A 120,871-nucleotide genomic window follows, 5' to 3' on the forward strand; every position below is an offset into this window, starting at 1 on the left:
ACTATGAGACTACATGCAGGACTCTTCCATGTAAATGCATTGCATAGGTAACCATAGTGGAGGGATATAATTTCTTTTCAAAAAATAAAACAAGATGAATGATTTATATCATTCAAGAGGCCTCCCAAAAAACAAAAAACAAATAAGTCGAATGCAAGAGCTGCGCTGGCATTTCAAGAGGGGATCGCCTGCACGCGTGGCACTCTCAATGGCCAATCTACTATTTCCACCTAGCATGTAGTCCTTGAAAATTATTTTACCTTTCAAAAGTTGGAGAACCATCACTATACCCTTCCCACACACAGGGAAGGCCAAAAAATAGCTTGATGACAAACTTAAATATCCAATACCAAAGCCGCCACATGTATCTTAATTTTTTATAGGAGCTTGACACTTAAGCATGCCTCTTTACTAGGTTTTCCCCTAGAGAGAAAAGATGAGCGGATGCTTTAATTGCATAAGCAAATTAAGCAATTTGGGCATTTGTCCACCTCATGGAAGTAAAACTACTTTTTGACTAAGGCAACACCTATCAAATTGCCTTAGCTACAAGTCTGATTAACAAAAACTGCCAGAGAGTGTCGATAACCAAAGCAAAAAAAGTAGCCTTTGCATATTGATTAAAGTGAATGCTATGCTCGTATTTTATCATAATTGACATAATGCATGCCTAGCGGAGTGATTGCATTGTGTGCACCTTTCAAAATTGATTATATAACTCATCATGAGGAGCTATAGCTCTTTAGGAATGTGCTTATGCCAAATGGATAAGCCCACATATTCCTATGGTAAAAGTGACCTACGAAGATTTTGACAACTAGGGCCATCCAACCAAAGTGCTTACTAGTTATAAAAACTATGCTCTTGAAACCATGAATAATTATTAAAGCTTGTCAGACCTCATGAGGATTTCGAAGCAACTGCTTACTTCTACATTATGATATTTTCACTTTATGAATCTTTTCAAGATCCTTAAATGTTAGAAAAATGGTTTGGGGCACATGGCTAGTAATAGCAATGAACTGGCACATTCCTAATTGCTAGTGCATTCACATCCTACTTTTAGAAAAAAAAGGAGCACTCAAAGCACATGCCACCTATTGCTCAAGAGAGCTAGTTTCCATGCAAGAAATGGATCAAACAAAATGAAAGAATGACTAACTCGAGGCACTATTTCTACAAGAGTAGGAATAGTCTATAGTGTCAAAAGTGTTGAAGAATTACCATGGGGCGACCGGTGTTGTACTCGGCCCGCAACTTACCGCAATACAGATCCATTGCATGCAATTGTACACCCCCAAGAGAGGATACCCAAGCTCTTCCCAAATCATAAGACTTTTTACCTCTCATATGGAGACCTTATTACAATTATTATGACACACCCGAGTGATGCCTAGACATATGAGCATTATAGACCACTACCTATCACCCATATTAGTTGGCTGAATCTTGTCATATGGGTCTCAAAGAGTGCCATAAGATATTTATTTTCGTCTCAAAGAGTGCTCTAAGAAATTATTAGAAGTATTATGGATTCTCGAGGAATGGTGATTCCAAAAGGCATGAGATTCTTCATGTTGTCCTAACACAAGCCTGAGGTACCTAGGAATGGAGATTTTAAAAAGGGAATGATGGATTTTAGACATTTTACACAAAGTTTTAGACTTTAAGATAGGATTCAAATAACCTCGAAATCATGAGGTTGGATAATGTTTGAGGATATAGGTTTGGTCACACTACTCTCAATAATTATCAATAGGTTTTATAGGTTTGGTCGCACTCTCAAGGGTTATTAATGGGGCCACAATAATGCTTAATAATATGGATTTCATTACTAACTCGCGACCATGTTCATCGAATAAAAAGTCTAAGCTTGTGACAAAAAGTGAGGGCTTCATAAAAGAAGTGAAAGTTTAAAAAATAAATCCATGTGGAGAAAGCTCTCTCTCTCTCTCTCTCTCTCTCTCACACACACACACACATGCACGCACGCACACACACACACACACACACCCCTCCCCATTAAGGACCTGTGATATCTAGGGGTGTATCACATTTTGGTAAATGTTTTGATACAACAGAGTTTATATCTATCCCAGATATTGGTAGAAAGGCTCTACATGGATGCAAAAAGAGCATGGGGGAAAGTATTGGTAAGCATTGGGAATTGTTCACTTGATTTGTTTCATTTTCATCTCGAAGGAAGAGCATTCATATTGTACTTGTCCCGTATGTGGCCAGGACCACGATAGAGAATTACCATAAAAAGAGACCATTTGGTCCTTACTTTATTAATTGTTAGAGAAGGATTAGACTTGACTCTAGAATATCTTAGTCTCACACTTCTCGATGATGCCTTACACTCCCTCATCTCAATAGTGCTCACACACACATCACATCCCCTTCAGGATGCTTGTGATTTTGGAGTTATCAATATTTGGATAACCCATGCAAACATTATTGGCTTTGATCCCATGTCATTGAAAGAAATACTTATTGATTTCTTATGCCTACTAGTGGGATTAGACATATTATATTATACCCCTCAGATTATTTGTTGACCAACTATGCATGCCCATGGTCATGGGGACCCTTCTATACTTTGAACTTTTCAAAGTATTGATAGGCCATGGAAACATGTAATCGTATTGAAGTCCCTCGAGAAATATTTGAGTACCCATTGAACTACCATGTGTAAGTGCTAAAACCTAGTGGACAATGGAGTCACCTCTAGATAATGAGACCCTACTAGATATTTATTCCTTATAAAGACGATAGGCTGGCCGGCATTGAGGAATGGACTGTCCATTGACATGACTGGTAGTATGGAATACATAGAAGAGTATAAAGAAGAGTGGTGTGGTGAGAGTGATGATTTAATGGCCATGGCTAGCAGCACATCTTTTGAGATCAACAAGAACATCCAAGAGTACAAAGAATGAATAGTGAAATTACATCCACTATTGCCCACTTAACTGCAAAGCTGAGTGGAACAAAAATTGAAGGAAGGATACCCTGACACATTATTGAAGAGCTTGAAATAAGGAAGATGCATGCTTAGCTTCTAAACTTCTAGCAACTCATTTTGACCTCTTCCAAGACTGCCCCCCCTTTCAGAGTGGCTTGCAGGCAAAGCAAGGAGCTCGCAAACTCTCTGGTGTCTGGATAGTCGACCTTCACAAACTGGTTTATCTAACCACCAGTATATTTCATACGGGCTGGCCTGGGACATGGCTATGGATGGACTACTTTCAAGGTCCTTTTTTTATTTTCACAATTCTACTGGAAGACGTCTGTTCTTTGTTCTAAACTATTTCAGTTCGTAGAGCTCTGGGATGCCCATGCAGGCGACTAGAGGCACTGCTTCTTAGAAAAGAGCATAGTTAAAAAAAAATTCGCTTGGTCCAAAGTATGTCTAGCTCAAACGTTAGATTATTCTTGGAGCCTACATCGGTTATACCGACTATCTCAGAGACATTTGATCATCATTTTTGTTAGCCAATGGATGGATTGAGAGCTTAGAAACTGTGATGAAAACATTGTTATACCTTATAATTACTTGCTGCTATGGGACGTCTACTATATTACTGCTATGGGATGTCTTCTATCTTTCCTTATAATCACTACGATGAAATGAATTTGTAGAAGACTTTATCAAGCTCAGACAAGGTAAGGGCGCAGAAGCATTATTCACGTGTTTCTTAGATTTACGGCTACATTAGGGACGAAATATTACTCCCATGTTTGACCTCCGCTCAGCCTAGAGCTTCATGAAACTTCATGCAATCATTGTCACACTTTATGGTCAACATGATCTCCAGGGAGGAGATAAGAGGTGAGCATTACAGGCTCGAGATATAGAAGAAGTTCATCTACAGAGTTCTTCCCAAAGCTGGAGCCCTTCAAATCTGCGGTGCTTGTAGTAGCTGAGATGATGAGTCGCAGCTTTACCAAGCTCCTTATCTCCCACATGAAGAAGACCAACTGGGATCTTGACGCGATAGTGACGTCCATCAAGCTTAGCATTGCATATGCAAAAGCGGCCTACTAGAATGCTAGAACTTGCCAAGATAGTAAAGAATTCGGGCTCTTGTTATGCCCCTAATTTTTTATAGGCAAAGTTGATGATGATAAACTGTTGCTACCCGTGATTCACTGCTTGAATCCCCACCTTGAATCCCCACCTTTCTTTGCGCAAATCTTAGTAGTCTAAATAATTGAATCTACAGATCCACTTAGGTAGCAGAAGAAATCTCTTTCTTCTTCTCAATTCATTTGATCAGCTAATATCGAGAGAGAACACGAAGACAGGGAATGGTTCTGCAATGAATGCCACCTTATCTACCTTATCTTCCTTTGGCGCTGAGTCATTAGACTTCATGGCTGCATCAATATTACTTCAGTTTTTTTTAAAAATGGGAGCACGGTAAGGGATCATTTAGTCTTTGAGCTGTACCTCGAGCCCCGGTCCTCAAACGAAATTTGCATGGGCACCAGTATACACCAGTATACTATCTCAAAGGGCAGTAGTGGGAAAATTTACCCAATAGCTTAGGTCCAAAATGACATGTAGGATTCTAGTAAGTTACGATTACTTCATGATTAGATCTGGGTGAATATCTCTTACCTAAGCTAATGCTTTCGGGATGCAAAGAAATATCACAAGAACAAGAAGTTCTGAACGGCATGCCAGCTTGACTCTAATGTGTCCAAGAACACTATGAAAATCTATTACATTGATTTTAGAATCTTTTGGTTGGGTTCTAGTCTCCTTTTACATTGATTTTAGAATCTCCTTTTACAAGAGGCCTGATGAGAACCTCTTGGGAAATATATTTATTCTATTTGATATTGGGAATTGATATGGTCATTACGTATAGGTTGACATTTGACTTATGATCCTTGCCATATAAACCTGTATTACATGATTCTTGTGGTAGCAACAATTAGCATTTGCTAATCATTTGGCTCCACTTTGGGAGCTTGGACATTCCCTTGGACATATTGGAGACATTATCATATAATTGCTTTTAGCACTATCTAATATTACTTTGGAATCGGTGCTAGCACTAGTTATTATTGAGCTAAGTAATTAGGAATCTCCCTTGTTAAAAAGATTCCGTTCGAAAATTTCCTAAGCATAGGAATCAGGACCTTGTGATTTCTTTGGAGTATGAGGAAAATTTTGTTGGTGATGAAATGTAATTATGATCTCCCTGACCTTTAACTACTCACGCATTTTACCTCTTGGCTTCATGCCATTACCCGAGCCTTGGAGCATGATTATGGAAGAGGGTGAAAGGGTCTCATTGAAGGTTCCCTACCATTGGATTCTCCTTATATGGTTTCATAGCAGATCCCCTTTCCTAAACTGATAAGTGTATGCATGTGGGGCAAGTTTATTATGTTAAGAGGGAAATTTTCACTCTTAAACACTCTCTTACTGCACTTTGTTACTTGGGAATCATACACTTGCACTAAGGCACCCTTGTACTTGGGAGTCCTATACTTTAGACATGAAGTCCATTGCTTGAAAAGAAGAGTATAAAGATGGCATTTCCTTTATTGTAGAGATTGATGACTTTGTTTGGTTTAGGATTTGGGTGACTTTGGTAGGATTGTATTTTGCAAAACTACCTTTGGAATTCCCCTTGGGAGTTTATTTCATTTTCTTTGTTGAGGGACAAGTCCCAAGGTTAAGAAGGCATTAAGCCTAAATATTGATAATTGGCATTTTATAGCACCTCATTTTCATGGTACTTCCCATTGTTATAATTTTGATGTATGCATAAATTCAAATATGATACTGGTAATTGGAAAATGCCAACAGGAAATCAAGATTTGGTATAAGTATACTGAGGTTATATTTGGAATTTTTGACTTTGGGAATTCCCTTGGACTTGATTGGAACTCCCATATTTATGGTTTATTTGAGATTCCCACTTATTACTTGGATTTCACTAACACTTTATGTACATTTCTTCATATCTTAATTACCCACCTTTGATTACTATTGAATAGTTAAATGCCAAGATTTGATTATGCTAATCTAGATCGAGTGACACGGATAACAACTTGGTGCGGGCATTGAAGCCTGCAGTCCCACAATTCATGGTGTACATGTTCTAACGTGCTATGTTTGTGGATGGATGCAAGTGAGTCAACATACCTCTCCATCGGATTTGCATTGAAAATTCTAAGGCAGAAAGATGGTGTTGGCATCTTCGAAGCATACTCTACAACGGATTATCTGCAAGTACTAGTAAATAGGATTGAACATTCTATTGGAGACTAGCCATCAATATTGTTCTACTTTTTGCAATGTTCTGACATGAATGTGAATATAAAGATTGACTTTCACTTTGTAACTTTGTCAAAAGGAACAATATGATATGAATTATTTTCTCTTAGGCAGTATTAAGAGAGTGGTTAACAATGGATTACTCTCATTAAGTGTTTGAAAAGGGCAAGAGCGGATGTTTGCAATTGATTTATTTTGACATTGGAAACTAGTCTAGTAGTATAGTAGGATAGTTGTTTGATAGGCAAAACACACACTAGTATGGCCATTGTAAGATAAGAAAAATCTTATGACTAATGGCTATACTTGGGTCGACTTGTTTCGACGGATTTAAGTTTCAAGGCTAATTGTGGCATGGGGACCATGGGACCAAACCCTTCCCTTGGTTGCTAGGCCGTGATGCTTGGATCAGCATCAAATTATTGGACACATCCATTGCTCGTGATATGGAAAGTCTATGAGAAGATGTAGTTCCTCTTCACATATATGATATGCACAATTAGTCTCCATATAGGAGAGAGAATATAATTAAAAGCTGGAAGTATTTATGCTCATAAGAAGATTTTCCTTCGATACTCGGGATTGATACCCTCGACCAATTGGTGGAGCATCCAGCACTTGATACACTCTACGAAGGTCCCCGACCTATTGGTCTAAGGACTCTTTCACGACTATGAAATTTTGGTTGGCCAAACTAGTCGAGAGTCTTGCACTTGATAAAATCTAGGAATGTCCCCGACCTACTAGTCTAAGGACTCTTCCATGACTATGGTAATTTGACCACCCTCTACTGATTGGTGAGAGAGGATTGATAATTTTACTTACTTTTCACTTACTGGTTTGAGAGGATTGAGACACTAGTATATCCATTTAAGGTTAAGTCTAAGTTTATGACTTGATCTAGGGTAGTAGTCTGACCCAATCCATGGTGACGGGCACGGACTGCTACCCTCACTTGGATTGTATGTCGCGAACCTGTGGGAATGCGGTCAGTGGGAAACACACACACACACAGACACACCCATTGGGGACCTGTGATCTCTAGGGGTGTATCTCATTTTGGTAAATGTTTTGATATAATGGAGTTTATGTCTATCCCAGATCTTGGCAGAGAAAGGCTCTACATGGATGCAAAAAGAGCATGGGGGAAAGTATTGGTAAGCAACTCATTTTGACCTCTTCCATCATTTGGCACCACTTTGGATGCTTGGACATTCCCTTGGACATATTGGAGACATTATCTTATAATTGGTTTTAGCACTATCTAATATTATTTTGGAATTGGTGCTGGCACTAGCTATTATTGGGCTAGGTAAATAGGAATTTCCCTTGTTAGAAAGATTCCATTAGAAAAATTCCTAAGCATAGGAATCAGGTACTTGTGATTTCTTTGGAGTATGAGGAAAATTTCGTTGGTGATGAAATGTAATTATGATCTCCCTAACCTTTAACTACTCATGCATCTTACCTCTTGGCTTCATGCCATTACCCGAGCCTTGGAGCATGATTATGGAAGAGAGTGTAAGGGTCTCATTAAAGGTTCCCTACCATTGGATTCTCCTTATATGGTTTCATATAGTAGATCCCCTTTCCTAAACTGATAAGTGTATGCATGTGGGGCAAGTTTATTATGTTAAGAGGGAAAATTTCACTCTTAAACACTCTCTTATTGCAATTTGTTACTTGGGAATCATACACTTGCACTAAGGCACCCTTGTACTTGGGAGTCCTATACTTTAGACATGAAGTCCATTGCTTGAAAAGAAGAGTATAAAGATGGCATTTCCTTTATTGTAGAGATTGATGACTTTGTTGGGTTTAGGATTTGGGTGACTTTGGTAGGATTATATTTTGCAAAAGTACCTTTGGTACTCCCCATGGGAGTTTATTTCATTTTCTTTGTTGAGGGACAAGTCCCAAGGTTAAGAAGGCATTAAGCCTAAATATTGATAATTAGCATTTTATAACACCTCATTTTCATGGTACTTCCCATTGTTATAATTTTGATGTATGCATAAACTTAATTATGATACTGGTAATTGGAAAATGCCAATAGGATCAAGAAAAGGTATTAGTATACTGAGGTTATACTTGGAATTTTTGACTTTGGGAATTCCCTTGGACTTGGTTGGAACTCCCATTTTTATGGTTTATTTGAGATTCCCACTTATTACTTGGATTTCACTAACATTTTATGTACATTTCTTCATATCTTTAATTGTCCACCTCTGATTACTATTGAATAGTTAAATGCCAAGATTTGATTATGCTAATCTAGATCGAGTGACAGGGATAACAACTGTGCCGGCATTGAAGCTTGCAGTCCCACAATTCATAGTGTACATGTTCTATTGTGCTATGTTTGTGGATGGATGCAAGTGAGTCGGCATACCTCTCCATCAGATTTGCATTGAAAATTCTAAGGCAGAAAGACGGTGTTGGCATCTTCGAATCATACTTTACAATGGATTATCTCCAAGTACTAGTAAATAGGATTGAACATTCTATTGGAGACTAGCCATCAATATTGTTCTACTTTTTGCAATGTTCTGACATGAATGTGAGTATAAAGATTGACTTTTACTTTGTAACCTTGTTAGAAGGAATGATATGATATGAATTATTTTCTCTTAGGCAGTATTAAGAGAGTGGTTAAGAATGGATTACTCTCATTAAGTGTTTGAAAAGGGCAAGAGCAGATGTTTGCAATTGATTTATTTTGACATTGGAAATTGGCCTAGTAGTATAGTAGGATAGTTGTTTGATAGGCAACACACACACAGAGCACTCATGGTCGAGAGGAAGGGGACATACATTCACATGGAAAGGATATGAGAGAGACTAATGGGTGGAGAGGAAGGGGCACACCAAAATCATACAAGAGAGGCTAATGGGATAGAAAGTCCCTTCCCTTCTTGCATAGTGGCCTTTCATAGCCAATGTAAACATCAATGAATAGGACTCCCACATGATTAAGGTGTGGAAGAAGTATAATGGCCTAATACAATCAAGTGGGTGTGAGAAGCATTAACCTCCGTTTCCACATAACTTGAAATCCCAATCACTTATGTGAGGATTGGTTGAACACATGCATGGACCGTATCCCAATATTAAAATGCATACATGACACCTAAGTGATCAATGGAGTGCTAGCATAGAGATACTTTTCATCTCATCGTACTTGCCCCAACATAAGATACTATCCCTTGGATTATGCATATCAACTACTTAATGCACACATGGGGCCATCCACATGGCATGGTGGGCACGTGTGGAAACTTGCCACCTCAATTGTGGGCCACTTGCCTCTCATTCTACATTATGCAATTCACATCATAATGCATGCATTAAAAATAGCATGCCATCCACATGGCATGGTGGGCACGTGTGGAAACTTGCCACCTCAACTGTGGGCCACTTGCCTCTAATTCTACATTATGCAATTCACATCATATTGCATGCATTAAAAATAGCTTCAATATTATTAGTCATTTTTCATATCGATAACAACGTAATGTGTGCATGTCTGTATATATGTTATTCATCACTAAACTTGCCTAACTTATATTATACTATGCTTTAACCAAAGCAGAATTTCATAACAATATAATATCTCCATCTCTTGAATTTAGAATGACCTTGGTAATACCATGCTCTTGAACCTTTCGAGAAACAATTATTATTCAAAGCCAAAGACTAAACTTATATTACTTCATTATATTAGTGTTTACTTTTACATCTTCAAACAAGGTGAATAACATTCATTAGGCCTGCCCAATAGGAGTTAGCATAGCATAGATTTGCTTGATCGATGAATGGAGGTTTTTTTCCATTGTTGTTTGTAGATGGTGCATTTGTGCAAATGAAATGGAGCCTTGAGCCATGAAGTTTTGTAGCCATGGCAATAGGTTGATAAAAGTTTAGATTTGGCATTAATTGATGTAGAATTTCTGAAATCATGGCAAATTTCTTTCATGGTTTATACTATTTTTAGCTTCACTTTGTGCTAGGTCAAACCAATAAGTGAAGTTTACCCTACCCCATGGCCTATTTTGATAATTTTCATGTTTGTCCAAACACGTTCAAGTGTAGTGATAATCAATTGGTCTAGCGTTTGAGTTGCCACAAACTATTATAGCAGTTCCTTATTCTAGGTTGTCTTATTATAGTCTATGTCGAAGTCTCCCAATGTATAAGTTGTGGTCTGTGTTGGTATTTCAAGTAGTAGCTTTTGTAGCAACTGAAGTAAGATACATGGTTTTGTTGCTAGTGTTTGGTAAACGTTAATCACTACAAAGTGTCCCAATCTTGGAGAGTGAAAAATGGTGAGCAATGATGTGGAGCCTTGCTCACACAAATAAATTTTGTTTGGCAGTTGGAGATATTGGTTGTACCAAGTGGCAATACCTTGTCCTTCTTCTTTTGTGATGGTGTAGAATCTTGGCAAGGATATGTTGTATGAAGGCTTTAAAGTTTATGTGGCTTTCTTAGAAGCATAGTATAGTGGCATGGAGCATACTTGTAGTGTGAAGGATGTCATATGCATGAGAAAGATCTCGTGTTCAAAGATTGCAAGGTTGGCCTAGTGTATCCCTCCAACCCAAAGTCAACTTGGTCTAGTTTCTACTCATAGTTGTTCTTCAGGCATTGAATATCTTGTAGTACCAACCTGTCGATTTTGATATGTTTTTTTTCTATTTTGGTGAGACAAAACAACTTCTTGGGGTCATGTATGAGAGAATAGATAGTCTGAACAAGGTCATGAGCCTTGATGTTGGTTGGATCTAATGCAAGAGAATCCAAGGATCAAATATAAGAGAGTCCATGGATCAAATGCAAAAGAGTCCATGGAGAGGCCTTGAGAGTGGTATATTGTATTGGTTGGAGAAAGTTGTATTAGGAATTGATGCCAACACATAGTGTTGAGGTGGTTCTGTATGTTTTTGTGGTGGTTGTCAGATGTAAAGACTATTTAGCATGGTGAGGTTGTCAATGGACTGTTTAACATGGTGGTTGTCAGATGTAGAGACTCTTTAGCATGGTGAGGTTGTCAATGGACTGCTCACCCACTTGAATTTTACTTAGAAGATTGATGAAGAGGCAATTGTTTTGGCACATTGAATTTTTGGGCTCATAGTAGCATACATAGAAAGAAGGTAGAATTGCAAATGATGTAGAGAACTCTAAAAAGTCCATGAGTCTTTCATTGCACTTGCTTGGCATAAATCACCGCATAGTATAACATCCAGACTACCAAATGTCTTGTGGTGGTTGTGTTTTTTCTTGTAGACACATATCTATAGCTAAGAACATGTTTCGGCCTATCAAAGACACTTCATCGTGAATGACTAGTTCCAAGTGTCTATACAATGTGGATAGTGTTTGGAGTTTTTCTGTTGAAAGGCATGTGTAGTTGGATGTTATGAGGGGAATATGGAGGGATGAGTGTGGTTGTTCCTCCTATGTTGAATGCTACTTTCCCAGTGTATGTGAGTGGCTATGCCCTTGGCAAGTCAACATATGTTGATGTTTCTTTGTGTGAATAGTGTTAAAGCAACACTTGGACTATGAGGGGTAGTGTGAATGTGCTCCTTGTGTCTACATTTCTTGACAAGAACAAGTGCAAATGAAAGTTTGGTTCAAGCCATTTTTTCAACATCATGTCATCTAAGTTTTAATTTAGAAGAGATCGTGAACTTGGTGGTGCTTTGAGCTTAGTTATATATTAGTGCCTTGGTGTCTATCCCATGTCTACCCACTTCATAGCATTATCCAATTCATTACTTATTTTGTGCGTGCTATATTGATTATAAAACCAAGCCCCATCTAGAAGAGAGAGCCACATAAGTTTTGGTCGGTGTAGAACACCCTAATCTTCTATGTCATCCATATATATATGTGTTTGAGTATTGTACATAACCGGGGTTAAGGTACAGTGGCCTTTAATCCCCACAGTTTGTTATTTAGGAGAGGAAGAGAACATTTTTTCTTTGAAAATGGAATCCTTGCTTTCTTTGGAAAAAAAGAAATGAAATAAATGTCAAACCAAAATAAAAAGGGGAAATATGTGTAAGTGGAGATAAATTCTAACATAGATCCATTGTGAAGACATATGGTTATTCTTAATTTATTTTGTTGGTAGTCTCCTTAAGGCAATAAAAAGATCTTAATTTTTTACTTCTTTGACTTTACAATTAGTAAGTTATTTTTCAATATTGTAGTGAATTTCTTTCAAGTTTAAAACAAATGAAAACGAACAAAAATGTAATCAGATTTACTTTTTGTTAAGTAATTTTAGCCCAACCTAAATGACGAGACTACCCTCATTCCACTAGAGACTAGTCCCTTGGCATTTGGCTAGACACACAAGGTTAGATACTAGACACACTAAGTTAGATACTAGATTGTGTAGTCTCTAAGCAATCTAGCTCTAGAAGCACTCTTGTCTATTGACAGGGTCTACAATTCCCCTGGTGAATTGCCCAAGAGAGTCAAGTCATGCAATGCATAGTCCCTAGGCAATCTAGTCTTGAGAGCACTCTGATCTCTTGATTACAATTTGCGATTCCCCTAGTAGAATGCTCTTAATGCATAGTCCTCTAGAAGCCCTTTTAGGCTAAAAATTTATACAAAATGGTGGTAAAAAAAGACAAATTATGATGGTAAAAAAGGAGGGAGGGAGAGAGAGAGAGAGAGAAGGGGGGGGACCACACTACATGAATGAGTGAGGGGATAGAGAGAGATGTGACACAGTTAGACATAAAAGAAGATAGAGGGTATGTACGTAGGACGAAGAGACAAATGAGACACACACACGAGAGAGAGAGAGAGAGAGAGAGAGAGAGAGAGAGAGAGAGAGAGAGATGTCATAGAGAGGGGGGATGGTAAGATGTTGATAACACACACACAGACACAGACATAGACACACACACACACACAGAGTTGCCAAAAAAACTCACTCCTCACACACTCTTGTCCCTAAGCAATCTTGCCTTAGGAGCATTCCAGTCTGTTGACAAAATCTGTAATTACTCTGGTAGAATGCTCATGAGAATCAAGTCTTGTAATGTGTAGTCCACACAAGCAATCTAGTCTTGGGAGCATTCTAGTCGCTTGATACGGTCTATGATTCTCTTGTAGCATGTTCATGAGAAGCAAGTCATGTAATGTGTAGTCCCTAAGCAATCTAGTCTCAAGAGCACTGTGGTCTCTTAACATAATTTGCATTTTTCCTAGTAGAATTCTCATGAGAGTCAAGTCATGTACATGCATAGTCCCTAAAAAATCTTGCCTTAGGAGCACTTAGGTTTCTTGACACAATTTGCATTTCCCTTGGCAAAATTCTCATAAGAATCAAATCATGAAATCTATACTATCTAAGCAATCTAGCCTTAGGAGGCACTCTAGTCTCTTACATGGTCTGCAACTCCTCTGGCACAATGCTCATGAGAGTATAGTTGCATAATGCATAGTCCCTTAGCGATCTAGCCTTGGGAGTGCTCCCATCTCTTGACACGGTCTCCAATTTCCCTGGCAGAGTGCTTATGAGAATAAAGTCATGAATGCATAGTCTCTAAGAAATCTAGCCTTAGGAGCACTCCTCTCTTGACATGTTCTTTGATTCCCTTGGTGGATGCTCATAAGAATCAAGTCATATAATGTGTAGTCTCCTGAAACCAAAGTACAATTATCTTAAACACAAATTCACCACTTAATCAATTGGAGAAGAAGAGCACAATCACACCACAAAAACGACATCAGACTGGCTACAATCTCCCCCCCCCTAGATGAGTGGCTCACCCTTCCTCATCTAGAGTATTTATGATATTTCATAAAAGCACCAAGGAGCCAAAATTATCCCTCTCTTCCAAAATGAGGGATTTGCTTTACATAGCCATCTTAGGGCCTAAAAATGAATTATGTCCACTACAAAATATTGCTCAAACTTGCAATAATAAAGCAAATAGAAAATTGGCCCATGGCCATATATAATGCACTGTGTGACACCTCGATCAATACCCTCGCACTAACTCCAATCCTCGCTATGAGTTCCATCACCTGTACCCAAGCTGCCAATTAAATTAGTTATTAACAATCGATTGAACGAATCACCAAATCAACCGATCCCAACATAACCCTGCTCAAAGCAAAATAATCAAGCACAACACCAATAACACTAGCAACATCAGTATTAACATGGAATCACCCACAATACCGACCATCTAGCATGGCAAAACACAAGCTAATCAAGCATCCCCAACTAACCACACAAAGTATCCACTAAGACCCCCGCCACGTCCGGTGCTCTCCTATGGAGTACTTTGCCATAGTCACACTTGACTAAAATAATAATGTCCAAAGCAAGATATATCAAAAATATAATTTTCGTAACATCCCTATTGCTTGGATTGCAACTGACCTCAGTTGCGTGTTTGATTATAGGAACTAATGAGGAGTCTGGAAAAGTTTGAAAGAACTGCTTAGGCATCCACTGAGCATCATCTCTCAGATGATTCTTAAATTTGAGCAAGTATTTAGTATAGACATTTGCTTTTCGTGTCGAGGTCTGTTGATGATCAATAATGCATTCGAGTTCCATAATTTCTTCTTCATCAACAATCAATGGAACCTCTTCATAAATAGGATGAATAGGTAAAGATCCTTTGAAGGGCTTTCAGAGGTTGATATGAAAAGCATTATGTATTTTCCAGTTATCAGGTAATTCAAGCCTATAAGCTAGATCATTGATTTTTTGAATCACCTTGAATGGTCCATAAAAACATGAGGACATTTTGATTACTGGCCATTTCTCAACTTTCTTCAATCTTCTTTTCTCAATGCGAAGAAGTATATAATCACCTTCCTTAAAAAGCATGTGTTTCCATTTCTTATTAGCTTGTTTTGTGTACTTCTCTTGAGCTATTGCAATGGCTTCTCGAACCTCTTTGAGCATATTTTGATAGTCATGGGTAAATGCATCTGCTGCCTCCACTCTATGGGTCAATCGTGTGATAGGAATAGGTAAAACCTTCCCATAGATAATCTCAAAGGGTGCTCTTCTAGTTGCAGAATGAGGAGTATTATTATAAGCAAACTATAAGAGATGAAGATATTTGTCCCAAGTCTTTGGTTGACTTCCCGCATAAGCTCTTATCATATCCAAAATAGTATTGTTTGTAACTTCAGTTTGTCCATTCGATTCTAGATGAAAAGCTGATGAGAAATCTAACTTAGTGCCTAGATTATGAAATAATGCAGTCCAAAAATTGCTGCAGAACTTCGAATCTCGATCAGACACTATAATCTTTTGCAAGCCATGATGAACAAACATATGCTTGATGAATAAATGTGCAGCTTGCTAAGCTGTTAAAGTCTTCTTGCATGGGATGAAATAAGCTTGCTTACTAAAGCGATCTACTATCGTCCAGATCATATCATTTTGATTCGATGTAGTAGGAAAACATGTTATGAAATCCATAGATATTTGTTCCCAAGGTTGCGTAGGAATAGGCAAAGGCATTAGCAATCCTGGGGTCTTTCCTTTGTAACTCTTGATCTTCTAGCAAGTGATGCATTTGGCTACAAACTTAGCCACATCTTTTCTTATAGTAGGCTAATGAAATTCCCTCGCTATCACTTGTAAAGTGGTAGTCACTCCCCTATGTCCCATATATGGTGGTTGGTGCATTTCCTCCATCACAGTTTGTCTAAAGGGTCGAGTGATGCATAATTTCTTTTGATAAAAGAGGTATCCATCATTGCATGAATAGTCCAACATTGGATTTTAATTATTATTCTCTAATTTGTTCCATATATCGGAAAAGTTTGGATCCCCTTGATAAGAATTCTTCATACCTTTGAAAGGCTAGGTCTCTACAGTAGTGATGTGATTAATGCTTGGCTTTTTGCTAAGAGCATCAGCAACTACATTTTCTTTTCCAGGTTGATACTGAATCATGGGCTGAAAACTCTGTATAAATGATGCCCACTTGATATGCCTATCGGATATTAGTTATTGAGTTAACAAATGCTTGATACTTTGCTATTCGGTTTTGATAAGAAACTCAACTCCCATCAAATAATGTTTCCACATTTGTAAGGCATGCACAACAATGATTAATTCTTTATCATATGTACTATAATTGCATTCCGCTAGGTTTAATTTTCGGCTCTCATATGCTATTGGATGTCCATCCTACATAAGCACGGCTCCAATTCCATATCCACTAGCATCGGTTACAACTACAAAGAATGGTCTAGAGAAATCGGGTAGTTGCAACATAGGAGCTTGCATGAGAGCTTCTTTCAAAGCTATAAAAGATTTATCTTGATGCTCGGTCCATAAGAAATGCTTAGCTTTTCTAACGTCTATCAATGGATGTGCACTGTATGCGAAATGCTTGACAAACTTTCTGTAAAAGCTACACAATCCCAAGAATGATCTTAATTCGTGTATATCTCACGGTTTTAGGCCATGTGACTATGCACTCAATCTTCTTTGGCTCTACTCGAATCCCATCAGCAGATACAATGTGACCCAAATACTCTATCCGATCTTGAAAGAAACTACTCTTTTCAGGATTTATGTACAATTGATTTTCTTTCAAGAGTGAAAAGACTAGCTTCACATGTTCCTTATGCTTCTCAATGTCTTTGCTAAACACCAGAATATCATCGAAAAATACTACCATACAATCTTGGTGTTTAAGAAAAATTCGGTTCATCATTCTAGTAAAAGTAGCTGGAGCATTAGTTAGCCCAAAAGGCATAACTAGGAATTCATAATGTTCCTTTGAGTTCTAAAGGCAGTCTTGTATATATCTTCTTCTTCCATATGAACTTAATGATAGCCAGATTTGAGATCTATCTTACTGAAGACCTTGGCCCCTTTCAATTTGTCCAAAAGATCATCAATCCTTGGATATTTGTTCTTCACTGTGATTTTGTTTAGTGCACGATAGTCTATGCACATTCAATAGGTTCCATTTTTCTTTTTAACTAATAAGACAAGTGCTCCATAAGGAGAACTGCTAGGTCTTATCAATCCTCTTTCTATCAGTTCCTCTACTTGCTTTTGAATTTCCTTTTGCTCTAGCTAGTTGACTCTATACAGAGCTTTGCAAGGTGGAGTAATAGCCCGGTAGGATTTCTATCTATGATCTTTGAGTTGAGAACATGGTAGTCCAAGCAGTAAATCCTCTAAGAAACAATCAAAAAAATGAGAAATAAACTTTTGGTGGGTAGGCTTAGTGTTTGGCTGAGTGGCTATTACCATATTCACCAAAATCAGATATGTCTTCTCACGTTTTCTAATTGCTCTCTTGGCTTGTGTATGGTTGAGAAAAGGACTGATCTCAGGTTTCATTGAGCTTTTCAAACATATTTCTTACCTATCCTCAATCCACATCTGGTGTGAATCATAATCTATCTTAAGATTATATTGATGCCTCCATGGCATTCCTAAGATGATGTCCACTCCCTATAAGGGTGCCACTAGAAAGTCTCGTCTATCCTTGTAGGGTTTGATTGAAATTTCAAGATTATGAAGAAGAGCAAGAATTGCTAGAAACACCCCAAGCAGAGCCACATTAGCTCATATGATCTACTAGGGAAAGAAGACCTCTAGCCAAATTGACATATGCTCAGAAAGGCAAAGCAATTTAGGTGGGAACCACCAACTATGATCTTATGACTACCATCCTGTCTCACCAGATACAGGATATATGGATAGTAGGTTTCCCGGATAGAGATCCATAATGCATCTTAGCCCTCCCATTCACGCCCACCCCTTCTATCGAAGGATAGTGTGTGGGAGATAGTATCCAACATTACTGCTTGGAATATCTGGGTTGCTCGGTGCAGCCGGTGATGGGAGGCTAGCGGTTTCTCCGACTGCTACCTCAATAGCCATCTGGCAGGATATCATCTTCACTTTGCACACCATTTGGGAGTGCAGTACTTCAGGTTCGAAAAAACAAAGGGTCGCACATGTATAGTGTTACATACCCGAACTTGGCTTGATTGGAGAGCAGTCCTAAGGCTATTTTCAAGTCATTTGCCCTAGTATCCAATCGACTGCTCTTTTTGAGATTTGGAGACTTTGATCGGCTTCATGGCTACCTGCTGACTTAGCATATGAATGCATGGATAATCCTCAGTGTAGAGGCATGATGACCAAATTTTTTGTCGTCATTTTATACGTGTGTATTCACGTAATACTTAGGATCCATTGTTGTAACTAAACTTGAAATCAATTGAAGATAGAATTGCCCTTACCAGTTATTTCTGAAATAAGTCGCTCTATACTTGCACGTAATTTTTCTCAGTGAGTAAATGATCTCACATGCGATATATTGATCAAGGACTCAAGAGAAAGGTATTCGCGTATGATCTTTTGCCTTATACGTAGCATTAGACAATATCCAACTAGCACGTGAGCCGCTTGTAGTAGCGAGCGATCCTAGGGGAAGCCCAATCATCTGCTGCAAACTCTGCAAGTAGTAATTGGCAAGGTGATCGTAGCTTGGAGGTTGAACGATAGTCGCTCCAAGTCTTTCATGCCTTTTTTAGGCTCGCTTATGCACAATACAAGCTTGTGAAGTAGAGCAGCTATGGTGGCATAAATAGTGCAATACTTCACGAGGAAGGAGCGAAGGATGAGATACAGCTTTTTTCCTTGGAAGAGGAAGCTGCAATTTGAGTTGCCATGGTGCATAGAATAGGCTTAAATAGTTATTCAAGTGCTCAGGCTGACCTAATCGGTTCGTCTTCCTTTGTCGCTATGCATCTAGGTGAGCGTTACCATGCACAATCCATTATAGTATATATTATAAATTCTATGCATTTTTTTTCATGGTTGAACCTACCCAGTTGCTTCATCTTCTAGTGTATATATAGATTTATGCAAGTATATTCATGTACACCCCATGCTCCATCCTATGACTCTCATGTAATTTTTAGATGAAAATAAGGTATCCCTATGAGTATTCTCATAGCTATTATGTTTTCAAGACATAGCGTACGATGAGGCTCCATCTGTCGTTGTCAGTGTTAACTATAAACACTTCATGCTACAGAGTTCAACCTTTATCATGAGTTTTTATGTGTGACCAATAATTTGAAAACCATGTTTGACAAGGTCCAATCATAGGTTTGGTCTTTTAGTCTATATAGTCAAAAATGCAGGCTCAATATGGGCCATAAAATTTGTTTTAACCAATATAATTTATTGGCGATGTATACCCATGCTTATAGACCTGGAATCAATTCTCTATCATATGAATATCATGAGGAGAAAACATCGTGGTCTAGCAAAGATAAGCTTGCCAACCCAAATCATGTATACACCGATGTAAGTGTGTGTGTGTGTGTGTGTGTGTGTGTGTGTGTGTGCATGCACGCATGCACACGTGGGTGGGTGGGGGGGCAGAGAAATACAAATGGCACTTTCAAATCCTTCATAATCTATAGCCCTAGCATAGGTACATTGAAAGATTTGGATGTGAATCCCTGAGTATCCTTTGTCTTTCAATGCTTGATTTGTTGCTTGAAGAATATCATAGAAACCAACTGTCCTCTTTTTTTTAAGCGATCAAACTCCCAACTTGGGTCTTGACAATAGTAGAGCTAGGCTACAAATTCCACTTTTGTGAAGGTTGGTAAAGATATACGTGATGTATATTGTGGGTGTGAAGTGATTTCCTCAATGTCATTTGACATGGATGTAACAACAAACCTACATCTATTCTTCTAATGCATGGTCATCGAGTGTACATCCAATCTGCTAGTGCACCTAGCATGCCCATTAATAGTTGTTTAGTTTGGGTCTTCCAAGATAAATATGATGTGGCACCAGATCATAGATTGAATGGCACTAAATCTTGGTCTCATGTTGTGGCATGAGCGATGTGGCACTGGATCTAGGATTGAGCACACTCATCCACTACTAACATGTCCATTAATAGTTGTTTAGTTTGGGTCTTCCAAGATAGATATGATGTGGCACCAGATCATAGATTGAATGGCACTAAATCTTGGTCTCATGTTGTGGCATCAAGTGATGTGGCATTGGATCTCAGATCGAGCACACTCATCGAATTTTGGGCTTGAACACATGGCTTTCAAAATTTGACTAGGAGGGATCAAAATTTAGTTACCTATCAAATCCAAGTCAGTGGATGTCCTATTGGATCTAGGTCCTGAGTATGAACTAGACCTCAGATGTTGAACCTTGAAATAATTGCTAATTTTGGACCATGAAGTTGTTGGATCCATATTTAACATATAATAGATGCCTTCTTGCATGCACTAGAGACTCTTTTTTAGCATGTTTTGGCATCACTTTCTCCGGTATCTAGTGTTCGATAGCTTTGTGTGTTTGTTTTCTATTTAGACTTCTCGACTATGGGTGGCACAAAAATTGCACCAACATTTGGTGAATCTTGGCTAGACAAACTTACCCTTGGGCTTTGAGCACCAATGCCTTCATCCAGTAAGCAATAGGACAACATTGTCTTCATGCTCCTTAACATTCTACGGTTAATATCAGCTAGGTGCACTTTTTCTATTTATACTTCTCGAATATGGGTGGCACAAAATTGCACCAACATTTGGGGAGTCTTGGCTAGACAAGCTTTCCCTCGAGCTTTGAACACCAATGCCTTGATCCTTTGGTGAATATGATAAAGTTGTCTTCATTGCTCCTTGGTCTTCTATGTTTGATGTCACCTAGGTGCTATATAGGACAAGTGATGTGATGACTTTGAAAAGAAATGGCATCATTGTATCTTCCTTCTTTTGTAAACGAATCATCTACCGAATATAATTGTATGAGACTCGCCATTGCATGGTGAAACTTTGCTTGTGGGAAGTTGTTAACTATGGAGTTAAGGGGTATTTAGTGAAGGGGAATTCAAGTAGGTGCTTCTCCTTCTGATAGCCTCCTCCTTTCTTGTTAAAGGTAGAGCATAAGATTTGTGCCCCTCATTGCAGCTGATAAAGGGTGATCCCCTTATTGCACTTGAGGTCATTTTCATAGGAATTGGTCATGCTCATATCTATTGAAAGGGATGATATGTCTACCCGACTCCATTGACATAGTGCAAAAGTTCCATGCTTGCATGTGTCAACAAGAAGTCCTAAAAGGCAATTATCATTCTAGGTTCCCTTGATCCAAATGTGCCCATTCAAGTATTCAATCCTAGGGCTTGTCTATTAAAGAGTGCTAAGAGCTAGTTTGGGTAAATGAGGGCACATAAAATTCCCTACATATGTCGTAAAATATTCAAAACATGTGGTGATCTCCCTTGCATATGTTGGAAAATATTCAAAATAACAAGGGCCACCCCACTATTCTGAATATTTTCCAATAATGTAGGGATTTTGGTTGGGCACTCGTTTACCGAAACTAACTCTCAACACTCTTTAATAGCCAAGCCCTAGGATTGGATGCTTGAATGGACACATGAGTTTGGATCAAGGGAACCTAGAATGATACTTGCCTTCCAATACTTCTTATTGACACATGCAAGCGGGGGAGCTTTTGCACTATGTCAATGGAGTCGGGTAGCATATTATATCAGCCCTTTGGATAGATCTGAGCATGACTAGTGCCTATGCAAATAACCTCTTCAAGACTACAAATATATTCTTCTAATAGATGACCAATTCCTATTCAAATAATCTCTTCAAAAAAGGATCGATTTAAAGATGATATGGAAAACTCACAAGGCATAGGCTTCAATTAGGGGTATGAAATGCTCTATTGTGAATTTGTAATATGCATGATCTAGTGGGATGAACTACATTTTGTAATGATAATGATATGAGGAAGAAAATATGAGATGGGGTAGATAGATGGATCATGATGATTCTCGACTAAGGATAAAATAACTAAGTGGGGTTGCAATTCTCTAGCATGTCAAGAACAAGATGGCCACATGGAAGTAGAACCATAGAGAGGGGAAGGGAAAACTATGAAATATTAATGCAAAAGGTTAAAAATGGAACTGGCAACTCACACTCCTAAAATAATACCTACAAGAAGAAAGGGGGAAAAATCCCAAGCTATTTTGATGAGTTATGATATGTTAATAGTTTGCTATTGGAGTGCTACTCAAATGCCGTACTTTGTTCCTCTCATGTAGCTAATGGAGACAAAGCTAGAGCCATAGGCATAAATGATCCAGGCATGGAATAAAGGTCAAGCTGGATCTAAGCTAAATTACTGTGGTAGTGGAGTTGATGACGTGGTTGTCAAAAAGTGGGTCAAGCTGAATATGACCCGGTAGATTTGAGTGCAATCAAAATAGATGATGTAGTAATGGAGTCAATGATGCGGCTATCAAAAATTTGGTTTCATCTTCTACTTTTCTAGGTGGCCCCCTCTCAACCAAGAGTGGACTAGTTTATCAAATTATGCAAGTCCTTTCTATGGGGAGAGGATAGAAGGATATCAAAGGTAACATGGTCTTCTTGCACAAGACCTAAGGATGACATCAAGAAGGATAGAAACAAACTAGCTACCTCTTTGATTATTAAGCCTATGCTCAACTCAAGTATGGATTGGGCTCAATTACTCCTGAGAAAATTCTTGCAAGTAAGAACTTGAGGGATCCTAAATGAAAAAATTACATAATGCTATTAGGTCTTTGCAACCCTAAACATTGATGTAAAGCAGGCAATCCACTATGGAGGACATTGTGAGGAGCTTTTGAATATTAAAAATTCCATTTTCATTTTGGCAAGGGGGATTTCAAGAACATAGAATCCATTTGAACCTTCGCAATATTTAAGGAATATCCTCTCAATGACAAAGATATAGACAAGTCTAGATTATTGCTAAAAGAAGGGTTGCCATTCTAGGGACGATTGTGGTGTAAAGAAGATATGAGATGGAAGTCTTGGCTATAACTAAGAAGGGAATTTGAGCTCTCCAATCAAAACACTAATTTAGTTATGGGAAGACTACATTAGGGAAACTCACAGCTCATTTTAGACCTCTGCCAAGAGGAAAAGGTGAACACACACACACACACACACACACACAGAGTACATGGGGTGCAATGTGGAAAGACCTCCGAGCTTGCATTCAATGAGGATACTTGAGCTACTTTATTATATCTAAGATAGGGTGCAAAATTTTTTGTTTTCACTAATGCATATGGATGGGCCTAAAACCTTGGAACAAATTTTTGAAAGGCTGAAAACAAACAACCAAAGGCCCAAAAAAGGCCAAAAAGGCTTAGAAAGCCAACTGTGCAGAAGAATACAATTTGACAGGTTGGGTGGTCACTATGCAAAAGAATGCAATTTGATAGGTTGGGTGACCACCCAAGATTTCAAAATCACATTCTTCTGCACAGTTGGTTTTCTGGGCCTTTTTGGCCTTTTTTGGACCACCTAATCTGTCAAATCCCATTCTTCTACACAATTGGTTTTTCGAGACTTTTTGGCCTTTTTCGGACCTTCGGTTGTCCGTTTTTAGCATTTCAAAAGTCATTCTAAGGGTTTGGTCCCGCTTTGGACATGTTGGAGAGGTAAAAAACACCAAATTATACACCCTATGTTAGATACAATAAAGTAGCTCAGGAATCCTCACTAAATGCATGTATGCCTAGAATGCATACTTTGTCAGTTTGCTTTTTGATATTATTCACTTTTGAAGCAAAAAATAAGAGAAATATAACAATTATTCTTAGGGATCTAAATGGATCTTTGATTTTTCCTAATGCTCTTTAGGCTAACAGCACTGAATGGAGAGGGGGTTCCACTTTTGATCTACAACAAAGGGATCAATTGGGTGGAATCCTCACATTCGTTTCCCATACGTACACCCACTAATGACATTGAGGAAGTATTTAGAGTTCTAAATGCCAACTAGAATGTAGATAACAATAGGCTCAATTGGAAGACTGGATCCAATAGAATTTAGAATAAGGCCATCACCAAAAAAATGTCTCCTTTGTTATAGGTCATCCTTCACAAGGTTGTCTAGACCAACAGTAGAGGGGCATCCATTTTGAAAAGTATGGAAGATGGCCCAAATGCATGTTGGGGGACCAATCAATTAGAAGGACAAACTATTAGGGGATTCAATAAAGGTGAAACTAGATCAATGGATAGCAATCATCTCTCATGCATTGTGGTTTATTTGGATTTCCAAGAATCTCCTTCAGTCCAACCAAGTCCAAGTGAATACTAAAGACTTCTTTGTCTCTTGGTTACTCAAGAAAAAATAAGACTAGATAAAGAGATCTTCAATTTCAATGAGGTTTCAATGATGAGAACCAACAAGTTTAGAAGGAATTTGAAGACCATGAGAAGGAGTGCCAGTACCTTAGTGGGACCAATGTGCAGGGAAGCAACACCAGGAGAATGATTACCTGAGTGCAACAAAGTTAAGAAGCCAAGCCACCTCCCAGAGTGCAAGCAATCAAATTTGACTAATATGAATGTATTTATTTGAACATGTCTCATATATAAGATATGATGCAATGCTTAAGTTTTCTCTTTAGTACTTTCTCATCAGCCAACCCTTTTTAGAAGCAGCTATGGATAGCAATTGCATTGTTAAAATCTTTTTGGATATAATAGAGAACTACAACTTTGTTATCTTTAAAATAAATAAATTATAAAAGGACTTTACAACAAAAGGGAGAAAGTGAGTTCTCAATTAGATAGCTCAAGAAAAGTTGCCACTATGAGTTCTTCCATGGGTGGTGATTTCTAGGGTAAGGGCCACACATAAACAAGAGATACCTTGTCTTAAGATGTTCATAACCAAAGCAAGTTCTTGCATAGGTCTAATAAATAGAATGAGGAGAGATGGGCACACAAAATTTGCATTGGTTAACATTGACCACACACATTACATTCATGGGTGGGTAGCACCGGTAACCCATGTCTATGAACTGAGGTATCCAAAACGTGATTTTATTATATCAACATTTGATAAGGCAAAGAATGCATATTGATCCTTGAATTTGGAAATAATTCCATCTATATTGTTTTTCTAGTGTGTAGGAATATCTAACTATCACAACAGTGAGTTCAAGAAGTAGGAAGATATTGAAGTTTGAGTGCATCTCATCAAGTAGCTCCTATGATGTCATCACTTGATTGATGCCACAAGTTTTAATTGGGCCTAGTTCAGATCTAGCTTAACCCATCATTTACATGGAATCATGGTACTGCATGTTGATGGTTCATATCATCCCATGGCCCTTAATTTCATTGTAGGTGTGTGAGGTAATTGCCTTCTCTAGATGATCAATGGGGTAATTACCTTTTCTAGACTATTAATAGGGTGTGTCTCTTTGTTGATCAACATGAATTGACGTGCAATACTGTAGAGACAAGGACAAACACACAATTGACAAAGTTAATAATGAACAAAGAGAGAGAGGAAAACTATATGCACACAAATTGGGATCAGTCTTCTCCTATCTGGATCTTTTTTTTAAACATGGCCCATAGACCCATTTCTTCAATGAAAGAGATTTTTGGGTTGCTTTCATGTCAAAAAAAGCAGCCCAAAAGCCCCTTTCGTCAAAGAAAGGGATCTTTAGGCCTCATTTTTTCACATGGGTCATCTAAAACAAGAAGACCCAAAGGCCCCTTTGTTCGATGAAAGGGGTTTTTAGGCTATCCTTTTTCACATGAAAGTAGCCCAAATGGTCTTCTTTCAAATACCCCTTTTTTCGACAAAAGCGTTTTTTGGGCTGCTTGGATTTGAAAAAAGCAGCCCAAAAACCCTTTTTGTCAAAGAAAGGGGTCTTTGGGACTTTTTGTAAACATGGCCCATGAGAAAAAAAGAGGCCCAAATACCCCTTTCTTTGACGAAAGGGGTTTTGGAGCCTTTTCTGTTCACATGGGCCATGTTTAAAAGCAAGCCCAAAGGCCCCTTTCTTTGATGAAAGGGAATTTGTGCTCCTTTTTTCCAAATGGGGCTTCTAGTAACTATGCATGGCGGATGTTTAAGTTGAGAGGATGCTAAAATTAAGTAAACATGGAGGGTGTTATTGTGAATAAAGGGGTCTCATGAACCATATTTATATTTAGAATGTCAACAAAGCATTACATATTTGCAAGCTGAATTGGTAAGATGTTCAATGTGGTTAAATGGGCACTATAATATAGCATCTTTGTAGGGTGGTTTTGTGAGTAAAGGGGTCTACAATGCTGCAATAAATTGTCTAGCTAAAGACAATATATGCCACGCTCAAAAAAATTGCTCAGACCAAATGCTTAGAGAAAAGACACACCCCATATTTAGCAAGTTCAAAAAATACCTTCATAAAGAGTGAAAAGGCCCTAGACAAACACTTCCAACTTGCATAAGAGCCAAGATACCTCCTTGTTTTTACCTCAAATTCAAGATTGTCACATAAATAAGGCTAAAGACCTATGAATCCTTTTCCAAAGAAACATTGGTATGGGGGACAAGATCCATTACATTGTGGATTCTAAAAACACTACAAGTATATTTAGAATTCATGGAATAAAAATCATGCCTCACATACCACTCTCATATTCAAGTTTACATTGTAGCTTCTAGAAACATTACAAGTATATTTAAAGTTCATGGAATAAAAATCCTTCATGCCTCGCATACTACCCTCATAAAGAAAGAAGTTAGTACCCATAGACTCGAAGAGTCATGTCTAAAATGAGTCCTTTGATTGGTACATTTGACATGAACTTAAAGACATTCTCACCTTAGAAAGTTATAGCTCATCTATGTGATGAGCCTATTATTTTATGCAATCCATCATGACCTATGTGGTCTCGGCCTGTGTGGCACCATATCTCAACCTGTGTGGTCTCGGCCTATGTGGCAATATATGTCAACCTTTGTGGTCTTGACCTATGTGGCATATCTTGCCCTGTGTGGTCTCGGCTTGTGTGACATTATATCTCAACCTTTGTGGTCTCGGCCTGTGTGGTCTGTAATAGTATAGTTGATAATCTTATTTTGTATTCTTTGCAACAAGCCTAGTGGGGTTGAGTAGATCATATTAGAATTTTTATATCTCGACCTTTGTGGTCTTGGTTTGTGCAGTCTATAATAGTATAGTTGATAATCTTATTTTGTATTCTTTACAACAAGCCTAGTGGGGCTGAGCAGATCATATTAGAATTTCTAGTATATTTTGTTTTTGAGTGGCAAATTCTCATTATGTGTGGCTCTTATGGTTCTATAAGGTCACATTCATTGTTTATTAATCTAACTTTATACTTCAGGGTGTATTTCTACACCAAGATGGTATATATGTATACCACCTTTGCAAGAGAATTGGTCAATCTATTCACACTACTACACATGGACCCTATTGTGACATTTAAGTACCGACGTTTAGCGTGCGTGAGGTGCTAATCGTCGGTATCAGAAGCGCGTCTCGTGAAGCATCGCTATATAGCGACTTTAGGCAAACGTCGCTATATAGCGACGATTTCTAAAGTCGCTATATAGCGATGTTTATCAGAATTGTAAGTGTTGCTATATAGCAACACTGAGATACTTTTTTATAGTGACATTTTACAGAGAGTTTTTCTTCTCATATCGACCTTGAAAGTTAGTTTTCTCCAATGGCAATTTTTTTAAAATTTTCATACATGTTTGATCTTTTGAGAGAATAAAAGTATGAGAGCATGTACATCAAGCCTTTGAAGCTCATATATTCATGTCCAAGTTTGAGATGAAAAAAATCAATGAAGAGCATTTACATCAACGGTTTCATCTTGAGCCAAGTCTAACGTGCCAAACAAGTCTATCTCTAACTCTATACCGAGTTGATCTCCTATATCATCATCGTACTCTAGCATCGTACATTCACTTAAAAGTACTTGATCATCTTCTTCAATAAAGTGTGGTGATTCTTGATGATCGTTGTCTTCTTCCTCAATATCATGATCTCCACTTCTTCCTCAATATCATGATCTCCATCTCCCTCTCGTGCGATGTCCTTATGCGCATCTTTCTCTTGGCTCATATTGTGATCTTCATCTTCTTCGCTAGACTCATCTGGATCAATTGGATCCGGCATTGGTAGTGGCATCTCCATATCCACATCTCTATCTTTAAAAATTTGTTTACTTCATGGTGCAACTTGGATCACGTACCACCATCTTGGATCAGAACGATCCGGATGAAAAACCACCTATATTGAAGATGGGTGCCAAATGTCGTCAATTATATATATGAAATTATGCTTAAGTACATGTATCAATGGATCTTTAAAAACGAAAGCTTCGATTAATTAAATCATTAGTATGCACCTGCTCACAGTGCTTGGGAAGAACAAAAGTATCACTTTCATCGGTCCAAAGTTTGGTGGAGTTTATTGCAAAGAAACCGCTACTATCTTTTCTCACTGTCGCATGGGGACCGTTGTAAATAGTTCTAAACCATTTTACATCAAGAATGAAAATACTAAATCGTTTGAAATCAACTTCATAGATTTCACATATGGTTCCACAATAATCCAACTGTGAGGAGAGAAGATTGGTATCCGAAGCACTTGCTCCGCTATCTTGCGTGAAGCTAGCCATGACTCCACAATCATACATGACTCTCTTTGAATCGATGCGTTCCATGTGAAAATGTCATCCCACGTGAAAATGTCGTCCATATGACCATAATGCACTGTACTTTTTATACTGTAAAAGAGCATCATTAAAACAATGCAGATGCATCTATTTTATAGCATATATTGCCACAAATAATTACTTAATTATGTTAAGAGGTAAGAAACGTACATGCATCATACATCCAGATGATAACTCTCGCTCGCGCTCGTTTATTGTCTCTCCATCGCGTTCGGCTTTACGTAGAGCGAGAAGAGCCAGATCTCATGGATATGGTTGCGATCGCTTGTACATTACTCTGAATCTCATCCTTGTATTTATTATTTCTGCTTTGGCCGCTTCATATCTCTCAATCCACTTCTGCATCTCCTTGCTATTGAGGATACAAAACTTATTGAATTTCTCCATTTGCTCTTCGCTTATCTTTCTTTCAATCCCTTTTCCTTGGGGAACCTCGCCAATGATGCGATCATCATCCTTGTTATGCTAAGCTTGCGGCATATCGAGATCCATGGATGCAAGAAACTCTGTTATATATACTAATGACTCTTGCACAAGCCATCCCTCTGCCATGCTTGCTTTTGGTCTTGCTCTTTGTCTTACAAATCCCTTCAAAGTTTTCATAAACCACTCGAGAAAAAACATCCACCGACTGTGAACGGTACCTGCAATAGCCACCTTATCAACTATGTGCACAAGCAAGTGGACTTGAGTTGTCATAATGCTCGAGGGAAAGTGCTTCTGAAGCAAGCATAAGGCTTCGATGGATTCCACCCTAGCCTTCTCGATGCTCGATATGGAGATCTCTTTTTGAGATATCCACCTATTTTACATGCCTATGTAAGATATTTTCATAATCAGTCTACAGATTATTCAGCTTAAATTGAAGAAAATGCAATCAATGCGATTTGATAGTAAGCATACCTCACAATACCAATTATCTTGAATATAGCATTTCTAACATATTCTTGTAAGCACCCTTTTATTGTAATTAGGAGGATGAACTATCAAAGCAACAAAGAAGTCATGTCAATAATATAACATAATCATAATTACGCTAACGCATCACGATTATCGGTACACTAATTTTATAGCTTAGAATACCTGTAAGACCTTGTGCCAATCATGGGACTTGAGGCCACTAAGCTTATTGTCCTTTGAAAATGCTCCTTTTAAGTAACGCATGTACCCTATTGGTGTTTGAAAAGAGGCAATGTCTGCCTTGACCGCTGCCTCCTCCCTCGTAGAGAGGATCCACGTTGCTTTCGGGAGGACAACTTTTCTCGAAGCATGCACTTGGGGCCACAAACGAGACATCCTATTCATAGCACACAAGTCTTCTCGCTCTCCTCTCGAGTCTTTGGAACCAACCAAGTGTGCCCAAGTAGTAGCTCCCACATTCTTGAAGATATGCATGGGATCCAAGAGATGATTGATTTGTAACTGACCCCAATAAGGAAGCTTGTGAAAGATTGATAGCCTCTTCATACCAGGAGGAGGTTCCTCTCCATTCACCCTCCAAGCCTGAATCCAGTCACTTGCCTTCAAATATGATGGTGGTGGATCAAGCTGACCTCCACATGCGAGATGGTCCAGCAGAAGGTATCGAGCATGACCTTCATAAACATTTTTCCTCATATGTTTGGAGTATCATGCAAGCGATTTCAAACCCGGTCCACAAATAGGACAAGCATGGTACCCACTTATAACAAGTCTTGAACGCGTGCATGAATGTGTTAGTATAAGACATGCATGCAAAAGAGAGTCATAAAAGCATAATCCTATATTATACATGTAGAGACACAACCACGTACCTGCGCACTCTCCATATCCTAGGTAGTCATGCATGGTCCACATCAAGATACCCCTGACCAAAATATCATTGGTATGTCTAGGAGCTCTGGAAAGATCAAAGACCTGCACTCCTCTCCATAATATCTGTAACTCCTCTATCAAAGGTGCCATGTACACGTCCATATTTTTGGCCCTGTACTTCCCTGGCACAAGTAGTGCAAGCATGAGGTGTCCTTTTTTATTGTTAGCCATGGTGGGATATTGTAATTCACCACGACTATGGGCCATGTCGAGTGTAACCCGAAAGGATTCATGTCATCCATGGTGAGCTCAAGATGTAAGTTGCGTGGCTCCCTCGCAAAGTCTAGCCACTGATTGTCTATGTGCTTCCAAGATGCACAATCTGTAGGAATCTTCAATGTGTCATCAGTGGAGCGATGAGATGCATGCCATGTCATCAACTCTGCTATGGATTTGCATCGGAACATGTGCTGTATTCTTGCAATGATGGAAAAGTGTCTCAAGACCTTTACCGATATCTGCTCACCCTGCAAGTCATCTCTATATCGTTGTTCTCCACATTTTGGACAACTAGCCAAATCTCCATGCTCACGACAAAAGAGAATACAGTCATTACGGCAAGCATGGATGGTATCATAATCCATACCCACCGTTGTTAGCATCTTCTTTACTTCATCTCTTGATGCGGGCATGGTATTTGGTGCAGGCAACATCTTCTGGAGCAACCTATCACAATTCAAACATACATAGGCATCGAATAATGATGATTCGGTACACTAATCCATACATGATGATTCTCAAAACAAACAATATTCAAATAATGAGTCAAATTAATGCAAGAGCTAACCTCATTAAGGCCGAGACACTTGTATTCGACCACCCATACTTTACTTGCAGATTCAGATTGAGAGACAAGCACGTAGTTTAGACATCCTAACACCCTCATACAATTGTGTTGATTGCAACTCTCGCATTTTAACCTCAGACTCTGACATCATGTGCACATGGGATGTAGTGCCCGTAAAAATAGAATTCATCATGTTGACCATACCCTCGTCCTCATCCGAGAGACTATAGTCTTGCTCAAAGTGTGAAGGTATATGCGTACCCTCGTCAGCCTCCACATCCTGTTTTAAGATTTTGTATAAATATAAGATCTTGTCTCAAGGTTTTGTATCATAATGGTATCTAATATTAACCACGAACTTTAATAGCTTTGACTTACTGATAATCCATCAACACGTGCAACACCAATGGTGGGTACTGGTTTGGGCTCCTCCCCATACATCTGTAAGTGACGCATGATAATATGACGTTGATGTCGTACTTCTCGCTTGCAATGAGTGCAATGACAATACAACCTCTCCGTAAGCCACTTTGTCCTCTCGAGCGTTGGCGCATCATCTGACGAGCTTCCACTCATCCCTTCCATCTGCACACATAAAATCACAACATAAGTTGCAAGAAAATATATTAACAGTAATAAAATAGCATCTATGAGCTTCTTTTTTAACTTTAAACAATAAGTGTCCTAAAGCGTCGCTATATAGCGACGTTTTGCTCTATTCCATCACTATATAATGACAATTTGCTCTATTCCATCGCTATATAGCGACGCTTTTAAATACAAATGTCGCTATATAGCGACTGACCAGCGTCGCTATATAGCAACGCTGTGGGCTAAAACCTGAAACCACACGACGCGGCACTTTCTTTAGCAATCTCTATTCTGAGGAAAGCAATCTCTCCTCCCACCTATATCCAACGACCTCGCTTTCCTCCTCTCTATTCTCCACTCCTCACCACTACTCACCCCTCTCCTAACACTTGTGCTCCCTCTCCACCCTTCTCCCTCTTTACTTGTGTGAAAAGAAGTTTTCAAGAAGGTGAGTCTCTTTGAGCAATGTAGGTTCGTTTTTTGTGAGATTTCATTTTGTGAGTGTTGAAGCATGTTTCTCCTTGTATTGCTAAGGAGCTATGTGCTACTTTTCATCCTTGATTTTCAAGGATTAAAGACGAAAAACGAGATTTTGTGAAAGAAAGAAGACTCACCTCTTCTAGTCTTTTTTGTATTTCTTTTCCTCCTCTTTCTCCTTGTCTCTCAATCCAATCCCTTTGAGAAGTTGCTTCTTTAAACTCCTTCTTCCTCTAACTAGTTATTTGAAAAATGGTATGTTTCCTCTCTTTTGTAGGGCCAGTCCACAAAACATCGAGCGGGACTATTCCAGGTAAGAAAGTGCTTCCTCTTTTTTCCTTTTGTTATTTTTGTTATTTGCATTAGCCTGCTTAATCGCTAGCTGTAGTGATGGGCATAGGAACCCTCTCTTTCCCTCTTCCCTCTTCTTTCCCTCTTTTCTCCTCTTCCTTTTCTTTTTCCCTCTTCTTTTTCGCCTCTTTCAATCTCTTTTCTCCTCTTCTTTTTCCCCCTCTTTCAATCTCTTTTTTCCTCCTTTCCTTCTCTTCTTTTTCCCCTTCTTTCAATCTCTTTTTTCCTCCTTTCTTTCTCTTCTTTTTTCCATAGGAAACATATGCTCATGCTTATGCATGAGCATAAGAGAAGGAGACATATGCTTATGCTCATGCATAAGAGGAAGAAGACGGAAAGGAAACAAAGCATGTCTCCTCTTCTTCCTCTTATGCATGAGCATAAGCATATGTCTCCTTCTCTTATGCTCATGCATGAGAATAAGCGTGAGCCTATGCTCACGCTTATTCTCATGCATGAGCATAAGAGAAGGAGACATATGCTTATGCTCATGCATACCTCTTCTTTCTCTTATGCATGAGCATAAGCATATGTCTCCTTCTCTTATGCTCATGCATAAGCATAAGCATGAGCATAAGCATGAGCATATGTTTCCTTCTCTTATGCTCATGCATGAGCATAAGCATGAGCATATGTCTCCTTCTCTTATGCTCATGCATAAGCATAAGCATGAGCTTATTCTCCTTCTCTTATGCTCATGCATGAGCATAAGCATATGTCTCCTTCTCTTATGCTCATGTATAAGCATAAGCATGAGCTTATCCTCCTTCTCTTATGCTTATTCTCCTTCTCTTATGCTCATGCATGAGCATAAGAGAAGGAGGATAAGCTCATGCTTATGCTTATGCATGAGCATAAGAGAAGGAGACATATGCTTATGCTCATGCTTATGCTTATGCATGAGCATAAGAGAATGAGACATATGCTTATGCTCATGCTCATGCATAAGAGGAAGAAGATGGAAAGGAAACAAAGCATATGTCTCCTCTTCTTCCTCTTATGCATAAGCATAAGCATGAAACAAAGCATATGTGTTCTCTTCTTCCTCTTAAGCATAAGCATAAGCATGAAACAAAGCATATGTCTCCTCTTCTTCCTCTTATGCATGAGCATAAGCATATGTCTCCTTCTCTTATGCTCATGCATAAGCATAAGCATGAGCATAAGCTCTTAAGCATAAGAGCTTATGCTCATGCTTATGCTTATGCATGAGCATAAGAGAAGGAGACATATGCTTATGCTCATGCTCATGCATAAGAGGAAGAAGATGGAAAGGAAACAAAGCATATGTCTCCTATTCTTCCTCTTATGCATGAGCATAAGAATGTCTCCTTCTCTTATGCTCATGCATAAGCATAAGCATGAGCATAAGCATATGAGCTTACATATGCTTATGCTCATGCATGAGCATAAGAGAAGGAGACATATGCTTATGCTCATGCATAAGAGGAAGAAGACGGAAAGGAAACAAAGCATATCCTCTTTTCCTCTCTCTTTCCCTCCCTCTTTCCTCTGTTTCAATCTCTTTTTCTCTCTTTCAATCTCTTTCTCCCCCTCTTTCCCCCTTCCTCCTTTCCTTCTCTCATGAGCATGTCTCATTTTCCTCTTTTCTTCTCTCTTCCCCTCTTTCCCCTCTTTCCCATCTTTTGATCATAAGCATATGTATTTGCCTATGCCTATGCCTATGCCTATGCCTATGCTTATGTTTGTTTTTTGTTTTTTGTTTTCGTGTTTGTGTCTACGTTAGACATGGGATCACGTCGCATGTCCGACGAGTACGGACAGCCTCACAGGAAGAGACATCACGATCTCTATGCTCCAGAGGACTTTGATTCCTCTCAAGTGACACCTCAGGGGCCTACCCCTGCGACTACCCCTGGCCCGACTCCTCTCGGACGTAGCACTGCGACTACCCCTCAGGAAACTCCTTTGCTAGTAGCCCATGGCTTTGTCGGGAGTCCCAACGAGTTTGTAGCATAGATGATCGATGAGGAGGCAGCGAGATTCTTCTCTCTACTATCTTAGAGGACCTCAGCAATTCCCTCTCCTACACCGATGGCTGGACCTACTACCCACCATCCCCTCATGCCCCTTCAACCGAGGGGTCATCCCCTACGTGTGCCTATCATAAGGAAAGGAAGAGTAGGAGGGGCTACTTATGTTGTGCTAACTCGGGAGATGTAGACAAGTCAGCACACTCACATCCCTACAGGTCTCCACTTGGTCCCGAGACACAGTACCAGTCAGGTCCCTTGCCCTCTCCTACTCCCACTACTACTCCTCGCTCCAGAAGTGCTCGCACAACTTCCACTTGCTTTGACTCTGCCACTACCATGAGTCCTCCTTACCCAGTCGAGGACCTCTCCTATTAAATCACGGTTGCCGGAGAGATAATAGAAGATAGAAAGGGCAAAGCAGTGATGGCCACCATGAGGCGGTTGATGAGCCACCACTTCAAGAGCGGCATTGCTACTGATTGGCGGTATCAAGATGACCAAAAGACACAGGCGGTCATCGATGAATTAAAACAAAAATACCCTAACCCGCCAAATTGGAAGTTCAATGAGAATTATATGCGAGAGCGCATGGGTTTGGTCTTGAAGCATCGTAGATCAACGTTGCGTACTTCCATCGCAAAGGGAATGGCAGACAAAGCTGATTAGAAGTTTTTCAAGAAGCAGAATAGGGACCATCCCAAAATGTTCGAGGGTCAGAGGAGGGCTGCGAGGAGACGATTGGACGCCGTAGGTACTTTGCACTTAGGTGCAGGCGGACAATTGGCATTCGAGGCAACCGTGGTAAGTCTACTTCTTCTCATTTAATGTATTGTTCTATTTGTTTTACTACATATTACATGCACTTTATCTAACTCTCGTAAATTGGATCCACATCAAGCTGCAATGGGTCATCTTCCTATAGATGCAAAGACGTGACATGCGTTTCACATAGGAACAAAGCCGTGGTTTATTGAGCAGGAGGCAATGGGAGCGACAGTCGATTGGGATGAGGTGGCTGCTCACATGGTATAAGTCTACTCCTACTTGTAATCTCACTTTTTAAATTGTTTTATTCTTTAAGTTCCAATCTAATTTTCAATTAATATGGTTTTACTCTTAGGGTCAAAGCTCGAGTGTCCCATCATCGGAGATGAGTGATCACAAGGGCCAGGGATCAGGTGCACCTGACGAGGGTCAGGGAATAGGTGTAGCTCACGAGGACCAAGGATTAGGCCAGCAAGACGAGGAGGAGGACGACGATTCGAATGAGTAGTAGTAGTAGTAGTAGTAGTAGTAGTAGTAGTAGTAGTTTGCATATACTTTGCCATATATATCATTTTGTATATTGGCTCGTTTGAGCGATTTTGTATCACCCTTTTCAAAAGGGTAATTTTGTAACAAACAATGTTGTATATCTTCGACATGTATATGCTTTTGTTGCACGATCATTTCATTTGAGCGATTTTGTATCATCCTTTTCACAAGGGAAATTTTGTAATAATTTTTTTTTTTGTAATTACAAAAAAAAAAACATTAGTGGGGCAAAACAGGGCTTGCTATGGCCCTATTTAGAGCCCCACTAATGCTTTTTTTTAAGTTCTGTTAATTGTCGCTATATAGCGACATTTACCAGTGTTGCTATGTAGCGATGTTTATTAGCGTCGCTATATAGCGATGCTTTATAGCGACCGTTCTTTTTCGACGCTTATAACGACGTTTATGCCCATTTAAGAAAAAAATTAGTGTAAAAAACGTCGGTATTTTCGTCGGAAAAGGGCCTATGCCTTGTAGTGTAATGTTCAAGTAGTTGGTAATCTCATCAAGTAGTTGGTATTTTCATTAAATGTTGGTTTTTAAAGTTTGCTTTAAAAACTGCATTAGGAGTGTATTTGGGATTTTTGGACTTTAATTTAGTCCAGTTTTGAAATTGGACTTTAGACAAGTCCAATTTTTTTGAATACGGTGTTTTTCATAATGTAGGGGATCCCAATGTTTCTTTCAGGTCATGCATATTCTCCTAAATGTTGCCCTATCTATCAACTCTGACATCCATCGTTCAAATGCATCACATTGAAATGTCTCTATAAGAAAACTCCTATTCTTCACACCAAGGATTGCAAAGTGTAGAAGTACATGGAAAATCTCGTGGTTGCTGGCAATTGTAACATGGTGGAACCATCACGATACATAAAGATTGCTTCGAGACGTTGCTTTGATTGGATTAAGTTCATGGTGTCTCGAGCCTCACAAACAATTTCTCTGAACCATGGCACTTGTTTATACCAATCTTTCAATGCAAGATTACAGTATGAGTACAACACGTAGCTATCTTATAACCTTTGATAATATACCACTATATAGGTCCCTGACTTCTTTACATTTGAGGCATCAATTGACATGTGGAAGGCCTCCCCATGCGGTGATATAGCCATCACATTCGATAAAGCATGGTGTTTTATGATTATCCACCCATCTAAGATAATTGTGCATTCGGTATTATGCAGCTGCTCGAAAATGCTATGATTCATGTGATCTTTCTCTTCTACATATGCCTTGTCTAACAATGTTATATGTAATGTGTGGTAAGAAGGGGGCTTGAAGCCCAATCCATAGTTAGCAATGCAATTCCATGTAGCTCTCACATCATCGTTATTGACCATACTTAGTGGATATCCTGACCACAAGATTAATGTACCAAGTACATACTATGTATTCTCAAAATCTTGAATCCGGATGGTCTTAACTATCATGGGTTGCTTAAAACTAGTAGTTGCAATTGCCGATCTAGCTTCACGAGCCATAGGTGGAGATCTATCTTGCATGTTAGTGTCCACACAAGGAGTTATGGCATGGGAGCTTGCAACACTTGTACTTCTATCAATGTGTGTGCTTATAGACTCTACTCCACTTACACCTTGACTTTTCCAAATTGATCTTCTTCAGATTTCTCTAGAAGATTGCAACTTCTTTGTCAAGGTGTGAGTTGTTGCAGCAACTCCTTGGGCTGCACAATGTTGAATGCTCTTTCTTGAGTCTCCAAGCAAGCGACCCCTTATGTGAGGTGCTCCCCCTAATTTTTTTATTCCATAATATTTTCGCCTAATGTAGTCATGAACATTAATAACAAAGTTCCATTCTAGACTGTGTGACTTACGTTTCCCCCCCTATGTATGTGGAATAACTCTTTGAGAGGATTGTGATACCCGCATAAATCCTCTCCCCATATCTTGGTTAACAACCTCACAAGTTGGATCAAGCATTGGGTTGGTGCCCATTTTGGCATTGAGATCTTCTGCAACTTGTTCCACCCCGGGAACATTATCATGCGTATGAATATTGGCATGGGAATGACTCAATGCATCCATAATTTGCCTAGTCACAACTCATCTTGAAGGTTGTGGATGAGCATTTCTAGTTTCAAGCATTTCTGATTGTGCATTCATAGTCACAACACATGCTCTATTTCTACTCAAATCATTGCCATCTTGTCTCCCCCTTGTCTCCATGCCTTAAGACTCCTTACTAACAATCCCATTCATTGGCACTCATGATCATGTTCCACAAGTTTCCCAAAACACAAGGAGTCATAGTATAGTTGACCCTCAGGAACACACAACAAACACTTGCATCCACTAGCACTCGCATTCGTGGTCTATGATTTCCCCAAAGTGCAAGGATTTAGAGTAGCGAACCGCACCCACAAGTATAATGAATGCAGACTCACCCTCCCCCACTCAGCCTTACTACTATTTAGATCCAGATCGTGGTGGTTCATGTTCTTTCCCAACTTACCAAAGGGTTCATCGGTATATGAACCACAATCAAATCGAATGACACACCTCTATTGCCCTTTCCACCAATATATAGCGCGACTGAGCGGGAAACTGTGACTCTGCAACCAACAATATCGCTAGTACTTAAGCTACAACTGGCAGTAATATGAAAAATGCCGTTGGTAATATAGCATTATTACTGGTTATAATATCAACGGTAATACTAGTAACTATCGGTATTAGTAATATTACCACTGGTAATGTACATATTATGTGAATACTACGAGCAGTAGTTTTACCTGATTTCTTGGTGATTTTTTTTGATAAGCAATGTGATACCGTTGTTTTTACGCTACTTAAAGCGTAATTAACGAACACTAATCACCCATTAATGCAAACGTGAATGTAAGCCCAGGGTTTAGGGTATTTTAGGTTAAGTGTTTGTACCTCATGTTGCAATAGTGGTGCCAGGGCCTTGGGTGGCTTGACCCTAGTTTTTTTATTTCTCACCAAATTTTGTACAATCATTGTTAAAAAAATAACTTGAACTGTAGTATTAGCCTCTCCTCTCCAAAGAAGTAAGGAAAAAGAGGGGCATAGCTAAATTAAATAACTTAAAGAGTAGTGCCTCTCAGTAAAAAAGAAGAAGAGGGGCATGGCTTAATGAGGGCTTAATAGAATAACTTGAGGCATAGTGCCTCTTAGTGAAAGGAAAAAGAGGGCTTATTAATTAGAAGGTAGTTGCATTGAGATAGATGTTTGGCTACTAATATTTGGCCACATGCTAGATGGTAGTACCTAGATTCTTTGTATTCTATTATAGAGAATTTCTTGGTTGCCTTCCTTAGAAACCTGAAGGTAGTGGCTACCATGTGCCAAGAGAGAGAGTGTATCTTTAGAGGGTGCAACATGTGCCAAGAGAGAGGGTGTGTCTTTAGCACCAAATTTTATACAATCATTGTAATAAAAATAACTGGAAGAGTAGTATTAGCCACTCCTTTCCAAGGAAGTAAGGAAAAAGAGGGGCATAGCCTAATTAAATAACTTAAAAAGTATTGCCTCTCAGTAAAAAAGAAAAAGAGGGTGCCTCCTTTGTGGTTACCATGTGCCAAGAGAGAGGGTGTATCTTCTAGAGGGTGCAACATGTGCCAAGAGTGAGGGTGTATCTTTTAGAGGGTGCAACATGTGGAGAGGAAAATAAAATTAGTCACACACATGGGCATGTCAAAGGTCCTCTTTGTAGTTTAATGTTAGGTCTTCAATTTTAGAAATCTAAGGTTTTAAATCCTACAAATGTTAAGGCATTTTAGTTATGTTCTAACAATAAATCTCTAAATTTTGCTTAATATTAAGTTTTGGAAATTGACCTTCACTTTTGAAAATAGAAGGCATTAAAACCTCCAAATTTTCAAGAAAAACCTTTAAATGTTTTGACTTTAAGGTTTTTTGTATGTGTGTTTCGGTGTCCAAAAGAGTCCTCTTTGGGGGTGTAAATTTACTAGTAAATTGACCGATTCTGATTCTCGGCGTATGTACTATTGACTAATGAAAAGGTGTGTTGAATTTTTTTTAAACGGGCAGCTACAAAAGCAAGAAGATTACAATCGTAATGCTATTGGGTAGGTTACAATTGTCTGTATTGAAACTTGCACAAACGGTAAAGTTAACGTCTTTGTGGATTAAGATAAGCAAATACCTTACTTCCGTGCTCACAACCTACGTAGCTCCCTAGTCTTCTTTGCTTCCCTGCACTTGCCTCACCTCCGATCCCCACATTGCTCCATCCACAATTCGGTAACATCCATGGCTGAGCCTCGTAGCAGTGATCCCCCGCCTCACAAGTCCCCGGAAAGGTACAGTTACCAGAACCCACCTTCCCATCTCCATCTTTATTCCCTTAGCCTTGATTTTGTTTGAGATATAACTGTATGCTCTGTAGCTTGCCATTGCTGCAGTGTAGTCCCCGCTTTTAACATCGCCTGCGTTTGATTTGAGCAGCAAAGCTACTGAATCGGAAGTGCAGCGAGTAGCCCAAGACGCCGTGGTAGTCGAATCTCTTGCGAAACTCCATCTCGCAGCATTGGATGAGGTCGTCAGCGTCAACTCCTTCTTCACTGCCGCTGTCTTCATAGGCCTGTCGCTGAACGCTACACAACAAACCAGTCTGGTATCGACATGCAACGCTGGAATAGATACCGCCAGGAGGCTTGTGGTGCACGAAGTTGTCGCCTTCAGCTGCTACTTGTTTTCGACTCTGATAGCTCAAGGATTGAAGCTGCAAATGACACTCGGAAGTCTGGCAAACAATCGTAGACATTGGCGAGTAAATCCCCGCATTCTGAGGATTGGGATGATTCTTTCGGCCGTCGGATCGATAGTAGGAACAGTGTTTCTGATGCTGTCTATGGTGGGTGTGATTCAGATAAGGCTAGGACTAATCAGTTGCCGCAGCGTGTGGGCGACACGGGCTGTTCTTCCTCTTCTGGCGTTGGTATCAGCTGGGGTGCTAACGTTCATATCGCCTGTGCTTTATGCAGTGATTACTTGACTAGCCATAGTCATATTTCCTATAATCTCAAATTCTGCTCAATGAGCTGCAATGAAGGGCTGTTCAGAAATTGTTTTTAATTATGTTTTCCAAACAACTAGTGCATTTTCTGTTGAGGGTCGGATTTTGAAAGCCTCATCGACTAAGTCGTTTCCTAGTACAATAAGAGAGTCTCTGCAGAGCGGGTCTTCACAGTATAGATACGAGTCATACGACACTGGGTAAATTTTGATGATAAGCTTTATACTTTCAACTGCAAATGAGAAGAAAGTGCAGTGCATGGATCCAACGCCCAGTAAAGCGTCTTTGATTGTAGCGGCGCGTAAGTAGCAACAAACATGAGGATGGGAAGATACCATTCTTTGTCAGTTACAACTTCGCAACATCTCAGCCCGTACTCTAATTGTCAGTCTCGTCATGTCAACACCCAAAGACAGATGTAAGCTTGTGCCCGAAAATGCTTTCCTTGGTTCCTCAGTGTAGAAAGGTTATCTATGTAGATGTAGAGGAGGCTTGGATGTAAGGAGCCCTCGAGCGCAAATGGTTAAATGAATTATATGTCAAAATCAACGCCCACAACGGCCCGACGTGGTTGGCCACCACCACAACTTCAATGCCTGTGGCCTGTGAGCCACCGTCCCGAGAAACCCGACTCCCGGCACCTCTCTAGTTGAAATATGTGAAGTCCGAGGAGCCCTCAAACTCAAGCTCAAATGGCGTCAAAGGAATTACCTTGCGTGAACTACTTACTACCGTGGATTAATGTGAATTACCGTCCTCCAGCGTAGAGTCCAGCTCTGTCTATGCGTGAAAAACCTGTTGATCTAGTATAGGAAGAAAATTAGAAAACGAAACTAGTTGTGCAACCCGACCCGTTTCCAAAGAACCCAGCTCATGACTCGTGGAATCTCTAAAACAAGGGCTGGGAAGTCGAGCCAGCTCTTGAGATTCTACTCGTGGAATCTCTAAACCAAGGCCTAGGACGTCGAGTCCAGCTCTTGGCTTGGCCTTGTCCTACTCAAAATCGCTCGCTGGACGGCCTTCCCCCACTGCCCGAAAAATGTTCATGATAATACAAAAACCTTTAACAAGCTGAATGTGCAATTTATCCTCTTGGTTCCTTCTCATGAGATTCGTGCTCTACACACAATTTTGAAGTTTAAAAGTGTTGAATTTCAGAAGATTCCATTCAAAAACCTTGAATACATTTAGAGGAGAATTTTAATTTAAAGGAAGAGCTATAACATACTACCAACTAGATTTGTGGTAGGCAGATGGCGAGGCATAACTGCAAAGAGTGTTTATTTCGCAATATAATTTAATAGTGTGTAACTACCAACATGAACACTTTTGGTTATTTTAGGATCATTGTACTAAAAGTTAACTACATTAAACTTCAAAGAACTAGAAAACAAATTACTGTTCATTTCTATGACAGCGAGGCATAATTGCAAAGAGTGTTTATTTTGCAATATAATTTAATAGTGTGTAACTACCAACATGAACACTTTTGGTTATTTTAGGATCATTGTATTAAAAGTTAACTACATTAAACTTTAAAGAACTAGAAAACAAATTACTGTTCATTTCTATGACAATTTCATTTAACAATAGAATAGAAACTCAAATTTTCACAAAAGAAAACATCATAGCATTGATTTATCGAAGATTAATGTAGGCAAATTATAATCGAATTAGTCAAAAGTAGCTGAAAGTGATGATATCGGCTTAATGTATTAAATCATTTGAAATGGAAACGGTGTAACCAAAATATAGGCTCGATTTGAGCCCCCTAAAAATACAATTAAACAAGTCTCCTCCGCTTAAAGTAGCAATACTTCCTAAGGCTTGCTGGATTTCCTTTTATGTTATTGTAACCCCTTGAGTTTGATGTTGTTCCTAGGCGATGTAGAATGTGCTGGTGCTCCAGGATATTTGCCTCCTTTTTGCTTCTAGCCTCGATGCTACTATGTCCATCTTGAAGTGGCTTTCAAATGGGGCGTACCTGTGTACATCATCGATCATTTTAGTTAGTGGGTTAGTCTTGTGCTGCTGTAGTTGCTTTAGGGCATCTCTAGTTTGGCCAATGTATTTTTTTCCATTTTCAAGACAAGTGATGCAATAGATAAAATTTATTATTGAAGTCTCCTTTTTGGTTTTGCTGCTTTGGTCTGTCTCTGCAAGTTTTGGGAATACATTGGAGAAAAGTGTTAGTTTCTCATGTTGTTTTGAAAGCAAGATTGTAGACAATTATGTAAACTCTACTTTACCTTCAATTTTGATCCTGGTTGGTGCCGAGAACATAGTTTCTCCCTTTACATAATGTTCTTTAGCGAATTTGGGGTCCACCTTGTCTGTCACTTTTTCAATAGTTATTGGCCCCACTGACCTACCTCCACATCGTATACGTCTTTGAATTGCTGAAGTATGTTATCCGCTTCTTGCTTGTCCAATTGGGAGACCTCTTCGATGTCGACATTGAATGCGAAGTATAGCATTATCATGCAGTACGTGGATATTCCTTTGCCATGGTTATCAAGGAGCATCTGCGCCATCGAACAAGTCATTTGTTCACTGACTGATTCGTTTCCATTCTGAGAGTTTTTGTATAATGTTTAATTAGCCCATCTGCAAGGTTGTTGGACCCTTTTGGTTTGTCTACCAAGATTTGGGTCACTCTTGTCATTAGTGGATGATATTCTTTATGAGAATTGAATCGGTGGATGTATTCGACTGGTAATACTCCTGCTATGCTAGCTCTTCGCATTTGTTTATCGTTGAAGAATATCTTTGTTGCTTTTTTCTGCATCTTGGAGGCGTGTTCATGTTCATCTAGCTTTTGTACTACCTTTCTTTTGAGTTGTTGGAAGATCTGCAAAGTAGTGAATGTTAAATTTGTTGAATATCGTCAAGGCTTGTTTTCTTTAATGTGGCGAAGCTAAAATGTAAAAGCATATAGATTTACCTCTTTTGCGCTAGCCATTACTTTGAAATCTCCTTTTTTTTTTTGGGCTGCTTGATCTGGAAAAACAAGGAATGACAACTCAGTTATATTTTATTACATTTGTTTGGTTTTATTATATGTTGGCCTTATGCTGTTTTTTCTTCTTAGCAAAGTGCTAGTTGAAATGTAAGAGTGGACGTGATGTCTGTTTTAAAGAATATACATTTTTTATTCTGGTGGTGCGATGTATGGCGTGGATACAAAGTCAATCAATTTTGTGCCATGCAAGATATGAAGATTCTGACGAGTAGTCACTCGAGAGAGCATGACATATGTCTACCGTATCACAATTATTGCCTTCCCTTGTAGTGTTGTGCTATGTGACTTGTGACTAGTCATGGCATATGTGAGCGTGATTGGGAATGTCATTTTGTGGTACCACATTCCATTCAGCACCCTTTGTGTGCTTTGAGCATCTAAGGATCATACGCTCTCCTATGGAGGAGAGGATGGCATGAATCCTTTCCAATATGGATGTTGTTTCGTCCCACTCCACTCTTTGAATAGTTGTTGTTGCTCCACTGGCCACCCTGATCATCAAGTTAATATTCTCTGTTAGCATGATTTTTGCCCCGATTGCCACATGAGGAAGTTCATGGAAATCTGGGTCCATGATCCAATCTTGTAGCTCATCAATGTTGGTGGCATTCTTCTCAACTTGGACTGGTATGATGTCGAAGCCCACCGCGAATTGTGATGTCAATATTGCATCATTAAATCGATGTACATCTTGTCTGTGAGTGCATAGAATAGTCATCTCTGCATCCATGAATGTTGTTGCCTCCTCTTCTATGATCATGAGGCCACCGAGGTATCGTTCGATCTGCTCTTTTGTTAGTGGTGTTGTGCAAATGATGTTTAAGAACGTATTGAAATCTAGATCTTATAGGTGCCGTATGGGGGCGTGCATGTAGTGAAATCTTCCCATTCTCCAGAAGGGCGAATTACTGATGTGGCATTTTTGGCAATAGTCCTTTGCAGCGACTCTATATTTGCATACCAGTGGCAGTTGTTGCATGTCACCAAAAAGAATCACCTTCTTGAATTGGAATGGGTCTAGCATACTATTGTTGCAAACATCACATAGTTGTCAAACCACCAGATTCATCATTTGGGATGTCATCATAGATATCTCATCTATGATGATTGCGTCTGCTGCAAGTAAAGCAAAGTAGTGTTCATATGAATTGGCAAGTGCGCTACGAAACATATTGTTAATATTTGGAAGGGCGAATTGATGATGGATTATTGTTGCCAGGTGACTCAAGCGTAGTGATGCAACACCAACTATCGCTGACAGAACTATGGATTTTTGGTGCAAAACAAGATTGTATATAATGTACTTGATCATGAATGTCTTACCTGAGCCTGGTGTTCTGCAAACAATGTGTAGCCCGCCTTTTGTCTTGAAGATGTTTTTGTAGATAGCACTTTGATCTTCTATAAGTGTACTATTTTCCATGCCTTTAAATTCGTCTAGTAGTTGTAGAATCCTAATTTGGCTCCTCTCAATTATGTTGTTGCTTCCATCCTTGTAAATGGTTGGAGAAGTATCATCCATGGTTAAAATGAGCTTGATCTATGGTAGCCCATGTGCCTTGTAAAGCACTCTAGTAGAGGTGGTATCTCCAAAATGAGCTTGATCTTACTATAATCCATGGAGAATCCATGGAGATCCCATTATTCGATACAACTATCCCAAGATCACTGTCCTTAACCCAAAATTGACATTTGAGTGAGTTTAGGGATATTTACTAAACTAGTTTCAAGTATCAAAGATGCTCGTCCCACTTTGATGGACTGCACAAGTCTTCTAGGAAAACTTTCAAGAAGTCCCTTAGATATTCCTTAAAACTTGTGCTCATTAACCACCACTGATATGTGGTCGGAGAATTTGTGAGCTCAAAAAGCATCACCCTAAATGCAAATATGCCCCATTTGGTGGCAAATGCCATTTTTTGCTAGTCTTCTACTACAATTATGACTTGATTGTAGCCTAAGAATCTATCAAGAAAATTGTATGCCTTCTTGCCAACTACTCTTTCTAATACATCCTTAGTGAATGATAGTGGGGAATGATCTCAATGAGTGGTGGCAATAACCTTTTTGAGGTCTACACACACACAAATTTCATCATTCTTTTTAATCACCATCACTATCAAAGGCACACACCCTGTGTGTTTGATCTCATGAATCCTAAGTTGATTTGTTTTTAATCTCATCTTTCAACAATGGTGGAATACTTAGGATTCATGGGATATGGCCCTTGGAAAACTGATTTTGTGTTTTCTACCATTGGAATGGTGTGTTGCATGACTTCCAGTGGCACACCTTTTATATCAGAGTATTTCCAAGCAAAACAATCCTCATATTCATGGAGTGAGATTAATTCTCCCTCTTGTTCCAATGTAAGTTCATCGATGTTAGACTTGTTTAGTGTCTTCATTGTGCCCTAATAAATTCACCTCTTTGACCTTGGTAGGACGATCAAATCCTAATGGTTACCTCTTCTATCATCCTCTTGGCTTGCTCAAAGAGTATCTTGTAGTCTTGGACCATGTATGCCTTAATGTGTGGAGGGACTTGGTGTAAAATGACATTGTCATCCTCATAATCTTCCAAGCCTCCTTGGTATGTTGTTTATCCTTAGTGAGAGACTCTTTGGTTTTTGGACCTGGTGATCTTGGCTTTTGGAGGTAGCTCTTTGTCTACATTGAGAGATCCTATGGGTACCTTGACTCAGTTTAGTCTAGAGCCCTAGTTTGATGAAAACTCATGATGAGCAGTGTTGGCCTTGACCTAAGCCAATTTAGGTCCAACTTTACATTGACTTCACTTGTCCTCTCCTTGGATGCTTTTATCATATTAATCACATTGAGTGGTACTACCACTCTTGGCTCCTTTGGATTGGAGGTCACAATCTATGTTCCCCTTTTCTCAGGCATATCTATGGTTGCAATTATATGCATCTAATTATGAGAGAAATTGGGTTTGGGTAATAGATCATACCAATGTTCATCCCTTTCCTCACTTTCATGTTATAGGCTTGGCACACATTAACTAATGTGGACTACTGAGTGGTATCTGACTCCTCTCTGACTCATCTATACAAAAAGTTTTCCCAACATAGGGTGAGTCTTCCATCTTTGAAAATCTACCCCATCTTGGCACAGGTAAATTCTATTAGAGATCTAGTCATGGACTAGTCCTACGGCACACATGAAGGGTCTACCCCAGTATGATTTGTAAGGATCCGATTGGTTATGAAAATGCACTACGACAACCACACCCAGTGTGTGAATCCAAAGATTTTATTTTGATGTACATTAGTACTCCTACTAGTTGAGCCATTGCTCAATTGGATATTTTGACCACTAAGGATGTACTATACACTTTAGGCTTTATCCCCTTTTCCCAACACTATTTAGGGACAATTCTAAAACCTACTCCTCCATCCAAGATTGCTATAACATTATTCTTAGGGTATGGGTAGCACGAAATTTGTGTTGGCACTCTCAAACCACTGGCCCAACGTATTTATAGGCACTTTTGGAAGGTTTTGGTCATCTACTAGGGATTCAACCACTTCTACTCTTGTGTCCCTATCTACCCATTCATCCAATCAGAGAGGTCGCTTGAAAGAATAGGGATACCTCATGAGAATGTAGCAATGGGAATTTTTAATTTGGTTGACATGAATGCAACCAATCTAGCCACAGTGTGACTGGTTTGCAGAGCCGATTGATTGTGGCACTTCAAATCCATAAGAGGACATGTCAACCTATTCTTTTAATTGGTGCCAAGTAGGGTATTATTCAAATATCTTATGCCTTAGAACTTCCTGGGCCACTAGGGATCTTAGAAGCGGTAGTCTTGGAGGTGGCTAGCATTTCATTTGTCGTCTCTTTTGTGTGTTGAATATGGAGGCTCCGACACTAGAATATAGTATGCTCTTGGGTAGGTCGTGGCTACACCAAGCAAAGGTCAAACAAAATTGGGAGCACAATGTCATCTCTGTGCGGAGAGGCAAGAAGAAGGTGCAGGTTGCAACAATGGGAATAGCAGTGCCCTTGGTAGATGCAGTGCGGCCGGTACTAATAGAAACAATGAATATGGCGGATGGCCTAGATAATGACGAAGAAGAGGCATTCCTAAAAGCCAACCCAGAATTGGTACCACTATTTATGGTTGATGTGGAAGGAATTATAGAGCATTATCTTCACCAAAGTCTTTTTTTGGGCTCCATCAACACAGTCCAGGATGAGGTGGCCGAAGATGTTCAAGCGACAACCGACATGGATTTGTGAGATCTTCTACAACAACAGTAGGAGCGAGTTTGAGAAACGGATGAGCCGAATCACAAAGGTGCAGGAAGATGCACTGGACACAACATTTTTGGGGAAGATGGCGCATCAAAACTGGTGAAAATTAGCAATTTTACCAAGAATCCACCCTTCACAGGCATGTGGAGAAGGTGTTTCAAGAGGAGGCAATGCATCAACCATGGCATGTTTTTGAAGCGTCATCAAGCTGCCATAATGCATGTGTCCATATCTCGTGTGCCATAACTCCGCATTCTGCATAGCAGCAGTAGGAGTGGAAACTGTAAGAGCATGTGTTGGTCTTTTCTCATACATGTCAAGCTGAAAAAGACCATGCAATAGAGTGCCAGACAATCTCAAGGCATAGTCATGCTCTCTATCATGGACTGCACACTTGTCATCTTCAAAAATGACCTGAAATCCAGCTCTGTTAAGAGTGGACACTGAAAGTAGATTTTTTGTGATACCAGGCTCTTCTGATAGCAGAATTTCTAACCGCACTGATAGCACTGCTGACGGACTTCTCTGATGTGTTCGCCTACGATGATGCTGACATGAAAGGCTTGGATCCAAAGTTCTATCAACATTAGGTGAATTTAAAGCCAAATGCAACTCCAACCAAGACATAGAGGTATCGAATGAATCCGTATTGGCCAAACAAGTGCGGGAGGAGTTGGAGTGCTTAATAAGGGTGGGATCCATAGCACCAATTGAGATTCCAAAGTGGATCTCACCAATTGTCATTGTGCCCAAGAAAAATAAAAAGCTATGGATTTGTGTGTGGATTATTGCAAGCTGAATGTGGCCATGGTACTAGATCCCTTTCCTCTACCTTACATGGATTCAATGCTTGATGAAGTGGCGGGACATGAGGTGTACTCATTTCTTGATGGGTATAGTGGGTACAACAAAATATGAATGGCTCTGGAAGATCAGCCAAAGAAGGCAATCATAACATCGTGGGTGGGGAGTATATGTGTGCACAGTGATGTGGTTTGGACTGCGGAATGCTCCTTCCACTTTTTAGGAAGCCATGTCGAAAATTTTCAGTTCATATGTGATGGAGTTCATGCGGATTTTTCTAGATGACCTCAGTGTGTTCGGAACATTCACCGAGCACTTGTAGCGTTTGTGGAAGTGTTTTCAGCATTATCAGGAGGGGTCTTTCAATTTGAATCCCATGAAGTGCATGTTCGTAGTACAAAGTGAGCAAATCCTGAGTCGTCGTGTCATCTTGGCAGAGGGAATTACAGTCGATCCAAACAAAGTGGCCATGCTCATGCAAGCACCTGCACTAACAACGCCTAAAGAGTGCCTATAGTTCGTGGGTCAGATCTGATGGTATGGCAGACATTTGTGGTTTTTGGCTCACATGGCCATTCCCGAATGCACTAGCTCATGTGGAGCTGAAGGCATTTCTGTGGATAGAGGAGTGTGACAAGGCATATAGGCAACTCAAACTTCAGCTCTCATGCATACCAATGTTGATGTTCCCCGATTGGGAGAAAAATTTTCATGTGTTTGTTGATGCTTCGGATAGAGCCATTGGTAGTGTACTAATGCAGGAGGATGTTGACAAATGGTATCGCTTGGTCTATTATGCAAGCTGACAACTTTCGGTAGCTGAGAAGAATTATTCCATCACTGAATGAGAAGAACTAGGAATGATCTATTCCATCAAGAAATTTTGGCATTACCTGTTGGGACGACCCTTTGTGTTTCATGTTGACCATTCCGCATTGCTGTACTTAGTGAAACAACAAAATCTTATGGGTCGATTGGCATGTTGGGTGTTGTTGCTGTAGGAATATGATTTTGATGTCATCCATCGGCCTAGGATCCCAGCATGTGGTGGCCGATTACTTGTCTTGATTAGAGTCTAGGGAGTTGCCAACTGGAGTGGAAGATGAGTTTCCCGATGCTAAACTTCCAATTATCTTTCGGGTGGATCCAATCGACATTGAGCTCAAAGTGGTTTAAAAAACCTGTGGTCTTAGTATGATGAGATGATGTCAGTCCTGACCAGTGGGATGATGCCCAAGTATTTGAATCGAGATCAAAGGAAGAGATTGGCATTGCGAAGCCGATGTTTTGAAGTAGTGCTAGGCCAATTATATCAGCGGCATTTGACAGAGGCCTTGTTGCGATGTGTTCAGCCTCATGAGCAAGAGCCGATTCTAATGGAGGAACATTGCAGGGTTTCGGGTGGGCAGTTTGCAGGTCTAATAACCATAAAGAAGGTTCTACAAGCAAGCCTATGGTGGCCAACCATGCAGAAAGATGCCCAATGGTTCACAGAGTTGCAATCTATGTTAGCAGTGGTTGGGTTGACCCACAGATCGTGATCGGATGCCACTTAACCCCATCTTACCACTTGAACCATGTCAAAAATGGGGTCTAGACTTCATGGATCCATTCCAACTGACTGCGGGCCCCGCACACGGAATTGTTATACGCTTGTGGTGGCAACCAATTACTATACCAAATGGGTGGAGGCATGGGATCTATGAGATAACACCACAAATTCTATTTCAAAATGCCTCTATTGAGATGTGTTCGCACAGTTTGGTTGCCTGATTGAGTTGGTCAGTGATAGGGTACGCACTTTGTCAAAACAAGGTCACTAAGCGGATGAATTCCTTTTACATGGTGATTCACAAGTAGTCTTCTCCCTATTACCCATAGGCCAATGGATTGCTTGAATTAACCAATCATGCATTCAAGCAGATCATGTCATTGCTGGTTAATGAGCACCACACAGATTGGGACAAAAAGTTGTTGGCCGCGTTATGGACCTATTGCACATCTAGCACGTAGTTTCGAGCTTGTAGATTGTGGTGGAGGATAGGCTTCTTTTGTGTCAGAGTCTATGGTGTTCTATCTGAATGTGCTAGATCAGTTGGATGATACACAAATGGAGAGCTATTATCTTACTCTGGAGGTACAAGCAAGACGAAAGCGGAGGGTAAATTTGGCTTTAAAAAAGTTGCTTGAACACAAACAATTAGTGTTGCTATTCAATAGCCATCTAGGGCAGATGCCAGGAAGTTGAAGTTTCGGTGGTGGTCGGGATCGTTCTATATATTTCATGGGTGTGGGTCTACATCGTTCTATCTGAGAGATCTCAGCAATAGAATCGGAACAAAAGAGGCTGAGAGAAAGGGAGAGCCAAAAGAGAGAGTCACACAAGGTTTTGGTGGGTGCAGAACACCCTAATCTTCTATGTCATCCGTATATATATATGTGTTTGAGTATTATACATAACTGGGGTTAAGGTACAGTGGCCTTTAACCCCCACAACCTCCCACTTAAAGGCCAATGTGCCTTTAAGGGAGAACAACCAATGAACATACTATCCAATGCCCATCAATACACGACAATACTCAAACTGCTGACTAGGTAGACTCTTCGTCAGTATATCTATAGGGTTATCATCTGTATGAACCTTGACAAGCTCTATGCGCTTGTCCTCAAGTACCTCCCTGATAAAATGTACCTAACCTCAATGTGCTTGGTCTTTGCATGAAAGACCAGATTTCGTGCTAGCTAAATAGCACTCATGGAATCACTATGCAATGTCGGTACACCTATATGAATCCCCAAATCTCCCACTAGCTAATCAAGCCATATAGCCTCCTTGCAACCCTTTGTGGCTGCAACATACTCAACCTCTGTGGTAGACAAAGCAATGCAATTCTGTGTGCAAGACATCCACGATGCTACACCACCTGCAAAGGTGAACACATAGCCAGAAGTGGATCTCTTGCTATCCACATGCCCTGCATAGTCTGAATCTGTGTAACCAAATACATGCATCTCTCCTTTGGCAAAGCAAATACACACCTCCTTAGTACCCTTCGTGTACCTCATGATGCACTTAACTGGCCTCTTTCCTGGATTAGCCATATACCAGCTAACAACACCCACTACAAATGCAATGTCCGGTCTAGTAGCTATCATAACATACATAAGACTCCCAACCATTGATGCATAAGGAACCATGGCCCTCTCCTCATCTGATTTAGGACTATCTGCCTGACTCAATTTCACATATGGAGGCAATGGAGTACTTACTGCCTTTCCCCTCTCCATATTGAAATGCTGCAACACTTTTGTAATATACTCTTTCTGTGAAAGCCAAAGGAGTTTCCTACTCTAGTCACATGTGATGCGCATACCAAGAATATGACTACAGGTCTTAAATCCTTCATGTCAAAGGCCTCATGCAACTTGGCCTTCAATGCATCAAGCTCATAAATGTTCTTGCTAGCTAATAACATATCATCTACATAAAGTACCAGGAGTATAAGGCCTATCAACATGTGCAGGTGGATTCACATCCTGGAGAGTGATTCTCCTCATTTCTACATCGCTCATGGGTGTCTTATGCATATTCTTCTCATTGAAGACCACATCATGGCTTCATATGATTTTTTTTGCTTCTGGATCCCAGAGACGATAGCCGGTCTCTCCACTTTCACCATAACCCAGAATGATGCATTTCCTAGACTTAGGATCTAGCTTCTTCTAGACCCCTTCCTTCATCTGCAACTCAAACAACCTCTTCATGAGGTAAACTTTATTAGAGGCAATTTGTTTGTCATAAGTGGCACATAATTTCTTCCACGAATCTTCTGTAGTATACTCATTCAGTATACTCATTCACTACTGTGAAATAAACTGAGTCTGCAAGATAAAGTCTAATAGTAGACTTTGCTAATGCATCCAACTCATTCCAATCATCCAATGGAGACCCCTTCCTTCATCTGCAGCTCAAACAACCTCTTCATGAGGTAAACTTTATTAGAGGCAGTTTGTTTCTCATAAGTGGCACATAATTTCTTCCACAAATCTTCTGTAGTATGCTCATTTACTAGTGTGAAAATAATATTGAATTCATTTAAGTGAGAAGCAATGGAGACCCCTTCCTTCATCTACAACTCAAACAACCTCTTTGTGAGGTAAACTTTATTAGAGGCAGTTTGTTTCTCATAAGTGTCACATAATTGCTTCCACAAATCTTTTGTACTATACTCATTTACTACTGTGAAATAAACTGAGTCTGCAAGATAAAGTCTAATAGTAGACTTTGCTAATGCATCCAACTCCTTCCAATCATCCAATGGAGACCCCTTCCTTCATCTGCAGCTCAAACAACCTCTTCATGAGGTAAAATTTGTCAAATCGGGGGATCGAGCTCTCCTAGTCACTGAGAAAACATCCTAATACAACACTAATCTAAGGAGGATGCAGCCTAAGTGCAAACATGATGAAGAGAGTGCGCATGACATGTACCTCAAGTCAATTAGGTTCCAAGATAGATTAGCTTGGACTCATAAAGAGAATCTTGAGATAGTGCAAAGTGCTTGATTGATATTACTTCAAATGAACCTCCCTTTTATAGGTGAGGGTACTTACATCCATTTGCTTGCTCACATGTGGGATATCTCCTCCATGCCATGTGGCAACTTGCCCTTTACTCATACCTTTGCTCTACATGTGCTCATGGCACCACAACTCTCAACACCTCCCCTTGGTGCCATGATTCTTTTGGCTACTGCAACGTGGTCAGATGTGAGTTACATTCCATCACCTCCCCTTAGTGCATGCATTGCTACTTAAGGTGGTCAAGTGTGGCTTTCACATGTCAATACCTCCCCTGGGTGCTTTCATAGCTACTCTCAGGTGGTCAGGCTTGATTTACAAAAGATAGGCAAGGTTGGCAAGGTATTTGTTTCTCAATACATTCCATTGATGTCACCTTCTGGCTCATGGCTTTTGATGACGACTCGTTTGCTTCTTTGTTTAGTGTAGCTACCTACATGATGCTTTGTTCTTCCATGTGCCTTGATGCTTTGTGTGTGGATGCCATGTTTCGGGCTATGGTCATCTCATGCACTTGTGCTTTTGGAATGCTTTCTGCATTCATGCATTGCTTTTTCATTTATTGCAAAGGTCTTACCAATTGATTACTTTCAATATTGGCAGTGTCTAATTGCATACAATGATTCTGATCTGACAGGCGCGTAGAGCTAAAAAAGATGATCACTTTTCCTTTTTGGAGCATGTCCTAATTCTTTCTGGATGGCAAGTTATGGCTTGTTGAAGCTTTTGTGAAGAAGAGGAACCTTTGATGATGTGGCATAGGGATTCACTGTGCTTGGAAAGGGCTTTTATGTGCTTAGTTGGCACTTATGATGATGTGGCAATCTTCTAACCCAAGTCTAAGAAAACTTAACCATGGTCCAAGCAATTGAACATAACCATGGTGATATTTAATCTAACCACAGTTAAATCCTATCTTGATAGGTGTCAAACTCCTAACCATAGATTAACCTAAGGTCATCCAGGCTTAGCTGAGTGGCTTATCTTCCACGTGGTCTAAGGTTGGAACCTTAGCAAAGGAGAAAGAAAGATTTTGCTTCTCTACACAGGGACGACGAACGCAAAGGATTGCGAATTTGGGCTCGTGGAGTAGGAATCAAAGTCTTGTGGGATTTCGTAGCTGGAGTAGTCGCTGCTCTTCGTTGGAGGCATCGGCTCATTGGAGTCTTTCGTGCAGTCGTTGTTGTAGAGGGTTGGAGCTGGTAGTCGTAGGCGATGTTGGAGGGCTTGCTGTAAGGTCGTATAGGAGCTACGACCTTTGAAACCAGTGCTGGATGCACTGAGCGTAGGCTGCTGGAGTCTCTGTTGGGCATAGGCTGGCTGGTCGACGCTGGGCGTAGGTTGCTGGTCAGAATTCATGGTCGTCGGCACTGGAGTCTCTGAGTAGCTGCAGCCCGTTGTGAGCTCGGAGTTGTCCAGAGGCGTTGGCGCTCAGGTTGGCTGGTGGGAGGCTGCTGAACCATGCATGCAGTTTGTTGGAGAAGGTCGTAGATGGTGCACTGGTCGGCGTGCATGAAGGTTAAAGCTACCTAGGCTTAGAGCCTTAGAGCTTGGAAGATGCACGGAGCTCACGATGAAGATCGCCAAGTCGATGTGCAGGGAGCTCACAGTGAAGATCGCCAAGTCGATGTGCTGCTACGAGCTAGGAGGCGTTTCAGTTCACTGTAGGATGCTAAATCCTGGTGTTGTACAGTGTGTTGCTACTTGCTTCTGTGTCACGACCGCGAAGCTACTACTACTGCTGGAGAGCCATTTACATGAAGGATTTGTCTGTAGATTCTGCCTTAGTTGGCTGGTGTGAAGCCTTAGGAGCTCTTGCTATAGGTATAGGACTCACAGGAAACCGCACAAATCTCTCTTTCTCTCAAAACCAGTAGAGCTTCGGGCTCGCTCTCTCAAATAATAGGATCTCTCCCTATCTATCTCTCACAAGGACACACATGCAGATTCTCTCTTATTCATGGAATTTTCTAAGAACCTCCAAAGATATCTCTCTCTCACAAACTCAATTAATCATGAATGGAATGAACAAATGGAAAAGAGCGGAAATCTTTCAACGAGAGAATGAAAGAATGAACACTAAAATAGAACACTCAACCTCAATCTAAAACTAATCTAGGAGAACTAGACCTAAGCTCTGATACCATGTCAAATCAGGGGATCGAGCTCTCCTAGTCACTGAGAAAACATCCTAATACAACACTAATCTAAGGAGGATGCAGCCTAAGTGCAAACATGATGAAGAGAGTGCTCATGACATGTACCTCAAGTCAATTAGGTTCCAAGATAGATTAGCTTGGACTCATAAAGAGAATCTTGAGAATAGTGCAAAGTGCTTGATTGATATTACTTCAAATAAACCTCCCTTTTATAGGTGAGGGTACTTACATCCATTTGCTTGCTCACATGTGGGATATCTCCTCCATGCCATGTGGCAGCTTGCCCTTTACTCATACCTTTGCTCTACATGTGCTCATGGCACCACAACTCTCAACAAACTTTATTAGAGGCAGTTTGTTTCTCATAAGTGGCACATAATTTCTTCCATAAATCTTCTGTAGTATGCTCATTTACTACTGTGAAATAAACTGAATCTACAAGATGAAGTCTAACAGTAGACTTTGCTAATGCATCCAACTCATTCCAATCATCCTCAAAAATATCTGTAGGCTTAGCTTCAATCCTTGCCAAGGGTTTAATTTGCTTCTTTTGAATAAGCACTCCCTTATCTGTTCTTTCCACAAAGAAAAGTTTGTCCCATCAAACTTTTTAATGCTGAAAGCCTCCTTTTTAGATATGGAAGAGGATGCCATGATGCAAATGAAACAAAATCCCAAATGCAAGTACCTGTAAGAGAGAAATCACACCAAATACTAGATGCACTCAATATGTCTGCCTTAATGAAGGATAGTGTCACCAAAACTCAAGGCTTAAAGCATAAAAAATGCATGTGACTCATGTGCATATACTATGCATTCATATGAGCAAATCTGGCCCAAAAGAAAATGTCAATCCGCAATGATAAAACAATGGCAAGTATTATGCCAACAAGAGCCAAATGCCACAAGCATAAACACCATCCATGGGCATAAGCATCAATAATGTCTCATCCAAGAGATCATAGCACAACCTGTGCATCCACTGCAATATGTCAAAGCTGTCCCTCAGCATAAAATAGCATCTGTGTGCTAAACGTCCATCAATAAAACATCCCACAAGGCAATCTGGGCCTATCAGCACATCCAACAAGGATTGCAATGCATCCAAATGGCCTATAAAGCATCCACTGCAACCCAATGCAAACCACAAATGAGCGCACATGGCTCATACTGCAACCAGAGTGATCTACATAAGGTATATCCAAGAAATCACACTCCACGGCAATGACCGCTAGTGAAAATAAAACCTGGGATGTCTCAAAGCATGGGCATCATTGCATAATCGAACTTAGCAAGACAATCTACAAATATCTCTCTTTTGCCACAACTCTAAAATCTCATCCAAGGATGGAGTAAGAGCCAGTCAACCCTTGCATTTCTTTGCAAAAATGAACCTTAGGAAACTTAACCTTAGCCAAAATGCCACATGGCAATCAATGAGAAGGTCTTGGAAACTTTGAGAACTTTCCTTCAAAGAGATGACAAAAAAACACGGAGAATCACGACTCCTTTGATTCTTCATGGAATGGCAAGTAGCTTTGTAGACATATGTTTCAATCAGTCCTGGATCCAACGGTACAGACAACTCTGCAAATGGAGGCCCAGATGTTGAGTTTCCACTCACACAGGAAATCACGGAATGAAGACGTTGGACTAGACAAAGCTTCACTATAGCTTTAGAACTTTACAAAATTCGAAGTAGCTTCACAGGTAGAAGTTTTAGACTACTTTGAATCCATTAGGAGTGCCTGAACTATAAATGGTGGCCTGGATAAAGAGATCCAACACACGAAATCCGCACAAGAAATCAAATTTCGTCACTTTTTGCAGGAGTTGTAACTTTTGACTGAAAACTCGGATGATAGAGATGTAACAACAAAAAATAAAGTACTCAAATTCTTCTACAACTTTGCTTCAGATGTCAGTGCAAGATTCAGCATTTAGAGAAAGATATATTCATCACAAATCTCTTAGGTCTAAAATAGACTGTCTTTTTGCCTCCAAAACCACATGTTGGCTTGCAAAAACCACTCTGAGAACTTTCCAAAGGCTTCTACAAGGTCTCTACACATCAAGATGCAGGTAAAGACACCCAAAGAAGCTTCTCCTTCCTCCCACAGAGCTGTAGCTGTAGACTTCGAGCTCCAGGCTCACACTTGGGCTCAACTAAAACACTTGCGCTCTGATACCAGTTGAGGGATCTCAACAACAGAAGCAAAACAAAAGAGGTTGAGAGAAAGGGAGAGCCAGAAGAGAGAGTTACACAAGTTTTTGGTGGGTGCAGAACACCCTTATCTTCTATGTCATCCATATATATATGTGTTTGAGTATTGTACATAACTGGGGTTAAGGTACAGTGGCCTTTAACCCCCACACTATCTTGCAAACTTGCAAGGGCACGTTCTTCCACATCCAGTTAATGGCTTTTGACTACATCCTTATCATCATGACGGGAGTCTTCCATGCCCATTTTCGGTATCTAATGAGGCATAGCTTCCCTTAGTTGAGGTGGAGGTGGCAGAGAAATCATAAGAGGACATGTGGTAGTGTGGTAAGATGCATGATGAGAGAAGTGTTTTGTGAGGTCCTATCCTAGCTGCCATGCAACACCCTGTCGTCAAGGAGGGGTATTGGAGATTGGGAATGCAATCTTTTTCACTTTTCTACATGTACCTGTAGCATTCCTAGCCTTCCTCATCACACTATCAGTTCTTTCAGCTTCCTTTAACTTCCTTGCTCTCTTTGCATTTAGCTCTCTTTGCGTCCAACTTCTTCTCATTGCTATGGTGATGGCGCATGCGCAATTTCATCCTTTCATCCCAATAGTGTATATTGATTCTCAGTCTATTGACGCATGCCTGCAAAGCTGAGGATTAGAAGCTTCAATAGCATTGATTGGCTAAAGGTGAACATCCAACAGGTGGCTTTAGCACTTTGTCAGCAGTAGCAGCTGGCACTCGGATCAACCGTGGAGTTTTTGGGTGAGAATCAGTTGCTCACCACTCAATTGATCTATCAGAGGCTGTTCTTGCCAATGGATGGGGAGCTATTGGTGCAACCATCGTGTTTAGCTGAAGAGATTATGGCACTTGGATCAACCGTGGAGTTTTTGGGTGAGAATCGATTGCTCACCACTCAATTGATCTATCAAAGGCTGTTCTTGCCGATGGATGGGGAGCTATTGGTGCAACCATCATGTTTAGCTGAAGAGATTGTGGTGGAGTTTGGCAACCTAGCTCGAGGTGAGTAAAAGCTGAGCACTTGCAAAGACATTCAAGTTTGTGATCTTTATCATCATTGGATTCTGGAGTTGGTCTGTTTGCAAGCAAAGACCTATACAAAGACCTATTCAAAGATCGGGTAGATTTTGGAAGTTTTATTTTCCTTACAACTTGACTCTACTGTTACTCGAAGGAATACGGCACTAGTTTTGACCTTGGAGCCAAAAGGACCTCTGCAAGATGTGGCTAAAGGCTCATCTGGCCGAGAGTCTAAGAAGCAGAGGCATCAAGGACCTCAGATCATGTAGGGAGTACTTCCTTCTATTGCTCCCCTTACTCCTTCCCTTGCAATCATGGCATTAACAGGGGTGCTTGTGAGTTTGTTGAGTAGTGGGTTGTCATCAATGTAGCTCAGTGTGGTGCCTCCACTTCCCCCACCGGTGATTTTTGAGTGGGTAACCCATTTCGATGGCGCCTGTGCCGAGTGTGGTGGGTACTTCATCAGGAAGTCCTGTGGTTGTTGCTAGTTCCCTTACTCAATGATGGCTAGAGTAGCTAACCACGGTGACAACATCCACTGTGGTGGTAGCAGTGAGACAAAGGCGTTGCGGGTGATGGCAATAGAGGAGGTCATTGTAGTTTCCAAGCTTGGGGTGGTCTCTCCGACACCCTTGTCTGGATTATCTTCGTGGCTACAACCGACACATGTTCAACTCCAGTTTTGTGCATAGCTACTAGCTCGACTTGTGATGTAGTGTTCTGCAGGGACCGATCCCTCCTGAGTTATAGCTTTAGAGATTGAAGTTTTTTAGCTACACTGTGAGAATGACACCCTGTGAAGTCAGAATGCGAGGATTTAGCAACTAGAAGAGTGGGTTGTGGTCCTAGAATCCCAAGTGTAGGTAGCTGAGGCTCACTTAGAGGACACATAGTAGTTGCATGCAGAGCACATTGCAGGAATTAATGATGAACTATTGTGACAATGTACTACCAATGGATTGGTTGAGTATTTGCGAGCCTTCCTTGGCACGATCAATGTCAACATGGAGCAGATGGGTTCGCTCCTTGTTGCTTTTCAAGGGGACATGCGAGCGGAGTGGGATAGAAAGATCGCATGCTAGCGAGATCCACCGACGTGTCAAGTTGTTGTTCCGCACCAACACCGTCTAGATACAGATGGTGATGTGGGTGCCAGTGTGGGGTCAGTGTGGCAAAGTGGTCCTTAGGTGCTGACAGAGTCTCGGGTTTAATGGGTTTGAGTGCTTCCACAAATTGGAGCAGTAATGCGGACAGGGGAAAGGGGGTGGTTGCGAAGTCAAGACCTACTGCTGGAGGAAGATTGGCACGCAAAGTATGAAGAATTGGCTCAAGACATTGTGGAAGCTATTGCTCGCTCAGGAAGAAAGGTACATGTTTTGAAGTGGCAAAGGCATTCCCTATGTTTTTTGTTGGAGCTGTGTGCCCACTCTTTCAGCATGTCCTTACCTCCTCGTCCTCCTTGGTAGAATGAAGCGGATCAATTTTTGGAAAAGTTTTACAATAAGGACACTCATTTCCCTGGTCTTCCTGATCCCCCTTCTTACGAGAACCAATTGTCATAGAGCACCCAACTACACAAGAAGAGTGTTGGCAACAACAACTGCCATAGGGTGCGTGGATTGAAGAAATACTTCCTCTTGAGCAATGGCCTACACATCAACTAGAGGATTGGTCAAAACCACATCCATTTCAGTGGAGCTGATGGATATGGAAAAGGATTTGCGGTTGAAGATATGGTTGCAGAAGAGGCAACAAGAGGCTACTTATGCAAGTTCAATTGCAAGTTCAATTGGAGCTGAGCCTACAAAGCAGTTGCAACTGGAGTTGAGTGAACGCAGTGATGCAAGACTGAGCATTTAAGTTGGCTTTTGATAGCCTCGTAGTTCGAAGAGCACCCAAAGCGCTATGTACTATTGCACAAGCAGGCAATGACAACCTGATTCTCACTTCCTCAGTACAGATAGATTCGGAAAGAGATGCTTGTTTTAATGCATCCTTAGTGTCAATGTTAAAGGATCCGATAAAAAGAGAAAGCTACTATCGCATAAGAGCACTCAGCCGAGGGAGCTTATAGGTCATGTGATTCAATCTATCCCAAAATATGTGCTTCATAATTTCACTGCCAGCTGACAAGATAAGCAGTTTTGAACATGCCTTGCCAATTTTCCTCATGACACCATTGTCTCTGTCATAGATTTTGTTGACAATTATTCATTTCAAGAGCAAGATGAGATACAAAGTGCTCATCATTGGTACAACAAGCAGATAACAACTCTTGTGCATATCACATATAGTCATTTGCTCCATTCTTCTATGACTGATACCAATCTGCTTGTTGTTGACTCATAGGAGTACAAGTTAGCACAATGCACATACCATTTCTACATTTCAGATGATAGGTAACATGACCCTTATTTGTGCAGCATGCTTTTCTACTGCATTGGGAATGGCTGAAAAAGAAAAATCCCCATGCAGAAAATATAAAACAACATTGTGTGTGGTCAGATGGTGCTGCCTCTCAATTTAAATAAGCCCATGGATTCTACTTTGTGTCAAAGTTCAAATCCCTGATCGGTCTAGACATGATGTGTTATTTCTTTGGGTCTAGCCATGGCAAGGGTGAACATGATGGATGTGGTGCTGTTATTAAGCAAGCTCTGCTTAAACACTAATTAACATGCCCTTAAGAAAAACTCAATGATGCCCATGATGCTGTAAAATGGCTTACAGCCGTGTATTCAACATACACTAAACAAAGCCGTAACAATAGTGTAGCACACAGAGTGTTTCATGAAGTGAAAGTGGATGAAGTGCAAAGGAGAATCCGACATGATTGTAAGAAAATTAAAGGAGTTTGTGATCTGCACATCATATGGAGCTGAGTTTCGATGACCTCATTAACTGTTTAGAAGAGGGGGATAACTTTGCAGTTGTCAACTGCCTCTGCCTCTATGTTCACATGGAGTGACAAACAATGGAGAGACAAACAATGACTCGCCATAGTTTGGGAAGAGTTTCGATGACCTCATTAACTGTTTAGAAGGGGGATAACTTTGTAGTTGTCAACTGCCTCTGGGGAGAACAAGGAAGATTGTCCTATACTTTTTGTTATAGTGCACAAAACCTAAGCACAAGGTTGAGAAAGCATTTAAGGATAATTGGGGAACAACCTATGAGAAGTGGGATGTAGTAGCAGAGCTTTTGGGTACAAAAAAACATCCAAGAGAGGCTGCAATTATGAACTGCTACATAAGCGTCCACAAACATTTGTGTACTCTCATTTAGTAATAGCTATTAAGTTCTAGATGCAATCTGTGTCACAATGAAAGAAGGCAAGAGTGTCTTCAAATTGGATTTAGACACGCATGAGCACATCTTGGGGTGTCTTGCAGTGGTGGATGAGGATGATGAAGATAGTACTAAGAAAATATAGTCTCATTGCAAGGAAATAATATTCCACTTATCTTGGAAAATGGAAAATGTATTTAAGACTAGGCTTCTTTTAATAATCCCAACTAACCACCACACTTGTTTTTGTAAATACCAAACGATAAATCCCATGTTGTTTTTAGTATATCCCAAACAACCATCACGTTGGTTTTATTAACAAATCAACAAATCCATTCATATTGTAATAATAGAAACAAACCATCGTGCTGGTGGCTATTAATATCCTAGTGTGCAACCAACCACCATGGTGGCGATTACTTATCCTTCACTACTATTGTGCTATCCTAAAATTCATTGCATAGTGCTATACTAAGGAGCCCCCCTTAGACTGGTTATCTTTAACTGTTAGATTTCGACCACCGAGCTACTTAAAGCATTTAAGTATTAACATGGAAGCAGGTCGACCCAAAATCAGGTATTACGAGCACCATAGATCATGGATGATGGCAGTCTGATAAAGTCCACAAGTTCAAGGAATGCCTGCAAGATTTTTACATTTTAAAAAATACGACGATATTTTGCTGTTCAAGGAAATTTAAAACTCCCAACTATCTTATTAACCTCTCTATAGCAAGCATCTCCCAGCTCTTTGATGAACTATCATATACCTCATTACACACTCAGACCACCAACTGCTTGCTTGCCTTTGTTGATTTGTATGCCCGTAGTAACTCCTCCTTTCAGTCGAGGTTCTCTTCATCTCGGTATTGGCGCTCTATACAACTTTGTGTCACCATCATGTCCTGCCAAAAGAAACCTACATCATGAGCTTGACAAGTACCTTAAAGGAGTAAGAAAAACAATAGCCACAGAAATTAATATTCACCGTCATTGGCGACTCCAAAGTCATACAGCTTATTGCGAAGCATATCCTCCTTGTAGCTATTTTTCTCCCTCGTCTTCGGATCTATTTCTCGGAGGGGGTCATCTAACATTGTTCTCAGATATAACATGAGCATTCCAAAGTTTTTTGGGTATGCCATAGATTTGTAGGAGATTTGTAGTAGATGGATCATTGTACCGAGTTTCCGGACTAGATTTCATAATGGGCTCTTAGTTGTGTTTGCACTGCATAGAGTTCATTGAGCCCGATCTTCTCATTCTTCTTTCATAATACCTGACATATCCACCTTTCACCATTCGACTATTTAATCGAAATCTTTTGTCTCACATTAGTTGTTTAATCAAAATCTTTCATCTCACATTAGTTGTTTAATCGAAATCTTTCGTCGCACATTATGCCACTGTCAAAGGATACTATCTAGTCACATAGCTGAGAAAACATCTCTTCAATTACTTTGAATATATATATATATATATATGTATGTATGTATGTATGTATGTATGTATGTATTAACAACTGCACTTACATTGAGAAATATGAAATCCCATAACTAATTCACAATTCTTAAACGAATGAATTGTATGCGATTCATCTTGTCTTGTAATAATAATAATAGAAGCAAACCACCATGCTAGTGGTAGTTATATTCTAGTGTGCCAACTATCATGCTAGCAACCAACCATCGCATTGGTGGCAACTAAGTTAATATCCTCGTAATAATAGAAGCAAACCAATGCACTGGTGTAGTTGTATTCTGGTGTAGCCATTTTTGGGTGTAGCGATTGATTGTACCCAAGCAAATATTGACCCACGCAATAATAGAAGCAAACCACCGCATTGGTGTTATCCTAAAATAGATACATTGCCAAGTAAACGCTAGAGAAAATTAATAATTCAATAGATTACACACAAATTACATAGATTACATCTCATTGTCCAACCTCCTCTTACCCTTGCATCCCGTTGGCCAATGAATGACATGTTGCTGCTTGTGCTTGTTGGAAGGAGCAAAGGCAGTGAAGGGCTGAGCAAAGGCATGGCGACATGGTAGACAGCTTGTGTTAGGGCAAGGTTAGCACTAGGATTATGTTTAGGATTAGAGTAAGTGCAAGGTTATAGTTAGGTTAGGCTAAGATAGGATTAAGGGTAGGTTAACTAAGTGCTAGTGTTAGTACCTTAACATATGTAACATCAATGTGATTGAATGTCTATTAATGTGAAAGTTGAAGTTGCGAATTGATGTGGATTTTGAGAATGTTAATTTGATATGCATTTTGTTAAAAATGTTTGCTTTTGGAATCATCATGATTGAAATTATGTAACTAAAGTTACATATTTTAGAGTGAATTGGAGCCATTATGTACCCATTATTTCCTTTGAAACTTGCATATTGTTTTCTTTTCTTCACACCTCAATGACATTTGCCTCCTTGACTTAAGACCATATCCTTCAAAATATGAAGTCTTCTGAAAAGGTGCATGGCTCTTCAGGCTCACATACAAGCTTTTGCACTCTTTTCATGGTTTCCCCTGGCTAGTTTCACAAGTTATAACCTTTAAAAAAGATAGGGGCCAAACTATTAAAAAACAAGAGAGCAAGAACACTTGTGGGCACTATTCCAAGGTTGATTGGGTGTGTGAGTTTCGATAATGTGTTAATAACGCACATGCAACGAGGGTTCTTTAGAAGTGGAGGGAGTTGTTTTGTGTGTGCGTGGGTGCGTGTCTCTGTGAGAGAGAGAGAGAGAGATGAAACACTTGGAAAGTCACAAGGGGTTCTAAAATGCATAAATAGGCTATTTAGGAAATAACGCACATGCAAGGAGGGTTCTTTGGGAGTGGAGGGAGCTGTTTTGTGTGTGTGTGTGTGCGTGTGTGTGTGTGAGAGAGAGAGAGAGAGATTTAAAAACTCTGTGTGTGAGAGAGAGAGAGAGAGATTTAAAAACACTACATTTTTTGAAACACTTGGAAAGTCACAAGGGGTCCTAAAATGTATAAATAAGCTATTTAGGAAATGAATAGGCATTTTGTGAGTACAATCCACTAATAATCTTAAAGCTTAGGTATTTTAAATAAGCTAATTGGAATCTATTTGTTATCGTTGCTCCTAGCTTAGACCATCCACACATTTCTCCAATAGAGAAACATGGCCTCAAGACCTTGGAAACATAATGGGCCTTTTAAGGAATTGGAAAGCATGGAATGATGAGAGGTGTCCTTCCTATCCTCTAGGGAAGGCCATAGTAAAGGCACCCCTCCTTACGAAAGGAAAAATTCATTTTTCCCTCAAATTTCATCGCCTTTTTGTGATTGGTTAGGACCATGTGATCACCATTTTCTCCCTGTTTTTCTCTTCTTTTTATTTTGGGCATGCATTATTTTCACCTAACTCACTCATCTCCATGGTCCACCTGACTCACTCATCTCCATGGTCCACTACGAGGGGCACATCTGCTCGAGACCTACCTACCAAGCAACAAGAGACACACCACAAGATTTGAACACGAGGACCCAACAGGCAAACCTAACCCAACTCTGGTAGGCAAACCTGAGACGTCCTACCCATGAGGTGGGTACAGGTGCACATGGTGGACTCTAGAAATATATTTGAGTATGGATAAGACCACTGTCTCCATGTTTCCTTACATAGGCTAAGAGTCAAGACCCTTGGGTCACATGTGCAAAGACCCGTAAGTAGTACTTCATGGCATTAATAGAAGGATGAAACTCTATGAACGTACTTAGAGACGAATATTTCACAACCGCAGAGACAGAGGACGATGCTAAGCTTCAGTGCTTTGGGTTTCTCGCAAACGGCCGCCTGCGCTACGTTACAAAATTGCTTCTGCCGTCCCGTCGCTTGTGAAGCTAGTATGCAGGCACCAAATGCTATGGCAACAAACTGATCCGGCCCGAAAGCTTCTGTCACTCATCATCCACGGCATCACGTACCGTCGTGTCACCTCGCACAATCGAACCAAGCTGCGTGTAATTATCGCGCAGCTAGCAGCTTGCCATCGCAACAACGATGGTCAAATGCGGACGCCGGACCTTCGTTGCAACGACGTTGGTTTCCGCTTGCCTGCTCGTCGTGCCTTTCATGCTGTGGACATCCCTCTGGGCTCCTGTGTCTTTTTGGGCTCCTGCACGATTCTTGATTGGAAGAGAAGGCCAACGCTTCTCGCCGGATGCGCATCAGTTGATCGTGCCTGCAACAACTTCGCAACCAGAGAGTGATTCCACGCCGAGTGACCTTTGCGAACTAGCTTCCTTCCGCGATCACTCTTCCTGCGCAAGACTCGTTCCAGAAGCGGAGAAAGGCTCGTTCAATATCTTGAACAGCGGCGATTCTTCTTCAGGAGTCCAGCAAAGCCCCCTCCAGCCACGCCATGGCAGCTCCAACGCGCCTACCACGATCGGCAGCGGCCCCTACCACGACTGGGACTCCTTCCACGCAGATTTCAATGTCATGCTCAAACGCTTCCGCGTCTTCGTCTACCCGGACGCCTTCAACAATCGCTCTCGCTTCGCCAACGTTTTCGCCCCTCTCGCGCGCGCGCAGCTCTACGACCGCAAGCTCGGCAACTACTTCAGCGAGCATATTTTTAAGGCCAATCTGCTGCGCAGTGCCTTTCTGACCCGCGACCCAAACGAAGCCGACTTCTTCTTCCTGCCATTCTCCATCAACGCACTGAGGAACGACGTGAGGGTGAGGGAGGGATACAACATAGCCAAATTCGTGGCGAAGTACGTGGAGGAAGTGAGCAGGAAGTTCGAATTCTGGAACAGGACGGGAGGGGCGGATCATTTCTACGTGTGTTGTCATTCAGTGGGGAGGACAGCGGCGAGCGAGGCACCGACACTACAGAGGAACGCAGTGCAGGTGGTGTGTTCTTCGAATTACTACCTTGCTGGCTATGGAGCTCACAAGGACGTGGCGATGCCGCAGGTGTGGCCTCGCCCGCACATCGCCAACCTTCGCCCTGCTCATCGCAGGTACCTTAATCTGCTAAGTTAATTCCCTCTTTACTTCAAATTACGTCTAATTCTACTCTTAATTCCCTCGTCCTTACTCCTATCTTTACTTCAAACAAGTGTAACTTAATTCCCTCGTTACTCCTATCTTTACTGTAAATGAAATGATTAATGCAAATAATTCTCCTCTTAATTCCCTCTTAACTCCACCCTAAATGAAATGATTAATGAAAATAACCTAGGTGGTCACCCTTAGCTCCCTTGTTCCCGCTACCACACTCACCACTCTCTCACTCACTTGTCCCTTCATGGCCCTATACATCGGCACGTTGCCTAGGATTGGCAAGCAGTAGGCCAAGGTCCACGATGGTGTCAAACACATGCACCCCTCTAACATACATCCCTGCTCTGGCCACCAGGCCAAGATGCTAGGCCTTGTTCCCCATCTTACATGAACTAAAAAGAGCTTTCATAAATTCAATGCTCTCATCAAATAGCCTCGCCCCCCCTCAATCCAAGCACATATATAGATAGAACTCTTAGGGTATTTACATACTAGAGTTGCCCTTGCTCGAAAATAGCGCATTAAATGCATTTGGGCCATGGGTTGAATGTGGGCAAGCAATCTTACTCATCCATTTAGATGTGGGCAGTGGCCATGGTGCGCTAGTAACAAGGCTCTAGTTCTTAACCTCATCTTTGGCCATCTTTGGCAAAATGCTCACTAGGTTTAGAAGATTTTAGTCCTTGATCACAAAGTAATTCCCTACTTACATTTGGGTTTATGTACTCACCTTGAAAATTGAAAGTCATTTGAGAAGTGGTAATATTATTGAAGCTTTCCTTGAATGGATGTAAGTTAAACCCAGAAAAGGTTTCTTTCCTAGGATTGAGCTTGTAAGCAACCTCAGTTATTGAATGCAATCACATGCGATTCCACACCATAGTTTCTTTCATCATTATATATGTGCAAGGTACCGAATAAGATAGATGCACCAATGGCCAAAGCATTGAGAGTAACAAAAGGGATTGCCAGTAGGCCACGAGAAGAAAGAAAGTTGGCTTGGGATTTGGCATACATTAGAAAAAATTTAAAGTATTTAGTAGATCTCTTTGAAAAGAACGTGGTAGCAAAATTTGAATTCATTCCCCCATGTTGCAATGATGTTGTACAGTTGCCCTCCGATCATGCAACTTCCTTGTTCCAATCCTTTTAAGATAGACATTGTACTTGGAATGAGCTTGGAATTCATATATAATGGATGGGAGGGACTCAGGGATGTATAATATTTAGCATAAAATTGTTCGCATTAATATGCTAAATAAGCTCCTGAACTCATTCTATTTGTGTAATAACATCTTTACCTTCTAGGAAACTTTAGCTTGCTAGGCACAGGAAGACAAGAGGAAGACATTCTTGTGTAGCAACTAATAAGGGGTTTGATGTGCCACACATGGCAATGTGAGCATTGTGGTCATAAGGTCTATAATCAATCGTAAGGCAACCACAGACAGATAGCATGTTCGCTTTAAGTTGGAGTCTAGATAATTATCTTAATTAACCCTTTGATAGATATTATATTAAAGTTTAGTGCTCCCTCTCTTGGATTGCCCACAACTCAAATTTATCTAAATGTGTTGACTTAAGTTATTTGGGTGCTAGAACCAAATAACTTCTTAACCCTTCATCACCACTATAGTGTAAGACTTAGTCTTAACGAGGTCTTAACATTGGATGTATGACATTGCATTAAGCATGAATCTATAAGAAAATATATCTTTAATAAAAAATGAGGGGAGATTATCATGAGTTAAAGATGTTGTGTCATACGCAAAAGATAAGGTCAATTCAAGTTCATTGGTTGCATGACTACTTATATGCCTATCTTTGAGCTTTAACATGTGGGGAGGCTCCCATGCATCATAGATTGGAACGCTCTATAGGGATTTGAAATTTATATTTAGTGCATTTTATGATGTACAAGATCATGCTCTTCAAAGATTCTGCAATGAAGTCAGCTCTTAGCATGCCAAAACTTAAGAATATTGTGTTTAACATTGATTCACCTTGCTACACGCTCTCGATGTTATTATTTATTAGTATTCAAATCTATATACTTATTGAATTTTAAAACTATGGCATATTAGATAACTTCAAGGGAAAATTATATAATACTTACATACTAGGGTTACATATTTTCACATGAACCCTTGGGATACATTACCCAAGGAGTCCATTATTCAAAATCCAAGAGGGAGGGAGGGAGGGAGAGACAAAGAGAGTTTTCCTTTTCATAAATCGGTAAATGTTGGTGGACCTCTCAATCAATGGACAAAATCTCGAACCCCATGTACGTTCTATTTCTATAAGGGCCACTAGATATGACAAACCATATGCAAGGTCTCAAGACAATAAGAGATGAGGTTTTTCGAGATCTAAATAAATGTATTAAATGAACAATGTTGAAATTATTAATAGGAAAAAAGAAGCATGCTACCATGTCTTCCTTTCCAATGTTCCTTTTGTTATGTGGTTGTTAAAACTTTATATCCTCTTATACAATGATTGCACTTGGTGGGGCAAATGGACAAGTTATGATTTTAAAAATTCTAACAAATCATTTAAAAGCCATGATAATATGGCCTTATGTAATAAAATGTTGATAAAAATTCCATTTTTTGATGTACCTTATGGGGTTTATGAGTCTCCAAGTAGAACAATGCCATGTAACTTAAGGATTGAATCGCTAAAAAATAGTATCTTGAAAGGGAGTGCAAGAAAAAAAGAGCCATATTACAATTGAGAGTACATACATAAGATACAATCCCATAGGATTGATCCTTGAAGAAATCTACACCAAAAAATTAGTCACTTTATCCTTCTAGGGGGAATAAAGGATGATCTTATCATAATAAGAGTTTTCCAAGTGCTCATCACTACTAAACAACCATATATACATCTCCCATACAAATGAATTAAAGAGGTAATTGGGAACCCTTGCTTACCTAAGTTCTTCTTATAAAACATTAGGATTTGTACTAAATGAAATAATAATCCTTTACAGTTAGCTGTCAAAGATGGCCTACTCGGGGGGTGCACTACTTAGAAACCTTTAGTATCACGTGAGTTCACGGGGTAAATGTTGGTGGACCTCTCAATCAATGGACAAAATCTCGAACCCCATGTACGTTCTATTTCTATAAGGGCCACTAGATATGACAAACCATATGCAAGGTCTCAAGACAATAAGAGATGAGGTTTTTCGAGATCTAATTAAATGTATTAAATGAACAATGTTGAAATTATTAATAGGAAAAAAGAAGCGTGCTACCATGTCTTCCTTTCCAATGTTCCTTTTGTTATGTGGTTGTTAAAACTTTATATCCTCTTATACAATGATTGCACTTGGTGGGACAAATGGACAAGTTATGATTTTAAAAATTCTAACAAATCATTTAAAAGCCATGATAATATGGCCTTATGTAATAAAATGTTGATAAAAATTCCATTTTTTGATGTACCTTATGGGGTTTATGAGTCTCCAAGTAGAACAATGCCATGTAACTTAAGGATTGAATCGCTAAAAAATAGTATCTTGAAAGGGAGTGCAAGAAAAAAAGAGCCATAGTACAATTGAGAATACATACATAAGATACAATCCCATAGGATTGATCCTTGAAGAAATCTACAACAAAAAATTAGTCACTTTATCCTTCTAGGGGGAATAAAGGATGATCTTATCATAATAAGAGTTTTCCAAGTGCTCATCACTACTAAACAACCATATATACATCTCCCATACAAATGAATTAAAGAGGTAATTGGGAACCCTTGCTTACCTAAGTTCTTCTTATAAAACATTAGGATTTGTACTAAATGAAATGATAATCCTTTACAGTTAGCTGTCAAAGATGGCCTACTCGGGGGGTGCACTACTTAGAAACCTTATGTATCACGTGAGTTCACGGGGTATTTAGAAAACCCCTCAACTAAAATTTTCTCCCAATAAAAACACCCTTCTTTACTTATGAACTAAGTGATTTTTTTCTAAAGTTGAATTAAAAATCCCCTCTTGTTATTATAGACCTGTTAAAATTTTCCAAAAAGTTAAATTAAAATACCCCTCCTTTTAAATGAACGTGAATCCCCCGAGATGGCCTATATGTGATTAGAATTATGTGGGAATAGTTGTACTATAGCAGCAATTAGTATGAAGATGTGATCCATATATGTCCCTACTTTGTGCCCAATGGAATTTACCCACTAGAATGGAGGCCCACAATGGCGACATCTCCCTTGTGAGATGGGCTTCTGGAGCATTCTAGATGGAGGTTTTGCTTATGCCCATGAGGGCTCGAGGGTTGCTAGGTTGATAGCCATTGGCAAGCAATTAAGAATGGTGGATGGGACATGTGCTACCCAACCTTCTTGATAAGTTGCCTAGCCTACACTTAGTCACTTTAATCACAAAGCTTGTTTATGTGAAATGATGGAATCCTTTTAGTTAGTGTTTTCCAATGTACATATTCCTTGTGTTGGAGTGGAACCCTCTTGGCAACTCCATTTGCTAGCATTTTGTTCCTAGTGGATTGTAAAGATGTGCTCTCAAAGTTGGTGCACACATTACTACTACTTTGTAAAGATATGCTCTCAAAGCTAGTGCACAAATTACTATTTTGTAGCCATGTGCTTTCCTTGTTTGTGAGCATGTTTAATAGTCTCCAACCCTCAAAGTGCTTTGTGCAAGAGGTTGTAGCTTTGAAAATGCATGTGCAAGCTAGAGCAATAGGTGCCGCTTCAAGAAACTCTCATGTTGGTAAGGATGTTAGAGTCATGTAAATGTACAAAAATGCATGGAATCAATTTGCAATGTACAAACTTTGTGGGTCAGTTTCATTGGTTGGGATTTATTTACGTTATGAGATTTTGTAGCTGAGAAGAGTAGAGAAACTATTCGCTCATTTGAGCCCGACCCCATGCAATTTCAGTTCTAGTTAGATGTGGATGTTATCAAGGGATTCGAGGTGCACGTAGCTTCTCGACCCACTCTCTCTCCAAGTGCCAAAAGTAATAAATTGTGCATAGAAGCCACTTTTACTAGTAAGATGTGATGTGATGAGAAAGGAGCCCATTGGCTACGAACTTCGGTCCCTACCAAAAACCTATGTATTCATTTAGATCCATCGACATCCCAGAGGAGGCGGGGGAGGGAGGGGCAAATTTTCAAGGTTGCAAGAGAAAAAAAGTCCCCAAACCATTGAGTTTTTTTTTAAAGACACCCCCCACACACATTGGCCAACTCTAAGGGGCCAATCGACAAGCAACAGGTGATCTTTGTGATGTAATCGAATGTGGGCAGTAGCTCAGGTGGGTAAACAGCCAAACTTCCTGAGTTGCAGTTGCCACTTTTTTTTCTTTTCTTTTTTGAAACAATGCCGACTTATAACCCTATTATAAGAGGGGGTCAATCTAAAAAAGGGCCCATATTACAAAAATTGGCCGAAAATGGACATAGCCTGGGGCCTGCTAAAAGAGCATGACTGGACAGTTCCACAACTAAAGTGAGGAGAGCTACAAACTCAGAAGCCTACTACAACATCATGTTTTCCCACTATTTTCGCTAAGCCTATTAGGCTGGATCTCAGCGCCGCCAATACGTCCGACTCCTTGAAACTGGTAGTTCCTTGATTCCTAAAGACCACCTTATATTTGGTAAGCCATACTGCCAACAACATGGCAGCACGTACATACGACCAGTTGGCAATTAGTGTCCAGGGGTAGTTTGAGACATCCCCCAATAAGGTTATTTTCCAATTGGAATGGAACTTGGACATTAGGCCAGCATTTTAGATTGCTTTATCAACCCATCCCCAAACACCTCGAGTAACTAGGCATGACCATAATAGATATTGTAGCATCTCCTTAGAATTATTGCAAAGAGGATCAACATGGTTCACTGTGAATTTTTTCGCTAGCTTAGCTTGAATAGGAAGCCATTGTTGTAATACCTTCCATGAGAGAAAACGGAGTTTGTTGTCCACCCTACAACGCATCTAGATGTCTTTGAACCGTTTCCTCCACAAGCCAGGTGACCTCCTTAGACCCCACTTCTTGTTTAAGGTATGGCAGATTGGCTGTGTTGCTTCATTCAAGTTCCGATAAAGAACTTTAGCCGAAATCTTTCTGAGATTGATTCTTCGTAAATGCCATTGTGACAAGTGTAGATTTATTGCATTAATGAAATTAGTGGGCCACTCAGTGCGGAGCCTTCTAAGGACTTGGACAAGCAGTTTCCTGAACTAATAGCAAAAACTTACAGCTTATCTCCCCAATGTCTAGACGCCATTTGAATCCTCCTTGATTTGCACCCAAATTCTAAGACCTTTTTTGAATATGCTTTGAGCGCGACATATCTAGCCACTGATTGAATGGCCATGTCCAATTGGTCTTTGCCTACCAAATCTCGAAACTCCAAATAAAACTCAGCTGTTAAGCTCTCTAAACCAGAATCTGTGTACTTTTTCATACTTTTAAGAGCATCCCATTCTGAGAGGGGGGCCCTAGAATGCAGAGATCTTTAAGCATCACTCACCCGGGATTGAAGTCCAGCCAATGATTTGTTAACTGAGGCTACACAATCTGCATTTTTGACTACCGGCTCTCAAATGTCTAAAAAAGATACTAGCAATATGCCAATATTCAGTTGGAATATTTCCTTCTGGATCCATTACCCTATCCACCAATTCTTTTTTATATTTTCTTTTAGCAAATTGAAAAAAGAATTGATTGGGACAGTTCCCCAACTCAAGCCATAGCTGCTTGCTATAAATCTTGGCGTGCTTGGCATCTTCTAATTCCTTGGATTGAATTTCTCCGAGGAGTATGGCAGCATAGAGATCATTAGATGATATATTTACTACTGCTCTCAACACAGTTGTAATATGCAGTTGACACTATTAACAATATAACTAAGTCCTTAGCAGGTGAAGCATGGGACTGGTCATTGCACTATGTAGTGCTATTGTTGGATATATCTTGCAAGGTAGTAGCCTAATGGGGTGGTCCTCCGAGGGCCTCCTCATGCAAGATGATTTAGGAACGACCTATCCTTTTAAGTGTGGCTTTTTTGGTTGACTCATCAAGGCCCCAAGGAGCAACCAGGTTTTACTGGAAAAATGGCCGTGCGTGAACCCATCGTGGTTTTTGTCACCTACCTCGTTTGCAAACCAAGTGCTTTGTGTGAACATACTCTAGAGGCTTAACTCTTGCACCCTGGGCACATGCGACAGTTTTGGCAGACTTCATGCAAAGTTTAGGCAAAAAGTGATGGGAACGGAGTACAAGGGTCGATAGGAAGGGGATATCCAATAGGAATGAAGTCTCTTTGCCAATGGATAGGGTCCCTTGAGATTGAGGCTGCCATGTGGCCCTAAGTGGCATTTACACACTTGGCCCATCGTGGGCATGCTCAAGGTGGCCCACAATTGAGACGCACTGAATGAAAGTTGGGTGAGAGCTTGTGCGGCCATAGTGTGTAAACTCCTTAGCGATAGTGTGTAAATTCCCTGATTCCCATTTCTTCCGAGAGGAAACTTTCTTTAGAGGATATTCCCACGTCAAGGTAGTCCTCATGCGAACTTCACGGCTACATACAATCCTATTTTCGAGGATGCTCGTCCCCTCGTGTTTGGACTTTTGCATCTCAATCTCCTATGTCAGAACTAGCTGAAGGCAAAAGCGAGGTGAGGTGATGGAGGTGGCATGAAATGACAGAAACCACCGGTTGGGAGCAGGCCTACATTGACGGAACTCCTACAATCGTGCTTAATGATGCCAAAGTTTCGGATGTTAGAGGGCCTCCCCACGCAGGCCAGTAAGGCTGAGACAACCGTACGGGCAGCTAGATTGCACAACCGCATGATTGTTGGGCTGCCAGAGCTGGCTTTCTTTCAGCTCTGCAATGCTAGCCGAGCCACCCCATTTCAAGCTTTGCTAGCCTAACATCGCAATGCCCAGATGCGCTGATTGATGCAGTGTTCACAGAAAACCTGCAAACTATATACAATGAACCTGTAACATTTTCATTTTCACCTATAAAAATTATTTTCTCAATTTTGTAAAATCTGCAAAATTTTAGGTAATTTAGTTATATTTTAGCTAAAAGGTCGGAAAATTCTTAGGAAAAACCTTCAAAATTTGAAACCCCAAGTTTTATGATTTGTTGAGAAAAATGTTTTCTGTGAACGCTGCTTTGATGGTCTTCTTGTTGGGTGAAAGAACCTGCGAAATCCGGGTCACGCCATCATTAATGGTATAATGATGGTAGTCTGCAACCTCACAAAGCTTGCTTTACAGGACGTGCCATTTGCAAAGCTAGCGTAGCATCGAAATGCTACAGTTCCAGCATTCTAAACAGCGCGGGGAGGTTCTCTTGGAGGAGCTAGTTTCAACTTCAGCCACAAAATCGGCCCTCCGTCGAAATAGCGAGGGCTTTTTCCTGACGTGGGTACTGAATATGGAGATATTGGTATCGCAACGAAAGACAGAAAGCGCCTGCCGACGGCCCGCAATGAAGATTCTAGCATTTACATCAGGATTCGAACATACATTGCAAGATTTCCTAGGAGAGGAGAGTGGCAGAGCGACGTGTGACACAACTCAATGGAGCCATATCCAGATGCAGAGAAAGAAGCATTTCGGAGAAGTCGAGGGCTAACAGGCTGAACGATTCAGAGGCAGAGATTGGGGGAGAGGGACAGCGCTGCATCGAGGACAACACAGGAGCAATAATCATCTGGGCAATTGAACCGCCTCTGTTCTGACGCGAGGGTTGTTCCTCAGAACATTAACGGAGAAAGGCAAGAAAAACAGATGAGCTTTTTCGGGAACCGAGTGAGAGACATGCTGTTGCGAAGGTTCAGCTTGAACATGTGTTGAAGTAATTTCCCAGGGTTAGTCTATTCTGATATCCAGCTTACGATTCGACTTTTGGAATAGGAGTGAAGGAGCGGGTCATTTCTATGTTTTGCAGAGAAATTTGTGCAAGTAGTGTGTTCGTCCAATATGTAAACAAATATTACGCCCACATGCGGAAACCTTCAACACCATCACCTCGTGAAAGTTATGCCTTCTGATTCGTTCTCAAGCTGCAATAACGTCTCTGAAGAATTACCAGATCTGAAGATTTGACCAAGAGTGTTATTAGATTAAAAATACTAGTTCAACTTGAGCCTTTTTCGTCCAGTTACCGTTCCCAAAGAAGTTTACCCAAAAAAATTACGTATTTGGCTGTCCCACAAGAAGAAGTCTATGCTGCCCCTCAATCTATCACTCTTGCATGATGTTCTGTCGTTGCTGTGATTTCTCTCATTTTTGGGTAGCTCCTTTCGCAAGTTATCCAAGATACAAGTACCTCTTAGGCTAATGACGACGCTGCCTATGGGATATCCTTAGGCTTTGCTTTTCCAAAGGTCATTGGCTCTTGGATTTGTTGGATCAAAGCAAAGTTCATAGTGGGGTATTCTTTGTAGGTGTTAGCATCTCACGTCTGGACTGCTAGGTAGCTTAAACTCCTTTACTCTGTGATTGTGAGTCCTTTGTGTTCTTGTCTTTTGCGTGATAGTAAGGTTGAGTGCATTGGGAGGGGTTGTTGGAGCTTCTAGTATACTCGGCTATATAAGGTTGTGACTTTGTCTCTAGAAACACGTCTAAGATAACCACCATTTCATATACCTGATAGGCCTTTGATTTCTCAATTTAACCTAAAAGGCATATTTTGCTTTCAGGATCCAACTTTGACGTGGTTGCTTTATTTATGTACACAATTGAGTAGTGATATTTTTCTTACCATACTATGCCTTGGTCTTTGTCCCGTTTTGGATTCTCATTTATAGACAGTGAGGAGCTTGGTGCCCTCAACGTCCTTTTGGTGCGCAAAGGAATAGGATAGGATCGCCTTTCTCTGATTTTCTTTTGACCGTTCAGAGACCTAGCAGCCACTCAACTTTGTTTAGCCTGTCAATCCATCTCTGACTTTGATCTTTTACTTTTGACCGATGCCACCCTTTCTTTTTTGTGGTTAGACATGCCTCATTCCCAAGCCAAGCGATAAGAGTTAACAAGCGGCAATGGCAGCTGGTTATCTTTTTGGATACCATCTACAAGATCTTAGCCAAGTTCTTGAGTCTCCATCTGTGGTTTGTCCTTCTCGTCATTATTCATGATGCATGAATAGGTTTGGTCCAGAAGCGAAGCATCCTTGACGATATCTTCACTTTCTAGGAGGTAGGAGAGTGGCCCATCAAGGGAGTCTTAGTCCCTCACGATCTTACTCTTGGATTTTGAGAAGGTTTATGGCAAGGTAGACTGAACTTTCCCAGAGGGCATAATGAGGAAGTTGGTGTCCCTCCCCCCCCCCCCCTCTCCCAAAACAAAAGAAAAGACTTCTATTAAGTACATATGAAATTTTGAGAGCAAAGCTCAAGGGAGAAGTACAACATGTGAGGCATGAGAAAATGAAACCCAATTAGGGTAAAATCAAGCTTAGGAAACATCTAAGGTTGTGGTTGAAAATGCCACTGCAACCCTGTCTGGGATTTCGAGAAGAATGGGGAGCTACACACCCTCAAGAAAACATTCCCCCTGTTAGAGACTGCTCGTGAAGACCCTTGCATGGTCTCTCAAATGGCTACCAAGGTGTGTACCGTGTCTGTCTAGATACCAGCCAATGTGTGCAGGATGGATGCTTGTCAATCTCTTCGCGCAAAGGGGGGACTTTCGGAAGAGTACTCCTGAAGCTGGTCCAAGCTTTCAGGATAGCAACCATAAGAGGGGAGGATGGAGTCCTGAGATGGTCTGAAGTAAAGATCTGGAGGAGAGCAGGCAAAACTCGTATGACCACCACCTTGCATAATAAATCTCCGCTCTGCAAGTCTAGATCTATTGAGGCCCCTACTTGGGTAGGATTAGTGTCTCGTAAGTTACCCACCGGTCTTTTGAGTTGAGTTATGCAATCGCTAGAATGGCACTGAAAAGAGCAAATAAACCATGCAGCCCGAACAATACTTGGTTGACCACCACCACTCGGGAAGCTAGGTCAAGTTTGGTTGAGCTTCCAAAATTAATCTTCCTCTTGACACTCTCCAGCACAAGGGCGAATTGTTGCGGAGGAGAGATGCCCACACTCACCTAGCAGCCCAAGTACCTGAAAGGAACACCCCTTTGGATCCAAGTAAACCAAAAGAAGCCCCCCCAGGCTGGAGCGCCCATATCACTAATCCAAAGCCGTTGTACTTGTTTCAATTGATGCGTGCACTTGCTTTGCCATACAAAGCAAATCCAAGGCTGCTCTAAAAGATGTGCGGTTCTATGTGGTGGCATCCAAATATACTAGTAGTATCATCAGCCAGCTGACTATCCAAGAGCTCCTCACCCTGTTTAAGGGGAAGTGTCAGCCCAATAATGTCACCTTGGGATCTCAAGACAATAATGTCACCTTGGGATCTCAAGAATTGGCTCAATGATTGCTTCAGCCACAAATAGATACAAGGGGGCAAAAGGGCATCCTTGACTAAGTAATCTAGAAGTCTGAAATCTCTCTCCCCTTTCTCCTCTGATAAGCACCTGGCTCCTCTAGTCCATGCATCTGAAAATACAAAAGTGTGCAAGGGTACCTTCAAAAAACTCCAGTCTACTCTGTCATATGCCTCTATAGAATCAAAGAGTAGAATGACAAGGCGCTGGCCACTCTGCCCAATTCGAAGCTTTCTTAAAAGAGATAATATTATAAAAAATGCTTCCACCATGCACAAAACCCATTTGCATATCATGATAAGATATGGAAGAATGGGCTATAAACACAAACAAAAGTTGGGGCTTTTGCATTAGAGAAATTGTTGCTTTTTACATAGGTAGCTCTAGCTAAATGTTAATATCGGCCCAGATAAGGCCAAAGGGAGGCCTCTCACACTCAATCTGATAGGGATATCTATGGCCAATGTTTTGTTACTCTTTGTTGAGGCCTTGATCTCAGGTCTTAGGAGCCATGGCTGGAGTTTATCCAGCTGCCACTCTCATCAATATGCTTTGATAGTATCTGCACCATGTATGCTATATGGGAGCAAGGTAGAAAGCGTTTCATGAATACCGTCGATAGATGGGAGCATTCTTGCAAGGCTTTGGCTTGTTGGCATTTTTTTAATTCTCACAAATTCGTTGATTATTTCTGCATTAGCTTTCCCTCTGTGCACCTCATAGATGAGCGATTCTTTGTATTATTTTCAAGGTTTTAATAGGAGATACTTTCTTTGGGAGGGAAATGCATCTACAACTTTATCCAGATTCCTTTTGTGATGAAAGTGGTTAATGCTTAGTCTAGTGTGTGCATTAGAGCACCATCAAAGCTAGTCTTAGTCTTGGGAGGACATAATTGCATCTAGATAAGGTCAAAGCGTCACCAACACCGGGTGATGGTCTGAGGGAGGAATCCCAAGAAACATCCCACAATGTCCACCTCTATGAGCTGCATATTGTCTAGAATAAAATCAGTCTAATGTCTCTAATGCATTAGAACCGTATTGTCTATAGATTGGGTCTCCTCTGTAACATGGAAAAAGTTGCGGGAAACTCTCGAGTTCGTCATCAACTTATATTCTTAGAAATGGGAAGTTTAAATAGGATTGCTTACTGTAATCTTAAGATTTGACTTCACACATGTAGGATTTTGTTTAGATTTGTAAGAGATCAATAAATGAGGTTTTGAATTGAAACTTGGCAAGAGACCTCGATTGCATTTGAAATACATGTGAATATACCATCATAGAAGCATGTATTACATACTGGTATAGCATATATGATTATTCAGAACCTAGGATAGCAATCCATATACGCTGCAAAAACCTCATAGTGACTAGTACACTGGTCATAGAAGTCCCAAGGCAGATATACTGTCAGCAAGCACTACCTCGGGTGAACATACAATGTCACCAAGTGACCTCTAGATATTTGAGCTTGTCTATAACAAAGAGACAGAGGTTCCATAGTCGCCAAACATTTGAAAATGTCACATTTCAAAACGCATTTCCAAACGTTTGGAAAATTTTCCAAACGTATTTCAATTCAAAAATTTCCCCAGGTGCCTATTTTACCAAAAATTATATGCCTACTATATAAGTATACATTCCTGGGACCTAAAATGCATGATTTCATGCATTAATGGCACCCAGAACACTGAGGAACATAGAGGAGAACATTTCAGCAATCTAATATGTTCATACACCTAGAAGTGAGCCTAGGAAGGCGTCTTCCAACAAAGCTTGATGGCGACAGCTCCTTTGACTGTTTTGATAAAAAATAGGGCAAAAATTTGACCTTAGGGCCTTTTGCCCTAAAAATCACTGTAAAAAAAACACGTTTTTTATTTCCAAATGTTTGGCAACGTTTCAAAAAATAAAAAATGTGTTTCATTGCAACTATGAGAGGTTCTACCTGTTACGTCAATTGTAATACCGTGACATCGGTATAACGGGGAAACCATGAGGGCTTGACAATACTTACCCGTGTGGCTAATGAGGGCTAGGGTCTAGGGGGAAATCCTAGGCCTAGGCAATTAAAGGAAGGGTGCATTAGTTGAACCTAAAGAGCGGTTTAATGGTAAGGTCCACTTGGACACATGGCACCATGAGGGTTGGCCACTTGGGAGGTATTGGGCTGTGTGGGAGGATCTAGATGGGAAGCTGGCTAGAAGGGGGTTGAGAGAGAAAACCCACGTACCATTTTTGGTGAGCTAGCAGCAGAAGGTCTAGACCGTGGATGGGAGGAAAAACGCTGGGGAAAGCCCTCGAGGTTGGAGGACGTATCATTGGTATCAGAGTGAAGGGGACGAGAGTTCTGGGAAGGTGAAAGCAAAGGAGACGAGACTCACTGCCATGAGAGTAAGTGCGTTAGGAAGGACTTTAATGCTTGAAGTTGTGCGGCCCACAATGGGTTTTAGTGGCACAACTCCTCGATGGCACAATAGCAATTTAATGGCGTAGCAACAGTCCGGAACGATGGATTTTGGAGAACCGTGCGCACTGTGCACTATCATCTAGTACTAGTAGGCCACTAGTACTAGCCTACTCTGAAATACAGTTGTGGAATGGGACTGCAGGAGAGTTGCGAGTTTGAACTTTTGAAGATTTCCAAGGCTACCATACGACCATCGTCATCAGAGCGGGACTAGAGAGGGTGTCACCTCTGTGCTGCAGCTTTGAGTACCCACGCTCTCAGAGAGTCAGAGATTCATACTCCAGGGACTTACAGACTTTGGAAGAAGCATCGGCGATTCGATGCTTTCGTTCGTTGGTCGGCTTGCGGACTGCACAGAAAGCTTTGTGAAAAGCCACGTCATCTAAGGTCTACAAGACCTTAGAAAAAGCCACATCATCAACACCTTTTCTACCCCTCTTCTTCCTAAGGTTTTAAAAACCTTTTTACCCCCTTGTTCTTCCCAATCTTCCTAACCTCACCATTTTCAAAGAAAAAGATTGGAGATCGGTTCGAGGAGTTCGAAAATGTAAAAGAAGAGGAAACTATAAGCGGGATTTCAAAGTTCGAAATCGAGAAAAGCAAAAGAGCGAGATCAGGAAGTGACATCGTGAATTAAAAGAGTGCGAGGATGACTCGATTTCAAGGACAAAATCTAACGCTTCAAACAAATACCAGGAAAGTGGGCATCGCATTGTTCTCTCTGACATAAAGCGCTTTGCTTTTTAATTTCTGGAAAATATACGTCTTTAAAATGACAACTCCAGAAAGGGATGGTATGATTAGGGAGGCCGAGGAAAGGGCTAGAAAGGGAAAAGCAATAGTTGGAGAGGAAATACATGAGGAGATACAAACTGAAACGCAAGAGGATAATGTGGAAATGGAGGATATTGATTATGGTGATTATGGAATTCCGTATGCGGAATTCACTAAACTTGAAACTCGAACGCAAAATATAGAAACACAGTTAGGGGTTATCAGTGAAACACTAAAAACCCTAGCTGAAGCTATAACTAAGATAGCCGATTCTCAATCAGTATCTATTACTGAAAAATCACCGATTCCTCCTAATCAAGTTGAGAGGTCTACCTCTCGACTTAGAGAAACCTCGAACATCCTTAAGGACTTAAAACCGCCAATTTACAATGGGGAAGAAAAGGAGCGTAATAAAGATGCGATTACTACGTTCTTGCAAAAATGGCAAGACTTCCATCGACTTAGGAATACTCCTCCTGAAAATCAAGTCGTGGAAGCAAGTCTTTCCCTGGAAATAAAGCCTATAAATGGTGGATGAGTCTCAGGGAGAGTGATAAAATTCCTAGATATTGGACTGAGTTTAAACAAGCCTTCCTAAAAGAGTTTTTACCGGAAAATGAATTAGAAAGAGCGTGGGAGGCTTGGGACAATTGCATTATGGGTAAAAACACTCTAGTCCAGTACATAGCGAATTATAGGGAGGCAGTCCTTAAGCTGAAGGGAATTGATGAATTCCAAAAGATAAGGGGTTTCGTAAGAGGTCTCAAAGACACTTATAAGGTTGAGGTGAAAAGAAATTCACCAAAAACCTTTGAGGAAGCCATTAAGTATGCCCAAATATACGATGATACGACGGGAAAATTTAGAGTTGGAACTTCAGAACGAGTTTTGTTCCAAAGTTCAATAAATTCTCCAATTTGAAAAGGAAGGGGCACTTTAAGAAGGAGGTTCGTCAGGCACCACCTAAGAAAACTCAAACACTAAATTATCCTCTCTTGAAGAAAGAGGATTATGAAAGAGCCAGGCAAGAAAATCTTTGCTTCAAATGTCTGGGCAAAGACCATGCTGCTTGGAACTGCCCTAAAAATAAACCAGCGGGAGCTAAAGCCCCAAATAGACCTCCACAAAAACAAGTGCATGCGGTGCAAGTGTTACCGCTTAATGGTAGTGAAAAGTACACTGAGGTAGAGGTCTATCATGAGGATAGCACCCATATGTGCTGTCTATCATCGGCAATGTGGTAGCCCACCTTTGGTCCTCATGATTTAATGAGGATGCATGGAAAAATTAAGGGGCAAAGAGTAAGAGTGATGGTCGATGATAGTGCAACACATAATTTCTTAAACTACTCGTTAGTTAAGAAATTAAAATTGCTTGAGAGTCCTAGTGCCCATAAATATGTGGTCTCTTTGGCGAAGGGCAGTGATGAAAAAGTTTGGGACACCATGATATATGGTGTAGAGATGGATATTCAAGGCTATCAGGATGCCTTGGATTTCCAAATCATGCATCTCGACCGAACAGATGTAGTGCTTGGTCGAGAATGGCTGTATAGTCTTGGGCATAGCTTACAGAGGAGTTATCTTAATAACTCCATTATGTTTGAAAAAGAGGGTAAAGTCTTCCAGATTCAAGGAGAACATGATGTGTCTAACTTTCCTCTTATTTATTCGATGGATTTGGAACAACTACTACACCAAGAAGAATGCGAGGTATATCTTTCTGAACTTACTTTTATTGGTGATTTTATCTCTTCTGCATCGGAAAGAAGTAATGTTATTTTTGATAATGTTAAAAAGTATAAATCTTCTTTCAATGATTTAATGTTTGAATTTAAAGATGTTTTTCCGTTTGATTTACCTGATGGTTTACCTCTTGAGAGAGAAGTAGATCATAAAATAGATTTAAGTCCTGGATCTACCCATGTATGTAAACCCCCATATAGACTTAGTCAAACGGAGGAACAAGAGGTCGAAAGACAGTTAACATAATATCTTAGGAAGGGTCAAATTCAAACAAGTAGCTCACCTTGGTCTGCACCAGTTTTACTGGTAAAGAAAAAGGATGGTACTATGCGTTTATGCATAGATTACAGAGCACTAAATAAAATCACCATAAAAAATAAGTATCCTATGCCTCGCATTGATGAGCTCTTTGATCAATTGCAAGGGGCAAAATACTTTACTAAAATTGATTTAAGATCAGGATATCACCAAGTACGAATTAGGAAAGAGGATGTCCCTAAGACATCATTTCGTACTAGGTATGGGCATTATCAATTTAAAGTAATGCCATTTGGATTAACAGATGCTCCAGCAACTTTCATGACACTTATGAATAGTGTCTTAAGGCCATATCTAGGGAAATTTGATGTAGTATTTCTAGACAATATCCTTATTTATAGTAAAACCAGGAAAAAGCATTTGGAACATTTGCGAAAAGTGTTCCAACTGCTTAGAAATAATTCACTCTTTGCAAAAGAATCCAAATGTGAATTCTTTGCAAAAGAAGTGAAATACTTGGGACATATAATATCCCAAGAAGGGGTTTGTATGGATCCTGACAAAGTAAGAGCAATATTGGAATGGCCACATCCTACAAATCTATAAGAATTACAGATATTCTTAGGTTTGTCAGGATTCTATAGGAGATTCATCCAAGATTACGCTAAGATTGCTATTCCGATGACGGACTAGCTGAAGGGGAAGGGAAGAACCTTTATATGGGATGAACCTCAAAAGAGAAGTTTTGAAAAATTAAAGGTAGCTATAGCGGCAGCTCCTGTCTTAAAAGTAGTGGATTCCAATGAACCATTCGTGGTTGAGACAGATGCCAGTGATTTTGCTGTTGGGGCAGTACTTATATAAAAAGGTCGACCAGTGGCTTTGGAAAGCAAAAAGCTAGATCGTGCCCAACGGAATTACTCGGCATATGAGAGAGAACTATATGCTATAGTCTATGCTTTAAAAAAGTGGAGGCACTATTTATATGGTGCAAAATTTGAGATCATTTTTTATCAAGAGAGCATTAAATGGATTTGTAATCAGCCAGAGCTTAAAGGTAGAAAAGCTAGATGGGTTGAGTTAATGCAAGAGTTTGATATACAATTGACATATAGGAAAGGGAAGTTTAATGTGGTAGCAGACTCTCTTAGCCGAATGCTGATTGTTAATGAATTGAGTTTTACTCAATTTCAAAATGATTTCCTAGAGTCCTTAAAAGGGAAATGTGAGTTTGATCCTCACTTCTTTGAAATATGGAAAGCAATTAAAAACAGGGATCCAATTAATCGAGAGGCTTTCATTGAGGAGTCGCATGGAAATGGTGACACACCACAGGTTGGTGATAAAGGACTCAAGTGGAGAAAATATACTATTGAAGATGGCTACCTACTCTACAAGGGTAGAGTATGTGTCCCGGATGATAATGACATTAGGCGCCAAATCCTTTTTGAATGTCATGATACTCCGAGTGCTGAACACTCGGGAATTTGAAAGACATGTGCTTCTGAAAAGACAATTCTTTTGGCCTAGAATAGGTAAGGACGTCCAAAATTATGTATTGAAGTGCCAAAAATGCCAGGTCAATAAGGCTGAACGCCTTAAGGTAGGAGGTCTCCTACACCCATTGGAGATTCCTTCTGGCAAATGGGAAAGTATCTTCATAGATTTCATGGTGGGACTACCTAGAACACAGAGGGGGCACAACTCTGTGTGGGTAATTGTGGATCGGTTGACCAAAATGACTCATTTTATTCCTGTCAATGAAGATGTTAAAACTCCAGAATTAGCTAGGCTATTTGTGGAGCATATCTATAGATTGTATGGACTACCAGCCGGTATTGTTAGTGACGGGGATAGCAAATTTAACAGCCATTTTTGGAGGGCTGTGTTTAAGAGACTGGAAACTTCATTGAATATGAGCACCGCGGACCATCCACAAAGTGATGGTCAAACTGAAAGAGTCAATCAGATCATTGAGGATATGCTTCGAGCATACGTAAGTAAACGGCAAACTAATTGGGAACAGTATTTGCCCATATTAGAATTTGCATATAACAATGTCAAACATTCAGCTATAGGTTTTAGTCCATTCATGATGATGTATGGATTTCAATCAAGAGCCCCAATGACAGTGGGACTTGAAAAAGAGAAGGTTCAAGCGGCCAAAGACTTTCTTGAGGATATGAATCAAACGCTTAAGTTAGCTAAAGATAGTATAAGAAGAGCTCAAGATAGAGCACGACGTTATGCAAACCCCCACCATAGAAAGTTGGAGTTTGAAGTAAATGAGAAAGTCTACCTTAAGGTACCTGAATCTTCAAAATCTCTTAGCGCTTCCGTTTGACGACCTCGCACCCTAGTGATTCAAGCCTCGATTCTTCTACTGCCACGCGACGTGTGAAAAGGGACCTTATCAATTTAGCGACTAACTCCTTTGCTCGGGTACACTAGTGCCTGTACGTCACGCTCACCTCGACGCTTTATGATGTCACGGTGGGTCTCTACTTTCTTTCCCTCCCTAGCTCTTTGCTCGGGTACACTAGCGCCTGCATGTCACGCTCACCTCGACGCTTTACGATGTCATGGTGGGTCTCTACTTTCTTTCCCTCCCTAGCTCTTGGATCGTCACAGCCTAGGAAGGCTATGAGCCTTGGCTCTGATACCAATGTAATCTAGGACAAACGCCAGCATCAATTTCCTGCGCTCACTCTGCTCTCTCAAACTCTCTCTCATTCCCTCACTCTGCAAACAGCTAGGGCCCAGGACAACATGTCGGGCTGGACCCCCCGAAGGTACTTTATTACTTAAGAGAAAACTGAGTACAAGAGTTCAGCGTGAAGCTGCTCATACAAAATCCAAAACGTGAATGAAATTACATGAGCTCTTAGGCTCTCTTTCTTGGCAACAAGCCACTTGTCAAATTCTACATTACTTTCCTAATTACATGCCACTAAGGGCAACTCTGGAGTCTTCGAAGCACTTGGTCACGCGAACAGCCTCCTAGATGCTTGTTAGGCTCCATAGCGGTTAGAAAAATATCCTTTTAGTACCTGTAACAATTAATTAAAGCGCACCACCATGGCACCCATTAATTGTTAGCGCTTTGCATGCAAGTAACACACTATGGACTAATTCTAGGCACGGTGGGCATCCCCACTGAACACATATGCACACATAACAAATATAAAAATATATATTTATTCTTTGGTTGATTGAAGTCAACGCTCTTGATCATAATTAAGGGACTTTGACCAAGGGTCGAGGCACCTTAATTATAGTCAAGTCTCTCCAACTGAAGTTGGCACAACTCTCCAATCAAAGTTGGCACATCTTGGTTAACCATAGTTAATCCTCTTGGTGCATGCCAAGTCTCGTTGACCGAAGTCAACACTCTTTGACCGTAGTCAGCTTTGTAGTTCTTTGGTTAACCACAGTTAACCCTCTTGGTAATAAACCAAGTCTCCCCGACCGAAGTGAGGTTTACTTGACCAGAGTCAAGTATCTTTGACCATTAAAAGAACTCTTTGACCATAATTAACACATATGAAAACTCTTTAATTATGATAAGATAAATGGTCAACTATACTTTGACTTAGGATATTTACATTGTGGTGACAGTAAACACCAGAGATGGCCATGCATTTGAAGGAATCCATCTCTGAAAGTATAATGCAAATGTTGCTGTCCATCAAACAACTCATCATAGAGCCTTGGAGAATCCCCATCCTATGCATTCTAGTCCTTCATTGCATCCAACTCAGGACTCAGCGCATATGTTTGTGAGACAATCTAGTTTGAGTGAGGAAAATATCTCAAGGTCTGGTGATCTGTCTGCATAGTGAAATCAGCCCCTAGAAGGTAATGCTCCCATGCAGAAAGAGCTCGAGCCATAGCCAGCCACTCTTTCTCATGTACTTGCAAATTTCTTTCAGAATCCTGCATTCTACTCTCATAGGCAACAACCCGTCCATTCTGCATGAGACCTGCGCCAATGTTGTTTCCACATACATCCCATTTTGCACTCCCAGCTGCATGCCAGTGTTTTCATTCATTACTCTCTGTATACCCCCAAGCATAATCTCTTGCATACCTTGCATTCCAAGCTGAAAACCAACATGGTGATTTCCAAGGATTCCTAGACCATTCCCAGCTTGACGAGCCATTGCTTGAAACACCACCAAAATATCCCGGATGCACTATGGGATGCGGAATGACTTGCTGTCCCTGATTTGCATGCTGAAAACCATTGCGTTGGCCATGCAATTCAACACCACGACCATGAATAAACTGTTGCATTGGAGCACCCTATCCATTTGGCATAGCTATTGGCTGTCCATTCAATGGCATAGGTCCACATGGTTGCCTGTGGGCATTCTGATCATCATCAACAGAAGCTCCCTCAAACAAAGATTGCCCATCTTGAGAGGAGTGTTCTTCCATATCCCGATCGTCGTCACTGTGTGACATACTTGCTCAATTCTCCTTGCTGCAAATCAATGACATCAAGCAATACTTTCACAAGAGAAAACCACAGACTCACCTTCTTAAAGAAGATGGTGATGTCCCGGCAGTGGAACCATGAAACCAGCCTTCAATAAATTAAAGGGCAGTAGATCTAACAGATAACCAGCCAACACTGTTACATCAACAACTCAGCAAATATACACCTAACAGAATGGGAGCTAGAGTGCCCTTGCACCAAGACAAAGACACAGATTGACCCCAAACCTTGGCGGCCCTTTCGGTATTTCTTTACTAAAATGGAGAGACCTGCAAACAGGTACACAGTGAGTTCAATCTCATCTGCATTCAGTGCATTTCCCACTTTCAGAAGGCATCAGTGTCCCAAGCATTAACTTTGCTAGGCCCTGCTCTCACACCCTAATAGCAATAAGCATCCATATCAGTGCAAATACCTGCATAAAATTTGGAGTTGTTACTAGCAGCCCAAACGGGGTCACACAACTCCCCAGACTACCACAGGTGTCAACCGATTCACTGAAATACCCAAACAATGGGTGAGAGCATAGCTAGTCTGCCTGCAACTTCGAGAACATGAACTTGAATTGCAAGCATCCACTGTGGACCACCCTGCTAACTAAGCTTCTCCAAACACAGCTCACAACAAGAAACAAACCTCCGAGTGAGCAACCAACCACTCTTTGGCATCAAGGGCATTACACAGCCTGCTAGGAATCCATAACCGATGCAAGTTCTCTGTTGAGAATGGCTCCCACCAAACATGGATAACATGCATCCATTTCTATTCCATATGAATTGTTGTCAGCCTAGGATTGTTCCTAGCAACCAATACTTGGTCACAATCACCCCTGCAACTGCCTCAAGTGCCCCCTCAACTACCTACTCCCTTTGAGTAAGGAAAGAAGCATAAACTTCCAGCTAGCATCCATGGAAGCTTGGACGAGGAAAAGGACTTCACACTGAGGGTTCCCTTGCTCAGTAAATGCATTAGAATGTCCAGCCAACTCTACCAAAAATCAGCTCACCATAGGATGAGATTCCCTGTGTGCCCATTTGATTGTTCAGAGTAGCTTACAACTAGCTCTTTGTAACAAGGCAAGCTCCTAGAGCTATTTCACACAAGTGAGCTGATCTATGTGACCAGCCTCTCCTTCAAAGCTCAAGTGAGACACTGCTGACCAGGCCGATCTCAATGAGTAGACCTCGTCGACCTGTGTCCTGTAGACCTTGTGAAACTGGGCCCCTTTTAGAGCAGCTAGTAGCCTGCAGGTAACCAGGCCCTCTACGAGCATTCTTGACCAGTCTTGGTCGGCTGAGCGGGTTTATACATGGTGTGGTCAACGGACGGGATAAGTAGCGGGGTATTGTTTCGGCCTATATCCCACCCATCCTTATTGCATCGCGTGTGGATGAAACCATTGCCTATGTCTAGACCAAAGATCATGTAGATTCGATAGGGGCAGCTCCTTTGTTAGGATCAAAAGCAGAGGTGTTGACATAGCAATAGTTCTAGGGTGATCACATATCAATGGTTCCCCTGTGCACGAATGACAAGGACAAGTTAGACGGAGCAAACCATGTGCATTGGAAACTATATCTCAAGATTTGGTTTGTACATAAAGACTTATGGGAGCTTGTTTAGGGGTCTGAGAAGAAACCCGAGCAACCTTCCAATCCCAGGAAGTGGACCCAGGATCGGGTGGATGAATTTCAAGACGAGCTTGCTACTTGGGAAGAAAATGACTCGAAGGCACATTCAGTCCTTGTGCACACCATCATGGAGGAGGTTTCTCCCGCAGTGCAGACATTGACTAGTGTATATGGGTATAGTCCAAATTGGAGGACCTTTATGCGAGGGACTCAGTGATGTGGGCTGTTACTCTAATGGGGCAGCTTTATAGTCTTGAGTTCTCCAAGGGTAGCACTATGCAGCCCTTTCTGATGAAGGCTAAGGTCATCCATGACCAGCTTTTTTCCATGAGAGCTGCATTGACCTCTCTCTAGTTGGTGGCACTTATTCTCATCAAGCTACCTCTGGCTTATGATATGGTCTCTCAGGCCTTGCAGTGTCAGGTCTTAGCTAGTTAGTTAGGCTTTAATGATTGTCCTCTCTATTGCTCGAAGAGGAGTCAGTAATTTTGTCCCAGGGCAAGCTGCATGTCACTCCAGGTGGCAGCATGGCCCTTTCATCTTAGGAGAAGAGCAAGAAAAATAGGATAGGTGTTACAAGTGTGGCAAAAGAGACCATTTGGCGAAGGACTGCAGGTCCAAGGGTAAGTCTCAGGATTAGGAATCGTTATCAGACCATGACCCATCAGGAGGTACCAAGGGAGTTGTAGCAAAGATTGCCTTGATCTGCAAGATACTACCAGCTTTCTAATAGTAAGAAGTCTTCCTCCAAGAGTCACAGCCAGAGAGGGCATGTGGAAGGGAGGATGGGTTGCTTCTGTACTCAGTTTTAGATGCTCGTTTGGGAGAGACTTTACAAGCAGGTGTAGCTTGAATGAAGAGATTTTGGACTACTTTTTGATTAGCCTTCTCCTTTAGTGCTAGCCTTCGTCATGACTGAGTTTGCCCTTCACCTCCGGAGTGCCGACAAAAACTCAGTACGATGACTTTGTATAAATGGATGCTCAAGTATGTGTGGGTGTGTAAATTCATATGTGTGAGAGCATACTTTTATACTATGGTCTATACCCATTGTTGGGATCTGATGACGTCAGTGGGGATGTCATAGTAGCTAGTCCTTGCTATGCATGATGGAGTTTATGGTTTTCAACCTTATGAGTGACTATCATGAGATTGAAACTGCACTTTGTTGTGTGTTTAGAGGATGAGTTTGGGAATGTTCCTGGATTCATCTAGGTATATGCTTCTGTATTCAGTTGACAGTCTGGCAGGCATAGGAGACAATGTGGAGCTATGGACCAGATGTGTTCGGGGTTCATTGTTTTAGGCTGCAGTGACTATGGACCGAGGAGCTCAAGCTGGTTTTTGTATGTGATGAGTTCACTGGCAGGTTACTGGATGTGGTGTGTTCCACAGTTCATCTTCGTCCATTGGAAACCCATAGGGATTGACATGGGATATTACTGAACACATGACTTCTTTGGAGCATCAGGTGACATTTCTTCGAGGTACCAGGCGCATTAGAACTATCTTCCAGAACATTTCCTGTTGGTGAGTCCATGGTGATCAGCCGGCTTCCTCGGAAAATTGTGCTCACCATGAGCTGCAGAGATGGTGTTAGAGTTAGGCATCTTTGTGAGTGAGGGCTTCTATGTGGGTGTGCTCGCCCCTTTCAGGATAGGTGTCACTATATGATTGTGCCTATTCATAGGCTGTTTTGCAGGGCACATTGGCCCTGATTGTAGGGCACTCTAACCTATGTCATAGGGAAGGTAGGCCAGCCTGTATGGACAGGCTACCCTGGCCATCCTTGGGGCTAAACCCAGGTCGGCTCAACTGACTCAGCCTGGGTTGATTGACTGACTGTGAGTCGGCCATCACAGGCCCTATTTATAGGGTCCTGCCTCACTGTCACTTGGAGTTATACTTCTTCCCTCTTTTGGGGTGTTCTCCCTTGCTATATACACAGTTTTCTTTGCCTCTCTCTCTCTCTCTCTCTCTCTCTCTCTCTCCTGCATGCTTCCGCACATTTCACACTCACAAAAAAGTGTAAAGTTTTGCTAAAATCGTTCAAAACTTGATATAAAACATATAAACGCATACCATGCTTTGTCAATATTGTGAACTAAAGCAGACTGCCTTCTCAAGTCGGGTCAACAGGGAGACTGGTAGGGCTAGTCAGGGTCTACCATGTGGCAGATCGTTGGCCACTACAGACTGGGTCGGCCTAGTCTGTAGATCTGGTCAGGCAAAACCCATCTGGAGTCGGCCAGATCAGCAGGGCTTTAGCCTTATAAAAGGGCCCATTGGGGGGGCTTGCATATCACTGTACCTTGTGAATGTGCTGCAGGAAGGCTAGATATCGGCTCACCTTGTGCCTTATAAATGGCCTGCATCCAGAGCAGCAGGAAGGCTAGAGATCAGCTCACCTTGTGCCTCATAAGTGGTTTGCATCCAGAGTAGCAGGGAGGTCAAGGAGAAGGTGTGCAATGCCTCACCATTGGCTGCTTTGCAGAGCAGGAAGGAAGTTTGCTTCTGTGCATCTAAGCAGCCCACTAAAGCTCCCTAGTAGCACACAGGCTGACAGACAATTGGAGGTGCTAGGAGAAGGTAGAAGACAGTCTGCAATTACCAAAGGTCCACATCTAGGCAGTACCTTGGTTGAGATGGTGGCACATTGAGCATGCTTTGTATGAGATTCTATCCATCATTGGAGCAATCTATAATACATGTTTTCTACTCGAGTGGGCATTGTTCAATATCTGTCTGTATTGTGTGGACAACAGAAAGTTGATTTTAGCATTGTGTGATTCCGGAGCTACCTTTCTATACATTCTTCCGCAGTGGGAAGGTTGGCTACAACAAGCAACCTCTGTCTCTGTTTCTCAACGATTCCCCCTAGCTGCCATGAAGGTGCCCTGGAAGTGCAGGTAACAGTTAACGAGAGTAGTGGAAAATTTTGGTGCACTGCTCTGCCTGATCCCATGTGTGAAGGATTCAGTTTATCAGACCAAGAAAAGTACAATCTAAATGTCTAAGGGAAAGCTCCAATGTGAAAAACCATAAAAGCACGAATATCGTTAATCTCTAACATAGTCTTTTATGGGTGCCCATGAGATGATATACAAAAGCAATTATCTCAAGTTCAAGAAAATAGAAAGACCAGAGATGCCTGTACCAGATTTCACAGACACCCCGACAGTTGTAGGCAGCTTTACATGGGGACTTTCCAGCAAAGCATTTTGAGTTTTGTAAACTTGCACTGGTAGCACTCGACTCTTCATGCTGACAATAAAACACAGATCCAGACAAGGTATTCTCAACAAGTCAGATTTCAAGAGTTTATGTTGGGCCTTGGTGTTACTTGAGGGTGGCATACTGTTTTCTCAAGAAATGGACAAGACCTGGGTCCCAGCAATTTTCATGTAGAGCTTAAAGCATTCTTGCCTAGTGCTTTCCATCTTAGTGGATTATCGAGGAGGATATCTTGCTTTGAGGTCTTTGTGAGGAAAGGATCCCTTAGTCATGGCTTCTCTGTATGTGCCTCAGAAGCTACGATATATTAATTTAAGACGATGCATCTTTTGAATTCAAATAGAGGGATTTCAACAGCTAGGGATTTCACATCAGACGTGTCAAAGCCATCTTGACCAGAATTCCGATGTTAGTATTTTCATTTTGTCAGAAACACACATGAAAATGAGCGTTCCTGCAAAAAAACAGTCCTAAACGGGAATTTTTATTTGATGGGGCACAAAAGCATAGGAAATCAGAGGTTTGATTGCTGCCAGTTTCGTTTTTCTAAATATTTAAATAAATTGACATTTTTGATTGTGGCATGTTCCATCTCATTTTTGAACGTATTTGTGGACATGCAGTCCCCAGAAGTCTTTCACTCAAGATGTTCTCTATATCTTGCAACAAGCTGTCTTAAATGTTGTTATTTGAAGGGCTGTTCATACTTGCTTTTGCCACTCTAAAGCAATAAGTGGAAGTATGCTTTTGTTCTCACCACCTTGAATTTTGTATGATTTCTTAAAGCTGAGCAAATTGTCACGATGTACTCGAAATATACGCTTCTGTAGTGATTAGGTTACAGATTGAAGCCATAAAAGTGCCTTTGATATGTGAGGATAGACATGATCATGACAATGCATCGATGCTCACTGTATCATGTTTCTTGTAAGTGCAATAATATGAGATAAGATTATCTCCAATTTTAATGTGGTCTCATTCATGTATGCTATGGTTGTAGGACAAGGCTTGCATTTTATGCAGGAAGGACTCAAAACTCCGTGGTCAGGGAGCGTTTGGTAGATCTTTGGAAAAATGACCCAGATCTGGACGTCTATTCTGGAAAAATTAAAGGTTCTTATGAAGAAGCCTTCCAAAAGTCTAAATTTTGCCTTCATGTGAAAGGTTATGAAGTGAACACTGCTCGTATATCAGACGCCATTCATTACGGCTGTGTCCCTGTGATTATCTCTGATCACTATGATCTTCCCTTGGCAAATGTATTGGATTGGAAAAAGTTTTCCATAATTATAAGTCATATAGACATACCTGCTCTGAAAAATATTTTGCTGTCAGTTACAGATGAAGATTACAGAGAATTGTATGAGAACGTTTGCAAGGTCAGAAAACACTTTGAGTGGCATGGAAAACCTTCTGGCTATGATTCATTCCACATGACTATGTACCAGCTCTGGTTGAAAAGAGGTGTTCTTCGTCCTTCTCAAAGTGCAATGAACATAGGCGGTCTACTATTTTAGCTTCATGGCCTGTTTATCGAGTACCCTAAAATTTCACGTGGGGATGATGGAAATTATATCTTGAATGTTCAAAAGAGCCATAATTCCTTGTGTTGAGCTGGAAATAGTTGTGAAAATGTTTGAGGTCAACATCTCTTGAATATAGTCCCCCACCGTAGTTTTCTATGAAAGTGAGAATGAATTACTTCACTTTCCAGACGTGCCAAGCTGTGAGACCGATGACCCCAATGTTAAAAAACAATGTTTGTTGCTAATGTTCATCGGACGAAGTGATTGTGCCAATATTGTCCTGAACTGGATGAATTGCATTTCTGGCAAATTTGAATTATATCTAGCATTTGATGAAAATTTTGCGTCTCAGGGAAACATTCGATCCGCCCCCCGCCCAACCCCCCTCCCCTGTCCTCCCGCCCCACCCCCTTGGTGCCCTTTTGTTTTAGACATATTGCCCGTTCTCTCTCTCTCTTTCTCTCCCCCCCAACAAAATGTTTAAATTTCTTTATTTTTGTAGAAAACTTCATAATTCTCTCTCAAATGATAACTCTTGTAGATGAAACATAGCTATATCTTTGTAAGCATTTAAACACAAAAGATCAATGATATATGAAGAAAACAATTGCACAGAGCCCAAAAACGTAAGCGACTGTCATGAGAAAAATCTATAGAGGATCTGCATTGTCATAACTTGATGGCTTCTATGATTGATGGACAATGACATACAAAGTTTCATGAGAACAAACCAGCTAATAAGCTTACCAATTCAAGACATCGTAAGACTTCAAAGAGAAGATTGTATGTGAACTTGACCTTTTATAATTGTTGATATGATGGATTCTCTAGTCAACCTTCTTAAACCAACTTTTAAAAGAAAGGGAAGGATTTGAGAGGACAGCCTACATGCAAATCAACATCAAAATCCTGTCTTGCAACTACAATTGGTACTAAGAAGTTTGTAAAAGTGCCACCAACCTATTACAATAGCTACTTCAAAACCATGAATGAGGCCTTCTCATAGGGTAGTCGTAGAGTTGAACCTTGCCTCACAAGCAATAAGAATTGAGTGAAACTATAAGAGAGATTATTTCACTTCTTTAACTTGTACTTGTGCCATTTGCAAATGTAGGGATAGGCAATGCATTCTTTCAACTAAAGTCGTATGGTGTGTATTTGGGAAGTCAAAGCCATAGGATGGTGAAACAAAAATCATGTTTACAATGTTGAGCATTCCATATAATTATAATGATACACAACCTATTATATACCTCCCTAAGTCTTGAAGCAACCATATAATATGTTTTTCAACATATATACAATATTCAATTTCATCCTATATAAGAAGAAATATATACTTCGAGACGTACCCATTAAATCCATATGAAAAAAGAAAATAAGTACAAAACATCCATCGTTAGATTTTATCTTAATAAAATTGTCTGGCAAATGGATTTGGGCATTGTTTGGCATGACTCTCCATGTTTGTTGAAACCACCCCTAGACATTCACCAGCCAATTGGATCTACTATTTCCAATAGCTCATGATGGTATAATCTAGGCTCTTTTTCCAATCCTACTTGCATCCAACTAAGTCTTTTATTACCAATCACTGAGCCAACTTGAAAGTTGTCCAACACACTATAGTTTTAACCAAAGAGTAATTAAATACTTTTCTTTGCTATGTGGGCAAGGCCTCATTGTCAAGGTGATAAAAATATAAAACACAGTGATTCATCATAACATAATTCTTTCACAAACACTTCAAAATTCTTTTCCCATATTTCAATAAGCACCTTTTCAAACAAACAAAAAGTCTCATAGGTTTTTGTGATTTTTGATGTCATTGAAAGCCTATTTACTCTACCCTTGAATGTTTTAGGGGCCCCCTAAATGGTCTCTCTTGCACAAGATTTCCACTTGAAGCTTAGTCGATCAAATCACCCACTGTAACGCTATGTTACAAAACAAGACATGCAACACATTTGAAAAGTGCACATGTACCCTTAGGATCATCATCACTGTTGGTTAGAGAAACCCTTACATTTTCATGATCCACTATTGTGGGAGCACTACACAAAGGCTTATCACCTTCATTATCATAGCCTAACAATGTTGTCTCTCACCTCCAACTCTAGTTGTAAACAAAGAAAAGTTTGTGGATAACCCTCTCATAGAACTATTAAAGAACTCTCTAGAGAGCTTGGAGGACGTCAAGATAAAGTGATCAATATAGTCTTTACTACTATCAGAAGCCATGACAATGTGCTAGCAATGAGTCAAGATAAAGATCTCAATATAGTCTTTGCTATTATCAGAAGCCCATGACAATGTGCTAGCAATGAGACAAGTACATCTTATGTAGACTCACAATCCAAAATAGGCATTGCACAAATAGGTGTAAAATTGCAAGATTGTAGTCTTCAGTTTGTAAACTTGCAAGATTGAGCAATACAAGCTATCTCATTTCCTAATGAGCATTGTTTATATTTCTCTTGCTCTTGCCTTTTTGGATGCCTCTCACCCCCTTTGCCCCTTCTTGCTTCATGCTTCTCACTCCCCTTCCCCCTTTTCTTCCACTCCTTTCCTCTCTTGAGTATTCACATTGATACAATTTCAAAAGCCATTGGTGTGACACTCTTGGACCACATGTGCATGCGTTGTTCTCACAAGGAGTAGAGTAGGAGGCTCCATCGGCATTCCTTCAAGATCCCCATGTGTCAAGTCACCAGCGGACTACACATTTTTGGCATCGTTGTCGAGGAGTTCAAGGTATGCTTTTTCTTGCACATGTTTCTTCTGTTATCTACCCATTGTCCAATGCATTCTACCTTAACTGGAAGTGTTGGTTTTGGAGAATAGGAAGGGGTTGAGAGGAAGAGGAAGACGAGAGAAGAAAAGCTATTTTTTTCCTACTTTTGAAGCATTTGAAGTGATTGGGAGTTGTTTTTTGGCGTTTCTTGTTGTCAAATCTTAGTAGAAGCTAGCTTAGAGGATTGTTAAGGTGTTTGTGCAATCAAATTCCTAGAAACATATTGGGAAATGATACCCTTGGGTGAATTTCGAGGGAAGCTCAAAACTGTCCCATCATTGAAAAACTCTCACTTTTGCCTCTAAATGTGTTTTTTGAGTTTGTTTTTGGTTTCCAATAGGTATGATAGGTACCATAGGACTCCTAGAAGCCTACAAACCTTGCATAGAAACTCAAAATCTTCAAAAGAATCATCAAATTCCCGTTGGCAAACAGTGCACGGGGAAGACATTGCATTAAAATCTTAACGCTTTGTGATGATGCAATAGGGTTAATGCTCCATGATGATGCAATATAATGAAGCAAACATTGAAATAATCCACCTAACTCTAACATTGCTAGTTGGCATTTAATGCTATCAGCCACCTACCCATGTTGCATTAGAAAGTCAAGCCTTATGTTGCAATTAAAGGTTAATGCGATACATGTTGCATTAGAACCCCAGCTCATGGGGGAATCATAGTAACGCGATGTCTGGATATTCATAACCCTTCACTGGAGAGTTGGCAGTAATGCGATGTCCGAAGAGATAGGGACAGCACGACACCAAAGAGTTAGTACTAACACAACGTCGTCATGTTGTAGATAACGTAGTTGTCTAGCCAGGGTGAACTGCAAGGCTTGGTGAGGGCATCTAGACTGATCCTTCACTTCACCTACATGCACCTACGGTCTGATAGAGTGCTTGGATTTGGACCAGAGCTGGAGGACGACACTTCTAATAATATTATACTTAGACAAGTATCCACCTTAGTGTCAATTCCATCTGGAATCTAGATTCTAAGATCACACTTAGTGCATGGTTCCATACACACTGACACCTAAAGCTCAATGGACTCAATGAGCTTCGATGTAGAAACAGGTGAAAGCCCGAATCCCTGGGGCCTCTATGGCCCCTAACTCTAGCTCAGTCAGACCCCATTGCCCCACACCTTTAACCATAGCCTCATGGCTTAGGGAATCACTCTCCAACATCATGGGGATGTTTGAGCGCTCTGATCCTGACATGGTAAACCCATTTGCAAGGCAAACTAGAGTGCCTTAGGGGCCGCAGGACCTCCCACAATATTGCATTAGGAAGCATGTAGAGTATTTCAATCTCCACCTCAATGGTGAATCCCACGGGACTGCATGTGTAGTTCTATGAGGGAGAGCCATCCTTCATTGGAACCTTCGAGCTAGGGTTTCCAAAAGTATTGGCCACTAAATCTTGCGATGCAAGGGAATGGACAAAGAGACATTGGGGGGAACACACTACCACAAACAATGGCTACTTGCCCCCCTCTGTACCCAACTTGGGCTAGTGTCCCAGAAGGCACTCCCCACCCTTCGCCTGCAACCTATAGACTAATATCCAATGTGAGTGTGCCTATGACTATGCCATCACCGGCATAGTTAGTAAAGCCAAGTATACTGCGAGTGGCAAATCCACAGCAAGGTGGGGCAGGACCCACCAATCCCATGTTTAGATGGCCGATGACCTTTTATAGTCCACCTCTAGTGCCGCTTACTATATAGTACCACACCGACTCCACTAGCAAATCTTGCTGCACCACAAACGGTGCTCACTGTGACGAGGCTATGAGGATCCTAGTGCAAGCACTAGGAAGGGGGGCCATGCCTCCAACCTTCATTGGAAGGGATACCAACTCTTCAAGGAGCAAACCAGTCACCATCTCCAAGCTTATTATAAATTACTAGGAGAGGGAGATCTACTGTCCCATGTGGAGAGGTTTGAGAAAATTTGCGAGACCTTTGGGATATAGGTAACCTGGATAAGGTCAATGCATTTGGGTTGAGCCTCGATGGTAAGGCAGGCTAGTGGTATAGGCTCTAAACCTTGAAGAGAAACTAATTGGAATATGCTCAAAAAGCCATTCATAGTGGGATTTACCCCCAATGGTCCTGGTTGGAGCCCCACCAACCAACTATATAAGGTAGAGCAGAAGGACACTGAGTCCTTGAGGATGTGCGATGTGTGGTTACTGCCACACTGCCTCATCGGACTACGAGATTCAAAGTTTCATGACCATCTTTTTACCATGTATCCCATGTCAATTGAGTTGTGCAACAAGACTATTGTGCAGTTAGATGACAACATGAAAGAAAAGTCCCAAGTGGAAAAGAAAGGTGGCATCACCTAATGTGTCCCACACTAATAAAACCACTAGTGCAGGTGAAGCCAAGGGGGAAACTCCACTCACTATAAGCGAGTAAGTATAGATGATGTGGCCATCGAACTTTTGAATCGGGTGAGCCAAATACTTGAGAAGGATGGATAAGGGAAGGCCCAAGAAATCCTCACCTATTTCCTAGATGAGATAATGTGCAATGTGGTAGTTACATAGGTAACTATCCAACTAATGGGTGCCCCTACCTTAGCGCTAGTCCGGCACTCTATTGTGCCCATTGCGCTCAATGAGAAAACCATGATACATTGCACTGACAGTACCCTAAGGTCATCCCTCAACCAATGTACCAATAGAGCAGCCCTTGATCTTTCCCACACCACTAGATCCATCCAATTAGGGACAATTGACCATTCAAGGAGTCCCTTCTTCCAACCAAGGGCAATACAGGGCTCAAAACCTCCCATTGCCTCCACCTATCTTAGGCTCTCAACCCCCACCACCTTGGATGACCTATCTTAGGACCACATCAAGATAGTGAGTGTCCCTATAAGATGCCAGTTAATCAACCGGTGGCTTGTTTTAAATGCGAAGGACCTCAATTCCTAAGGTGCTTACCTTACAAGGATGATCAACTCTTTCTCGCAATAACCACTACTAACACGAATGCTCCATTGTGCTTTGGCTGCAGGGTGGACCATCTTCACAAGGATTGTCCAATGCAAAGGACCCCTAAAATGGCCAAAGGTCCTAAGATCAACATTAATTTTTTGAGTATCAAGAGATTCCAAGTTTCTTTGATATCCTTAAACGTTATTATTAGGCCCAGGTTAGAGCGGCAGGCAAGGAATTTTGAAAGTAGGTAAGGGTCAAGGTGAATAACCTAACCTCGCTATCAAAAAATAATGCCTCATTGAGGCACAACAACAACTGTGTACACTTTCTTATCTTTAGGGCACACCCTATCAGTTCAAAACGCAGCCAACCCATGGGATAAGGGCTGTTACAATGCAAGAAGGGTGCCATCTTATAAGCAGAACCCAACCCCTAAGCGTCAAGGTGAATACCCCAACCCCACTATTAAAAAAAAAGCCTCATTGAGGCACAATTGTAGTAGGTAAGGGATTGTCAAGAGGGATTTGGGTAGCACTCAAGTCCAACAAGGGCATGGATACAATCCATCTGAACTACCAGACCCTTAATAGGGAACCTAAAGTCTCTCCCATCTTGGAATAGGAGGATAAGGAAACATCAAGCGGCTCATTAGTGGGAAGGGCCCATCCCCTCAAATATAACTCTTTAGGAAAGGAAGCACGTTTCCTCCCCATGTAGAATTGTATATGCCAGTATGAATACTTATCGAAATTCTAGGGTGCATGGGCACTGGAGTCAGATTGTTTTGCTGTTGGTTGGCTATTTAGAGAAATAACCAACTTTCTCATAGATGCTGTAGGAACTCTTGGTGAAAACTCGGTGAAGGGAGACATTGCAATCAAACTCTTGGTTGATTGTGAGAACTCGCTATGCAGGTCTAATCCAAAGGAGCAAGCTACCATGGTAGCAGTTTTGACCAAAATGCATAGTTTCAATGTAAACCAGGATGTGACAATGCGACCCATTTCAAGAAGTTGCATCTTTGGACCTTGTTGCATTGAGGTCTGAGACACTTATCACCTTTTGGCAGGTCCAAATGACAATGAAGCTTCATTCAAATGCTCACAAGAATCAACAAAAGCAAAAAAAATCTTAGGACAAAGCATTGACCTTTGGAAGGAAAAAAATTTGGAGGAGACAAGATCAAGAATATAGCATCAAGAATATTAGCATCGAGAATAAGTCTCATGGATGGGTAAGATACTGACATATTACTTGCATGTTGATAGTCGTATTCGTATTTCTTTGAAGCGCTCGAACATCACTAGAGAAATGCCTCAGCTTCCTCTCCTAATGATGTGGAGGCAATGGCCAAAGCATTGGTAACCTTACAATCAAGGAGAGACATGATGCAAGCCGAAAAAAGAACCTTATGGGATGATGCAGACTTACGTCTGGGAATGACATAGTAGGGAAAAAATTACAACCCAAGGAAATGGGCCCTTTCTTGGGCATCGAGTTTGAGAACATCAAGAATAGGAGCATTGAGTAGCATTGGGAAGAAGTCTCGTGAATAGATAAACTATCGGCAAATTATCTAAATATCGATAGAGTCAAATTGATTTTGCAACTTGGCAAATCAATATTTTACATGCACTTGTCATACACCTGAAATCACACAAATACTTTTATTTATTTAATTAAAAAAGAAAACTATTCATCACATAGAATCACTCACAATTTCACGATGCAGTATCTTGAGTCTCCAAGTATCTAGACTTCAACTCTCCAATAAATAGGTTGCATTTCAGCTGATTGGATAGTTGAAGAACCATCAATAAATTTTTCACTTGATATATCCCATCATAGATATAGAGGTGATTGATGAGGGTGAGGGAAATATGATAGGGATGTTAAGGTGCTAAGGTCATCAAGGGCACCACTGGCCTTTGTAAAGAGTTTCTTTCTAAGAGGATTCTCCTTGATCTAAGAAGAATTTATCCCAATTTTGCATTGAAGAAATTCTCAAAAAAGAAATCCACAGTTCAAAATAAAGCACAATTCCATGCACCAAAATATCTACCTCAAATTAGACAAAAACAAATAGCATGTCCCTTGAAAATCCTAGAGTGGCCAACCCAAAGGGGTCATGGCCAAGGAAGGGCCTAGATTGTAGGGTTGGTAGTATGGCCAACCTCCACATGGGCATAAAACATTGTAATGATAAATTATTAAAGAGAAAGAATACTTGAGTCTTAAAGCTTAAACAAGCTTTAAAATTATAATTCCATCATGCACATACCAAGTCCATTGCAGGTTCCCTCCCACCCGTCTCTTTGTTGATCCGTATGTAGCTATGCTATTATGGCCTTTTGTGATCAATGCCGTATATCAATGTTGTAGATTTGGCATCTTGGTGTCTGCCATGTATAACCTCACAATGATGTATTGACTTCCCCTATAGGAACTAGAGTCTTAGAATTTAGCCTGGAACTATTCTCCATCTCAAAAGCTTTATTTGTACCTAACACATGAACCAATCCAAAGGTACTTCAAAGGGAGACGGCAAAGACCAAAACATCCCACTAACAACCAAACCGCTATTCCTACTATTCATCCCACAAAGTAAGACTTTGCATGCTACTCATAAGGAATTGGAAGCACTCCAATCAATTGCACCCACATGAGCAAAAGTTTCCTGAAGCAAGTAGCTAGACTGTGCATAACATTTGTGAGTGTTGAGCCAGAGCATACTTCTATCTAGAAGCATCTATAATATTAACCTTTGGGAACCAATAAATAGGATGAATGCATGAGATGTGGAAATACACCAATAGCCCTTGATTTTTTAAATCAATATCCCACCTGACGACTTGAAATCTTAAACATGACATTTGAATGCGTGAATGCTTGGAAGCTAAGCAGCTCTGTGGGAGGAAGGAGAAGCTCTGTGGGAAGCTTTGTGGGTGACTTTACTTGCATCCGAGTGTGCAGAGACCTTGGAGGAACCTTTGGAAAAGTCACTTTGGCTTTGTGAAGTGGTTTTGAGAGCCTGTTAAGTGCTTTCAAAGAAAAAGTCATTTTTTGAGCTTTTTCCTGTTCCGTTCGATGACAGAGACTCCGTATTGACTTGTAGAGGCAACTATTGCTTGCTTTTGGTGTCCACATTACTTCAGGAGCTTGGAAACACCTTCATTCTTGAATGTGGGATCATTTCAATGGATTTCTGACTCACTGTGTCAGTTCCTGCGTTTTTTGCCCGGGTGTTGGAACTCAAGTTTGGAGCAACCATTTGCAGATCTGTCAATTCCGGTGGACTCAGGAGGTCCTAAAACTTCTATGTTGCTCATCATTCGCACTCCGGTGGAGTTTACAAACAACTCTGTTTCCAAAAACGTTTTTCAGCCCGTGTGTTGGACCCAGTGATTGAGACCACGGTTTCCAAAACCGTCTGTCCCATTGCGTTCCGGACGCCCAAAAACCCCTACCTGTCAGTTCTTGCGTAATTCGATGGAGGATTTTCAGAGTTATAGATCTCTGTGTATTCGATTTGTCTCTCTGTTATGCATTTTTCATTCTAAGGTTTTGAAACCTTAGATTTATGCCACATGGCAGTGGATAAGTGTTGACTCCCATTTCTCACTCATCGGTTGGGATTTTGGAGTTCTGGCAGAAGAGAGATATTTGCAGATTTTCTTGCTAATTCCGATTATGCAATGGGGCCCATGTTTTGAGGCATCTCAGGCTCTATTTTCAGTAGCGCTCATTACCGTGGGACTATGATTTCTTGAGCATACCTTATGCAGATCACTCTGGTTACAGTTTGAGCAGTGTGCGCTCATTCGTGGTGTGCATTGGGTTGCACTGGATGATTTATAGGCCATTTGGATGCATTGCGGTCCTTATTGGATGCGCTGATAGGCCCAAATTGCCTTGTGGGATGCTATTTTTATGGACGCTTTGCACATGGATGCTATTTTAAGCTAAGGGACAGCTTTGACACATTGCAGGTGATGCACTGATAGTGCTATGCTCTCTTGGATGAGATATTATTGATGCATATGCCAGTGGACGGTGTTTATGCTTGAGTCATTTGGCACTTATTGGCATTTTCTTTTGGGCCAGACTTGCTCATATGGATGCATAGTATATGCACATGAGTCAGATGCATCTTTTGATGCTTTGAGCTTTGAATTTTGGTGATATTTCACTTTATTGTGGCATACACATTTGGGTGCACCTGGTATTTGGTGTGATTCTCTCTTGCAAGCACTAGCATTTGGGATTTTGCTTTATTTGCATCATGGCATCCTCTTCCATGTCTGAAAAGGAGTTTTTCAGCATTAAAAAGTTTGATGGGACAAACTTTTCTTTGTGGAAAGAACAAATAAGGGATGTGCTTATTCAAAAGAAGCAGATTAAACCCTTGGCAGGTATTGAAGCTAAGCCTGCGGATATGTCTGAGGATGATTGGAATGAGTTGGATGCATCAGCAAAGTCTACTATTAGACTTCATCTTGCAGAGTCAGTTTATTTCACAGTAGTAAATGAGCAGACTACGGAAGATTTGTGGAAGAAACTGTGCGCCACTTATGAGAAGGAAACTGCCTCTAATAAAGTTTACCTCATGAAGAGGTTGTTTGAGCTACAGATGAAGGAAGGGGTCTCCATTGCTTCTCACTTGAATGAATTCAATATTATTTTCAGCCAGCTTCAGGCTCAGAAAATGAATTTTGATGCGGAGACTAAGGCAATATTTCTCTTATGTTCATTGCCATCCTCATGGGATACCTTCCGTACAGCTGTCAGTAACTCTGCACCTGGTGGAGTACTAAAATTTGATGATCTTGTGGGTAGCTTGTTGGCCGAGGAGATTAGACGGAAGTCTATGGATCGCAACAAGCAGGATGCAGCCTTAAATGTGCAAAGGGGCAGATCACAGTTCAGGGGGAAGTCCCAAGAAAGAGGGAAGTCTCGTAGCAAATCCAGGGCACGGAACATTGAGTGTTACCATTGTGGCAAGAAGGGCCATATGAAAAAGGATTGCTACAAGCTGAAAAGAGAGCAAAAGGATAAGAAAAAGAATGCAAATTGGGGTGCAAATCAAAAGGAAGAAAGTCCAAGGGAAGACAAAGCAAAAGTGAAGATCGAGGAGATCAATGCAGTCACACATGATAGTGACAATGACGTTCTCTTCATGTCTAGTTTATCTGCAGAGTTGCTTACCACTTCAGATGATGCATATTCCCAAGATTGGATTTTGGATTCTGGTGCTTCATTCCATGTTACTCCCCATAGGGAATGGTTCTCCACTTATGATAGTGGAAAGACAGGTTGTGTGCATCTTGGAAATGACTATGCATGTGACATAGTGGGAGTAGGTGACATAAAGTTTTCTTTTGCAAATGGGTCTGCACTTGTTTTGAAACATGTGAGACATGTGCCTAAGCTGACCAAGAGTCTTATTTCAGTGGGTCAGCTAGATGATGCTGGTTTTCACACCACTTTTGGCTTTCAAAGTTGGAAAATTCAGAAGGGCTCTATGCTTTTGGCTAGGGGTGCCAAGTGTGGGACTTTGTATCCCTTACATATATCAGGGGTATTTGATCATGTTGTTGCAATAACCGAGCAGCCAAGCACTTCTTTGTGGCATTGCAGGTTGGGGCACATGAGCCAGAATGGAATGAAACTCTTATGCCGTTTGGGTTATGTACCGCATTTGACTTTCTCTGATTTTGAATTTTGTGAGCATTGTCTCTATGGGAAGCAGACTAAATCAGCCCAATAAAGGAGGGGAAAGAAAGAGTTTTAAATGCTTGATTTGGTGCATTCAGACGTATGTGGTCCCATGCCTACACAGTCATTAGGCGGGGCTGAATACTATGTGACATTCATTGATGATGCAACTAGGAAAGTGTGGGCTTATGCTATAGCTCGGAAGAGTGATGTGTTCCAGGTATTTCAGAAATGGCTGGCCTTGGTTGAGAATCAGTCAGGTAGAACGCTTAAATGCCTACGGACTGACAATGGTGGAGAGTATCTCTCTCATGACTTTCAGCATTTCTGTGATACTCGTGGGATTAAGAGGGAGCTTACATCCCCTCGTACTCCAGAGCAAAATCCAGTTGCAGAAAAGATGAACCGTACCATTCAAGAAAGGTTGCAATGCATGCTTTCCAATGCAAGTCTTTCTAGTGGTTTTTGGGCTGAGGCAATGAAGACTGCAGTGCATGTGATCAATAGATCACCTAGTAAGAGTTTGGATGGTGGTATTCCTGAAGAGGCATGGAGTGGCAAGAAGCCCTCTTACTCTCATTTGCGTATATTTGGGTGTGAGGCATATGCACATGTGCCAAAAGAGCTTCGAAAGAAGCTAGATCCTAAGTCTAGGAAATGCATCTTTCTGGGTTATGGTGAAAGTGGAGAGATGGGCTATCGTCTCTGGGATCCAGAAGCAAAGAAGATCATACGCAGCCATGATGTGGTCTTCAATGAGAAGAAGATGCATAAGGCACCCATGAGGGATGTGGAAATGAGGAGAATCACTTTCCAGGATGTGAATCCACCTGCATATGTTGATAGACAGCAAGCTGTCCATGCACCAAATGTGCAAGAAATGGTACAACCAAGTACTCCCACAGGTATACAATCAAGGGTAGATGATGGATCATCTATTGGTGGAAATGATGAGCCAAATGTGGCTGATATGCAAGTGGGACAGCAAGCTGAAATGCCCTTGAGAAGATCATCTAGAGTGTCTAGACCGCCTGATAGGTTTGTTCCAGGGGTAGACTATGTGATGCTTACTGATTGCGGGGAGCCTTCTTGCTACAAAGAGGCTATGATGCGTGAGGATCAACGCAAGTGGGAGTATGCTATGCAATCAGAGATGAGTTCACTTATGAAGAATAAGACTTGGGACTTGGTTTCTTTGCCACATGGAAAGAAAGCATTGCCATGTAAATGGGTCTACAAAATGAAGGTCACAGGTGATGATGTGCCTAGGTACAAGGCCCGTTTGGTTGCTAAAGGGTTCAAGCAAGAGAAGGGTGTGGACTTTGATGAGATATTCTCTCCAGTTGTGAAGATGACCACACTTAGATGCATGCTTGGACTAGTGGCAGCAGAGGATATGGAGCTTATGCAGATGGATGTCAAGACAGCTTTCTTGCATGGGGATTTGCATGAGGAAATTTACATGGTGCAGCCGGAAGGCTTTGAAGAAAAGGGCAAAGAGCATTTAGTTTGCAAGCTAAAGAAGAGTCTCTATGGTCTTAAGCAAGCACCTAGAGAATGGTATCAGAAGTTTGATGCTTTCATTCGGTCCCAGGGTTTTAGAAGGAGTGAAATTGATCACTGCCTCTACACTAAAAGGGCTAAGGATAATAGCCTGATAATCCTGGCACTATATGTGGATGATATGCTATTGGCTAGCAAGAATACTTATGAGCTAGATGCATTAAAGGCCAAGTTGCATGAGGCCTTTGATATGAAGGATTTGGGACTTGCAGGTCATATTCTTGGTATGCGCATCACGCGTGATCGGAGTAGGAAACTCCTTTGGCTTTCACAAAAAGAGTATGTTACAAAAGTATTGCAGCGTTTCAATATGGAGGGGGGGAAGGCAGTGAGTACTCCATTGCCTCCATATGTGAAACTGAGTCATACAGATAGTTCCAAATCAGAAGAGGAGAGGGCCATGATGGCTAAGGTTCCTTATGCATCAGCGGTTGGGAGTCTTATGTATGCTATGATAGCTACTAGACCAGACATTGCATTTGCAGTGGGAGTTGTTAGCAGGTATATGGCTAATCCAGGAAAGAGGCATTGGGAGGCAATTAAGTGCATCATGAGGTACATGAAGGGTACCAAGGAGATGTGCATCTGCTTTGGTAAAGGAGACATGCGTGTACTTAAGTACACAGATTCAGACTATGCAGGGCATGTGGATAGTAGGAGATCCACTTCTGGTTATGTGTTCACCTTTGCAGGTGGTGTAGTGTCGTGGATGTCTCGTGCACAGAAGTGCGTGGCTTTGTCTACCACAGAGGCTGAGTATGTTGCAGCCACAGAGGGTTGCAAGGAGGCTATATGGCTTGATCGGCTAGTGGGAGATTTGGGGATTCATACAGGTGTACCGACATTGCATAGTGATTCCATGAGTGCTATTCAGCTAGCACGGAATCCGGTCTTTCATGCAAAGACCAAACACATTGAGGTCAGGTACCATTTCATCAGGGAGGTACTTGAGGACAAGCGCATAGAGCTTGTCAAGGTTCATACAGATGATAACCCTGCAGATATGCTGACGAAGAGTCTACCTAGTCAGCGGTTTGAGTATTGTCATGTATTGATGGGCATTGGATAGTATGCTCACTAGTTGTTCTCTCTTAAAGGCACATTGTCCTTTAAGTGGGAGGTTGTGGGGGTTAAAGGTCACTGTGCCTTAACCCCGGTTATGTACAATACTCAAACACACATATAAATGAATGAAAAAGAAGATTAGGGTGGTTCTGCACCCACCAAACTTGTGTGGCTCTCTGTCTCTCTCTCTCCTTCTTCTGTTCTTGCTTCCGTTGAGAGCACTCTCAGGGAGGAGTGCGGGAAACCATGAAGGGGATGAGGAAGATGAGCAGAGGAGGTCGGCGATGGCGGACGGCAAGCTCAGAAGAAGAGAGGACTTCGACAAAGATGATGATTCAAAGGCAGAGTTTTTCTGTTTATTGATCAAAGGTGGAGTTGAACAAGCGTGCAACAGACAAAACCCCAGTCAAACCTCCTTCCCTCCCCCATCACACCCCTTTAATGGGAATGTCCTTCCTCTACATCAAACCAAGAGCTTGTCGGTGCTTCTTGAAAAGCTCTTTCTCAAGTGCTTTGGTAAAGATATCTGCAACGTTCTCTTTGTTGTCTCAATGTTCAGTGTGATGTCATCAAGTAACACTCTTTCTCTAATGAAGTGCTCTCTGACATCAATGTTCTTTGTCCTGGAGTGATATATTGGATTCTTGGCTAACGCTTGAGCCGATTGATTATCAAAGAATATTGTCATTGGCTTTGATTCATCAAAGTAATCTATTTCTAACAATAGTCTTCTCAGCCACATAGCCTCACATGCACCTGTTGTGAGTGCCCTATATTCTGCATCAATTGAAGACGAAGAAACTGTTGGCTTTTTGTTTGACAACCATGATGTAGCACCTTTATCAAGGAAAAATGCATATCCTTGTATGGATCTTCTGGTCTCATGATCTCTTGCATAGTCATCACTCTCACAGTATCAATGCAACCTTGGATGCTCTGTTTGTACCTCTAATGTATCTCAAGACTCTTGGCTACATTCCATTGAGACTGCATTGGATTTGCCAGAAACTATGCAAGTGAACCAACCGCATAACAAATATCTGGCCTCGTGATAGTCAGTTATATTAGAGATCCAATGAGTTGTCGATAGTACTTGTCATTGATTGTAGGCTTGTCTAGATCTTTAGTAAGTTTCAAACTCTGTTCCATGGGAGTGACTACATGTTAGATATGCTCAATGCCCTAGCCTCCTAGTAACCACTAGTGGTCTAAGATGCTCAAGTTGTAAGGCTCCCATATGTGGAGAAGCCATGTGTGAGCCCGAGACAATAGATGGATCCTGACTTGCATGTGAGATGAGGTATGTCAATGAGACCGTTGATAGTAGGAAGGTGATTGACCATATAAGAAATATTTTTTGAATATTCCATGGACAATTAATCGGTTCCACTGACTAGGTTGACTGGTCGGCTCCACCGACTAGGTTGACTAGTCGGTTCCACTAACTACGTTGATTTGACTACCGCCCTCATAGCTATAAAGAGGCGACCTCCCTAGTCTATTGTATCAGATCAGTTCAGATCAGATCAGATCTTTCAACTAGTAGCTCTTCACCTAGTATCTTCTAGATCACCATCTAAGCTCCACTGTGGGAGTGCACGGGTGGATGGAGCCATCATCTATACTACATCAGTATTGAAGGAAAATTTTGTTTATCTCTAGTTTGCTGTGTACTCTCTATTCTTTGTTCAGTTTTTATTCTGTTGCGCCGTGTAATTTAACATGGTGTTAGAGCCTAGACGGCTCTAAGGATCGAAGAGTAGAAGAGAGGCGAGGGCTTCAACAGCATACGAAGTGATGGCAACAGGAAGCGGCTCGAGTTCAGCAACTGCAAGTGCACTAGCTGCACCAACAATCCAGGCGTTGAGGATTCGCCCACCGGCCTTCACTAAAGGCAAGCTAGATGGTATGAACTACACTCTGTGGAAGTTTAAAATGACTACTATTCTAGATTCATATGAGCTTGTAGAGACAGTATGGGGGACTGACCCAAAACCATAAGGAACCCCTGACCCAGCAAATCCGGGGAGTACGACACCTCCTAATGCCGACCTTCTATGAGCTTGGAAACACAGGAATGCAAATGCTTTGTGTGCCTTGGTTACAAGTACTACTGATAGTGTTTTGACCTTGATTTAGCATGCATCTAAGGCAACTACGGCCTAGAACATATTGAAGAGTCAGTATGAGAAGTGGAATCAGACAAGGATCCAGAACCTAGAGAATCAGCTCGCAACTGAGAAGTTTAATGAAGGAGAGACAGTGGAGGCATTCATAACCTGAATCAAAAATCTGCGCAACCAAATGGCTGGTGCTGGGATATAAAATACTAGTGAAGAGCTAGCTCGATGGTGTCTTCAGATATGTCCACCAAGGTCTGATGGACTGGTAACAGCGCTTAACACTCAGGTGAGACCCCAACCTTTGTCATTTGAGGAGTTATGTGCTTTACTTCTGGAGGAGGAATTGAGGCTTAAAGCTCGAGATGGAGGCGGCAATGGGGATGCTACGTTCTCTACCACTGTGAAAGGCAAAGGTGGTTCCTCCACCAAAGGTGAGTCCTCTACTAGTGGTGACAAAAAGAAGAAGGGCGGCAAGAAGAAGTTTCAAGGAGAATGCTTCTACTGCAAGAAGAAGGGCCATGTGATTGCAGATTTCCGGGTCAAGAAAGCAGATGAAAAAACACATAAGGGGAAAGAGACAGCTAACACAGTGGAAGCAGAGTTGGATCTATTTCTGGCCATTGAGGAAGAGTGTTCCTCAGTTCAAGAAGCGTCAACCACTGATTCATGGGTGTTGGATAGTGGTGCCTCCCATCACATGACCTATAAGAAGGGTCTATATTGTTCCATGTAGCCTCTAAAGGAACCCATCACCGTGACGGTTGGAAATAATGCAAAATGCCGTGTTGAGGGTACAAGTACGGTTTCATTTGTTTCTGTATGTTCAAACTAGTATCTAATGTGATGTATGTTCAAACTAGTATCTAATGTGCTGTATGTTCCACAAATCAAGAGAAATTTGCTATCAGTTGCTTCCATAACTGACCTTGACCATGAGGTGAGGTTCAACAAGACAAGAGCAAAATTTTTGGATAGTGCTGGCAATCTTGTTAGCACAGGAGTAAGGAGGAACAACCTGTATGAGCTAAGTGCTCTTACAGCCACCACTGGAGTGGGCATAAGTAAACTTTGGCACGAAAGATTCGGCCACATCGGATTTGCAGTGCTAAAGGAGATGTAGAAGCAAGGTATGGTTGCTCACTTATGTGTAGTAGCAAAAATCAAAGAACCATGTGAAGCTTGCATGATGGGCAAGCAACAGAGAAAGGCATTCCCACAAGAAAGCAAGAATAGAGCAAACACTCCTCTAGAGTTGGTGCATGTTGACTTGTGTAGTAAGATGCCTACACAATTCTTGGGGGGATCTTCCTGTTTTTTATTGATTGTAGACGACTATAGTAGGAAGATGTAGGTGTACTTTCTTCACAAAAAGGCTCAATCTTTTGGTAAATTGAAAGAATGGCTACAGCTTGTTGAAAATGAAATAGGGAGAAAAGTGAAGAAAATTAGATCGGATGGTGGTGGTGAGTTTGTTTCTATAGAATTTGGAGATTTTTGCAAGAGCAAAGGGATCAAGCGACAAACGACAACACCACATACACCTCAACAAAATTCAGTTGTTGAATGCCGAATGTGGACCACTGTGGAGATGCAGCTAGAATCTTTTCATGTTCAGCCAACATCTACACTAGCAATCTTCTTCATCGATTCCTTTGTTGTCTTCCAAGAAAAGTGGCACATTCCCTTAGGAAGCTCATGGCAATGATCCTATTGATGCTTGTATTCACTCCCCTGCTATCTCAAGATGCTTAGTTTAGTTCTCAACTTGGTGATGTGCTTCATGAAGATGCTCGCTCTTGCAATCCTAAGGTAGGGGTGCTCAGGTGCAGAATAGGTGCCAACAATTAACACTCGGAGGTTGGGTCTAGCTAACGGAAAAGAACCATGTGATGATGGAAGAATACCGAGCTACTATCCACACTTACACTTAGTGAAGTATGCAACAAGTGAAAACTAAGAAGAGATACCATTTCTCATTAATTGAATCAGAATCACTTTGTATAACCAAGCCACCTTGGCTTGCAATGAACACTCTGAGAAAGAGAACTCGGCACACTGCTCTCTTCTCCTCTTCCCCGCTTATTAAAACTTAGGTTCTACCTAAGAACTGCCTTCCATTTTAGCATATTCTCAGTGCACACACTACTACTCGCCTATAGATCGATACTCCAAAATCATCTACACCCATTGCTACAAAATATGTGCCACTCCTACTATCTGTGCTTGATGCTCGGTGACCATGTACTAAGAGTCTTGAACATCTCACCTTGGGTATCATTTCCCATGTCCTCATGGACTGGCACAGACTAGTTGTTTCTCAAATATGGATGCTCATGGATTGAATCTATAAGGTCAATGATGCCTTCCTTGATTGGATGGTCGAGGGCAAAACAGGTGGTCATGAAGGCCCAGCTTGATCTATAGGTAGTAGTTGCGGAGGGGAATGCGCTGGTTCAAAATGGAGCCCCCTTGGTGGCCAAGGATAGACATTGGAGATGTCTACCGATGGTTGCTCAAGTTTGGCCATCCAATCCAGTTCAGCAACAACTAGGTCCTCAGATGGGAAGTTGATGCTGAGTGTTTCAAAATTGGTGTGGTACCACTGCACCTGGCTGACGCATTCCTACCACTTAGTCCCCAGTTCCTTACACAAGTTGTGTATGTTATCATGCATGGACCACGCTTTCATTACATGACTACGGATTAGTTCCTCAACCTCCCATAAAATGTTGATGTAATAGATGGGTAACTCGGCCATGGTAGGCTTAGGTAGGTGCCAAACTCATGTGAGAATCAACCTACGCTCGGCTTTGAATATGTTGTGTTGCCACATAGCGTGCTCCTCCACCACAAAATGGTTGAAGTCTCGGATGGCATAGACAAAGATAATCGATTGGATAGGCTCCAAAATGTCCTTATCCATGGAGGGTGCAGTGAACACCCCATCTCCTACCAACTTTTGACATATGCTATATGGTGGATAGGCATCTCCTCCTTACTTGGAACACACCGCAAAACTTTCATTATAGGTACAGCAATTGGATGGCCTTCATCTAAAAAAATGGGTTCAACATCTACAATCAGATCGGTCTGCACCTCCTTATCTGTAACCTCGACCAAAACTCGAATCTGTGATGTGATATCAAAACTGCGGTCCATTTTTACTACCTTCTTGGTATGGGTCTCCTTACTAGACTGTAATAATAATAGTGTTTGGGCTGTGACCCCTTCTGGCCCCTTTGCCTACTATGAAATCCCTCCCTTGATCAAGGAACATGGGTCCGAGGTTCCTGCTTGCTCTTTCAGAGTGGACTGTTGGTGGCCACCCGTCAGACCACCGGCTCCATCATGATCTGGCGATTGTCTGCGAGGTAGTTTTCCAGGGTGTTCGTCAAGCACATGGAGGAGGCAGATGAGTTGCCAGAGTTGCTAGTACCTCTCCAGCTGTGCTTGGAGCTATGAATTCTCCTCTTGTAGCATCTCCCCTTCCGTGACCTTCTCCCTTAGGCACACACTCTCCTACTCTAGCACCTCAATCCAGCCTTGGTCTACCTGCTGCAGCTTTTGTACAGCCCATCGCATGTTACCATTTTTTGCAGCAATGGACACCACAGTGCCCTGGGCCTTGTTCGTGAGGTCCTTCTGACACTTGAGGTTGCACTGTAAGTTGCTAAAGTTGGTCTGGAGCTTGGTGTGTGCCTATTGCAATTGCACATGTGACTGAAGGAGCTCATCATGAACTGCCCTTACTCCCTCGAGCTACTCTTGGAGAGACTTACAATTGACAGCTAGGTCACCTTCTGTCCTATGCAGATTAGTTGTTTGCTCCTTGAAAAATTTGTTCACCTCCTCCCGGTACCTAGCTTGTAAAGACAAGTTATGTTCCAGCACCTAGGGAGGAATCGAGTGGTTGGCCAATAGTCCAAGGACTATGCCACGTAAACCATATTCTCTCTCAGCACCCGCCATGAACTTTCTATGATTGTGCGGTCCGAATACTCCTTTTGAGTCAGTAGCGGGTCAAGAGGAAATGGCTCTACTGGACTAAGTCTCTAGAGGGGAGCAAGAAGTGGGAGTAAGGTTCTTAGAGTACCAAGTGCTGATCGAGTTCCTTGTAGCTCAGTTTTACATATGGCCTCAGCCTCCTTCATTGGCTCTCATTCCATTGTATCCCCTCCATTATTGTCCTCTCCGTTGGAGGAGTCATGTTGGCTGTTCCCCTCCAACTGCTCCTACTCCTTGGAGGTTCCCTCCTTGCTATTCCCCTCCTCATTATCTTGCTCGGAGATGTCTTTGTCACCATTCCCCTCTAGATTCTCACTTTCCTGTTGTCCACCCGTCTGGCTATCTGGTTGCTCCTTGCATGTTCCTTGCCCCTGTTGGTCCTTGTCATCTTGTTGGTCCTTGCCCCTATTGGTCCTTGTCCCTTGCCCTTTTTGGTCCTTGCATGTTCCTTGCCCTTATTGGTCCTTGTCGTCTTGCTCCTCACCCTTTTCTCGTTCCTATAGTTCCTCGCCTTTATCCTATTGTTGGTCTTTCCCTTTATCCTGCTCGCATTCTCCCTGTCCATGTTCCTATTGCTCTCCTTTATCCTTCTACTCATCTTGCTCCTGTTGCCCCCTCCCATTGTTGTTCATCTGGTCCACTTGCTCCCAAAGTCCATGCCCCTCCTTTTGGTAGTGCACCTGGCCACGGCACTCTCTCATGCATTAATTTGTGTCTGAGCATACATAGGTGGGGGCCGAGCTTGCAATGGGTTTGACCCTGCTGATGACTCGGAGCTGGTTCTCAAAGGCCTTTTCAAAAATTGAGAACTAGTCCACATGAAGCAGGTCCTCCACTTCCGTAATGACTCGGGCTACATACCGGCGAGGAACATAGCCCACGATTTTCTTGAGGCCGATGAACTCAGACAAAAATTGGCAAGTTGTTTTTAGCCCTTCATCCTTCGATCTGTTGATGAGATATCCTTGTGAAGATGAGTAATTTCTTGCCTTAAAGAATGTGTCACAGCATTTAGCATCTGCTATCTTCTTGGGATCAGATCACTGCTACATCTGGAATGCCTTTTGTAGAAGCTCTAAAGCAATCCTAACATGTGTGTCATTAACGACAAGGCTATGATCGTTCTTGTCATATGAATCCAAGATCTCCTAAGCCATATCTTCATCGAAAACATCCTTCCATCTTAGTTGAGCAAACTTGAGAATTTTGATTCACTGCAACAATACCAATAAGAACATCATCGTAGAAGTCTTCAATGAGGTACGACGGAGAAACGCGAGAGTTGCGCTTTCGCTTCTGACAGCCCCTAATGATCTACCATCATGACAAAGATGACAAGGCTAGACACACAGTCAAGGTTGTGAGGGTAGTTGTAGGAGAGTGATAGATTGGCTTGATGAGGACAAGATTGATTTTGATCAATGGATCTTGTGATCCACTGTAATTGTTCAAAATTTGCAACTGCAATGCCCATCAAATCATTAGTTGCATGGATCTCCTTACTTTAGCATGATGTCTCAGCATTAATAAGTCCTTAAAATTAATCATGCCATGTGGCGGCACATGATGCACTTGGTCCATCACAATAAAGTAGCTAGCTAGCACGTTGGCTTGTGAAAATTTCACTAAGGCATTATCAATCGAGTGATTTAATTCTGAGTTCCCTATGTATGAAGAACTCGTTGTTAAGTATGGCTTAACTTTACTTCCATTGTACAACTCGGAAAACACATTACCTTCTAGATCTGTGAGGTGCACTGTAGCATTGTCATAAACTTACACTAACCAATAGGTCCATTCCATCCCAAGTTAAAATTGGTTTTGATGCTAGGATGCTAGAAAGAACACTGTACTCAGCCTTGATAACAAGTACCTGGAAAAACCTCTGTCTATTGATGAACTCTTTGAGGCTATTAAAGTGATGGCTGATGGCAAAACACCAGGAGAGGATGGACTGCCAATTGAATTCTAAAAAAAAAATCTTTTGTAAAGCTTCTGGCTCCAAAATCAACCACTCCAAAACTGGATATGCAACTCTCAAAGGGGATGAACAGGCTTTCTTAGAAGAGATGGGCTACCAGAGAATCAAACACGGCACATTCTTTAGATTATTGGGTATCCCCATGGGTTTTGATGATTCCCTCAAATAGAGATGGGACTCGTTTTTGAATAGGTTTCAAAACAAGATTGAGAAATGGAGAGGGTTTCAGGCTACTAGTCTAGCTAGAAGAAGAACTGTTCTCAACCACTGCATATACTGTGTTATCATATTCTACCTCACTTCTTGGTCCACTGCTAGAACTGGAATTGAAAGGTTCATTAAAATTTGCAAATCATTTCTTTGGGGGGGCAAGATAACCAAGGTCAGACGGGATTTCTGTATCAAACCCAAGTAGGAAGGAGGCTTAGGTGTGATAGATATAGAACAAGCTGGTCTGAAACTATCCTCAACTTGGATAATTAAAGCAATCCTACATCCTCTTGAGGATTGGGCCCAAATCCTTCTAAGGAATGTCAACTCCCTAAGACCTCTGAGAGCTCCTAAGTGGAAAAAGTACCCTATGTTGTCAGCTATATGTAACCCTGAACCCTGCAAAGCTAAAGGCACTCAGCTTTGGATCTCACTATGGACAGCCTTTGAAGGAATTAAAAGCCAAATTGTCTTCTCTAGCAAAGGAGCTTTTATGACATTAGACTTAATTTGGGTTTCTGTTATCTTCAAGGATGTTGTTCACTCTGATGAAGACTTTGCTAATGTTGCTTTACTCTTCAAAAAGGGACTGCAATGCTAGGGTCAGCTTTGGAACAGAGCTAAACTAAGATGGAAAACCTGGATTGAGATTAGGAGAGAGTTTAGGTTAAATAACCAAAGCCAGACACTTGTCTTGAACAGAATTCAACTCTGGGAGGGCAATCAACAATGGAAAGGTGGATCTTTCTTGGTCTACAGTAGAGAGTTTAGTTGGGTGGAGAGTACTTCTTTCTTCCCTATCCCCACTCCAAGCAGGGACATTGGAGATCGCTGCATGGTCCTTAATACTAGGTGGAAACAATAGGACTCTAAGGGCAAATGGAAATTCAGGTTCTACTCCATTTGGTCAACCTCAATCCCTGACAAAATCTCTGCCTTGCTTTGGCTAATAATGCATAAAGCTGCGTGGACTAACAATAGAGGACTGAGGATTAGAAAGAGAAATGGCAAATGCATGAGGTGCCCCTCTACAAATGAAGATATTTTCCATCTCTTTGTTGCCTATCCTATTGCTAGAAAGGTGTAGAAAATAGTACAACTTGAAACAGGGGAATCAATAAATTGAAAGGCCATTTTACTAGGAGACTCTACAAGGACAAAACAAGAATTATGGACACCAATCAGAGCACATGCACTTTGGTTTATTTGAATAACCAGAAACCATCTCCAATTTAATCAAATTGTGTTGCATGCTGACTTGTTTTTTCTCAATTGGCTGAAAAGGACCAGAGGAAAATTACAGAAATGATAAACCAGTTTAGAACTGAGGCTGCCCTCTTTAGTGATGACCTTCAAGACCATACTCAAAGCTGTTTTGGGATTGACAACACACACCCTTTGAAATCCCCTTTGAGATTACTGATTTTCTTAAACAGGTCCCCCCCCAACTATAAAGAAGGAGCCAGTGTCACCCTGTGAAGCCCAAGTTGCTGCCACAAATGACTTTGACAACTCTCGTGATTCAAAGAACTTCAACTACTCTGACTACTTTAATGATGATGACACAAATGATACAAATGATTCATATGTACCTCTCTTTTAACTCTGCTGTTGCCACTATGACAACTTTAGAAGATCTCAAGCTCATGAGTATCTGTCAGAAATGTTTTGGTAAAGAAACTTCTCCCCATGGGGGTTGGCTGTTCTATGCTAAAGAACATGTACTGTGAATATTTATGATGATGATATGATATAATGCAAACTTTTTTTCTGCCCTTTTTTTTTTTTTTTGCTTTGATAGGCCCCAACTTAGTAGTATAGAGTAATACAAGCATACCCTTCTTCAAATGCTTAGGCACAATATGTCAATCATGCCAAGCTTTCCTTCTGCATTGTATCACTAGTCAAAACTCGGAGACGTATCTAATCTAGGTGGCTTAGCTGATCCAATCGTCCCTTGATTGCTTCTAGCTCACCCAAATGATGCGCAGTAGCTACTCAAAGACTCGAAACCAAGAATTCTATGGGAACAACTGCTTCGAGGCCAAAAGCTATACGAAAAGGTGTGAGGTTGTAGTTACCTTGTAAGCCATTTTGTAAGCTCACAAAGTAGAGGATAACTTGATGTCCCATTCACCTTTAGAAAATTGTATTGTCTTTGTGAGGATGAGACTCAATGTTATGTTAGTTGACTCAGCTTCACCATTACCATGAGCATTTTAAGTAGTGGAAACTGTGTACATAATTTTGAATTCCTTTTTAAGTACTTGCATCACATCATTGAGAAAATGTGCACCCTAATCACTGACAAGGTGGAGAGGACATCCATACCGACATATAATATTTGCATAGAAAAATTTAGCTGTGCTCAGCCGATTATCTCAGAGTGCCTTAGCTTGCCCACTTCGTAGCATAGTCAGTTGCAACGAGTATATACTTGTTTTGAGTGAACTTTGGTTTAAAGGGCCTAACAAAATCCAAACCCCTTTGCAAAGATTTGTCTAGCCAATAACCGTCCAATGCATTGATACATATCACATTGCGTACATCTGGTTTGAGCATCTTTGAACAATGTCTCCCACCACAAACCTGCTTGTAAGACTTTTCAAGAAGTTAACTCACGTTAAAAGTGCCCTCCTAATGGACCCGATTGAGCCTCCTATAAGACCACTGCACGTTCATGAGGAAGCACCCATCGGCAAAGGATCCGTTATGCACACTATCGATATAGCTGTCCACCAATCAAAGTATATTTCCAAGCCTTAAGAGCTAATTGCTTGCACTTATCTCAAGGCATAGTTTCAAGAAATGTGCCTTTGAGACAAGTGACCGACTCGGCATACTCATTCTCACAATAATCAATTGCAAACAAATCAGCATCTGGTAATTCCATGTCAACTCATTGAGTTTGCTCGAGTACTGGTAACCTAGGCAAACAATCAGCACCCACATGGGGCTTACCTAGTTTATGAATAATATTGAAGTTGAACTCCTACAACAGCAACATCCAACGAGCAGCCATCCTTGAATGATAGTTTTGTTGATGAGATAAAGTGGGACTTGATGATCCACATAGAACACAAAAGGATT

At 41.1% G+C, this 120,871-nt stretch overlaps 2 protein-coding genes across 2 annotated transcripts; both read left to right on the top strand.

Moving 5' to 3' along the window:
* The first annotated feature begins 40,478 nt into the window (after positions 1–40,478).
* Positions 40,479–41,287, top strand: LOC147891365 (uncharacterized). The gene is made up of 2 exons (XM_087390062.1): positions 40,479–40,592; positions 40,738–41,287. Exons 1-2 carry the CDS (start codon positions 40,543–40,545, stop codon positions 41,285–41,287), a joined length of 600 nt encoding a protein of 199 aa, XP_087246188.1. The 5' UTR covers positions 40,479–40,542.
* Positions 41,288–66,738: 25,451 nt separating this feature from the next.
* On the top strand, positions 66,739–95,573 carry LOC147891366 (putative glycosyltransferase At3g07620). Its single transcript, XM_087389203.1, has 2 exons — positions 66,739–67,706; positions 94,837–95,573. Exons 1-2 carry the CDS (start codon positions 66,739–66,741, stop codon positions 95,351–95,353), a joined length of 1,485 nt encoding a protein of 494 aa, XP_087245329.1. The 3' UTR covers positions 95,354–95,573.
* The last annotated feature ends 25,298 nt before the right edge of the window (positions 95,574–120,871 follow it).

This window comes from Dipteris shenzhenensis, chromosome 18 (assembly GCF_047967505.1).
Source record: "Dipteris shenzhenensis isolate YYH24624 ecotype China chromosome 18, Dip_SZ_1.0, whole genome shotgun sequence".
Lineage (NCBI taxonomy): Eukaryota > Viridiplantae > Streptophyta > Polypodiopsida > Gleicheniales > Dipteridaceae > Dipteris > Dipteris shenzhenensis.

Bases quoted from the DNA above. Each gene is read 5' to 3' on its own strand.
- LOC147891365 (XM_087390062.1), top strand. From the start codon at position 40,543: ATGGCTGAGCCTCGTAGCAGTGATCCCCCGCCTCACAAGTCCCCGGAA. The intron at 40,593-40,737 runs GTACAGTTACCA...TGATTTGAGCAG, and splicing joins CCTCACAAGTCCCCGGAAAG to CAAAGCTACTGAATCGGAAG.
- LOC147891366 (XM_087389203.1), top strand. From the start codon at position 66,739: ATGGTCAAATGCGGACGCCGGACCTTCGTTGCAACGACGTTGGTTTCC. The intron at 67,707-94,836 runs GTACCTTAATCT...CTATGGTTGTAG, and splicing joins CTTCGCCCTGCTCATCGCAG to GACAAGGCTTGCATTTTATG.